The 144179-nt window shown below is 39.2% G+C and overlaps 1 protein-coding gene across 1 annotated transcript; it reads left to right on the top strand.

Moving 5' to 3' along the window:
* Nucleotides 1–60139: 60139 nt before the first annotated feature.
* On the top strand, nt 60140–135647 carry rnf144ab (ring finger protein 144ab). Its single transcript, XM_067417558.1, has 8 exons — nt 60140–60422; nt 79678–79831; nt 80341–80445; nt 80924–80984; nt 82190–82400; nt 85517–85664; nt 129009–129098; nt 134283–135647. The coding sequence occupies exons 2-8, from the start codon at nt 79697–79699 to the stop codon at nt 134412–134414; spliced, it is 882 nt and encodes a 293-aa protein (XP_067273659.1). The 5' UTR covers nt 60140–60422; nt 79678–79696; the 3' UTR covers nt 134415–135647.
* Nucleotides 135648–144179: the final 8532 nt, after the last annotated feature.

Below are 144179 nucleotides of genomic sequence, written 5' to 3'. Positions count from 1 at the left end.
CCGTTTCTAGCCTTTCTGGCACCCTAGGCGAGATTCATATGTTGCTGCTATAATGTTCTGCACCTGAAATGAGCATGGCGTGTGGTCCGTCCAGTACTAATATTCAGTGTAATGTTTTGCTCAACCTTATGATAGAACGACCAGCTTAGTAGAGAACAAGTAGCCTACAAGTAACCAATAAGTAGGCTATACCTGTATATTTCGCTTTCTTTTTTTATATTTCCTCTTTTTTCTTTTTATGATACTGAGCCCCTGATGGCTTTGACCTTTTCATGATGATGAAACTAAAGCACGCTGTAACGAGTAGAAATATAGTGTGGCCCCTTTAAGAGTTGCGCGCGCTCCCTGCAAACGAAGTCTTTCATTACAGCAGCGCCACTATCACCATGGCGACTTCACTCCAATAATCGCAACTAATCATAATGCCTTGAAATAGCAAAAGTACGAAATATTAATAATAAAATATATATGAAATAACTAAAAAATCTTGTTGGGGCAGGGGCTCATTGGCGCCCTAGGCGACCGCCTAGTTTGCCTATGCCTAGAAACGGCACTGCATATAGGTTGCATACATATACATATTTCATACATGTACATATACACATACAAAACACATACATATTGCATACATATAGGTCATAAACCCCACCCTCTCCATGTAATCAAATGGGACATGAGTCAATCTAAAAAATTCTAAATAATTTTTCAGTTATTTTAGCTAGTTCTTATATGATCAAGTGATTTTTTTTCCAATATGTTTGGTTTAAGTTAGTTATTTAATGCTTTAAAAATGGGGTGAAACGTTGACAGCTGTGCTTGAGATTGAGTCTACGGGATATGGAGTGTGGCTGGGACCTTGATACCGTGGCTCCAACTCAAACTCGCGTTCTAAATGACAACTGCTGAATGCCAACAGTCATATCTGGGATAGTTTGGCTTAATTTTTTTAAGTAGAATGATTTGTTTACAGGCTGGGTGCTGAACTGACCAGATAGGCCATTGACAAAATTATCCCAGATTCATGCTGCCCCAGCCCAGCAGCCTGTCCTTATTGTCTAGCCTGCTATATATTTTTTAGTGGTCGGAGCAACATGCTCACAGAAAAGTTTGGCAGTACCTTGAAACGAGAAGAACATGCATGTATTTTTTGTGCTGGCAGTGATGCCTTAGAATGCATTAGAAGCTGAGCAGGAGCAGTAGGTACAAGAGTGGTGCAGTGCGCTGCTCTGAATCATTTGATTTGTTAGCAGAAAATGACGCCTGATCATCCCTGCGGTCCCCCTCATCTTTCCCACTCTGGCATGCAAACGGCTCTGATCCGCTGTGCCACCAGCCGGTGCCGTTTGGACAGAGATCACAGGACTCACTGGTGATGGCCTGCTCTGTGAGTAGACTGAAATCAGTGGAAATGAGGCTTGCAGATATAGCCCTTTTTATAAGTTATGGGTCATTTTAGTCTTACAGAGCTTTTATGCTAGGGTGTTTAACTAGCTGGTTGCTCAACTCCTCTCCGGCCTATAGCAATAAAAATCAGAGCAGATAGTTAGCTAATATTCAGCACACACTCTTAAAAATAAGGGTTGCAAAAAAAAAAAAAAAGGGTTTTGCAGCAATTCCATAGAAGCACCATTTTGTGTTCCCCAAAGAACATTTGTGACCCCGTCTGTGAAACCCCGGCTAAAGTCGCAAAATTTAATGAGTTTTTGATCGTCAAAGTGCCATAGCCATAAAAATCACGAAAATAGGTAATTTGTGTTTATTGCTGTAAATGATAAATTATACCAAGGGGTTTGAGATACAATACTCAATTTTTAATTCATAACTTCATAAATACTGAAATTAGTGATTTTATTGACACTACACTTTATACTTTTGCACACAAAAAATATCAGATGCGGGCTCCCTAAACATCGATTTTAATAATCTCAGGGGGTTTTCATCACAACAACACTAGCTGATTCGTATGTTATTCCGTTCAGGAACTAATTTTTTTACCATTAGGAAGAGAAATACATTAATATCAATCGGCACGAGCAGCAATCAGGTCATCGCGACTTAAGCCGGGTTCAGATGTCTCTGGAGATATTTTCGTGTCATCGCCAGTATTTTAATATTTTCTTCTTTGTTTTGTAGCTCAACATTGTGCCAATAATAACCATCTTAATTTAAAGTCATATTAGGCCTGCTATGTGTCTATTTAGAACATTTTGTGGATGATGGTGCGTCAGATTAATGGAGTGTTTCCCAACCGGGGTGCGCGGGGTGCCGCGTAAAAGGTTTCAGCATGCACTTTGCATCGCGGTTCATCTCACATCTGATGATCTCGCATCAATAATATGTGTTGTAACTTAAAAATAAAGCTTTATGTATGTTACTGTCGATGGATACACATCCTGGCTCCTCAGTTATACATTATAACAACAGCAATAATAAAAGAAAAACGTGGGCAAACGGTCTCTCTTAGTAAACTTTGTTCAATGCCTGTGAGTGCTGCCGTATCTTCGAATATGAATACGGGTGTAGAGCCAGAAGGCGCGATTGAGAACTCACGTGCGATCGCGATGTGAGAAGATTTGTCTCTGTGCGGTCATCGAAAGCGTGCACATGCACGTCTCAGCGTGCAACTAGAGTTCTCTTTCAAGTCTTGCGCTTGAAAGGACAAACTCACACAAGAAGTAGCCGATGTCAACATGTCCATCTTGATGAGTATCCAAGCAGACAGAGTCTGAATATGCCTAAAGTTAACATACAGTCGAGAAAGCGATACCCGGGTCTTAAAGGAGCAGTAGCCTTTACTGCTGTCTGTTTAATGTCAAAGAAGATAAGGAATCACTCACTGCTCTTGATTGAATAGCTTTTGTAAGTTTAATAAGGATTAATATTTAATTTAAACAGTTAAATATGCAGTAATTTTTCATTTGATTACTTTATTCAATTTATTTACCTAAAAACTAATGTTAGACCTACCTGAAAAGGAAAGAAAAAAGCATTATTTTATTTTCTTTGCTCAATAGTAATTATTTGTGCTGCTGCTTATATTCAAGTTATTTTTTCTTTTCTTTATTTTTATTTGACCGTAGTCCTTTTTTCCATGAACATAGCAAATACCGAACCATACAAAAACTGTGAACCTGAAACTGTGAACCTAAAACCTAAAACCGAATCATGAGCAGTCTGTACCGTTACACCCCTAGCTCAACCTATGCGAGGGGGTGCCACAAAATGTAGAACATTTTCAAAGGGCGCCATGACTGAAAAAAGGTTGGGAAACACTGGATTAGTGTTTAAGTTAAATTAAGTTATCTAGGCTATTTGACATCACAGCACTTAAACGCGAGCAGGAACAGAAAATAGCTGATTGCTTAAACAGCTTTTCCAACATTAATCTCGGTGGATTTACCCCGAATAATGATAATAACCTGGTTTATTGAACTACCCCTTTTTTTTACTCCAGTACTGTACTTAATGTAGCCCAGTAAAATAATTTAAGTTAGAGATTTTTTACTGAAATGTAATATATTAATTGTTTTATATATTAATGACTTTTTCCATGGATATTTAATTTTATTAATAAAGTTATACAAATAATTTCAATTAATTGACTTGGTAATTGTTGCTACAATCAAGCTCTTGTACCCCCAATTCGTTTGAATGTTTTTGTGCTTTTTGGACATACGCATCATAATAAATAGGCCTGTTTTACAAAACTTTAAGAATTTTCCCATAAATGTGTCATATATCACTGAAAATGGGAGAATCTCAGCTTTAATGTGGTATATGGCTCATATTCAGGATAATTATGCATCAAATGTGTTGTAGTTTTAAAAATAAGCTTGTGTTTACATTGGAGTTTCTCAAAAACATCATTTTCTGAGCCCGAAATTCAGCAAATCTTTAACATAGCCATACTCAGTTAATATTAGAAATATCAAGGTTATATTTTAACAGAATGTTCTTTATATTATGTAGGATGATTTTATGTAGAAAACAGTGAATCACAAAAAAAAAAAAAAGACTTTAGGAGGGTTTTCACAGACAGGGTCACATTTCAGTAAACAGTTCTTAAAAGAACCATTTTGTGAAAAATATTTTATTAAGTTATAGAATCTTTTCCCACAATAAATAACCTTTTATAAAAGTATTAGTGATAGATGCTATTTATCCCTAACACTACCCAATAAATGCTTTTATTATTACTAAACATTTAGTTGGGCACTTTATTTCCACTTTTAGAACATTTTCTTACTAGAACTAGAACTAGAACTAGAACTTGCCAACAAGCCACACTATTTGCACTGTTCGTTTATGGCAAGTGTATGTAAGTGTGATATAGACATCAGATACATTTTTGGTGGAATCGTGAGAACTGTGTGGCCATCCGAATATGCTTTGTGAGATTTCTCCAAAAGCTGTTTCTGGATTCCACAGCGTGTCAAGTTCCTCCAGGCAGACACCCACTCACAATTTTGCATACAAATGCAGCACATACTCACTGTTGAGGAAACCAGACAGCCTTTGATCTTTAATATCTATAGATGAAATATTGTGTATGGTTTGTGTGTGGTTTATTTGATAGATTTTTGTGAAGAGCTTCTCTCCCTCTCTTCCCAGTTTCATTAAGTGCAATAATTAATTACTGAGCCAAATGCACTCTTTTCAGGTGTAGTCTGGACGCCAGTCGAAATTAGCCCCGCCCACAAAATGTTTAGGTCTGGCTCCTCTCAATCCATAGAGGAGTAATTATCTCCAAACAGAAACTGTTCGGACCAATGAAATCATCAGGGCGGGCTTTAGATGATGACGGACAGATGATCAACAGTAACGTAATCATGCACGTCATCAAAGGGGCTTGGATTATATTTGTTCTTAATAATAATCTTAAACGGAGAGCTTGTTTGTATATGCATTCACCTTCAGTATTTCTCTCAAAAATGTTGATCATGTTGGGTAAGTACTCTGTGTATCATTAAATTCTTTTATTTTTTAACAACACCGGCATAGATCGTGTATCCCAGCACGCGTGCACACAGGGTTGCCAAGTTTTCACAACAAACCCGCCAACTACTAGCCCTGGGGGTGGGGTGGGGGGCAAATGTGTGTTTTTTTGGCAAGGTTGCCTGCTAAAATTCGCACACATGGGTCTATATCACATAATAGTTGCAACAACCCGCGGGGAAATAAAACGCGGACTTGGCAACACAGTGCAGATGAGCTCTGTTGATGTCGCTTCGTTGCTCTGATTGGTTTTAAGTCTATCTAGTTGTGGTCTTTCCTGATTAGGTAGAAACACCCCTCATAATCACAGCCCAATGGAGCAGTTTCAGACTCATATTCTGACTAGAATTGAATATGACCATGTCAGGCTATTCCAGGTGTTGTTCATCCAAAAATTAACATGTTCTTGTTTAATAACCTTAATGTTGTTCCAAAATCTGTACTTACTTTCTTAAATGATGTTCGCACAACTCTTTTCCATGTAAAGAAAGAAAAGGATCGCTGTCAAGCTCCAAAAATTACAAAAAGCACCATAGAAGTAATTCAAACAGCTTGATAAGTGTTCTGACATTATATGATAACTTTATATAACAGGTTTTTTGTATGGAAAAGAGCAGCGTGAACATTCTGCCTAACATCTAATTTTTTGATCTTCCACATGAGAAAAAAAGTCAAACAGGCTTGAAATAGGCCAAAGGTGAGCAAATTATGATTTTTTTTGTTGTTGTTGTTGTTGTTGTTTGTTTTTGAGGAAACTACCTATCCCTCAGAAGTCTTTTATAAATATTTTGGAGAGGCATTATTTATCTATGCTGCTTGTCAGTGCAATAATATTTGAGTACATTTGAACTTTTTTCTCTTTCTCTCTGTGCATGTGCTTGCACCCTCAAACCATCATCGAGAAAGTTATCAAACTGAGCTGAACTTGAAAGCTGTGGCAGAATTACATAATTGCAGACAAATGTGGTACAAGCAAGAAAGCTGGAGAGCAGAATGTGTTTAAATATTTAAGCCTCATCAGTAAGAGCCTAAAGGCTTTGATAGACTCTCCAGAGCTCTGAACTATATTAGAGAAAAACAGTTTTTCTTGCTTTTCAAATGCAGTTTTGTGCCTTGTCAGAAAGAGAAACAAGAACCACAGATCTTGTTTTGAACTTCCTGAGATATTACATGGCAGTATTATAAAAGAGAACTGTAAATGTTAAATGTAATAATGTTGAATGTAGCTGTGAATTGTACGAGCTGATCACATTTGACAGTATTCCGCACAATAATCCATCCATGCAGATTCACTCAGCAGTTTGTCCTACAGCGCCTGTACCAGACGCATTTCATCCTCCATCTTTCCTGTGGCGAGGCATTGGGAGGGCCACAGGTATTTATAGCTTGTTAAGCTAACGGGGAGGAGAAATAGGTCAAAAGTAGCTCATTTAACTTCTTGTCACTAAACCTCTGGTGGCAGCATGACCCTGGGCCTCCTACGCATCATCACTCAGTGACAGCCGCCCACCATGCCCAGCCAACTATAAAATCAGAAGGAGCGAAATCTCTCCAGAGCGCAAGATATGACATTGTGCCTACCCACCCTCCCTCAGACAGAGCTAAATAATGAACAAGCTTTACAGCGTATACATGCAAACCTGGTGGCCCAGGGTTCAAGGAAGTGCTCTGGTGCATTACAGTGCCCTTGTTTATTGCATTAAGCTTGTTTGCCATTTGCCAAATGGTTTTAGATTGGGTTATCATTCTCACAGACTAGCCCTGTGCTGTTCTACCACATAGCAGAGGTGTCCCTTATGAATTCTGTATGGAAACCGTTAACTTTTATCTAACCATGGTAAAATACATTTAAATTTGTTATAAGATTAATCATGGTTTGTAACTGTAGTAATTATATTAAAAATTAGATAGATAGATAGATAGATAGATAGATAGATAGATAGATAGATAGATAGATAGATAGATAGATAGATAGATAGATAGATAGATAGATAGATAGATAGATAGATAGATAATTCTGTTTAAACTCATTTAATATAATATAATATAATATAATATAATATAATATAATATAATATAATATAATATAATATAATATAATATCATATAATGGCTATTATAATTATATGAATGTAATATTAAAGGGATACTCCACCACTTTTTCATATTAAACTGTTATTCCCTTAACTTAAACGAGTTGATACATATCTCTCTCGTCTCAGTGCGTGCACTTAATCGCTCTGACGCACGGTGACGATCTGATAGCATTTAGCTTAGCCCACTAAGCCCAGTTCCTTCACTATGGAACCAAACAGAGATCAAGTTAAAACCGACCAAACACCTCGTTTTCCCTATTTAAATACAGTTAAATACATTTGACTCCTTCAGAAGAGATCTCAACATGTGCTCAGATTTTTTTTTTTTTTTTTTTTGTCTGCCCAGATCTGGCCCACATCTGGTACGTGTGTATTCCACGTGTAGAGATGGACAGACACTATGTTGCTGTATGGGTACTACAGAATCTTTTGACACTGTTCTCATATTTTCCTCCTTAACTAGAGACTGGTGGTCTCACATTTTTCTCCTATAAAGTTAAGAAGAGATCTTAACAACTTTACAAATTGAGTGTCTCAGTATGAACTCAAACATTTCTACCATATAATGTATTATATTGCTCCACCTCGATCTCTTCGATCATGACTCTTTCGCCAAACATTCTTACATATTCGGGTCGTTAACGACCCGGATCTATATTTAACATGGATAGACCTGTACCTGTCGCGATAGTATATAAAACTCCTGATGTTAGAGTAACACTTACAGAAGAATAAAATAAAACCTATTTCGTTACCTTTTGGAGCTTGGAAGGATTCAGTTTGAGCAGATGTTTAATACCATCATCATCTGTCCTCGTCAGAGTTCATTTACCAGTATATTCAGCATCATATTCGCCATCTCAAGCATATTGTCCAAACTCATTTTCAACGTCTTCAAAATAAATATTTTGATCACTGACAGCTTCCTGAGCACATCCATCATCAAGAGACAGTGACACTACTATTTGATTGTGTTTAGTACTTCCTCTCTGCAGTAAATCACTAAGCCATTTCAAGTTTTGCAGATTATAAATATTATTGTTTTGTTTTCTGTCAGAGGTAACTATGAGTGAAACGTCACTTCATCATTGCGTATCAGACATTGTCACCTTGTGGAATAAAGGTGAATTGCGCCCTATTTCGTCATTATAGAGTAATTCATCATTGTGCAAAAAAATTAAACGTACAATCCTACACACCTCGGGTCGTTAGCGACCCTATACAATTTTGATAAAAAACTAGTGAAAAAACAGGCATTCAATTATAATTCTATTATTTTTTTCTTGTTATATTGTTTAAAATGGATTGATTGAGGAATACTAAGAAGGTTGATGTCTAACTTTAAAAAATGAATGAGGAGGAGGGTAGTGAATGACTGCTAACTGACTGCCAGTAGCATGGGTTGCTAACGACCCATGGTATGCATTTAAGGGTTAAAATGTGTCTAAATAGCGTAAATAAAATAAATGTAAATTAAATTATGCTTTCTGATTAAATTGAGAATCAAACTCCAACATGTCATAATGGCAAAATTATAAACCAATAAATAGTTTCAATAAATAAATAAATAAATTTCCCCATGATGATAATATTCCCATACCCAGTGCGTATGTGTATGATGCCAAATGTTTCTTATTGAAATGAATGGAGCACCCAGCGCGTCAAAAAATGACGCCAAGGGGCACCTTTAGCGTCTTCATTGTGACACAGAAGGCACTTGACCATGCTTCGGATTTTGCCGCCTTGGGAGTGAGAATGGGTTGAGTGTGCTAAATCTTCATGATGCATTTTAAATCAAACAAACGGCCATGTCTTCTTCTCCTCTTCATAGACAATGTGGTTATAAAATTGACATTTCTCTCTCTCTCTCTCTCTCTCTCTCTCTCTCTCTCTCTCTCTCTCTCTCTCTCTCTCTCTCTCTCTCTCTCTCTCTCTCTCTCTCTCTCTCTCTCTCTCTCTCTCTCTCTCTCTCTCTCTCTCTCTCTCTCTCTCTCTCTCTCTCTCTCTCTCTCTAGTAAGTTGCTTTAGCACTCAGGATTGTCCATCTCAGTAATCCGATGAGGGGAGCCATTTAAAGCAGCCTGGTCTTCTTATGCAGCCTTTGCAGGAGCACCACAGGGACTATGAGTATCGATCCAGAGCCATAAGTAGGTCAGAGAAATAGCGACTAAGAAACAGGGTTTAGTCTGACACAGTTCCTCTCAACCTCTCTGACACTGTGAGCCCATTTGCGTTCATCCATCTCAATGATTCTTCACAGGCCATCTCAGTCAAAAAGGCACATTCTCTCGCCCCGAGTCGACCGAGGTGGAGTACATCCTGTTTAGAGCATCAGACATCAGTCTGCTCCCACTGGCAATTCCATGTTCTGCTTCAGGAAGCCCTGCAGTGAAAAGGTCAATGGGTTTACAGCATTTTTCTCCCTTTTTTTTTTACATTCTTACAGAAGAAAAGGCATAAATTAGTCCTGTTTGTCTAACGGATCAAAGACATGATCATCTTTGCAACTCAACCTCCAGACCTCAGCGCTGCACACAAATGCTAATCATAAATACTCCGACATTAAAGATCCAAGGACTCGGCTGACCCCAGGTTAGTTTAAAAAACCCTCTATGGTCATTTATGCTGACCTAAAGTCTTGGAAAATGAAAGAGTTCCAGCACTTTGAGTGATTAGAAATGACTAATCAGGCATCCCTAATGACAGAACTTTAATTATAGTGCTCTGTGAGTGCAAGCTTTGCTTTCGGCCCTTATCTGCCATCACAGGCAGTTTGCATATTTGCAGTGTACCTGAAAGAGTCCGGCAGGAGCTTTTCCTTATCTCGGCCTGCCTGTGATGTAAAAGCAGCTCTCTGTTTTGTGCGTGAGTGTTTGTGCATGTGCGGATGTTTATGTGAAAGCTAGTCACACCATAATGTGCTACAATGGGCTTTTGTATTGACTAGACATGGTTATTCATGTTTTTTTTATATGTGCAGAATACATCTAGAGTCATAATATTTACGTGTTTCAGGCCTCTAGCAAAGTCGAATGAAACCCAGTAACGTGTCATTACATAAGTACATTATAGACACCCATTAACTCATAATATTCCTATTCAAACAAGCGCTGAAGGTGAGTTAATGTTTTGCTAAATAGGCGAAACCTACCCTGAACTGTAATGTGATACATTGAGTATCTTGCACATAAACTGTTGACACAGTTATCATTAACCACAGTTACACTTATTATTTTTCATAAGTTACCATTGAAAAGCCTTAGGCCATTGGATCATTGGCTAACTGTGTCCAACCAATGGGCTGTGACTCATATAATGTATTCAGATCAAAATCAAACAGCATTATCTGCAGGGTAAAAAAAATGTTGAGAGAGGCTGGGAATAATTACTTGAATATTATGTGCACTTTGATGAAATATTTGTATATCTGATTAGGATATTCCTTATTTAAGGAGTATGAAATTCCTTATTTAAGGAGTATGAAACCACATTATGGGAAGGAACATTGTGATAGTTCTAGAGATTTCCTCTGATCTCGCAGATATGATTGTTCTTGCTCAGACAAACCTCTAGTGGAGGACTAAGAGATTTGGCTATTTGCATTGGACATAGGCCTGCCTCTGGATATCTAGTCCAACCATTTTAGAGAACTGTGTTGTTTAAGCACATTTAGGCTGTGTTTGCTCTGTAGCTCTTAAGCTTAAAGCAGTTGTTCTCCCAAAAATACAAAGTTCTGTCATGAAACGCTAAGGCTCATAGGCCCTTAACTCAATCTGTTTGCAATTATGCCATTCTCTATAGGGCACAGCTGATTGGTTCCTGCTGTATCAATAGCCAATGAGCTAGCTGCTCAGCCTTCCAATACTTGATTAGCATTTGCTGTAGCAGTGCAGCTTGTTTTCACATAATAAAGTAGCCGAACTTAGCCCCGCCCACACATTTTTTAGGTCGGGCGGTTCGGTCTGGCCTCGATCCATAGAGGAGTAATTATCCCCGAACAGAAACTGTTCGGACCAATGAAATCATCAGGGCGGGCTTTAGACGATGACGGACAGATGATCAACAGTAACGTAATCATGCACGTCATCAAAGGGGCTTGGATTATATTTGTTCAAATCTTAAACGGAGAGCTTGTTTGTATGCATTCACCTTCACAATTTCTCTAAAAAATGATGATCATGTTGGGTAAGTACTCTGTGTGTCATTAAATTATTTTATGTTTTTACAATACCAGCAAAGATCGTTTATTCCAGTGCGCGTGCAGACAGGGTTGCCAAGTTTTTACAACAAAACCCGCCAACTTGGCAACACTGCAGTTGAGCTCTGTTGACATTTGACAATGCGTCGCTTCGTTGCTCGGATTGGTTGTAGGTCTATCCAATTGAAGTCTTTCCTGGTTCGTTTGAAACATGCCCCATAATGCCATTACATTTTGATAACAGATAGCCCCACCCTCAACTCACACTATTGGTTGAGCCAATGTTTTTTATTATTATTATAAATAGTACATAAAGTGTACTTCTTACTGTGTAAGTTATTTTATTGTTTTTTAGTTTTAAAAAAATATCTAAAAAGAAAAGAGAAATGTATTGGAGAAGCAGCACTCCATGAGCTCGCTGCTCATTCTTCAAATACATGGTTAACATATGCTGTAGCAGTGCAGCTCGTTTTCAAAAACCCTCCACCTTCACCAGCTCCACCTGTATAGATCTGTTACGGGTTGTCATGTACACTCTAAAAAATGCGGGGTTAAAAACAACCCAAGTTGGGTTCACTAAAAAAAGGAAAACAACCACATTGTCCAATTTACTTAATCTTATTATTTGCGATTTACGCAAAACAAAATTGTGTTTCTCTTCTAAATGTGATTTTGTTGCTTTAGATTACATACTAGATTACATTATTTTGAGTGAATGTGAACAAATCAAGTACTCGAAAATTATTTTTGCTGATACTTTGCTTGGGACTTGACGAGAAGAGTAAAATTGCTTAATAACTTAAGTGTTATTTAATGTGTTTTTTAATCAAAATTAGGTAAGGGGGAGACTTTACATTGTTTTAACTTAAATTCAACAATTTTACTCTTCTCGTCAAGTCCCAAGCTCCGCTCTTCTCCACTATTGCTTAGGCTGTTGACTGAGACAGCACATGTCATTAAAGAGCATTTCATGCATAGCGCTTGACATGTTAATTTTGTGCTATTGCTGATAACAAAGTGAAAGCTAGTACAGTCTTATAAATCAGTCAAGTGACCACAAAAATATACACAAACAAAATAAGCTTGTGATTATGTTTGTTTAACTTAATTGATTCATGTGGAACCGATGTACATGATTAAGAGATAAAGGAATAAAGGGATACTTCACCACTTTTTCATATTAAACCGTTATTCCCTTAACTAAAACGAGTTGATACGTATCTCTCTCGTCTCAGTGCGTGCACTTAATCGCTCTGATGCGCGGTGACATTCTGATAGCATTTAGCTTAGCCCACTAAGCCCAGTTCATTCACTATGGAACCGACCAAACACCTCCACGTTTCGTCCCTATTTAAATACAGTTACACAAATAGCTGAACAACCAAGTATGATGACAAAAATAAAACATGGCACTTTTCTAAGTGGATTAAAAAGAAGAATGTATGGCGGAATAGCACTTCTGAGAGTCCTTCGACTTAGCGCAGTAAAAAGTCCCGGCTGAAACATCTCCCTCACATCTCCCCCTCCCCCCTATTGACAGAAATGAGAGAGGGAGGGGGAGATGTGAGGGAGGATGTTCAACAATTGGGCAAACATTTAACCCAATCGCGCCAATAGGCGGGTGCACAATGTGCATACACTCTGCTTGTTACACAACGCGCATCAGCACACAGACATTTGTATACAGTATATTAACAATAAAAGGATTCCTCTCTGGAGAAGGGTTCAGTCTTTCTGCTTGCAAATTCTACAATTAGCTGATCCGCCATGGCACGAACGCATCTGGTTTTTAAAGGGAATGAGAGATGAGACTCTGATTGTTCACACCCCTGACTCATTAAGTGACTAGGTACAACCTTTCGGATGAAGCATCCTGGCGTGCTTTGCAAAAGTGGATTCGGACACCTAAGTGCACCTGTCATGTGCACTTCAGATAATGAGCTCAGATTGTTAAAATAGGGCCCAGAGAGTTGCCATGAATTGTCATCATTTACTCATTACGTCATTTCAAACTCATAAGATTAAACATTTTTCATTGAACACAAAAGTAGATGCTGTTTCCCATATGATAGCCTAACACTGAACAGTGGCCAGAGACAAGTTCTTCTGAAGTCATGCAAGAGTTTTGTGTGAGGAAATTTAAGTCATTGATCCCCAATAACCTACTCCATCATCAAGATGGTCCCGCTTGATGTCAATCATATCATACAAAATTGCTTCTAGTTTGTCTCGTGACCAGTTATGGTGCATCAAATTTGAAAATCCAGAATCCAGATTGTTATTTTTTGACAATATTCATTTTAAGTTTGACAATGTAAAAAATGTTTACTGTCACTTTTGATCAATTTAATGCATCCTTACTGAATATAAATATTAATAAAATAAAATAAATCCTACTGATGCCAAACATTTGAATAGTTAAATAAAAATAATACAATGGCTATCCTAAAGGGTTAGTTCACTCAAAAATGAAATTGATGTCATTAATGGCTCACCCTAATGTCGTTCCTCACCCGTAAGACCTCCGTTCATCTTCAGAACAAAGGTTTAAGATATTTTATATTTTAGTCCCAGAGCATATGCAGTCTATGCCCACTTTACTCTCCATGTCCAGAAAGGGAATAAAAACATAATCAAAGTAGTCCATATGTGACATCAGTTGGTTGAGTAGAGTCTCTTGAAGCATTCGAAAATACATTTTGGTCCAAAAATATCAAAAACTATGAATTTATTTACCATTGTCTTCTCTTCCGTGTTTCTCCAAAAAGATTCAAACGGTTAATGAATCAGTGAATCGATCAATGCTTCGGGTCACCAGTGTCACGTGATTTCACATGATGTCTACGTGATTTCAGCAGTTTGGCAGTTTGATGCGATCTGAACTGCTGAAATCACGTGACATTGGCGACTCAAATCATTGATCGATTCACACCGTTTGAATCTTTTTGGAGGAACGTCACTATTTTGATGATGTTTTTAATCCCTTTCTGGACATGGAGAGTAAAGTGGGCATAGACTGCATATGCTCTGGGACTAAAATATAAAATATCTTAAACTGTGTTCCGATAATGAACAGAGGTCTTACGGGTGTGGAACAACATTAGGGTGAGTCATTAATGACACAAATGTCATTTTTGGGTGAACTAACCCTTTAAAGTCTCTGGATGCTTTATGACCAATGAATGAGGACATGTTGAATAGCATTATGACAGACTGTACTGTAGCATATGACAATGACGCATACTTGACACATCAGAAGCTGTCATATCAGAGTGAGACCACTGATTCTGCTTAGATCTATAAAGGACGATTGACTCATTATTTTTAAATGAGATGAACTTGCATGACAACTTATTTGTTCTTATACGGTGACCTCATCGTTTATGAATCCACACACTGCACTTGTATCAGGGATAATGGTCAGTAAGATGCTCAGATGAAAGTGACGAGATGAGAGCAAGTACTGGGGTCGTGAACAAGAATCCAGTCAGCACATTGATGACATCTCTCTGTCAATAGTTCTGAGTACAAGCACCCACCTTTGGGTACAGCTCTGTCTGTCTGCTCTAGCATGCTGTGAGGGTTTGTGTGTGTGTGTGTGTGTACAATCTGTTCTGTTCATGCTGTTCTGTTCATCAGTACATCATCTCCTCTCCTCAGTACGACAGTCAATGGTGAAATGGTGTGTGGGTGTCCGAAGCAGTAATGGGTCAATCACTCAGAGAATAAGACTTTTTCTTCTGACTGAGCACGAAGGAGCCCAGTTCTCACCTAATGTTGTGAAGGTAATGATACACTCTGCACTTCAATGATGGTACTGGGTTACATAATGATACAATAATGATAATGACTATTCAGAAGCTCAAAGAAAGCAGGTTGAATAGAGAAACACATCTTCGGTAAACTTAAAAAGACAGGGCTGAACGGAGACCTTATTTTAAAGAAAGGATAGTTATATCATAACAGCACAGTTCTTTTAAGAAAAATAAGAGGGTGACACAAAAGGTGAATGTTGTTACGGAGTAATCTTCCACCAATCAAGTTGTAAAAGCTTGATTTAACCATTCAGACACAAACTTTTAATAATACAACAGAACAAGCTCCCAGAAATGACGTTATCGGTGTTATATATTTCATATCACTCTGTTGGCACGATTCTGTGATTTATATAACATGCATACCACTTATGATCTCTGTGATTCATCTGTGAGTTTTTGCTGTCCTCACAGAACATTATTTGGGGGCTGGTGTTTCACATGTTCAAAACAGTGTCTGTATTATGTTTATTTATTTATTTATTTTTCTTTGGAGCTGACAGGCAGAGATAGAGAATGAATCATGTTCTGCCTACTCTCAGACAGCAGTGATAATATCGGCGTGCTGATGCAAAGTGACCGGCAAGCACATAGCACTTTCACACCATCAGTCATGTTCCTGTAGCAACGTGATAATGCAGGAATAACATTGAACAAACAATGTTGGAAGTGTGTGTTGGTGTGGGAGGGCAGGGGCTAAAAAAAGTCCCCACGAGAGAGCTGTTGATTATGCATGGAAATGTGTGGGAAATTAGTCAAGTAGTCTAATGACTGCATGTACTTTTTGTATATTTATTAATTTATTGGAAATGTCATTGTTTCAGTTTCCAGTAACCACTTATAATAGCAAATCGGTACCATGGTTTTACCATGGTTGTTCGGTCATGCATCATGGTAATATCATGGTATTTTTTGTTATATTACAGTATCTATACAGCATGTACTTGGAGGTGTTAAAAATGCAAAGTTATTAAAGGGATCCCCTGGTGTTGAGACTTGTATGGCCTAATATAACATAAATGATGTCTCTTACTGAAATATGTAGTAGAAAACCTACGTTATTTAAAAAATCGATTTTATATTTGGACTATGGGCGCCGCCATTTCGTTTCCGTTCTAGGTTGATGACGTAGAATGGTTGCAGACTCGAAGCAACTCGAAAATTGTTTCAGAATTAAACAAAACCAATGAATTGCTTTGTAATTGTAATTAAAACACACTCAAACATACATGTGCATACAAACTCTCTCTCTCACAGACTCCAACAGATCGGCGCGAACACACACACACACACACGCACTGCGTGCGCACATACATCTCCCTGTGTTGATATCATAGATAGACGGTTGATATGCAGTAGATTAACTGTAATGCCTAATGTGACCAGCAGAGGGAACTATCTAGGTAGGACCATGGGATAGGGGAATGTGAGGAAGAGAGGCAGGATGTTTTGGTTATGATGTTGGTTCGTGCATTAAAGTTTGAGAACAAGCTCAGTGAATTAAAAACCTCAATCTTTAAAGGGGGGGTGAAATGCTGTTTCATGCATACTGATCTTTTTACACTGTTAAAGACATGGAATCCCATACTAAACATGGACAAAGTTTCAAAAGTTAAGGTGGACGTTTGATGGGAGTATTTCTTTGTCAAAAATACTACTTCCGGTTAGTCATAAGTTTCGGCAAGTTTTTTGCGATCATGCGTCCCCTTTGACGTTAATGGGGGCGGAATTTCCTTGTATGGGCCTTACGGACAATTCTACCGGAAGAGCGTGAGAGAGAGAGAGAGAGAGAGAGAGAGAGAGAGAGAGAGAGGGAGAGAGCGAAAGTAACAGGCTACGCCCATCAAAGCGCTGGCTCGTAGGCTGCTGCACAGGTGATGTGCACAATTAACAATGACATCAAAAAGTGCGTTTTTGGTTGCCAGACCAAGACAGTCCTGCACAGATTCCCCAAAAACCCCGCGGTAAGGCAACAGTGGATGGAATTTGCTTTTCCGGATCAGCAACTGAGCTGCGCGAATGTTTATATCTGTTCGCTGCATTTCGGTGCCGACTGTTTCATAAACAAGGCCCAGCTTGACGCTGGATTTTCCGATCGCCTAATGCTGAATAATGGAGCAGTCCCAACGTTAGAACCGCTGGCGGTGAGTGAGACTGCTTCAAATGTCTATGGTCATCAAGTAGCCCAAACATGATCACGTATAGTTAATTGATCAATGGAGCATGCGATGTGTAGTGCATGTACATTTGTTTAGCTGGCCACTATATGTGTAACTTTATGTTTGTGTATTGTAAAAGCACTCCAAACAACAATACACAAAGAGTGGGGAAATATGTTGAACTAAATAAGCGCGCTTCTTCATTCAAATGCGCTACTATTCCGTGTCTTTCTATGTAAACACTAACTTAGCCTGCCGTGCAAAACCAGTCCGCTTAATAACGTTACAATTCTCTACACAAACCACACGTAAACACACACACACACACGTGCACAACTGCACTTCTCACATGTACACCTTCAAAGACAAAAATACGACGATATAATTCAAGTATAAATATGTAAATAACACAAGCCGCTAAGCATATTATATAGTTAGTGTATAACTTGTACCACATAGAGACGTCCTGCTCTAGTCGTTTTTGCTGCTGCTCCTGTTCAACTGCAGCCTCTGGGTCTGATTCCAAATCATAGATGTATGGCTGTATGATTAAAAGCCATATTTTTATTTTGAATAAAGTTTTTCCCGCTGTTAGGGATGACACAGCTTTACGACGCACTCGACTCAACACAATAGCAGCAGCGCGCACACGTCATTATTTAGCTCCGCTCACACGATACGCCCCCACCCGCTCGGCTTTTTTCGGAAAGACTCGGAACAGCGCATCTTTCTTATATAATTATTAAAAAAATAAAGACTTTTCGGAGATATGCAGGATGCAATGCTACTCTATAGGTACTCAAGATTGACATGACACTGACTGAAACTGAGTGTTTCACCCCACCCCCCCCTTAAACTTTCATCTTTAAGACATGAATAACATTCTCTACTTTTGTTCACTAATACAACTTGAAGGAGTGAATGAAGACGAGTGCGTGAAGTCGGACAGCTGTTGTGTGTGAATCGGCTGTACACTCGTTATTGTGGCGCAACGTGACACTGAATGAGTGCACTCGAACATGTCCAGTATGGTGTCGGACGACACTACAAATGGCCGTTCCTTCAAATAATGCCCTATTTCAGGGTATAGGGGGTCGATTTCAGATTCAGTCCCTGTCGTGGAGACTCTCGTTTGTGACTTTGTGTGGGTGAGTTTGCGTGCATATGTTTGAGTGTGTTTTAAGTACAATTACAAAGCGTTTCATTGGTTTTGTTTAACTCTGAAAAATTTTCGAGTTGCATTGTGGTAAAAATAGCTACGGGTAACGCCAGCTGATTGCCGAGTCATCAACCTAGAATGCAAACAAAATGGCGCCGCCCATGGTCCAAATATAAAATCGATTTTTTTAAATAACGTAGATCTTTCATGGGTTTTCTACTACATATTTCAGTAAGAGACATCATTTATGTTATATTAAGCCATATAAGTCTCAACACCAGGGGATCCCTTTAAAATAATCATCATTGATGTACAAAGACATATATTTGTGATTTAATTATCTAGTTCTGGCCTGAAACTCTAGATAATGCAGGCTGATCTTAACTTATTTGGTAGGGATCACATCATTATCTACATAGCGTAGTATAGAATTATCTGCATAGCATAGTGTTGTTGTTGTTAGCAGTATGCAGCGCCCTTTCAGAAAGCATCTGAAATCAACATCAAGAAAAGTCAACAACAAGATAAGTGAACAGTCTTTTATTACATATATCTGTGAATTATGCATAGCTTGCTTATTAAATGAGCAATCATTACAGATTTTACAGTTAGGCATTGTGTTTATGCAACAGCAAGTGATCTATTGTATGCATGTAACCCCTCCTGTTCAAACTGCCCGCTCTAAGCAATACTCGAACTCGGGTCCACCGGCATCAGAGTCGGACGCTAAAGGATGCAAACTTGAGATCAGAGTAATGAGGTTTACTCACACCGTGACTACTTGCTGGCCTCTGTTATATGTAATTGCTGTAAGGATATGATGTCTAAGCTAGGGATATGAGAAAAGGATAAAGTGAAATAAGCATTAACATGGACATGTTTAACGGCATAACTCTAATGGCAAGTTCACACATAGTAATAGGCCCCTAGTGTTAAGCCATTCTGCAAGGTAGTCCAGGCACACAAAGTCCTAGGCCACTAGTACACTGTAAATTTTTTTTAAAAAATTGGCTCCAATTGAAAAAAATTCAGGTTGCCGAATTGAAAATCTGTGAATTGATACTTTTTTCACTTGGCCGAATTTAAATTATGTAAAGTGATGCATTTTAATTCGCAGAAATTAAATTTGGCCAACTGAAAATTTTAGATGTCATCAGTCACTTTCGAAAATTTTCAATTGGAGACCTGTTTTTTTTTTACAGTGTATTAAGCCATTCTGCATACTAGCCCTGGCACACATAGTCACAGGCTCTTTTGTGAAGAAGAAAGTGCTTCATACTCAAAATCCAGAGTGGCTGGGAAAAGCTATGCAACTGTGAATCTTATCTACATTGGCTGTACACCCTGTAAATGATCTGGGGGGAAAATGTTAATTTCAAGTTAATTCATGTATGTTATTTGTGCAACAGCAGCATGTCTTACATGCTCATAGCAATGACTGTGAATGTATTGGCATTAGCAAGTCTTGGTACTTGCTCTGCATCAGTGTAGCAAATCTAGTCCACCATTGCCATATCCATTACCATGCCAATCTCCAGAGACTTGCTATGACAGAATTGACTTATATTAGTATAGGTAGCATACTGTTCAAAGCTTTGGGGTCAGTATGATTTTTACTTTAAGAAATTATTACTTTTATTAAGCAATGATACTGTCACAATTCACTGTATATAAAGCAATTCAAACACAGGGTAGATTCAGTGAAATAGACAAGACTGGACAACTTGAACTGAGAATAAAGCAACTTAAATACAGGCAAACAAAGGGATTAGCAACTCCACAGCTTAACATGATGGCAAACCAAATTGGTAACCATAAGGCCACATCCACACAAAGCCAGAGCTTTCCCTATCCAATCCTTTTTTTTCCTCGTCTCTAGAAATATCTGAGTACACACAAAACCACTCATACTGACTCAAAATGATGTCATATGCATGCCATATTAGTAATAGTGCTGTAATTCTGCCACAGAGATACACTAAATCGGAGAAGAAGACTTGGAGCATGCACCAGACGTGGGGTGATGACATCACCGTTTCACAGAATATATGGATTTGCTGTACACACGAAAACGCAAGAGTGCCGTTTTCAGATTTATCCACTCTGGATTTCAGAAAATAGCTGTTTCAGGCATTTCAGCGCTGAAATGTTACGTTATTACAGCTAAACGCATATCTGTGTGGACGGGGCCTAACACAGGCAGGGTAATGGTGCAAACACAAATAAAGTCCAAACAGAACTGAAAGTGATCAAAAGATTATTAGAAATCATCATATTAGAATGATTTTTGATAGATCATGTGATGTGACACTGAAGACTAACGACTAATGGCTGAAAACCCAGCTTTGCCATCAATCACATAACATATTGAAATGGAAAAGTTATTTTTTAATTGTATATTACTATATTGTAATACAATATGCAGTGCCTTGCGAAAGTATTCGGCCCCCTTGAACTTTGCGACCTTTTGCCACATTTCAGGCTTCAATCATAAAGATATAAAACTGTAATTTTTTGTGAAGAATCAACAACAAGTGAAACACAATCATGAAGTGGAATGAAATTTATTGGATATTTCAAACTTTTTTTTTAAATCAAAAACTGAAAAATTGTGAGTGCAAAATTATTCGGCCCCTTTTCTTTCAGTGCAGCAAACTCTCCAGAAGTTCAGTGAGGATCTCTGAATGATCCAATGTTGACCTAAATGACTAATGATGATAAACAGAATCCACCTGTGTGTAATCAAGTCTCCGTATAAATGCACCTGCACTGTGATAGTCTCAGAGGTCCGTTTAAAGCGCAAAGAGCATCATGAAGAACAAGGACCACACCAGGCAGGTCCGAGATACTGTTGTGGAGAAGTTTAAACAACGGATTTGGATACAAAAAGATTTCCCAAGCTTTAAACATCCCAAGGAGCACTGTGCAAGCAATAATATTGAAATGGAAGGAGTATCAGACCACTGCAAATCTACCAAGACCTGGCCGTCCCTCTAAACTTTCAGCCCATACAAGGAGAAGACTGATCAGAGATGCAGCCAAGAGGCCCATGATCACTCTGGATGAACTGCAGAGATCTACAACTGAGGTGGGAGAATCTGTCCACAGGACAACAATCAGTCGTATACTGCACAAATCTGGCCTTTATGGAAGAGTGGCAAGAAGAAAGGCATTTCTTAAAGATATCCATAAAAAGTGTCGTTTAAAGTTTGCCACAAGCCACCTGGGAGACACACCAAACATGTGGAAGAAGGTGCTCTGGTCAGATGAAACCAAAATTGAACTTTTTGGCAACAATGCAAAACGTTATGTTTGGTGTAAAAGCAACACAGCTCATCACCCTGAACACACACACCATCCCCACTGTCAAACATGGTGGTGGCAGCATCATGGTTTGGGCCTGCTTTTCTTCAGCAGGGACAGGGAAGATGGTTAAAATTGATGGGAAGATAGATGGACCAAATACAGGACCATTCTGGAAGAAAACCTGATGGAGTCTGCAAAAGACTGGGACGGAGATTTGTCTTCCAACAAGACAATGATCCAAAACATAAAGCAAAATCTACAATGGAAGGGTTTAAAAATAAACATATCCAGGTGTTAGAATGGCCAAGTCAAAGTCCAGACCTGAATCCAATCGAGAATCTGTGGAAAGAACTGAAAACTGCTGTTCACAAACGCTCTCCATACAACCACACTGAGCTCGAGCTGTTCTGCCACGAGGAATGGGCAAAAATGTCAGTCTCTCGATGTGCAAAACTGATGGAGACATACCCCAAGCGGCTTACAGTTGTAATCGCAGCAAAAGGTGGCGCTACAAAGTATTAACTTTTTTTAATACCCAATTTTTCAGTTTTTGATTTGTTAAAAAAGTTTGAAATATCCAATAAATTTCATTCCACTTCATGATTGTGTCCCACTTGTTGTTGATTCTTCACAAAAAATTACAGTTTTATATCTTTATGTTTGAAGCCTGAAATGTGGCAAAAGGTTGCAAAGTTCAAGGGGGCTGAATACTTTCACAAGGAACTGTATATTATGTATTACTATATTGTAATACAATACACAAATATTACTATTTGACTGTATTTTTCATCAAATAAATGCAGCCTTGGTGTGCATGGGATTTTTTCTTTTAAAACATTAAAAAAAATCTTAAACATTTGAACACAGGTGTATCATTTTAACATAAGAGGGAACTTTAACTTTAACACATAATTTATTTTTGTTTAATCCATAAAATCCAAAAAATAATTGTCAGATCCCCTGCAGTACCACCACACACCTCCTGTTGAAGATCCCCTAATGTAATAATATTATAATCATTTAGCACCAAGATATACAAATCAAAGCACTATGATCTGACATGATACCACAGCAGTACTTTTGTAAGGGTTATTTGTTTGTTTTAACCAATGTGATTTAGTCACAATAGCAGTGTCAGCTTGATCAATACAGTTTAGATCACTGTATGTGTCTGATGTGGAGCCTGTGCTTATGGGAGGTGGAAGTGAGCGCTGAATCAGGTCCTTGTGGCGCCTGTGGCTGGGGAAATAGGAGAAGTAGGTTACTCTCCAGACATTTGAACTTGAAACACTTGGCCCGCTGCCTGTGGAGCTGCAGTCCCAAGGCACATGTACTAGATTACTTTACTGCCACCTGCTGGTTGTGGCCCATAATTGTTTAATTGCTATGAAGCTCATCCTTGTTGATTATGCTCTCATTCATGCTGTCGCATTCGCACACGGGGACACTTACTGTTGTGTTCTCTCATTGATATGCATGGTAAGATCCGTGGGCTGAAGGTGGTAGTGTTTGTGTTTTACCAGAGCAAATTCCTTCTGCTTTGGCGGTCTGCTTTATCATGGCCTGACAGAAGACAGCACCCTGGTGTTTCTGCACACAGACTACCCACTGTCCCCCATTTCTCTCTTATTCATCTTTTTTTCTTCACTTAAAGGTGAATTGTGTAATTTCTGGACCACGTGCAGTGCTCTGACATATAAGCCTACTTCAGGCAACCTATAGTGGCTCCTTAAAAATGTCCAGGCTTGTTCAAATAAAATCTTAAATAAAGTAATGATTGTTTTCGAACATGTTTCCCAATTTCTCTCTCTCTCTCTCTCTCTCTCTCTCTCTCTCTCTCTCTCTCTCTCTCTCTCTCTCTCTCTCTCTCTCTCTCTCTCTCTCTCTCTCTCGCTCTCTCTCTCTCTCTCTCTCTCTCTCTCTCTCTCTCTCTCTCTCTCTCTCTCTCTCTCTCTCTCTCTCTCTCTCTTTCTCTCTCTCTCTCTCTCTCTGCCATTATAGATAGCCCTGCCCTAAACTCACACCACTGGTTAAACCAATGTAGTTGTTGGTTGTTGTTGTTTTGTTTTGTTTTTTGTTTGTTTTGTTTTTTTGTGCCGGTTAAGCCAATGTTTTTTTTAAATCTTTTTTTTCTTGTTTCTCAGTAAAATATATGTAAAAAAAACTTAAAACAAGACACATTTATTACAGACGCAAGACTCCATAAGATATTAAGACTTTTTTTTAGATTATATAGCCTATTTTTGTCTTTGTCTGCACTGAAAGATTTTATATTTAAAACAAGTGAAAGAAAAAAAGCTGCCAGTAAGAAACTTTGATCATATTAATTAAAGATACATTGTCTGGAACCAAGTTTCAATATCTATTGAAGTTTTGTTTCTCAAGTAAATTAATCATTTCATGGATTTTAAATATTATATCTGGGTAATATAGACTATTGCCTATATATATATATATATATATATATATATATATATATATATATATATATATATATATATATATATATATATATATAAAATCAAGTTCATCATCAAGAATCTGGTCCGGTTCCCCGACACACTGCCGCTCGGTCCTCAACCATAGACAATAAACAGAGGGACAGAGGGATCCCATAGACTTCAACAGTGAAAAATGAAGTCAATTAAAAGCACTCACTTCCTGATGGCTGAGTGAACTGCAGGCTCAGACTGAGCTTGACGACGTAGATGTGACGTAAGCAACCTGTCGGACAGCTGTAGGTCTTCTAGTAGTTGTGGAAAGTGAAATCTGAATCAGGTTGTTTAAATGTTTTGTCCCGTTGCTTTTGGCTCACTATCGGCTTCTCCCCATTCTTCTCCCTTGACTTTATCAGACTTTATGTCTCCACGTAACCCCGACTGCCTCATAGACAGTAAAGATTGCTTCTGAGCGTCTCCTCAGGTCAATACGATAATTTCTCAACTGTGCGACAGAGTCGCGTTGGTTATGATGCATTCATTAGCCTATTTTTACAAAAACAGCTTCTACGAGCCGATAGTGTAAGATACAAGGTACTGGAGCCTTTTATGCATTGTCGTTTTTCTTTATAAATAAACAATGGACAAATGGAGTCTTTAAACACCTCAGATGTAAAGTTATTCTCTGTCAAAGGGACTCAAAAATGATTGGGAGTCAATGGGATGCTAACAGCAGGTGATGGCTTGGTTAGCAATGACTGCCCCTATAAGTGGAATGCTTACCCCCTTGTCCTCAACAGCTGAGAGGCTCTTCCTCACGGTGCCATGTGATGGTGCTAGATGCCCAGATGGACGGCCTGATCCTCCTCCGCCCCCTGGCGGCCGGCGGTGGCTCCTCTGATTGAGGGCAGTCGGCAGCGAGCCCCCTCTGCTCCTCCCCATCATGGCGGACGGCAGCAGGTTCTGGCCCACGGCAAACACCCGCGACTCCTCTGTCCCAGGGGCACGGCAGCGAGCTCTCTGTCCCACCGGTCTTCACTCGCTCCAGCACCACAGCCACTCGCGGTCCTTCTCCATCCGCGCTGCCCGAAACTCCTCAGCACCGCGATACCACTCAGCAGTGAGGGCGCTTCGACAGTGTGTCCCTCCTTCCTCACGGGTTTTGGCACCATTGTAATAAAGTTCATAAATATGGGAAGGAAGGAGGCGGGAACCAGCGAACGTTCAACAACTTTAATTAAATAAATAAACAAAACTAAAGTAAAGTAAACCGCAGACAGCCCCTCACAGACGACTGCCCGCACACACATAACAAAACTCATAATAAAATCCAGGCCTAGTCCTCTCTCGTCTTCCTCTGTCTTTGCTCCTCCTTTTATAATCCCGTCACTCCGCCATGGTGAGACGAGACCGGTGTTTTTTGCGCAACTGGCGCTCATTATCCCTCGGCACCGGCCCGCTCTTAGGGTCCCTCGCCTCGCTGCTTGCCACAATATATAATATTATTATTATTTTGTATTATTTTGTCTTGTTTTGCTGCAAATATCTAAACATTTTTACATAAAGATACATTTACATGAGAAGTAAAATATTATTTTATATTTATGTAATGAAGTTCGTAGATGGAAGGAAGGAGGCGGGAACCGGCGAACGTTTCACAAACATTTATTAACTCAAAATAAATAAACAAAATGAAAGTAAAACCGCGGACAGCCCCTCACGGACGACTGCCCGCAAACACACACAAAATAAAACGTGGGCAGCCCCTCACGGACGACTGCCCACAAACACATAAACAAAACATAACATAAAATTCCAGGCCTGGTCCTCTCTCGTCTTCCGCAGCTCTTGCTCCTCCTTATATGCTCCCGTCACATGGCCGTGAGACGAGACCGGTGTGCCACGCAGCTGGCACTCGTGAACGCTAATCACCGGCCCGCTCTCGCGGTCCCTCGCCCCGCTGCCTGTCACACCACATACCCCCATCGCCCCTCGCAGGCCGGGGGGCACTCCCGAGACTGCGCTCTACTCCCCCCCCCCCCTCTCCCGGGGGGGGGGGGGGGCGATCACGGCGGCCGCGGCACCTGGGGGTAAGGACAGAGAGGCGAGAGAAATGTAGACGGGAGCACAAGGAGCCCGCGGACGAGAGAGGGGAGAGAGGGAAAAGAAAAAAAAGAAAGAGAGAAAAAAAAATTCTGGTCCGGTTCCCAGACACACTGTCGTTCGGCCCTCCGCCCGCCGAGAGGCTCTTCCTCGCGGTGCTGTGCGATGGCACTGGACGCCTGGTGGGCAGCTCGATCCTCCTCCGCCCCCTGGCGGCCGGCGGTGACTCCTTCTTCCGAGGGACCCGGCAGCGAGCCCCGCGCTCCCTGCTCCTCCCCTCTCAGGCGGATGGCAGCAGGCTTCGGCCCACGGCAAGCGCGGCGACTCCTCCGCTCCCTCTCGGACGGCAGCCACCCCACCTCGACCCAGGGGCACGGCAGCGAGGTCTCTGTCCCACCTTTCCCGCTCCAGCACCATCGCCTCGGGCAGCCCTCACGGTCTTTCATCATCCGCGCTGCCCGAACTCCTCAGCACCGCGATCCCCCTCAGCAACGAGGGCTCTCCGACAGCGCGTCCCTCCTTCCTCCCGGGCTTCGGCACCAATGTAATGAAGTTCGTAGATGGAAGGAAGGAGGCGGGAACCGGCGAACGTTTCACAAACATTTATTAACTCAAAATAAATAAACAAAATGAAAGTAAAACCGCGGACAGCCCCTCACGGACGACTGCCCGCAAACACATAAACAAAACATAACATAAAATTCCAGGCCTGGTCCTCTCTCGTCTTCCGCAGCTCTTGCTCCTCCTTATATGCTCCCGCCACATGGCCGCGAGACGAGACCGGTGTGCCACGCAGCTGGCACTCGTGAACGTTAATCACCGGCCCGCTCTCGCGGTCCCTCGCCCCGCTGCCTGTCACACCACAATTTACAAACTATCTGTCATTATGGTAAGAAAAAATACATTTAACTCAAAGGGAATGCAGGTATGTTTTTTTCTTACCCCATTGGAAGATACTTTTTATTTTTAAGCATAAAGTACTTATTTTGGTAAATGTTTCAGAAAACAAGGCTGAACCCACATTATATTAGGTGGCCTTAACTACTATGTACTAACATTTAAATTAATAATTTGGGACCCACTTTATATTAGGTGGCCTTATACTATGTACTAACATTGTAATTAATCATTTGATACAATGCACTTATTGTGTACATACATGTTTTTACATTGTACTTACATTTTGAAAATAACTGTGTAATTACGTCTGTAATTAATTTCTGTAGTTACATTTGTAATTACACAGTTGGCACTTCCCTTACACCTTACCCAAATCACCACACCTGTCCCGAACTTTACCCGTATCCCACCTCAATATCAGCAAAAGTGTTTTGCAAAACAGTATGAACACAATAAGCACATTGCACTTATATTTGATAAAAGTACATAATAGTTAAGACCATATAAAGTGGGACACAATACTTTTTAATCTCATCATTTTACATCTCAAATAATTGTCTCTTGATTTATGAATAATCAATATATACAAAAATACAATATTACTGGCTATGTACTGGCTAGTAGCTTTATGTCACACTGAAAACATTATAGATCCTTAGAATTCGAAGGATTACGCGAATGAGAAAATGAAAACACTGATAATCTGTATGTGTTTGTGTACTTTCTGTACAAACGGAGGTGCTACTCTATTCTTCTTGAAAATTGTGTCTATCAGAGTGCTATGATGGTTTATCACACTCCTACAGACCTCTGCTATTCTCTTCTCCAGCTCTGTCCCTTTCTGCAGCCTCCCCTGGTAGTCATAACCCTAGTCTAAACAGCAGTCCCTGTTATCTGGGGCCCCTGTGTTGCCTGGTACTGCGGGACCTTGGAGGCCCTTCCACCCGTCATGAATAGAGCAGATCCCCAGTGTAGAGGCCCCTTTGGCTGACTTATCTCCTTGTCTTTTGGTCCCGAAAGGCCCTTGCCTAATCTGCCTCCACCGCTCCTGCTGGTTCAGCAGCATTGGCACACTGGAAATGAAGCGTGCAAAAAAACATTCCCAGAACTGATGTTTACAAACATTTCAGATATACAGTTCAGACTGTATAAAGCAAAGCGCAAAATCACTTGAATGAGATAAAGCTAATACTAATAGCAGCAGAATGATATGTTTGATATGAGAGAATGAGTGAGAGGTCTTAACATCCTTAGAGAGTAGATGAGGAAATGACCTCATGCAGTCTGTGCAGAGGCGCTCCCTAATCAGTGGCTCATTTCTGCTCTCTGCCCTCAGGCAGCTTCTCTTTAAAGTGTACTTCAGTCCAGATAGTGGATATTCAACATATCTCTTCATGTTTTCCAGGGCTAAGCACCGAAGGGTCACCAAAGGTGCGTAGCCCCTATTGTTTTTGTAAGCGAAATGCTACCTGCTATGGGAGTCTATGTCAACCCATTTGGAGGAAAGTTATGAAATATTGCACTCTGATTCAAAGGGGTCTTTTCCAGTCAAACCCTCTAGCCGTCATCTCAAAATAGGACGCATTCTACTGATTATACCCTTTAAACTCCTTCCTTGTGTTTTCGCTTATCATCCTCTGTTGGTATTTTTTTTTTATTTTTAAAACATACTCCTCCTTCTCCTTGTTTAAATTTGACTAATAGGATGATCAGACTAAGTGTCACAAAAAGTTATTGCATTGATTTTTGAGTTTTGTCCAAGCAGCAACCTCCCCCATTTCTCTTGAAGCCAATTCGGAAGTGACTTAAACTGGCCACTAGAGACAGGCTCCAGAAGGGAGCAGAATCATTGAGCTCCAAGTTAAAATGCCCAACTTTACAGCAGAAAAACATATGTTTACAGCCTGGTACAAACTGTGGTTTGGGTCTATACGGCTAATTTTGCCCTTCATGACAACTCTTAGGCGTTGAATATTTATTACATTATATAAAACCTAAAAGTTCTGCATGAAAAAGGGCATGGTCACTTTGAGTGACAGTTGGATAGCCCTTTGTCTGCTGTCTGTTAGTCATCGCGTCACCTCAACTCCACCGACCCTCTTGGGCCTCTTTGCCCATTTTCAGTTATCCAGGAGTGACGCAAGATGGCAACGGCCAGCTCGGCCCTACTTTAAGCTTCAGAACTGCTCTCCAGAATACTATGGGTGACTTCAGGGACACTACATCCATATTTTTGACAGCATATGGTTTTGTGACGTCGGAAAAAAAACGTTGTCCTGCTAAAGTAAAACTTTGTAGGTGTTTTTGTCACCATGGTTGCAATTAAATCGAATGTAATCTGCAACATCACCTAATGGTCATAAAATCATAAAATGTTAATATGCTTTATAATTTGATTTCATTTCTTGTTATGATACCACATTTTTAGAGGGAAATTTGAAACTGAAAATAAATTGTCTTACCATCTCTTTAGTTTCTCTCACTTACTGAGGTTAAATAAAACTACTATTAAATGTATCGTTTTATAATTATTTAACCATTTAAAAAGTCATTCTGAAACTGTTACAGATCCCCCGAAATCTCTTCATCAGACTTTCCACAACAAATAACTAAAAGTGCAGTACCCATGTCTTTATAATAGGCACAACCTGTGCATCAGCATTACACAATTTCAAATTAGCGATGTGTTAATGGTTTGGTACCAGCTGCAGATGCCTGTAAAATGCACTTAGATAATGGATCTGGGTCTGTAACCAAGCTATCATTAGCGTGTCCAGCGCTCATTAAGACACATACATTAATGCAGATTGAATGAGACCAGAGGCCCTATGCGTTTCACAAATGACTAGACAGCTGTTCCATAAGACAGAGACATAACCTTTTAACACACTATGCCACTGTGTAACCTGTGCAGTGATTAAGGAGACACTGCCCGGGAGCTGTACTGAAAAATTCACCTAATGCAATTCCCCTTTGGGGGACTTTGCCCCTTATTCCCAATGATTTCATGTGGGCAACCTATGAATGCAAGGTCCACATTAACAGACATTGTCCTTTATGTTTATGGGCTTTATAGGATTAATAAATAAGCTGTCTGCTCAGTGCTTCCATCAATGCTTCCCTCTGTCTTGAATCTGTGGTATGTCTGAATTTATGCATGTGGTTAAAAAAAATGTCAAAATGTCCCCACAAGGATGGCAATACCAGAAAACTTGGACCTTGTGGTGAAATGTTTTGGTCGCCATGAGGAAAACAGCTTATAAGTCAGTGTAAAATATGATTAGTAACTGTGTGTGTGTGTGTGTGTGTGTGTGTGTGTGTGTGTGTGTGTGTGTGTGTGTGTGTGTGTGTGTGTGTGTGTGTGTGTGTGTGTGTGTGAGCCTGTTTATGTGGTTTATGAGGACACAAATTTGTATAATTACATGGGTATTACACTGGTATTACACTATAAATGTGGTTTATGAGGACATATCAAATGTCCTCATAATTCAAATGGCCTTAAAAACATACTAAATAAAATACCATTACGCCTATGGAGAGTCCCTGTAAACCACATAGACCAACATGTGTGTGTGTGTGTGTGTGTGTGTGTGTGTGTGTGTGTGTGTGTGTGTGTGTGTGTGTGTGCGTGTCTGCGTGCGTGCGTGCGTGGTCCAGGTAAACCCTACGTTATGAGGACAAAATGCCACCACAAAGATAGCAATATGCAAAATCCTTGTCCATGTGGGGACATTTTTTGTTTGGTCCCCATGAGGAAAACTGCTTATAAATTAGACTAAATTATAAACCCCTACTTGTGGGTTTTTTTTGTGTGTGTGTGTGTGGGGGGGGGGGGGGTGTAATGGGTAGGTTTAGGGTTAGGTGATAGAATAAACAGTTTGTACAAAAAACATTATTTATGGAAAGTCCCCATAAAACATGAAAGCACAACATGTGTGCACATATGTTGGCGTACGTGCGTGTGTGTGCTAAATAAACTCATGGGAGCTAGTTATGGTTTATTTAATGATTGCAAGAGGCATGGGGTGAAAATCAGACTGGCTAAATATTTGGCTGTGTGCGAGGCCCTACTGTCGCCAGTGTGAAAATAATCCCTCATGGTTTATCATCACTATGTAAGTCATGTTCATTATTCTGCTATAAAAGTTTATTGCATTATGAATCATAAAATAAATTGGGCAATAACAAAAACAGCTCCCATCACCATGTGGCCTAAGGTAATCTATCATCACCATGCTGCTACTTCATGACTAATGCTCGGTGTGCCAGTACTTGTATGCAATAAATAAATAAATACATTAAAAATGAGTCTCTTTTCTCATTTTAAAACCTATTTCTGTATCACTCAAAATCATACAGTATAGACACTCAGTTAACAGCTGAGCTTTTCCAGCTTCTCTGCTTTTCCATTGTTTATACGCAAACATGCGCTAGTCGGACGTCTTCGACTGTTGCAATCATGTCTTTTACGGTAAAAAATAAATAAATAAATAAACTCCACTCAAGACATTGCTTTTTTTTCATTCCCTGCACTTGTCACGCTTATAAATGCCTAAACACATTATATGTGAACTGACCCTTAGGGGCCATTCACACAGAACCCAGTTTTGCATTCTGATGTGCTGCTTTTGTACTGTGTTTTCAATTCATTGTTCAAATAATTTGAACTTTTAAATTATATTTTGTGGGGATTTTTTTCATTCCACTGCCCTGCGCCTGCTTTATATGTTCACATGTTTTATACATTCACAGAAAATTGAATTTTGTTTCAGCGGGAGAATCGAAACGTCAAGCAGTGACAGAAAACGTGTTAATTGGAAAGTCAATTCTATTATATATGAGCCAAACTGATGCGCAAGAGTGAGTCAAGCCATAATTTAAACATTTCAAATACTGTATTCATCAATTAAATGATATTGACATCGCAAACATGCACAAAAAAAAATTACGAATGTGAGACCTTGAAAGCCCAGGATTCATTTATTAGTTTAGCGTGTTTCATTGAGTTAACCTTTTGTTAGTCAGCATGTTTGGCCCCACTTTATATTCGGTGGCCTTAACTATGTACTTGCATCTAAAAAATAAGTACAATGTACTTATTGTGTTTATATTGTATTGTAAAACACTTTTGCTGATATTGTGGTGGGATACGGGTAGAGTTAGGGACAGGTGTGGTGATGTGGGTCAATTTAAGGGTAGGGTTAGGTGTAAGAGAAGTGCCAACTGTGTAATTACAAATGTAAATACCGAAATTAATTACAGACGTAATTACATGCAGGTATTTTTTTAAATGTAAGTACAATGTAAAAACAAGTATGTACACAATAAGTACATTGTATCAAATGATTAATTACAATGTTAGTACATAGTAGTGGTAGGCCTAATATAACCTAATATAAAGTGGGTCCGAAAATTCTTTTATTAATTACTTACCCTAATGTCGTTCAACACCCGTAAGACCTCCGTTCATCTTCGGAACACAAATGAAGATTGCTCAGAAAGGCCTTCATTGACACCAATGTCATTTCCTCTAAAGGAAGGCACTAAAGACGTTGTTAAAAGTCCATCTCACTACAGTGGCTCTACAATAATTTTATGAAGTGACGAGAATATTTTTTTGTGCGCAAAAAAACGAAATAACGACTTATATAGTGATGGGCCGATTTCAAAACAAAGATTCGAACGGTTATGAATCAGTGTATTGATTCATAATTTGGATCGCATGTCAAACTGCCGAACTGCTGAAATCACGTGACATTGGCGATCCGAATTGTGTCTATATGCTGATTCATAACCGCTTGAATCTTTGTTTCAAAATCGGCCCATCACTATATAAGTCGTTTGTGGCAAGCAGCGGGGCGAGGGACCGCGAGAGCAGGCCGGTGACGAGTGGTAATGAGTACCAGCTGCGCAACACACCGGTCTCATCTCACGGCCAAGTGACGGGAGCATAAAAGGAGGAGTGAAGGCAGCGAAAGACGAGAGAGGACCAGGCCTGGAATTTATATTGTTTTGTTTACGTTTTGTTGTGTGTGTGTGTGTGTGTGTGTGTGTGTGTGTGTGTGTGTGTGTGTGTGTGTGTGTGTGTGTGTGTGTGTGTGTGTGTGTGTGTGTGTGTGTGTGTGCGGGCAGTCGTCCGTGAGGGCCTGCCTGCGTTTCATTATGTGTGTGTGCGGGCAGTCGGCCATGAGGGGCTGCCTGCGGTTTACTTTCGTTTTGTTTATTTTGAATTAAAGTTTGGTGAATGTTTGCCGGTTCCCGCCTCCTTCCTTCCATCGAGGGAGGAAGGAGGGACATGCTGACGAAGAGCCCTCGCTGCTGAGGGGGATCGCGGTGCTGAGGAGGAGCGCGGATGAATGAAGACCGCGAGGGTTGCCCGAGGCGATGTGCTGGAGCGAGGAAGGTGGGACAGAGAGCTCGCTGCCGTGCCCCTGGGTCTAGGTGGGGTGGCTGCCGTCCGAGAGGGAGCGGAGGAGTCGCCGCGCTTGGCATGAGCCGGAGCCTGCTGCCGTCCGCCGGTTAGGGGAAGAGCAGGGAGCGCTGGGCTCGATGCCGTGTCCCTCAGTAGGAGGAGTCACCACCGGCCGCCAGGGGCGGAGGAGGATCGAGCTGTCCACCAAGCGTCCAGTGCCAGTAGAGCGCAGTCTCGGAAGTCTTCCTTCCATTGATGAACCCCGTTACATCGTTATTTAGTTGTTGTTTTTTGTGCTATTCTTGTCGCTTGATAAAATTATTGTAGAGCCACTGTAGTGAGATGGACTTTAAATGACGTCTTTAGTGCCTTTTATGGGTCTTGAGAGAGGAAGTGACACTGGTGTCAATGAAGGCCTGTCAATTTTATTTCAACAAAATATTTTCATTTGTGTTCTGAAGATAAACGTAGGTCTTACGGGTGTCGAATGTCATTAGGGTAATGAACTATTGACAGAATTTTCATTTTTAGGTGAACTAACCCTTTAAGGGGAGAGTAAGGTGTAAGGGAAGCGTTATTATAAATGCAGAAATTAATTACAGGTGTAATTAAATGAAGGTATTTAAAAAAAAAAATAAGTACAACGTAAAAATGTGTACATAAGTGCATTGTATCAAATGAATAAAATGATATATATCCATAATCCCTTAAACTCATTAGTAGTACACACGTGTATGTGGACATCAACACAGAATTTGTTCTTGGGGCTGCATGGAGGACATCTGCTAATCCGATTATTCAACATTAAATATTCCCACTTCAATGTATCACATATGTCAGCATGCTGGATGCCTTTTCCTCATTAACACAACTGTGAAGAAATAAGCAACCTAAAGATGAATGTGACTGCTCTCATTACTGCCTTTAAGCACATGGCACCCTCCTCTTGGATAACTTAGATCTCAGTGACAAATTGCTTCAAATTGTCTTTGTGCTGTATTAAATGAGTGGCTCAAAAAAACACTCGGAGAGCCTGGCAGTGAGATGCGCATGAGCTGCAGGCCTCCCACGGCGAGAATATTAAAGTCAGTCTGTAGCTATTCATCACCCCCAATAGAGACCTGCAGGGATCAAATGAGTGCATCGTCGCCCCGATGACTTATTGTAATATGCCAGCAGAAAACAGGCCACGCGTATTGCCCCTAATGACTTTGCACTGGGTCAGTCTTCAGTAAGATTATACAGAATAACAATCCTGATATTTCTCATGAGGTAATTTGCTGAATGTATGCGATGTGTTCATCTATTTAAAATCATGCAGTCAGAGGCGGAGGAGGAGGTAGAATGAGGTATCAGCTCATGTGGATTCCCCTCGGTATTATTTGTGATATCAGATGTGTTCATTATGGCGGTAGAGTATGTATGAGTTCCTCGCGATGCATCGGCAAGTGGCAGAGTCACTGTGATGCCTGTCCCATGAATCTCTAGAGCACATCAGTTAAAGATTCAGTGGGAAAATAACAATGACAATGTATTCAAAATTCAGTTTTGCACACTCTTGCTGTTTATTATAGAAAACAGTACTGTACTATCGTTGTAACAACAGCCATGAATTTATGGCCATGCCAATGAAATAGGCTCTCTCTTTGTCTTATCATTAAATAGTTAACAGGCGTTGTAACTGAGCTCAGACTGTACTTCTTTAAAGGGTTCATGAGCTGCATTGTTTTATAATGTTTCCTGTGGTGCACTTATAATGTTAGTATGATTTTTACACCCAAAATTTTAGAAATATATATTTTTTTTAAACCTCCCCTGAATTTAGCTCTCTTTGAATGCTTTGTTTGAAGGGGCATGTCTGATGTGAGACTTCAGTATAAACGCCCACTGCTATGATCGGCTGCCTATGTAAAGTGGAACTCTTTTGAAAACGTTTAGCACGTTTTTACTGCTCTCAACGATATCTAATCATGACAAGTGTTGATTACAGCACTATATTTCGATTGTGGCATGAAAGGTTGCAGTGATGAGCATTGTGGCCGATCACAGTCATGATGAGTGCATGAATGCTGTGATCTCGTCATTGCAACTCGATTTCTGCACATTATTATAACTAACAGTGCAAACATGTAAATAAGAGATTCGTTGATTATTACGGGAGTTTTGGCACAAGTCCATAATTGACAGCTCCAGCCATTGCAAAGGGCTTTGATCACTTTCTATATATCATTTAATCACAGTTTAAATAACAAATTATTTTGAGCCTACTAACAGAAACAATGTGAAGTTGAAGTTGATTTACTGACACATAGACAAAGAACATCTGACTACATAAATCAAACACTGGTCACAGATCAAGCATTAGAATTAACACAGTTATTTACATGTTGTCACATTACTGTCAAATCCATAGTATTGTTCAAAATAATAGCAGTACAATGTGACCAGAATAATCAAGGTTTTTAGTATATTTTTTATTGCTACGTGGCAAACAAGTTACCAGTAGGTTCAGTAGATTGTCAGAAAACAAACAAGACCCAGCATTCATGATATGCACGCTCTTAAGGCTGTGCAGTTGGGCAATTAGTTGAAAGGGGTGTGTTAAAAAAAAATAGCAGTGTCTACCTTTGACTGTACAAACTCAAAACTATTTTGTACAAACATATTTTTTTCTGGGATTTAGCAATCCTGTGAATCACTAAACTAATATTTAGTTGTATGACCGCAGTTTTTTAAAACTGCTTGACATCTGTGTGGCATGGAGTCAACCAACTTGTGGCACCTCTCAGCTGTTATTCCACTCCATGATTCTTTAACAACATTCCACAATTCATTCACATTTCTTGGTTTTGCTTCAGAAACAGCATTTTTGATATCACCCCACAAGTTCTCAATTGGATTAAGGTCTGGAGATTGGGCTGGCCACTCCATAACATTAATTTTATTGGTTTGGAACCAAGACTTTGCCCGTTTACTAGTGTGTTTTGGGTCATTGTCTTGTTGAAACAACCGTTTCAAGGGCATGTCCTCTTCAGCATAGGGCAACATGACCTCTTCAAGTATTTTAACATATGCAAACTGATCCATGATCCCTGGTATGCGATAAATAGGCCCAACACCATAGTAGGAGAAACATGCCCATATCATGATGCTTGCACCTTCATGCTTCACTGTCTTCACTGTGTACTGTGGCTTGAATTCAGAGTTTGGGGGTCGTCTCACAAACTGCCTGTGGCCCTTGGACCCAAAAAGAACAATTTTACTCTCATCAGTCCACAAAATGTTCGTCCATTTCTCTTTAGGCCAGTTGATGTGTTCTTTGGCAAATTGTAACCTCTTCTGCACATGCCTTTTTTTTAACAGAGGGACTTTGCGGGGGATTCTTGAAAATAGATTAGCTTCACACAGACGTCTTCTAACTGTCACAGTACTTACAGGTAACTCCAGACTGTCTTTGATCATCCTGGAGGTGATCATTGGCTGAGCCTTTGCCATTCTGGTTATTCTTCTATCCATTTTGATGGTTGTCTTCCGTTTTCTTCCACGTCTCTCTGGTTTTGCTCTCCATTTTAAGGCATTGGAGATCATTTTAGCTGAACAGTCTATCATTTTTTGCACCTCTTTATAGGTTTTCCCCTCTCTAATCAACTTTTTATGCATCATGAATGCTGGGTCTCATTTGTTTTCTGAGAATCTACTGAACCTACTGGTAACTTGTTTGCCACGTAGCAATAAAAAAATATACGAAAAACCTTGATTATTCTGGTTAGTCAAATTGTACTGCTATTATTTTGAACAAGACTGTATAGGAGATGCCTGTTTGCAAAGCCTGCACAGAAATTGCGACTCATTTACCAAAGAATCCAATATCATCCAACTGTACCGAATGTTTAACAGAGACAAATCCATTGTTGAAAATAAATAGCTATACTAGAAATAATAAATATTTCTAGTAGGGCTGGGACTTTAACGTGTTAATTAATATTAATTAATTACGGGACTTTAACGCGTTAATTAATAACGCAAAAAAATAAATAATAATAATAATAATTTAACCACACTTTTTTTTGCACCGCGGAACGTTTTTCAATGAACGAGTGACATGAACGAAGAAGCTGATGAGACCGCTTTGCTTGGCCCCGTGGATGGGAATTTTTTTTTTTTTTAAACGAAAGAATGGAAGCGTCGTCAAGAGCATGGTTGTGTGTAAGCTATACAACAAGGAATTTGCGTATCACCGCAGCACATCGAGCCTCAAATATGCTTTTGCTAAACTTAATGGCAAACATTGCGCTGGTCTGCTAGACTGAAATAAATAAACAATATTTTGTTGATTAAGCTTATGTATTCAGGCATTATTCAATGGTATACTAAAAATTAATTCGATTAATTTTTTTAAAAATAAAAAATGGTATACTAATAATTAATTAGATTAATTTTTTTAATCGAGTCCCGGCCCTAATTTCTAGCATTATGATCCTTTGGAAGGTAATGTTATTTGTAGGCCATCGTGTATAACTATTCCCTCCTCATCATCTCACTAACACGCCAGTGGGCGGTGCCAAAATTGCAATGATGAAGTATGCGTTGATTTTCTTCTTCAGAGGCGGTCTTTCACTATCTATATAGGCACATTCCACAATGAGTTGTTCTCTGGGCTTGGTTACAATAAAAGCTGGTTTTGGACTAACAAAGACGTTTTCAGTTCTAAAACGCACAAGATATTCTTCTAGTATGATGTCATCTTACATGTCAAATACGATTTCTCAATTCATGACCCCTTTAAAGCCATGGCTGGTATTTCTGTCTGTGAAATTGTGGACCGTGTTCTCTGGTTTCCCTGATCAATAGATAAGCACACAATTCCCCAAAACAGGCCTCTACTTTCCTCTCAACGTACAAATTGACACAATAACAGCTTGATGATTTCAATTGTGAAGGGAAGGTATGTATGTATAGTAACATTGTGAAATAAATGTACTTTTTTAACTATTCGATTTTAATATATTTTCATTGTGTAATTTCTTTCTTTTGATGGCAAAACTGAATTTTCAGTTGTGTCACAATCCATCAGAAATAATTAGATATGCTGATATATATCGGTGCTGATACGTTTCTCTTTTTTCAGGATATATATATATATATATATATATATATATATATATATATATATATATATATATATATATATATATATATATATATATATATATATATATATATATATATATATATATATAATATTTAGAATAAAAGCATAAAAAATGTAAATGATGAAGCTCCATATGATGTTGCATGTGTGCCAGCTGCAAACATGAGACACTGAGTCAGGCAAGCACATCCAAAAACATTTTTAAACATATTCTAATGTATTCTCAGGTCCATAGTCATGTTCCCAGAAATCCATCTTACCGTATCTGATCTGTACTGTGCGCTGTAGTTTATAACCCTGTTGCTTACATTCATTCCTCAAGTGTATCTAGTGCAGAAACATAAGTGCATTTTGGTAAAGGCTTGTAAATGTAGAACATGAATATTTAATCATGCAATGTGTCTAATGACATATAAGTTTGCATTACTGTACAGTTTTTATAACAGACATCATTTGACAGCATTCTCCAAATACAGTTCTAGCAATTAAACTACTGCACATATTAGATGTGCATTAGTTTAATTGCTAGAACTGTATTTGGAGAATGCTGTCAAATGATGTCTGTTATAAAAACTGTCATCTGTAGGTGCTGCATTAATGATTCAGCACTGATACAAACTCCATAGTTTCTTTCACAGGCCATAGGGCTTGTTTTTTTTTTTTACTGAACTCTAAAGTGGCACCACATCTGAGGAGCCATGTGGGGTAACAGGGACCACAGCTCCTCTTCAGGCACGTAGCGTCTGTCTCACTTGCTGTAGTAATCTTGTGCGACGTCGTGAAACCACTGGCCTGAATGACTGTTGTCATGAAGCGAGAGAGTATGGATGGTTCCAGTGTGTGTGTGCACTAGTTTACCTGAGGGCATACAGGAGGATTGTGCGGTTCAGTGCTTAATGGCGCTTACCTCCACCGTGGGCATGGACAAGGGGAACCACGCTGACAGGGTCACACAACAACCGTGCCCCAGGTCACATCTCTTACACGCAAGCCTCCAGTGGATAATGTAGGGTAACTGTCACATATTGTAACTAAAAGCTTGATTCTCTCCTTTCTGACATTATAGGTGCAGTGATTTGTATGAGTGTATGTCTGCGAGGTCAGTTGCGGTTAATGTTAGAATGGGCTCGGTTTGGGGCTAAATCACTTTGAAACATTCCGATCAGTGGAAGAAGTCTTGCTGAAGAACTTGCAGTTTCCTTTTTTGCCCCTTGGTCAACATACCAAAACAGCACTCTGGCACTGTATCTAACTAATTTTGTATTGTGTTACTTCTCCTACGGCTAAACTTTAAAATGTCAAAATGATTGAAGATGTTGTCACAGGAAGCCCAGTTATTATGGAAAATCATACTCATAAAAAGGCCAAATTTATTAGATACCAAGTCATAAAAAGTCATAACTATATGGTTCTAATTTGAAATTTTGAAATGTCATTTTGAATACATCTTATTTTGAAGGAAAAAAACAGTCATAAGATTCTGAATTAAATTAATGACTAAATTATAAGTCATAATTATATGACAAAATGTCAAACATTAATAATTTTCAATTCTGACTTTTTGTCATAATTGTGACCTTTTAATGTCAGATTAATGACTTATGTTTGTCAGTTTCTGCGTGATCTCATAATATGACTTATCTTGTCATAATGTTGACTTTTATCCCATAATTATGACCTTTTTATTTAATAAATGACATTTTATTTTCATAATGATGTCATTATTATGGCTTGCTACCTCATTTGGATGTTTTTTATAATAATGATTTCCAAATCACTGTTGTTTTCCTCTATGTGGCAGAAAGGAGCTTTCATATGCTTGTGTACTAAACTGTACTTCGCTCTTGAATTTAGCATTTTGGTATTGTAAGTATTCCTTGCTTTTGTTTGATAAATTGCTTGTGACGTTTTGATAAAAGGCTCTGCTTAAATTTCTTAATGTATATGCAAATATGCCAATATAATTAACACTCAAAACTCACATTTACTTAAATACTCAAAGGTTGCTTCAAGAAAAATCATGGCACGTCTGAGTGAGTGAGTGAGCTATTACAAATATGACCTATTCTATGTCATGTATGTAAATGTACACTTTCATTCAGCCTTTGCCATCAATATTTTTAGTGACAGTAAAGTCTTTTACATTACTACAAAAAAAAAAAAATCAAATAAATGCTGTTCATTGTAACTTTTAATTCATACAAGAATGCTGGGGGTAAAAATTACAGTTTCAAAATATTAAGCAGCACAACCATTATCACAATCGACAATAATAATAACTGTTTCTTGGGAACCAAATCAGCCAATTAGAAAGATTTTGGAAGTAATGTCTGCTGAAAATTCAGCTTTGGAATCACAGGAATAAATTGCATTATGAAATATATTCAAATAGAAAATACTAATTTTAAATAGTTTTACTGTATTTTCTTTGTAATAAATGCAGTGAGACTTGATTTTCGATCGACCCGTCCGCTCTTTAAACTGCACACAGGACACAAATTCAAGCCGACAGCTCCCAAACTTTTTTTGACATGTTTAAAAATGACCATGATGGTCGAGAGGAACTCTTGAAGTGCTCGGCTCAGCTCGTAATTTCTCGCATACGATACGAGCCTCGACCATACGAGCATCAACGATGTCCACACGATTGAAAAAAATTGCCTGTGAGCTCTTACGACTGCAAAAATGGCACCGTGTATGCCCGGCTTAAGCGTCTGCTAAATGATTAAATGTAAATGACTTCTTTCAAAAGCATTACAAATTGTGTCAAATGCAAACTTATGAACGTTAGTGCTCATGGTTTAGGTTATGCAGGGATTTGACTGGTGCTTTTCGAATGGTCTTGTAGCCCCCACCAAATCAGATATCATCCTTCAGTTTAACCTTGCATTTAATTTATGATTCAGAGCCCAAAGCCCTTTACACTGACACAAATGCTGTTGATAGAGTACAGTATGCCATTTCTTTTTCACTCCTTTTTTTTCTGTTCCACATTTGTATCATGTTGCTGAGTTGAATGGGCCAAGCCCTGGAGTGACTACTTTGTATAGAGAGAGATAGAGCAAGACAGAGGAGGGAGTTGAAGGTGAGCTCCACTCCCTTCACACACTCCTCAATCTCAGAAACAGGATCTCGCCCAGCCCCGTCGTGGCTTTGAAGAGATGACTGCCTGTTGTAAATGGCAGCAGTGGCCAGGGGCTGTGCGTGAATAATTGAATAGAAGAAACTCCACAATGCCACATTTCCGTTTCTTAAGAGCTCAGTGGGGCTGTCTCAGTTACCGGTTATGCGCAGAGAAAATGGAGCTCCTTTGAGTCGATGCCTCGGTTTTTTGCAGCGCTGAGGGCAATGGGTGAGGTGACAAAGACAGGGAGGCAGCCCCGAGATAAAGTTTGGCCAGCCATTATGTGTGTTTTTTTCCAGGCTTTTAGCCTAAGCCTCAGGCTAGACTGTGCACATTTGTATGAGACTGATGACATTGATCCCAGAGAGGTGTTTCAGCATTCCTCACTCTCCTTCTCATTACCTGACTCATCCGCTTCCTGATGCCTCTGACCATGAGCCAGACCGCGGAGTACACACACACACACACACACACACAAACAGAGAGAGAGAGACAGTCTGTCGCTAGCCTTGATGACCTTCAATATGTGTGACACTAGTGGGCATAAGGAGTAAATATATTATGACCAATAGGAAGGGTTTTCATTCATTATTGTTATAGGACCTCTTGAGACCACAATAAAAAATCTGGGATTGGAAATCTTATTTATACCTTGAAATGAAAAGGAAATCAGTCTCCTCCTCCAAGTATATAAAATAAGCTAATTGTGAAATTATTTCTCCTAATTATGACTATAAGAATCACTTATATTGCCAATTTATTTATCACAATGATGACTTAAGCCTATATCATTTATTTATTTTTGTATTTATTTTGACGATGATGATGATGAACTTTTTTCTTTTTCTTTTTTTACTTTATTACAGGTAAACACAACATCAGGTTTGTACAAGCTTGTGGGATCACGTCAACTTGAGTGTTGCTGTCATTAAAGCAAAAGTGTGGCAAACCAAATACAACAAAATATTTTGTTAATTGTTGGTTAATATAAAGCAATAAAGCAAGGATGAAGAGATCAAAAGTACAGTACCAATAAAGACATTCATGATGTTACAAATGTATCTATTCAAATAAATACTGTTCTTGTGAACTTTCTATTAATCAAAGAAAAAATGAAAAAATCACATTTTACAAAAATAATACTGTTAATTAATCACTCTTTTTAACTCTATTAAAATACAATAGTATTGCTTAATTTAAATTTTAATATTATTTCATAATATTACTACACTGTAAAAAGAAAATAATGGTTCCAATTGAACATTTTTCAGTTTGCCGAATTGAAATTCTGTGAATTGATGCAATTGAATTCACAGAAATTAAATTTGGCCAACTGAAAAATGTAGATGTGATTAGTCACTTGAAAATTTTCAATTGAAGACCTGAATTTTTTTACAGTGTATGTTTTAATGTAGTTTTTATTTTTTATTTTTATGTAGCCTTGCTGAGCAAACAAGAAATTATATGACATGTATTATAGTTGCATATAGCATAGTCTTTTGAGTTTTCCTTGCTGTATAGGTTTGTCAAAAATCTCCACGAAAGTGACGGATGTGTGCAATGAACTTGTCATATGCAGGAAGCTTATAACATTTTGACTGGCAGATCTTTCAAAGTCCCTGTAACAGAGAAACAGTTCAGTGGTCCTGTGGTCTTTATGTAATGTGGGTGAACAGAGACAAAAGCTCAGCTGTATCAACTCAGACACTAGAGAAGGATTAAGATCTATATGCAGAGAGTTAATGGTGTAAGACGATAGCAAAAATCCTGAATCAGGCTGTCATAAAAGTCTGTCTAAAATAGACAGTAATATAAAGCTGCAAATGATCCTAATAGAAATCAGCGTGCTGTTCAATTAAGGTTATATACATTTAAAACCTCTTTTGAACGCCTATATAACTTTACAAACACTGTTTTCAACTTAAAACAGAAAACCTTTTATGCGTCTTGGCCATTCATTTACACGACAACAGTGCTTGGAGGGTCTGAAAACACAGACTTTTAAAAACGGGTTTTTGAAAATGATACCGCTATACCTTTCCGTATATAGTAAAACAGTGACGTCATGCGCATGTATTACGTGTTCAGCCATGGTTTTCTTTACAAAGTAACCTCGCCAACTACTGGCCTGGCAGCATAATACAGTGTTTTAATTGTTTTGCATATTCGTGTGAACGGGACTGGTTTTGACAACGCTGTCATCTGTGCGTGAAATGCAAAGGAAAACCTTTTTTTGTTTTTAGTACATTTTTGTTGTGTAATCATACCCTAAATATATGTTATTGTCAAGTTTCGAGAAATCAGTAAGTAGCCTTATTTCTCTTTTGACTGCAGGGAAATTCAATTGTGTTACATTTAAATTTAGAAGATGGTTTTATCCAAAATAACTTGCATTGCATGCAAGGTTGACCTTGCTGGCGTAATGGTTAAGCTGCAAGAATGTAAAGGGGACACATCATGAAAATCAGACTTTTTACATGTTTAAGTGCTATAATCGAGTCGCTGGTGCATCTACCAACCCAGAAAACGTGAAAAAAACAACACAGTAACTTTGTTTTGGTAAGCCTTTTTCTGCACGCATATGTGGAAAAACGAGCCGCTCAGATTTATCTCCCCTTCTGACATAGGAAGAGGATCTTTTATAATATTACCGCCCTTAAAGGCTTAGTTCATCCAGAAATGTTGTTCCACACCGATAAAAGCCCATCCAGTGTTTTTTTTATCTCCTTATATGTTTTCCCCTGTCTCAAATCGAGCCGTTTGACCATATGACGTCAAACGGTCAGACACCCCTCCCACAACTGTTGATTGACAGCAGCGTTTCACTTCAGACCCGCCCTGAGCTAGCTCAAGCTGTCGTCGTCATAGTCCGCCATGCTGAAGCAGAATGGCGTCAAAGCGATTGTGGTGTTCTGTGTTCCCCTTCGTTCAGTCACTCCGAGTTATGTCAGTGACTGACGAATGGGGGTTTCACTTAGAAGCCTATCATCTTCGAGATCTAGAAAACGCCCAATGGCAGTGCCAATCCCATGGGCATGCGAGATTTGCATGCGTAACTCCGCCTACCCACGTGGGTATATAAGGAAGTAGCTGGCATGATCGCATTATTTTTTAGCTTCGGAGCCAAGGGTTACATACCTTTCACTCCTAAAGCCTTCTGAGTTACTGTCAGTTCTTAGAGACGACAAGACCTTCCAGTCGGTGTTGGTGTCAACGGCGCGTTCCAGCAATCGCATACTTCCTGCCTTCTGGTCAGACGATTGGTATTCAGTTGGTGTTTGGTCCCTGGGCGCTTCAGCATCGATTGCAAGGTTAGGTTATCCTCTCACAAAAAGAGCTCACATGTCTCGCCCGTGTGCTTCTAGGTGTGGCCGGTCTCTGGCGCTTTCTGATGGGCACTTGCTGACGTGTTTGGGCTTTCAACACGCTCAGGCGGCGCTTGTGGATGAGTCATGTTCCCACTGCGGGAATATGGCCATCTCCGTGTTGCGGTCGAGACTCAATGAGCTCCGTGCGGCCGCCGGAGTGAGAGTCCCCTCTGCCACACCCCGATCTGACGTCTCTACGCGAGGGTTCACTTCGGCTCGTGGCCAGGGTGACCTGAAAGTGATGGTGTAGAATACAGCTCCGACGCTTATGCCTCGGCCCACACCCCCCTCTGTTGCACCTGTACCCACGAGCGTTGCGATGGAGCGATGGTTGCCTTGGTCTCGGCCGGTCCGGGGGTTTCTTTCGGTGCTCCAGAGGACGATGAGGTGACGGTGACCGCATCCCAAGGTGGTCTAGAGTCCTCTGAGGATGAAGATGAGGCTGTGCTGCCGCCCTCGGATGTGTCAGCATTGCCCGAGTCGGACCCGGAGTTGACAGCCATGCTTGCCAGGGCAGCCGTGGCGCTTGGTCTGTAGTGGAACTCCACTCTGGCCAGAGCGCTCGTGGCTTGACGATTGGTTTTTGGGTATGCCAATTCCTTTCTTCCCGGAGGTGCATGAAGAGATTGCGCACTCGTGGAGGGCCCCGCTATTCTCCCGCGAGCGTTTGGCAACCTCTTCCGCCTTCTCCGCCCTCGATGGTGCAGTGGCTAGAGGGTACACTGGGGTTCCCCCGGTGGAGCGTTCTGTGGCGATGCAACAATGTCCCCAGAGCGCCTCCTCCTATCGTGGCGACCCAAAGCACCCCTCCAAAGCCTATAGATTCACATCTTCAATGGTGTCGAAGACCTACAGAGCTGCGGGGCCTCTTTGCATGCCATGGCAACTCTTCAGGCCTACCAGGCCAAGTTGCTGTGTGACATGCACAAGGGTGGAGCCGACCCAGGGCTCAGAGATGAGCTGCACACCGTGACCGACCTCACTCTCCGAGCGACGAAGGTTACTGTGCGCTCCCTGAGCCGAATGATGTCCACAGCTGTGGTCCAGGAGAGATACTTATGGCTCAACCTGGCCGGTATGCAGGACGTCGAGCGGACAAGTTTCCTCAACGCCCCCATATCCCAGGCTGGGCTATTCGGACTGAGCAGACTGAGGCCATTAAGCACATACTGCCCCGGCATTAACCTCTTCAGCTTTGCGCCCCACATTTGGGTCCAAATTTGCATACATCATAATAATTCAAAATATGCTGCAGAGCTGAAAGTGGTTAACAGAAAAAAAAGCGTTTATTGGCATTACGTGCAACATCAATCTGTCATTCGCGCTAACACTACCCTGCCAGTACATAAAGATAGATCAAAGTGACATTACGTTAACCAACCATTCAGAAACGTCCTGTTTAGCCTTAAATGTCGAATTTTGTTTGGAGCCATCATCTTGTCCCGGCTCCGACTCCGGTTCAAATTGATAGAGTTGCACAGATGCGTCCTCAGACATATGTCCTCAGAGACTCGTGTAGCCATTCTTTCACCTCTACTGGACAGGGGTTTTCAAATCATTCCTGGAGCATCCCCAGCACTGCACATTTTGGATGTCTCCCTTATTAGACACACCCAGCTCAGGTCATGGAGTACTAAACTAATCAGCTGATGAGTTAATACAGCTGTGTTAAATAAGACACCCATCCATCATATGCAGCGCCTTTTACTATACAGAAGCCTAACCCTTTAAGAATCTGAAATCGGATTGGAAAAGTAGTGCAAGTAAACATATCTATTGAGATGCATTTCTTAGGGGGCTGCATATGTTGGACGAGTTTCTTATTTAACACAGCTGTATTAACTCATCAGCTGATTAGTTTAGTACTCCATGACCTGAGCTGGGTGTGTCCAATAAGGGAGATATCCAAAATGTGCAGTGCTGGGGAGGCTCCAGGAATGGTTTGAAAACCCCTGGTCTAGGGCAACACTCCTCGTGGGCCGGCACGAGGAATGTTGCTCTAGACCAGGGGTTTAAGGTGTTAATTACCACAACAGGTCAAAGCCATGCATTTCAACTTCCAGTTTTCAACTTCAACTATTTACTAACTTATTAAGTAATGTAAAAGCAGTAAAGCAGACAATTGGAAGTTGAAATGCATGGCTTTGACCCCTTGTGGTAATTAACACATTAGTTTACATTATTAGTTAATATAATATGTTATTAAGGAATTAATACATTGACATATTTAACTAATAGCTATTTAATGATAACTTAATCTATTAATCATATAGAATCTTCATTAGTTGCTGATGCAGTAATCATTAATAATTGGGTTAGTTCACCATTAGTAATACATTAACTCATGATTATCTGTGCATTAGTTAAGCATGAATTAATGCATGTTAGTGCACCCGTATTGTAAAGTGTTACCGGATATATAAAAAAAGTATATTACAAAGTTTTCATTTAGACACTAATGAATCATATTAACTTGTATAAAAATGGCGTTATATGACCACTTTAAGATGTTTTATGTTTAGTCCGAGAGCTTTTTGTCCCTCCATTGAAAATGTATGTGTGGTATGCTGGCCATGTCCAGAGGGACCAGGTAATAAAAACATCGTCAAAGTAGTCCATATGTGACATCAGTGGGTTAGTTAGAAATTTTTGAAGCATCGAAAATACGCAGTCGTGATAGCGGATTGAAAACAGACCCGAAAGAGGAGACAATGCTGAATAAAGTCGTAGATTTTGACATATTTGGAACTAAATGTATTTTTGATGCTTCAAAAAAAAAACGAACTGACTCACTGATGTCACATGGACTACTTTGATGATGTTTATATTACCTTGCTTTCTGGACATGGACAGTTTATCATTCATACATTTTCAATGGGGGGACAGAAAGCTCTCAGACAAAATATAAAATATCTTAAACTATCTTACAGGTGTGTAACAACATGAGGATGAGTCATTAATGACACCATTTTAATTTTGGGGTGAACTAACCCTTTAATTTGCATGTTTCCACCCAGTCAGTTGTACACTGTCCGCCATTTTATCCGTGCTCGCGCACATAGTGACTATAGTGACAGTCATTGCCTGAACAAGGGAAAATTCAAGGCATGTTTGCTAACAAGTACCTTTATCTGATCGATTTTTGAAGGCAGCATATCCTTCACTGCCTTTGATATACCACAAGCCTGTGTATTCCATTCTGTGACAGTTGATCTGGGGTTTGCGTCCCAAAGTTGTGTTTGCTGGTCAGTTTGTGTAAATGTACATTTTTTACCAACATTTTCAACTTCTGATGTCATTTCTAGCAGCAAATTACTAATGCAGTAATTAAATTTTTGTTTAGCTCTCACGAAAGCTTTTTCTACTTTGCTGTAGATCATTAAACTGTTACATTACCCATAACAAGTGTGTCCGAAATTAGTTTTGTGAAGTGACTTATTGCACATATGCTGCTTTACAAGTCATTGTAATAGGTTTCCTTTAATGTCACAGTGCAACTATCTTTGTATTATCATCAATGAAACACTTATAGTTTGCATATTACCAAGTTGAAGAAAAAATGTAAAGTCAAGTTGTCCAGTTATCCTTCCTGTCTTCTTCCTTGAATGTTGTGTATCATGGTGCTTTAAGATTTATAACAGATTGTAAATCTTCAGCACAACATTGTGTCTTGTATAGGCCTAATATAGTTGCCTTGGCCTTCACTGTCTACTTTAAGGGCAATGCACTGTATTATAAGAACTAGAGGATAACTTAATGAATTGTAAATGTTTTAATGCTGTAGCTATATACTGTTTGTCTCATTTTGTGTCTTATTTTTGGCTGCCTATCTCAATAACAAAAATTAAAAAGCCAACATAAGAAATTTTTCTGTTTTAGGACTAACCTCTAATATCTGTTCCAGGTAACCTCAATTGTGAGGAGGTAGAGCTGATGTCCAGGATATTAGTAATCAGCAATTACATAAGTTAAAGTAAAGCACTTTAAGAGACAAATTGATTATGAATGTTTTTCATATCTTTCATAAAGAATGAAATGCATTTGTGTTCCTGGCACATATTTAATTAATCTGTATATTCATTCTCCCACTCACAGCATACATAAAGGATAGAAAGGCCTAACATGACCTGTTAGCATCCACATCCCCATCTATTCACAAAGTGGTCCGAGAGTCTGCGATGCGAAGCAAAGCGACAATGGGATCAGTCTGCATTTGCATTATGAGCACACAATGCATGACACAAGCTTGCCCAGAGAGATATTTCTGCTCAGAAAATATCTGGCTTCAGAAGGATCTGTCTGCAGTGCTCAGCATCACTCCACTGACTCTGTCTCTTGCTTATTAACAAACCAGCCTGTCACTTTATAAACCCAGTTTCAGCTTTCCCTCAGTTGCACACGCACATACACACTGTGAAAAACACTCAACGGCAACATTACATACAATGGCAAACACACAGATTGTCCATTCAGTTTAAGTAAAGTTGTCACATGGACATTATTTTAGCCACAGAGCACGTTGAGCATTTGAATGATATATTAATTGTTTGATGTTGTCATATAGAAATTGCACGGACACCAAACAAGACAAAAAGAAATGTGCCATGAAGAATTTAGGGCAGCTAATCGACATATTGTGCTTACGCTTCAGTTCACGCTTCATGTGTTTCAAAATAATACAGCAAGACTGGATTAGATATAATCATCTTTTAATATCATAATCAAAATTATTTTAATTATTTGTAGACACTACAATTTTGTTGTGATTTGATTCATTTTCTGTTTTATAGCCCTAGATGTGCTAAAAAGTAGATGAGCATTCATTTTTATTCTGCCAGGGGTGCTTCTGAGTATTGGAATGACCAAAACAAATATTCCTGGAAGTTACATTTGTATACTCCCACAATTACCCATGATACATCTCTGCGCTGACAAATGTTTCCTCTGTCTAGATTGCGCATTTTTCTCAACGTAATGGTAGGGACAACTACTGAACTTAAAGGTCCTGTTCTTCACGATTCCATCTTTCAAACATTAGTTAGTGAGAAATGTTGCTGTTAGAGAATAAATAATACCTGTAAAATTATAAAGCTCAAACTTCAATGCCAAGCGAGATATTTTATTTAACAGAAGTTCCCTTTCAAAGCCTACAGCGAACGGCTGGTTTGGACTACACCCCTGCACTTCCTTCAGGAATGACGTCACTAGAACCGTTTGTTGACTAACACTCCACCCACAAGAACACGCAAAATAGGGGGCGTGGTCTTGTTGCTCTCCCACGTGGAGAAGAGCGCGCATTCAGCACTTGCATCTCCCCGTTATGGTAAGAGGCGGGACCTTTCCGGGCAAAGTGCGCTAAGCTGCTGTCCAATCACAACACGAGAAGCGCTGGCCCAATCAGAACTCGTTATGTATTTCTGAAGGAGGGACTTCATAGAACAAGGAAATCATCAGGCCGTTTTTAGGACAGAGGAAACAGCACTGTACCAAGGGGGTAATCTAGCACTCGGAAAGCGTTCCACCCATAGGGGCGGCCATTGCTAACCAAGCCATCACCTGCTGTTAGCATCCCATTGACTCCCATTAATTTTTGAGTCACTTTGACAGTGAATAACTTTACATCTGAGGCGTTTAAAGACTCCATTTGTCTATTGTTTATTTCTAAAGAAACACGACAATGCATAAAAGGCTCCGTTACCTTGTATCTTACACTATCGCCCCGCAGAAGCTGTTTTTGTAAAAATAGGCTAACTATTGCATCATAACCCACGCGACTCTGTCGCACAGTTGAGAACACAGTTACCGTATAGACCTGAGGAGATGCTCGCAGGCAATCTTTTACTGTCTATGAGACAGTCGGGGGGACGTGGAGACATAAAGTCTGATAAAGTCAAGGGAGAAGAATGGGGAGAAGCCCATAGTGAGCCAAAAGCAACGGGAGAAAACATTTAAACAACGGGATTCAGATTTCACTTTCCACAACTACTAGAAGACCTACAGCTGTCCGACAGGTTGCTCACGTCACATCTACGTCGTCAAGCTCAGTCTGAGCCTGCGCAGTTCTCTCAGCCATCAGGAAGTGAGTGCTCCTTTACTGACATCACTTAACGCCGTAGAAGTCAATGGGATAGCTCAGTCCATTTCTTTTACTGTCTATGCACTGTACAGATAAGTAAATCGTGTGAAAAATACTGTTTTTTTACACGCGAAACATGAACTTGTGTTATATTGCACACTGTAAACATAATCAAAGCTTCGAAAACACGCGAAAAACGGGACCTTTAATATTTAAGAATGAAGAAATAAAACATTTGTTTTTGGTTAACAGATTGGACTAAACTGAATAAACATCTTGACCCTTTTCACTTCATCCTCAACGTCAGAGACTGCAATGCTGTTTACAGAAGAGCAGAGAGAGAAAGGAACTGTTTAAACTGTTAGTTCACCCAAAATTGTAAATTCTGTCATTAATAACTCACCCTCTGAGCGAAAATGACAAAATAATTTAAATCAGTTCCAATACTACTTGATTATCTCATGTTCTGCCAGAAAGACTCGGGAGAATAGATACTGTGACAATAATCCATTTATTAACAATCCAGCAAGCAATAAAGTACTTTGGCATAGGCCCCGTCCGTAGCTCGCAATCAGAGGGTATGGACTCTGCATATCCTGCCTGAAGACGAAGGCAGAGGCGCAGCCGACCCCCCGTGAGGTATGGAAGGGACCATCCTGGTGGTGGTGGTGGGGTGGAGTAGGGAAGGATTTGACTTGGAGCTGGTGGGGAGGATGGCGGTGAATTGGGGCGTCATCATCTGCAAACTCAAACATGAGTAAGTACCGATCTTTTATACCCAAGTATTAGAATGTGATTGGATAGATAGAAGTTGAAATGACGTAACAATTAAGTCTTCCTGGCAGAACTTATGCTGAAGCTTTCATTTCTCATGCCATAGATGAAACGCATGCAATTTACAACTACCTGCTAATGTGCTTACATTCACGTAAATAGCCCAATTTTGGTAGCCTAGAAATCTAGACCCCCCCTAGCAGCAGTAAATCTAATCTGCCGTGAATGTCGTCTAGCAACTATCAATACACATCTGAGCTGTAAAAACCAAACTCTGGTCAGGCCAATCACATCGTGTATGGAGTATGGGTGGGGCTTAACATAATGACGGCAGAGTTTGCACTTGCGTGCTTCTAGTAAACACAGAAACTAGCGAACGGCGTTCTTTCGAATCAGCTTTGACCGCGACTCTAGACTTAGAGTTAAGCTTTTTTCTGAGAAAAGAACAAAGAACAGCACTGAAGTCATTCTTAAGAAGGGAAGATGTGTTCTGAGTTTTGCCGACCGGATAATCTATCAGCTAGCTTCGCTTCACGTTGCTCTGGTTGGTTGTAGCGCTATCCTATCGCGTGCAGAGGGAGTGTGATAGACAACCGTTTTATCCCGCCCCTTGGATTGAGCCCTTTCAATGGTGAGTTACCAGACCAAACATCTTGATGTGGGTCTGACTTGTTAGGCTACAATTTTGGGTGAGCAAGGGCAAAACACACAATATATACTTTCAATGCCCTGTAGATGGCGATATTGCTTTTTTGTTGCAGAAATAAACTACTGCACAAAAAGTTGTGCCATGCAAAATGTAGTGAGTAACTGCATTACTCATTATGAATGTAAAGAGTACATTTAGGCCTAGTTATTCAAAAATATCAAGTAGAGCGCAAAAGTTGCTAATTTCTTTTAAAGAAATTTTGAAGTAACCAAAATTATACATAAATACTGTAATTAACTGAATTTAGTCAAATACTTTACACCACTGTTTAAATACCTGAAACAAACCTGATAAATACATTTATATTCAAATAAATAAACTGACTGTTACACTTTACAAGAACGTCTAAATTATTAACATTAGTCCAGTATGTACGTTTTTCACTTTACTAAAGCATATAATAATACCATAATATGCTTGGAGATATTTAGGAAACATGCTAAATTCACATTGTTTCTGTGAAAAACAATGCAACATCCACAATGCTACTTTGAAATGTGCATTCTATGTCGGAATGTCTATTTTTGTTTTGCTCTGTGTGATACCGCACGCCACCAGTTTTTTCAATCCAATAATATTTTAACCCCACAAAACACAGTGTATTGCTGACATAGAAGCCACCAAATAAACTGGGTCAGAGATCGAAGATTCTTTAAACCAACCTAAAAAGCCTCAGCATCTGTCCTGATTCACCAGTGAGAGTGTCCCAATTACCACCAGAGGGCACTCCACTCCGAAATGTCACTCCATCAAAGACTACCACTGTGTCTCAATCAGCTCCCTAGTTCACTAGTCAGGGCACTGATCAGGACAAAAGTCAATGGGCTGACTCCCTGATCAGTGCCCTGACTACTGAACTAGGGAGCTGATTGAGATGCACCCTACATTAATTATAATCCTTTACCCGGACTCATTAGCACTCACTGTTTACACCTGTGTCTCATTACATCAGCCTATATAAACCATGGGTGCTTCTCAATATCCCTCCTCGTTTCCTCGCTCCTATGTCCTCCGTCCTATGACCAGGAAACCGATGGAGCTAAGCCATCTTGTAGGACATCTCAATTCTCTGATTGCACCGCGAGGATGGAGGAGTGAGGAGGCTTCCTGAGGAGTCATGAGCAAGGATACACTGGAGTATCCTTTGCGGAAGTGTTTTATCGACTAAACGTGACGCATGCATTAATTCTCCTCCCCCTTTACATCTTGCCACAGTTTATTAATCAGTATTATTATGTTTATATGTACAAGACACAATATGTACAAAATGTTTGTCAAATAACAACAACTGACAGTTTCAGAATTATATCAAAGCACAAGAAAATGAAAGAAACAAATAGACACTAATATTATACAACGGAAAGCAGTTAATAACTGGAATTCGTTGTTAATAATAACTGGTAATACTGATTAAAATATGGACAAATGTGGTATTTTGTGGAGGCCAAAGCTTACAATATAAATATTTATCTCTAATGTTCAAGAATCCCGACTAAATCCAGCGGCGTCATCATTAATTGACGACGCTTTGAAGTGACGTTAAAGGGAGCGAGGATATATCATTTCACTTGATTCAGTTCCTCCGTCCTCGCGCCTTTCCCTCGCGTCCTTGAAGGGGTGGAGCTATGGCACGAGGAAAGGAAGGTAGGAAAGGAAACAAGGATGCACAAAAAAAGAATTGGGAAGCACCCCTTGTTCACTCTGTATCTTTAACCTGCTGCTCTAAGACAGAAGGTAGATGATCCAAACGCAGCTTTAATGAAAGGGCAATCTACGCTCGTAGACCAAAAACAGGCCATAACAGGTAATCAGTCCAATACAAACAAACAAAGCAGGGGACAGAGGCAAAAGGTTAATCCGGGAAACAGACACGATCCTACAAATCCTACAAACCAAGAGACAAAAAAACAGGGAAACCACTCAAAAATGCAGTGTAACCCTAAACAAGACTTTGCCATGAATGACAGAGTGAACATGCCCTGCGTCCCAATTCGCATACTATCCATACTAAATAGTATTCAAAAATAGAATTAGTATGTCCCAAATCATAGTATGTTGAAAAGAGTATTCCACAGATACCCGGATGGTTTACTCTTTTCCGGTCCGAATTCGAAGTATGAATCGATGGGCACTCCAACGGCTGATATTGCCCACAACTCACTGCGAGGTGGACGGGGATTCGATTAGAACTACAAATTCGGATAAAAAGCATTAAAAAAACTACAAACATGGCAGATGTGCGAGTCCGGCGGTTAAGTAGAGAAGTTTAGATAAAGAGGTTTGAGTGACCAGCTATCAATATTTAACCTGACAAAAATATATTTATTCAGTGTTATCCACATTATTTTTCACCTGCAGCAGCATTGTGAACTTTTGTAATGACTCGTTTGGCCATTAACTTTTAAATGCATCATTATAATTAAACTGCAAACACATGAGGAGAGACTCTGCATTAAAGACCCACAAATGGCAGATCAACGTGCGGCTACATTTCTCTCCGATAGGGTAAGAAATGAACCTGAATGTGGAGGATTTGAACTGTGACGAATCTGACGATGATTGACAGGGCAGTTAAACGGTGACGGGATGCACGTAACTAAGCGTCAGAGTCCGTTAAAGATGGCGAAGTAGTATGTCCCAAAGCTTGCATACTTTTCTGCTATACACTCAAAAGTATATACTTTTTCTTCACAAAAAGAGTACATATTTTTAGGACGTAGTATAAGTAGGCGAATTAGGACGCAGCAATGGTTTATATAGGCTGAGGTAATAAGACACAGGTATAAACAGTGAGTGCTAATGAGTCCAGGCAAAGGATTATAGGTAATGTAGTCTTTGATGGAGTGACCGTCTGGAGTGGAGTGCCCTCTGGTGGTAATTGGGGCACTCTCACTGTGAATCGTGAAAGCATCCATCAAAAAATCTCTATGAACGAGAGCACATTAAATGCAGAAAAATCAACTTAGAGTGTGGCTTTCATTGTCAATTGCGCTTGCTCTTGTTGCTTGTCCTCAAGCTGGCAGCCCGTGTGAGCATTGAGTTTGAGGAGGAGGAGAAGGAGAGGGAAGGGGCGGGGGAAACAACTCTCCAATATTTAGAATTTGGACTGCAGTACCCATTTCAACCACTATCCTACATAACACTAAGCAATGCATTTTCACAGCATTTTGTTTGTTAAAAATGTTCATGATAGTTCACAGTGCATTGACTACACATACGTTTGATCTTAAAAATGTAGCTATTATTAAATGATGTGATGAACATTAAGATTGAGAAATGCTGTAGAAATAGTTCATTTTTAGTTCATGTTAACTCACATAGTTCACTACTGTTAACAAACAAAACATTATTGTGAAGTGCTGCCAAATACTCAGTAGTTTTTAAATTCATTTATTTATTCAATTCATTCTTTGTGTGTAAGGCCTATTGTGTAAACCAATCCCCTTCACGTTTTGGTCGTTTTCTGATAGATCCAGATTCTGATGTTTAAAAGGACCCTCCGGGGCCTTCGGGAGCTAATGTAGGCCTCTTATACAACCCCTCCAAGTCTGCAGGGAGAACAAGGCATTAGCCTTACAGCTGCTAATGGAATCACTTCCACCTGAAGTGATGGACGCAGTCCGGTTGGTTTCCGCTGGGAGAAGAACTGCAGCTGGGCCGAGGAAAGAAGCGTTGCGGCTTGTAACAAATCCACACACACAGGCCTTCTAATTCCCTCCCCTGGTGTCTGTCACCGGCCCTGTTCATCTAGTAAATAACAAGGTTGCTTCTGGTTAGGTCATTAATTATTCCAGGAAATAAAGGTCTGGGACTCTGGGTATAAATGCAGATGAAAACCACAGCCAGCTGAGTGAAGTCATTCAACTGCCTGAGTTCGAATGAAACTCGTATTTTAACAGCAGTGATGAGGTAATGTCACCTAGTTTAATCAAGGTGCATTTGGGACAGGAATAAGAAGGATGATGGAAGGGGAAACGACAGAGGAATCATCTGGACATTGTCTGACTGACAACAGTGGCCCTACTGTCACCCTTGACCTCAGGGGTTCATTAGTTAGAACCAGGTGGAGAAGTAAAGGAGGGGGAGATGTATGGTTATGGTGCAGGAATGAGGAACACTGGGATTGAATGGCCTGCAGTGGTCCGTTGTCAGGCTGGGTGATGGATAACAGATCCAAGCTGCTGTTCTCTGCCCTACTGCAGTCCTGTAATCAGGACTTTTCAGATGAAAAGAGACTTCTCGTGTTGAATTTGGCATAGCGGTTCACCCTCAGGTCCTCTGCATCTTTGGGTCAGCTGAAAAGTTTCACAAATACTGTATGTGTGATTAAAAAATCAGTTCCTATCTTCTCTAATGACCATAACATAAAGAGGTCACATGGCTTTGCGCTCTTTCCAGTAATTCAATTAGTGTCAAAAGGGTTCACCGGACTGCGCCGAGAATGGCCCTGTGCACACAACCCCAGAGGTTAAAGTGGGAGCAGAGAAGACAGCTAGATGGATCAGTGCCTCCGGTTAGCTCAAGCATGAAGATTTAATCAAGATTTTAAAAAAGATGTATTGGCTGCATGTAATGAAATTGTAATGGGCATGTGGCAAACAAAACACAGGGGTCAGCAGGTATATGACACGGATGTTCTGCAGCTCTAGCCCTTATCTAACTCTCTTCCATCTTCTTTGAGAGAATGATTGCAGAATTAGGACGACTGAGAAATCCAGCAAGCGATGAATGGAGGTATGCATGCGATCACTTTTAGAAAGACTGATATAAGTTACCAAACAAGAAAATATGGAATATGGCATGAAATACAAAGTTCTGTCAGATTTGGCCAGGCCAAGTTCTATGTTCAAATCCACAGAAGGGCAATATTATTTCCCACAAAATTTTATATTCCTGTTCTGTAAAATGCATTCAGGGGCAAAAAAAAGTTTAGCAATCAATAAAGCTCAGAGAGCTACAGAAGCACTATCAAACTTAGCAGCTTTCTGTTGGTCAGCAATAACGTGGTGAATCCGTGTGACTACGGTGAAACTAATGCAAAGTCTGCATGGAAAAATACACACAGATTTTGCAACGGTTCTAGTTGGTTACACAGATTTGGTGCGCTGACCAACAGGAACCTGCCCTTGGCTCGATCTGATTTCTGTGTAATCTGTGCTCTGTGCCATTATTGCTACACTACTGGGTTTTTTTTTTTTTTACAATCACTTCAGACCAACGTAATCTTTTTCACTTGCTGTTTTTGAGAGTGATTTATGTAATAGAGCCTGTGCTTTTCATAGCTTTGTCACACACAATATAACATTTCTCTCAGAAGATACCACCCAAATGCAGGCAGAAGAAAAGCTGACTGATCAAAGTGACCCTTCATAGCAGAAACATTAGAAAAGGAGAGAATTTATCTCCAAAACTTACTGGACCCAAAGAGGAAAAATGCAACAACTACTAAATGATATATGACTTGGACTCACGAACAAAATCCCATACATGTCTTCTCATGACATAAAACATGGCAGCTTTAGTTGTATCCCTTTATACTGAAGCAAATCCACTTATTTGCAGCATGTGAACACAGAAATCCACCGCAGGAACCAGGTCAATATGTGACTGTTTTCTTTAGTCAGACAGATTGCAGTATGTGAATGAGCAGCACAAAACTATCACCTTCAACAAGGCACACGATCCATTTGGAATTCCGGACTGCAATTATTCCCTTCCTGGTGCAAGGAAGTTGCCATAGTGACTTGCCCTGAGCTACATCATGGAGTGCAAAGGTAAACACCAAACCACAAGGCAATATCTGACCTGCTGTGCTCCTCAACATTTTTCACCATTAAAGCTGCATGCTTGATATTTTCACTCTCTTAACAGCTCATTTCTTCCACTGCTGTTTTGTCAATACAAATGTGCATATACTGTACAAAGCTCAAATTACCTTAGATGTGGTAACTGTTTTTCTACTGAATACTGAATGAATAATAAAACATTTACTTAGATGTTAAGGTTATAATTATACATGCGTAATGCTGTTTTCTACAGCTTTACAATGTATAACATGAAGTAAATCTCGAATCTGTATCTTGCCTGTGTGATAGAAACAGAGCCATTATGCATGCTTTCCAGAACATCATTTCCGAACATCAGATTAGCATGTAGATTATCATGCAGACTTCCAAAACAACTAACATGCTGAAATATAATATGTTGTAACATGTCCTGGCATGTTCTGCGGTGTAGACAAGTGCACTTTTTTTCAATGCACATTTTGTGACTGACATTGGAATTGTAAGCCTTACACTGACACCTAGTGGGGAATAATGGCAATGACACTACAAGATATGTCAATCTCAGATTGGATAGTATTACATATTCACTGTAAATAATGAAATGGTTTGTTTTGCTTTGATCATCATTATAGCGTTAAACGTGCATGAATTAAATAATGAAGGCATTTCTCAAATACAGGTTTATTTTTACTGTAATATATGAAAATGTACATTATAGAATTTAAAAGTGTCCATAGTTTAAAGGCACAATAAGAAAGATTTCTGGATTAAAATATCCAAAAACCACTAGACCAGTGTTATATATGTTGTTGAATTGTGTTCCATTATCCCAAAAATGTTTCCAAGAATGTTTAATGGGGTGGTTCTGTGTTTTTTAAACGCCATATTTTTCTTATATTTTACCTTTATTCCACAGCGCTGTCTCCACTGTCCTTTGAATGGCTTGTTTCCTTCCCGCTTCTATGAAGCCCATCCCTCCGAGAAAACGCAATGGTCTTAGAAGGCCAAATGTAGTTTCGTGTATTTTTATTTGCTGAAGTGCCAAGCACAGGTTGTCCGGAAACACCACACCCCTCACCATCACGGGCAGAAGTCACATCTGCGGTGACTAGCAAGGGTTTGTGATGTCACCAACCTGGGAAAAAGCTTGTTGTAGTCCAAACCGGCCGTTTTTGTAGCCAATAAACTGCCATAAATTTAAAAGACAATATCTACGTTTGCATTGAACTTTCAGCCCTGTAACTTTGCAGATACAAAAAAGTGAAATCACAAAAAAGTGAAATTTTGTCCCATACTTGATATATTCTGTCAAAGCAATTTCATTACAACCTGGATCAATCTCCAATCTCCAATTAAAACCTTTAAAAAAGACAGATATTTTACTATAATTTTAATTTACATACTGTCTGAATTCTGAATTTTGGTTCAGCTATGTGTCATGCACGGGTCAAATTAGGACAGCCTATGCACGATAATGCTCTTTTAAACCAACAGATGGCACTTCACGGTTGTCCGCCTTAACATCACTATTTGCGTCGCGTCAGCAGAGGGCGCCTGTGAGCACTGATTTTACAATAACACATCGGTCGCGTCTCAGAAGCCGCGCGCCTCCAGGCGCAGTCAAATGGCGCCTCTCCAGAGAGCCACGGAGACCAGTCCGACCAGCTGATGTGAATAAGGACATACACCGTTTCTTTGACAAATTACTCTCTTTCTGTGATATGATTCTGTAAGCTATTATTTCTTAATTTACCTGCGACAAATGCTGACGTATAGGAATACATTGCGCTTAGTTGTGCATGGAGCTGATTATATTTCTATAACGGACTGACAACTGCAGATTCATCCTAAGGTAAGCAATGCATGTAGTGTGGATTTAAATCATTCTAATATGACTGCAGGGATTTGTTTGGGTTGCATGCAATCTTGTATGTCTGTATTTAAAAATGTAGCTGTCGTGGACGTTGTAACACGTAACATGCTGTAGATATTTTATGAGTAGACAGGCGTTTGGGAAATCTCAGCATGCTTTTTCAGGCTGATCCGATTCACATAATCCAGGGAAACTCCATTATATCTTATACGTGTCATTTAAGGAGATGGTCATAAAACAACAGGCTTCCCTATAGGGCTTTCCCTAACCACCAGTGGCTTTAATGGTAATAGTCTAAATGGATGGGTTTAGTTCACTTTAGAAATGTACTTTTAGCAAACCAAGTATAGTTTACTGACGGCTAGACTACTCAGAAAACAGATGAGATCATGTGCACCCTTTCCCAGGACATTGTTCAGTCAAAACATGACCTTTAACAATGTTTGTGGGAGTTGTTGTTCTTAATAGTATGTTATATAATGCTGCCAGTCTACTGTTGATTCATTGGATGAATGTGCTTCCCACCTTTGCTGTTTATGCATGCAGGGTGTTTAGTGCATTAGGAAATCCGTTGATCAATGAGAAATAACAATTTTTAACAAACAAACCAACTTGACTTTTCTGTTATTAATGATTAAAAAATAAACAAAAAACACAATATGTAACCTGATTGTTATTTTAGTATTTATACAGGCTACTTTTATAAAGTTTATTTACTTTTTTATTTATATTTTAAATTATTTAATTTTTATTTTAGAATTTGTTTTAGATGTAATATTTTAATATTAGTATTTAGGTTGAATTAATTTTTTATTTCAGTTATAGTTATAGGTTTGATTTATTTCCAGTTAGTAACTATTTCTAACCCTGACTGTAACCATAAGTGTGGTTCACATCCATCTTTTTTCAGATTTTATAAGTTTTGAAAAATCAGACTCCAGAGTGGCCAAGCTGGACATGTGCCCTATTCATGCATAAACTCCTGCAAAGCCTCTCAGCTTAGTTTGACTCGACTAGCACCCACAGCCTTGGCATTTGTTGCTGTGGCCAGTCTGGGGGTGACCCAGATCATGCTTGATTTAAAGGGTTAGTTCACCCAGAAATTAAAATTCTGTCATAATTAAATTTACTCACCCTCATGTTGTCCCAAAGCCGTAAGACATTCGTTCATCTTCGGAACACAAAATGAAATCTTTTTGATGAAATCTGAGAGATTTCTGTCCCTCCATTGAGAGCTACACAACTGGAACTTTGACTTAGACAAGTTTGTTAGAGATCGTGAAACGAATGAATTGAGCTGTTTAGTCCAAAATATCCAGAAGAGACATGATTGCTTTATATCATATGATGAACAGGCTTTTACAATATGTATGATTGGCTTATACAATTTAGGCTTTTATTCACATAATTAATTTGTGCATTTGGTTTAGTGGTGTAAATGTTGATGGTTTTAACCTAAATTGGTTATGTTAAGACATAACGTTAACAAGTGGAGAAGTTAATTGAGGCAAGTGTGACATTACAGAAGCAGGCTGAGCATGAAAGAGGGGTATTAATGTCTGTTGTAGTACAGCTGATCAGCTCTGAATGTCCCTTTCATGAAATGCACAGGGACTTCCCATATCCGGAACAAACTGTGCCTGCCAAACTGCTTTTTTAGTCTTCCTGCTCTACACACACAAACACTTAAAATATTACGTTAAGGTTATGTGTCTTGGTACAGGTAGACGAATTGGTATTGAGATCACAATAAATAAATTAGCCTATTAATGTGTCCTTTATGATTTTTGTGAGAAATGTTTAGCATCTTTTCAGTCTAGTGAGGACAAGAGGCTGCGGTGACTCACTGCATGCTGATCACCAGCTTTACAAAATATGAGGCGTATTTATGTCTGGTGGAGCATAATATGAGCCTGGTGTCAGACTAATTTTACGGCATTTAAGCGTCACCTTATATATTATATTGTCTTGTACCTTAGGCATAAGAACTAAAATGTATGACTAATAGGGGTGTAACGATATATATCCTCATGTCACAATTTGATGCATATCACGATAGTGAACGCACGATACGATATTACTGTGATACTTCAAGACAAAAAATGTACTGTTGATTAAAATGCTAGATTTGGTATTACATTGGGGATGGAAAAGATTAGGCTTGGACTTGATGTTGATAACCTAATGCACAGTACAATGGTGACGCCTAAAAATATTCATGATTCTGAAACTGAAAATAAAGAAATATTTTAGATGAATATGCTTGCACTCTGTCACTGACTAGATATAGTTAAAATAATGTAGGATTAATGTAAAATAATAATGTAAAATAACTTTTTTACTGGTAAAATAAGACCTTTGGTATTATTAAGACCCAAATAATAATATATATTGGATCACCATGCTATTTACATTACATTTACTTCTCCCACTTCGAAATCATGGATGGGTCTGAAATTGTCATCGTAGAAGCATGTCCACTGTGAGAGACATAATCTAAATAAAAATAAATTCAGAAATCACAACGTATGATTTTTCACTGTTTATTTGTATGATACAGCTGCAAATAAGTATTTGAACAGCCGAGAAAATCAATGTTAATATTTGGTTAAGTAGCCTTTGTTTGCAATTACAAAGGTCAAACGTTTCCTGTAGTTTTTCACCAGGTTTGCACACACTGCAGGAGGGATTTTGGTCCTCTCCTCCACACAGATCTTCTCTAGATTCTCTATTGGGTTTAGGTCTGGAGTCTGGCTAGGCCACGCCAGAACCTTGATATGATTCTTACAGAGCCACTCCTTGGTTATCCTGGCTGTGTGCTTCAGGTCATTGTCATGTTGGAAGACCTAGCCTCGACCCATCTTCAATGCCCTATCTGAAGGAAGGTGTTTGTTTCCCAAAATCTCGCAATACATGGGCCCGTTCATCCTCTGCTTAATACAGTGCAGTCACCCTGTCTCATGTGCAGAAAAACACCCCCAAAGCACAATGTTACCACTCCCATGATTCACAGTATGAATGGTGTTCTTGGGATGGTACTCATCATTCTTCTTCCTCCAAACACGTTTAATGGAATTATGATCAAACATTTATATTTTGGTCTCATCTGACCACATGACTTTCTCCCATGTCTTTCTCCTCTGGTGCATCCAAATGGTCATTGGCAAACTTAAAGGGTCATGAAACACCAAAACACTTTTTTAAATTGTAAACAGATATGTATAGGCTGCACATACTTAAAAACACTAAAGGTACTCATTAATGTTATTCATATGTGAAAAAAAGTTATTTTTGCATTTTTCAGTGATTTCTGTCTTCCGGTTTGAAAAGCTGAGTCGGACGTCACAAATGCTGACGTCAGTGTGTGCTTTCAGCCAAGTATGGGCTGCTGGGCACATGCTGACGTCGACCGATCCGAGCGATTCTCGATATATATTAATGACATAAAGCTCATTCAGTCCAATCACTGCACTGTAGTATGCATACCAGATAATTTAGTTAATATGCATGAGACAGTCACTTCTGTCAGGCTCGTCGTCCATCATTATTGTATGTTAGGGAAGTTTTGAAAGCAGCGTCCAGAAAAGTCAAGGAGGAAAGTGAGGCGTTATGCTGATACAAAGTAACGTAAGGGCGCCGAGCGATCTGTAACCTGGCGCCCTTATGGTGCCCTGGTGCCCTTTTTGTGGAAGCCTTTGCTACAAAGGCTCTGTAAAGTAAAATTAACTTGAGGAATCGCACGCTGAACCTGCAAGCGTTGACTATCTAATGTTAGGAGTGCAAAATAACCGATCTGTAGGCTAATGAACAATATTTTTGATGAAATATCAACAAGAACGAAAAGCCACCTTTTTGTTTTATTTGTGGTCATAGACATGCACTAAACCGCAGTCTGCCTATTTGGACAAATATAGATTTAGCTGCCGAGTGACAGCGCGGATCTTCACGGCAACCCAGCGCAAGTGCTCTGTGCTTCAGATGCGCGGTCGAGACTATGAAACCTCAAACCCCTTCGCTTTTACCCCGATCTAGAATTATGCTGCCTTCACGTGCCATCGGAAATTTGATAATTCCGACTTCTGAAGTTCATGTGCAATTTTTACCTAGGAAACTCGTATTTACGATAATTCCGAGAGCACCTGAAGGCATCATTAGACCTCTATCGCATTTGCTAGCATGTTCGTGGGTGGTTCATGTTATCACGTCGGCACGTTGTTCATCTTGCCCAACAGCGTGCATATTTGGACAAATATAGTTTAATTATCACATGTTTGCAAAATATTTCGTCATACAGAATAACATTTATTTATTTTTATTACTCTGGATTAATACTGAATTATGCTGATTTGAAGAGCTGAAAACTTGCGATCTCTGCTGCACGTCACGTCTCAGAGCTCTCATTCTCTGTACTCATCCCTCATTCAATCTCACTGTTGTAAACAATCCCAACGTGTGAACCAAGAACATGTCTCCAAGAATGAACCACACACTCATGAACCAAGAATCGCTGTAACTGCTGCTGTTGGCATCGCTAATCTTAATGCACCCAATGACACTCCCCTTTTTATGCAAACCATTCCCTCTTTCCACACAATTCCCATCCCACCTTTTCACAGTCGACCACTCCCCTTTTAAGAAGCCTTTTCAAATCAAAGGTGTGAAAAAACACCGCTGCAGCGGGGGGGTTTCATGACCTTTTAAGACGGGCCTGGACATGTGCTGGTTTAAGCAGGGGAACCTTCCGTACCATGGATGATTTCAAACCATGATGTCTTAGTGTATTACCAACAGTAACCTTGGGAACGGTGGCCCAAGCTCTTTTTAGGTCATTGGCCAGCTCCTCCCATGTAGTTCTGGGCTGATTTCTCACCTTTCTTGGGATCATTGAGACCCCACGAGGTGAGATCTTGCATGGAGTCCCAGTCCGAGAGAGATTGACAGTCATGTTTAGCTTCTTCCATTTTCTAATGATTGCTCCAGCAGTGGACGTTTCTTCACCAAGCTGCTTGGCAATTTCCTCGTAGCCCTTTCCAGTTGTGGAGGTGTACAATTTTGTCTCTAGTGTCTTTGGACAGCTCTTTGGTCTTGGCCATGTCAGTTGGATTCTTAAGCCTAGTTCACACTGCCCGATTTTTGCCCCGATTTTGAGTCGCCGACAGGTTTTGTGAAATCGCCGACAAATGCCCGAGATCACAGGCAAATCGGTGCTTGTGCACACAAGTGACAATCACGCAGTGTGAATAATCAAAGACGCGATCAGAGAGAATCGCCGACGAGTCGCCGACGGCGGTGAGATATTTGGCATGCTAAATATCTGGACCTGTCGGCGATTGAAACTCCTGCTGTGTGAACTGTGTTCTGACTGAAAATTACACTGACAGCCAATGAGAGAGTGAGATACAGGGCAGCAGGAGGTTCAGGGCGGAGTTATAGAGCAGAATATCAGTATTTTAATAGATATATTTACAATTCTATCAAACAGAAACAAAGGCCAAACATTTGCACATCCAGCCGCAGCAGCAGCACATTACAAACTGTTTTATTTACCTCTTTGGCTCCCTCTGTCTCTCCAACAATTTCTTCCGCCATAATCTTTTTTCTTTTTCTCCACAAATCAGCGCACATACTATTTGAAGCACACTTTGTGCAGTTTATCATTTTTAATAACAATTCCAAGTCTCGCGCGAGAACTCCGGTCTGACGCACGTGTGATCTCGCGTTGTTTACTCGTCACATCGCACGCGTGTTTGGGAAACGTAGTTTGCGCACCGGAGAGAGAGAGTTGTCGGCGATTCTTCCTCTTGTTCAGTCATGCAGTGTGAACTCCTCTGTCGTCAAACCATCGGTCAGTGTGAACACAGCAGTGACTGAATGATACCCCAGATAGTCATGCAGTGTGAAAAGAGCGACCCGACGAGTTTGAAAATCGTGCAGTCTGAACTAGGCTTTACTGATTTTATGAGGTGGACATGTGTCTTCATGCAGCTAATGACCTCTAACAGGTGCATCTACTTTAGGATAATAAATGGAGTAGAGGTGGACATTTTAAAGACAGACTAAATCCTAGTTCAGACTGCATGATTTCATCAACTCGTCAGGTCACAGCTCTTTTCACACTGCATGACTATCTGGGGTATCATTCAGTCACTGCTGTGTTCACACTGCACGATGGTTTGACGACAGAGGAGTTCACACTGCTTGACTGAACAAGACTTGCCGACAAATCTCTCGCTCTCTCGCGCTCTCTCGCGCTCTCTCGCGCTCTCTCGCGCTCTCTCGCGCTCTCTCGCTCTCTCTCGCTCTCTCTCGCTCTCTCTCGCTCTCTCTCGCTCTCTCTCGCTCTCTCTCTCTCTCTCTCTCTCTCTCTCTGGTGCGCAAACTACGTTTCCCAACTACACGTGCGACGTGACAAGTAAACAACGCGAGATCACACGTGCGTCAGAGTTCTCGCGCGAGACTTGGAATTGTTGTTAAAAATGATAAACTGCACAAAGTGTGCTTCAAATTGTATGTGCGCTGATTTGTGGAGAAAAAGAAAAAAGATTATGGGGGAAGAAATTTGGAGAGACAGAGGGAGCCAGGATTGTGTTCTGCAAAGACAGTTTGAGGTAAATAAATAATTTAGTAATGTGCAAATGTTTGGGCTTTGTTTCTGTTTGATAGAATTGTAAATATATCTATTAAAATACTGATATTCTGCTCTATTACTCCTCCCTGAACCTCCCGCTGCCCTGTATCTCACTCTTTCATTGGCTGTCGGTCATCGCAGATGTAATTTTCAGTCAGAACGCAGTTCACACAGCAGGAGTTTCAATCTCCGACAGGTCCAGATATTTTAGCATGCCAAATATCTCGCAGGCGTCGGCGAATCGTCTGCGATTCTCTCTGATCGCATCTTTGATTATTCACACTGCGTGATTGTCACTCGCATGCACAAGCACCGATTATCTTATGATCTTGGGCATTTGTCTGCGATTTTGCAAAACCTGTCGGTGACTCAAAATCGGGGGGGAAATCGGGCAGTGTGAAACAGGTATTTGAGGGCCAGAATTCTAGCTGATAGACAGGTCTTCAAATACTTATTTGCAGCTGTATCATACAAATAAATAGTTTAAAAAATATATATATATATTGTGATTTCTGAATTGATTGTGTCTCTCACAGTGGACATGCACCTATGATGACAATTTCAGACCCCTCCATGATTTCCAAGTGGGAGAACTTGCAAAATAGCAGTGTTCAAATACTTATTTCCCAGATAGATAGATAGATAGATGGATAGATAGATAGATAGATAGATAGATAGATAGATAGATAGATAGATAGATAGATAGATAGATAGATAGATAGATAGATAGATAGATAGATAGATAGATAGATAGATAGATAGATAGATAGATAGTAGTGTTGTCAAAAGTACCGACTGCGATACCAAATCGGTACTGAAATGTTAAAAATGTGAGGCTTCGAGCGCTGTTGAGCTGTAATCGTAAACACCTCTGATTGGTCATTGTGCTCACACGCTCATCGGATGTGCCTGTGATTGGCTACAATGATCAACTCACGGCAGCGGTTTGAAACAACACGGAAGTGTTTGAAAAGTGTTTTGAAAGCGGGAGCGGCAGCGTTTGAAAGCACAAGCAGGCGTCGACCAGCGGACCGGTAGGCTGATAGACACCTACATTCAAACGCTCTGTGTGTATCTGTGTAAGCACTCCGTGAAAAGCGTCATTGATGTATTTTTACAACATGTTTGTGACGCGCTGATCAAAGTAGCCAATCATAGACCTATTTGATGAGCGCGTGAGCACAATGGCCAGTCAGAGGTGTTTAAGATTCTGCTCAACAGTGCTCAAAGCGTCATATTTTTAACATTTCAGTACCGAATTGGTATCGCGGTTGGTACTTTTGACAAGGTAGGTAGGTAGGTAGGTAGGTAGGTAGGTAGGTAGGTAGGTAGGTAGGTAGGTAGGTAGGTAGGTAGGTAGGTAGGTAGGTAGGTAGGTAGGTAGGTAGGTAGGTAGGTAGGTAGGTAGGTAGGTAGGTAGGTAGGTAGGTAGGTAGGTAGGTAGGTAGGTAGGTAGGTAGGTAGGTAGGTAGGTAGGTAGGTAGGTAGGTAGGTAGGTAGGTAGGTAGGTAGGTAGGTAGGTAGGTAGGTAGGTAGGTAGGTAGGTAGGTAGGTAGGTAGGTAGGTAGGTAGGTAGGTAGGTAGGTAGGTAGGTAGGTAGGTAGGTAGGTAGGTAGGTAGGTAGGTAGGTAGGTAGGTAGGTAGGTAGGTAGGTAGGTAGGTAGGTAGGTAGGTAGGTAGGTAGGTAGGTAGGTAGGTAGGTAGGTAGGTAGGTAGGTAGGTAGGTAGGTAGGTAGGTAGGTAGGTAGGTAGGTAGGTAGGTAGGTAGGTAGGTAGGTAGGTAGGTAGGTAGGTAGGTAGGTAGGTAGGTAGGTAGGTAGGTAGGTAGGTAGGTAGGTAGGTAGGTAGGTAGGTAGGTAGGTAGGTAGGTAGGTAGGTAGGTAGGTAGGTAGGTAGGTAGGTAGGTAGGTAGGTAGGTAGGTAGGTAGGTAGGTAGGTAGGTAGGTAGGTAGGTAGGTAGGTAGGTAGGTAGGTAGGTAGGTAGGTAGGTAGGTAGGTAGGTAGGTAGGTAGGTAGGTAGGTAGGTAGGTAGGTAGGTAGGTAGGTAGGTAGGTAGGTAGGTAGGTAGGTAGGTAGGTAGGTAGGTAGGTAGGTAGGTAGGTAGGTAGGTAGGTAGGTAGGTAGGTAGGTAGGTAGGTAGGTAGGTAGGTAGGTAGGTAGGTAGGTAGGTAGGTAGGTAGGTAGGTAGGTAGGTAGGTAGGTAGGTAGGTAGGTAGGTAGGTAGGTAGGTAGGTAGGTAGGTAGGTAGGTAGGTAGGTAGGTAGGTAGGTAGGTAGGTAGGTAGGTAGGTAGGTAGGTAGGTAGGTAGGTAGGTAGGTAGGTAGGTAGGTAGGTAGGTAGGTAGATAGATAGATAGATAGATAGATAGATAGATAGATAGATAGATAGATAGATAGATAGATAGATAGATAGATAGATAGATAGATAGATAGATACCTTTAGGGGTCTAGTTGAGTCATTGCCTTGACGGGTCAGGGCTGTTTTGGCAGCAAAAGGGGGACCAGAACAATATTAGATTGTAATGCCTAACATAATGTTACTCATCATGATATGTGTATTTGGGAATCGGTATCATGAGTTCTGATAAACTTTAATAATGACTCCCAACATCAAAAGAACAATGAATGGCAGTGGATCTGAACAGAACAGATCAGTAGAAGGAATCCCAAATGAAGTGGGTTAATCTTAGTGCTAATGAGGCCACAGGCCAGTGTCTTCAAAACAGATTACAAATTCACCAAAAAGTAAAAAAGCGGCCTACTTTCAGAACTTTTGAATACACATCCAGTACTGATTTCTCAAACCTCGTAAATGCTTATGAGAATAGAGAGTACACAGACAGCTCTCCTACATATTTCTCTATATTCCACAGACATTTGTTGAATTAGAGATGATGGGTGTACATTGTGAACCGCTACAAATCCTTTGATCCCAGTCATTCAAGTAATCTGTTAAATCCTCTTTAGATCATGTTGTCTACACTGAAATGGAACAAGCCCTCTAGACATTCATCTCTTGAGCTTTCCCAATGCATTCTGGTGCACACTACGATGTGTCACTCAATTAAACACTTAGTAATGATCTCAAATCCTTGTTTGTGAGAAGATATCTCACATGATCTTATTAGTTGTTACTTAACGTTTTTCATTAAATTATTATTAGTTATATTGTGGTATAAGCCAAAATTATTTAAATTAAGCATATCTGTTGGTGTCTGCACATTTTGTATATTAAAACAACCATAAACTGTCTAAACTGTCATAACAGAATGCAATGATGTTGAAGTTTCACATTTCAATATTTTATCTACAATACAACATAATGGTGTATTTTTAAACTGAGAAAATATATAATTTTAAGGGGAAAATAAGTTGATTTTAAATTTCATGGTATCAACACATCTCAAAAATGTTTACCATGTGTACCAAGTCCATGTTTACCACAGTGTGGCATTCCCTCTTTTTTTATAACAGTCAGCAAACGTCTGGGGACTGAGGAGACAAGTTGCTCAAGTTTAGGAATAGGAATATTGTCCCATTCTTGTCTAATACAGGCTTCTAGTTGCTCAACTGTCTTAGGCCTTATTTGTCGCATCTTCCTCTTTATGATGTGCCAATGTTTTCTATGGGTGAAAGATCTGGACTGTAGGCTGGCCATTTCAGTACCCGGATCCTTCTTCTACACAGTCATGATGTTGTAAATGATGCAGTATGTGGTCTGGCATTGTCATGTTGGAAAATGAAATTTCTTCCCTGAAAGAGACAATGTCTGGATGGGAGCATGTTGTTCTAGAACTTGGATACACCTTTCAGCATTGATGGTGCCTTTCCAGATGTGTAAGCTGCCCATGCCAGACACACTCATGCAACCCCATGCAGGCTTCTGAACTGAGCAATGATAACAACTTGGGTAGCACCTTGTCCTCTTTAGTACAGATGACATGGCATCCCAGTTTTCCAAAAGAACTTCAAATTTTGATTCGTCTGACCACAGAACAGTTTTCCACTTTTCCACAGGCCATTTTAAATGAACCTTGGCCCTGAAAAAAACGCCTGCACTTCAGGATCATGTTTAGATATGGCTTCGTTTTTGACCTATGGAGTTTTAGCCGGCAACAGCAACTGGCACAGTGAACAATGTTTTCTGGAAGTATTCCTGAGCCCATGTTGTGATTTCTATTATAGTAATATTCCTGTATGTGATGCAGTGCCGTCCTGATCCTCTGCCCATCTTGACTTCTGAGAGACGCCACTGTGAGAGGCGCCTTTTATACCCAATCATGTTGCCAATTTACATAAAAAGTTAATCCTCCAGCTTCTCCTTATATGCACATTTAACTTTTCCGGCCTCTTTTGCTACCTGTACCAACTTTTTTGGAATGTGTAACTCTTATGAAATCCAAAATAAGCTATTTGGCATGACATTTCAAAATGTCTCACTTTCAACATTTGATATGTTATCTATTATATTGTGAATAAAATATAAGTTTATGAGATTTGGAAATTATTTTATTTCTTTTTTTATTCACAATTTGTACAGTGTCCCAACTTTTTGGGAATCGGGTTTGTATTATTTAGGTAATTACTGAAAAATAAAATGGGTAATTATGCTTGTGGTGTAGAAAATCTATTTTTGGTGTTTGTGTGTATTATGTTACACCAGCAGGTCTCTGTCTTGCAAAGCATAGGTCTGTGCTTTATAGCCATGCATGCTGGCATGCGTATGGCAAAAACAGGAAGTGTTGCTGTTTCCTTGGGCAGAGCTCACATCCTGTGCTTGGCAGGAACACTCTCAGCTTCCTCAGAACTGCACACTGCCTTGCAGAGGATACATGCTAGTTTTTGTTATATTTACAGAATTTGGTTTCACTGTTGTACATTCCTATTTGTTCTGAAGGAGTCATTAGCATTGGATTTTCCCACATGGCCACACTGTTTTGCGGAAAACTTTTTTCCCCATCATTGACTGTTTTAGGATATAATGCCTGTTATTTGTTGTAACAAAGTATGTATTTTAATGTATTGAAGGTGGGGTAAGTGCTTTCTATTAACTGATGTATGTATTTCAAATAACCAAAACAAACACGCCCCTACCCCAAAAGGGTATCGCCCCTATTTTGATAGCTCCGCCCCACACATAGGTACGCAACTCAGGCAATGACAAAGGAAACAAACATATGTTAGGAGTTATTATTGTACTTTTCAGACACACTGCGCGCTGACGCTTGAAACAGACAGTGGTTTATAGGATGTGGAAATGAATAGGTCTTTATCATAGCTGAAGTGACCGATGATGCGATTGCAAATGGGCAAACATGACACATGAGCATATTAGAGCGAAAGCCAGCATATATTAGTTCTATGAAAGAAAATAAAACCAATGTTACTCGCCTATCGAGAAGAAATAAAGACCAGTGCAGTCAAACAAAAAACACTGTATAAATAACCTACAGCATATGACTATATCAAGTCTTTTGAAGTCATGCTTTATATGGAGGAAAATACCAACCATTCGCTGTGTCCATAGTTCATTCTGTTTTTCACATGGCAACATCACTTAGCAACTGACTTAGAGAGTTATGCTTATGTATTCACATGCTCCTCGTTCGTAGTTATAATCCAATTAAGCAATTAAGTTGTTCAGAGATTTCAGTGTTGTTGCTGACACAAAGGCGTCTGTATGTGTTCTGAGCACATTTAGACTTAAATTGCTGCTGTAAATGGTTTCACTATCTAATTCCAAAAGAGTTTTTTTTAACTTGTTTTCTTATTAATTAATCTTATTAATAAAACTTAAAATCTTTTTTTTTATTATTATAAGTGCTTTTTAAAATAATTACGCAAATGTAATTAAAACAAATGCATGTCAAGAAGTTTAAATATATAGCTTCAAAACATAAAAGCTAGTAAATAATAAAGAGGAACAAAAACATTTTACAAGCAATAAACAAAGATTGATTTCAGTGTTTAAAAACTGTAAGTGATTTTCTCATCTGTACTCTTGCTTGATTATTAATGATGACATCATAGACCGCAGGAGATCTGCATTCACACTAAATCACACTGCTTTACTCCCGCACATCATATGACCAGACTGTAATCGCAGCCTTTGCGGTTACAAAATCGTATTTTATCATACCGCAATATTATCAATAATTCAATTAATTGTTTAACCCTACTTTTGAATACTGATATGTTCTTTGTATTATCTTTTTGGAAGAAATTGTGTTTTAATGTTTTCACCAAAGGTTTTGACAATTTGACTATAGCCAAGTAACACCGCTCATAAGAGACAGTTAGATCAAAAATGGAGAGAACAGCTTAATTTGGCTTTAACCTAGAATAGATAGATTAAAATAGATCTTATGTAAGACCTTTATCAGTTATATAATTTTACTCATTCTTGTGCTACAAGCTCACATGAAAGTTATATTGTCCCCAACACTTTTTGTAAAACCAGTTCCCTTATAAATGTGCTTTTAAATGTGCATACGCAACAAGAAAATGTGCTTAAAGTTCACCCAAAAATAAAAATTATCCCATGATTTTACCCTCAGGTCATCCTAGGTGTATGTATATGACATTCTTCTTTCAGACTAATATAATCAGGGTTATATATAAAAAAAAATGTCCTGGCTCTTTCCTGCTTTATAATGGCAGTGAATGGCTGTTTCTGTTTTTGGTTTGTGCTTTGGTCAGGGCTCAACATTAACGCTTGTCCGCTTGAAGTGGATTTTTTGAAGGGACAAGTGAAAAAGAATTTTACTTGCCCGACAGACAAGAGCCTGATTAAACAAAAAATAACTAGCGAATCACCAAAATGCAAGAATGATTGTGTGTTAATTTAGTGCAAGTGCCGATCGATAGTGGATGATAATATATAATGAAATGACGATAACAAGTTTGCGCTGTTGACACTTGTGCAGCCTCTCGAGGAGAAATTACAACACAAGCTTTAAGCTGTTTCCTGAATACATTCACGAATGAAAGTGACACTGATTTCATATGACAGTTCCATAAACATTACATTAACATTCACTTAAAGTCACTTACATTTTAGATGCACTATTGAGTGTGTTTGTTCTATTTCAGCAGCGAAAATCGTTCACAGCAGAACCTTAACTTTTCTCACAGCAACTGAACAATTCAGTGTTTGAATGAATCGTTTGAATGAACGACTCAATGACTTACTCATTAAGATGGCCACCTGCTGCCACCTACTGGAGGTTTAGTTTCATGTTTAAACATACTTTCCAACATTTGTTATTTGTCTATTCAAAACTACAAATCTCAAAACATTATTTAATGCAGTTGTAATTTTTCAGTGTAAATTATTTTATTTGATTGGTAACAGCCCTTATATTGTCTTATTTTAATTTAATGTATTGATCAAATTTAACAATATAAAATGAAACCTGAAGCAGAGACTTTATTTAATAAGATTTATAAAAGGTAAAAATATCATAACTTTCAAATGATTAAATTTTTTAAAAAAATCACAAATATGCATATTTAAATATGTCAAAGCTGATTGAACACAGGGGAGAATATTGCTTCAGAATAAATTATATTTACAACGCACACACACAAAAAAAAATTTAAACAAATATTGAACTTTTTTCCGGACAAGCAAATTTTTTATTCAACAAGTGAATGAACGATTTACTTGTCCGAAGGACAAGCACATAAACATGCTTAATGTCAAGCACTGCATATTTAAAATCTTACAAGCTGTAATCGCTAACTTCCGCTAACTGATGTGCGCAGGTTCACGAGAGACTGGCATTCCAGCATATGACGTAGGAATGTCATATACACATGACTTCAGAGTGAGTAAATAGTTCGCTAATTAAAATTTTTGGGCTATCCCTTTAAGAGCTACTGTAGGCTATTGACCTCCATCAGCATAAAGAAATCCTGTTGGACACACTCCATCTTCATCTTGGACTCTTTAAAGGGATTCACTGTGCCAAACTGATGCGCGTGACCCAACTTTATAGGGTATTTCCCTTCCTGACCTATTTTTTCATGTGGTTAAGATGTGGTTAGTTGTTGTCTAGATGAATGAACAATGGAGGTTTATAGGCCTTTTTTCATGCCTGGGATTTCCCTATTGATTTTGGAAAAAACTCTGGGTGCGGTGGACATATTGTTTCTAGTAATCTTTTTTAGTACTTGAGTCTCTGTTTTGATTGGGTAAAACTATGGTAAGTGCTTTCTCAGGGGCCTTTTGTTTATAGTTCACAGACATTAAAGGTAAAGGGAGCAGTTTCTGCACAATTGCAAAAATGACCTTTTAAATCTTGTTTACCATTGTGATCATACAAACTAAATGAAAACTTGGTATACAATACTGACTAATTTTGGGCTTTGATATTGGGTGGGAATCATGGGAACTGGTAATTTTGACTGACCCTTCTGCGTTATGATGTATATCAACGATACATCAAATTAGAAGAATAGAAACAAATGTAATTGTTTGGATTGTAGAAAGTGTGAACTGTATCATGTGAGTGACAGGTTGCTAGATAAGAGAGATTGAAACTGGCCATTGGACAAACTTATTATATAATAGTTTGGCTGTTGCCATGATTTTAATGTTTGAGACAAATTTACTTATCTATTAAAATGAAACTTATCGATTTATTTCATAGTAGGGCAAACTCTGCAGTCTGTTATCACTTCACACTAACGGGCGTTTTATTGCAGGCAACTGTGATGAGTCAAAAATGTTGGTTTGCTGTCCTACGGTGTAATGAAGAACCAATAGGTGCACAACAACTGGTGATGTTTGATGTGTTTGTCAAAGAAAGATAAATATTTAATTCCCTTCACATTATGAACATTATTATCCTTCACACTAAAGAAAGAGACCAGTATAGACTCCAGTCCGGACACTCCACAGCATTAAAGGTGTCATGAACTGGCTTTTTTTATTTTTTTGTACTGGTGTCAACTAAGGATGTTTGTGTGGTTTTTACATTTAAAAACATCATAAATAATAAGTAACAGGCTATTTTCTACACTGGTTTTGAGGCTCTCTCCAGAACGCTGGGTTTTGATGGGCGTGCCGCCCTGGAGTAAACGCCCACGGCTAGGATTGGATAAGATTCGCATATTTAATGAGCTTCAGCTACCCTGTCAGTTCAGGTCACATGAGGGAGAGGAGAGATTGAGGGAGAAGCGGCATCCGGAATAATTTTCTCGATCACAGGGCTCGTAAACATCTTTATCAAACAAACACAATGATTTATTTGTCATCCACCTTTACTTGTTGGGGCACTATTAACTAATTCAAAATTAATTCATAACCTATAACCACAATTACATATTACTTAATCAATTAATTAAAGAGTTAGTTCACCCAAAAAAGAAAATGATTTCATTAATTACTCACCCTCATGTCGTTGGACACCCGTAAGACCTTCGTTATTCTTCAGAACACAAATGAAGTTATTTTTGTTGAAAGCCGATGGCTGAGAAAGGCTTCAGATAGGCCTCCATTGGCATTCAGTATATTTCCACTCACAAGACCCATAAAGGCACTAAAAACATCGATACAAAGTCCATCTCACTACAGTGGCTGTACAATAATGTTCAAAATAATGACTTTATCCGCCAATTTATTGTCTTCCTTGTAGGTCTCGGACGTGAACTCACGCGATAGCTGCGCTTCTTCTCTTCCGGGTCATGTATCTACATGGCGGATCTGCGTCATTTTCTCGCGCATGCGTCGAGTTCACGTCAATAACTTGGTGCATAAAGTGGACTTTGTATCGATGTTTTTAGTGCCTTTATGGGTCTTGTGAGTGGAAATGTACTGAATGCCAATGGAGGCCTATCTGAAGCCTTTCTCAGCCATCGGCTTTCAACAAAAATATCTTCATTTGTGTTCTGAAGATGAACAAAGGTCTTACGGGTGTCCAACGACATTAGGGTGAGTAATTAATGAAATAATTTTCATTTTTGGGTGAACTAACCCTTTAATAGTCATGTGCCCCAACAAGTAAAGTCGTAACATAATGATACCTTTATAAGTCATTAGCATTCATTTACATTATTAGTTAATATAATTAGTTATTAAGGAATAAGTTATTAATACATTGACATATTTAACTAATAACTATTTAATGATTACTTAATCTATTAATCATGTAGAATCTTCATTAGTTGCTGATGCAGTAATCATTAATAATTGGGTTAGTTCACCATTAGTAATACATTAACTCATGATTATCTGTGCATTAGTTAAGCATGAATTAATGCATATTAGTGCACCCGTATTGTAAAGTGTTACCGGATATTCTTATATTACCATGACCTTTTATATATCAAAAGCTCAAGGGAAAGTTGATTTCTCAATTCATCACTCCTTTACATTTTTTCTTAATTTCTACAGAACCATTTCAATTTGAGGATGTCATAAAGTGCAGGGATTTATGGGCCTGTCATTGTTGTCAAAAGATGTACATCATACAGTCAGTCTGACATAAACTGTTTGTGTCTCACAGTCTGCCTTGACTTCTGCCCAAGATTTCACAGCAGGTGTTTCACACTAACTGAAAAGCAATGATCACAAAAGACTGAATAATCTCACAAATTTACATATGATATGACTAAGAGATACTGTGTCTGGTAAATGCTGTGTGGGTGTGCTGACGGAGGTGAGAGGCCCAAACGGAGAGACGCACAGCCTGCTGAGAGACCTTTTGTTGTTTGGGCTGTCGACTATTCCCACCACTAACGCAATCCGATACTGCAAGCGCAAGCACATGAGTCTCCATCTGTCTCCACCTACACAGATATCTGCTGTCGAGAAGCGCACTAACTATTCCATCTGAATCTCCCTCAATTCATTATTTCAGCTTATAATGGTGTGTAGTGCTCAGTGAGGTGGTATAGTGAACCAGGCTACTTTATTGTATATTAAGGTGCAAAAAGTTTGTTGTGCCATATTGTGAAGGATTGATTGAAAGTTTACACATACAGTAGCCTATAAAGTATATGTTTGTGTTATGCAGAGGTCTGCTGTTTGTTTTTAACAGGCTGCGCTGTGTTGCTCGTACTCTCCGAGGGAGTCTGTTCTGTCGGGCTCTCCAGTAGAGACAGTCATTAGTTATCTTTGGGTTGCCTGGCAGCAGTACTGAGGGATATTGACATACTTGCCATTGACTGATTGGACAAGCTCTCAGCAAACAGCACAATCTCACTTGGCAGACCAAGCATTTAAATAGATAAGTAATGAGATCTTCTAAATCTTTGTATACATGGTCCTAGTTAAAGGTGAAGTATTTTTTTAAATTAATGTTAAAATATGTTTAATGTGGGAAAACATAATCTCAGTCAGTACCATACCAGCTTTTAGCCTATATTTTTTAATGAATTTATCAATATTGTGTATTTAATTGTTTCTGCTAATATCTACCAGTTAATCTTTAAAAACACTGCTAAAAAATGAGCTTAGTGATAAATTACACGCAGTGATGAATTAGCGCTGAAAAGGCAGGGACAGAGTTATTGTATTGTGGTGCAAAATTATTGGAAGGAGAGTATTTAAATAATTATTACAAAAGAAAGGTTTGCGCTCGTAAATGTTCTGCTGTTAAAAAGAACAGACGCTAAAGGTAGATAGCGCTTGTCATTATGGAAATGATCCAGCTGCACCAATTTTCTTTCATTTGCTCATTGTTAGTACCTCATGCGCAGAACTGTTCACTCCAATCCGCACTTTTATGGAATTGTGCTCTCATGCTAATTTGCCCTGTTAGGTAAATCTCTCCCTAAAACAAAATAATTAAACAAAAAAATAAAGTAATAATATAAACAAAAACTAACAAAATATGATAAAATGCATCAAATTAGTATTGCTAAAATTAAAACTGAAAAAATGCAAATAAAAGCTAATCCAATATAATAATAATAATAATAATAAATACTATAATAAATAATATTACAATCATATATTAGTTATACTAAAATAACTAGTATTTATATACAAAAATGGCATTACATTTTATATACTAAAATGGCAAGTACTGGTTGTGAAATTCTGTTGTTAATTACCTAGTTCTGGCATGAAACTCTAGATGGTGCAGGCTAATAGTTCTTTAACTCATTTGGTAGCGATCACATCATTACCACATAGCACAGCTGATTGGTTGCTGTTGCATCAGCGGCCAATTAATGAAGCCTGTGGCTCAACATTCAAACAATTACCGGTAGTGTTACTGTGAATAGTCTGCTGTCCCCTTTAGAAATCCTCCACCTTCCCCAGCTCCACCTGTATAGATCTGCTGCGGGGTTAATTCATGTATGTTAAACTTGCAGCAGCAGCATGTCTTACTTGCTCACAGTAATGTCTGTGAATATATTGGCAGAAGCAAGTCTAACTTGCTCTGCAGCCGTAGCAGGTCTATTCTGCCAAGATTCAAGATACCAAATACATTAACATTGCCATATCCATTATCATGCAAATCTCTATTATCATACCAATCTCTCAAGAGTTGTCGTGACAGAATTATGTTTGTAATTTTTTTTAGATAAAATATTATGCTCTTTATTAACTGCTTTAGCTGTTTTTAAGACATGCTTTATCTCTGTATTTTAGTGTCCTAAATCCGCGTACCATGAGCAGCTCTCGCTACGAACCCAGCTGGGACGTGGACCTGGCACCACTTCTGTCCTGTAAACTGTGCCTGGGAGAGTTTCCTCTGGAACAGATGACCACCGTCTCCCAATGCCAGTGCATGTTTTGCAGTCTGGTAAGAACTGTCTTCAGTGGCCACTCCTGTGTGTTTTTTAGCAATGTGCCTGCCAACTAGTCTTACAAAACAAATTGTAATACAGTCTAATGTAAGAACACAGCAGGAATGTAACTGCATTAAGCTGGTTCTCAAATGACTTGTCTGATACTTATTATTCCATGGATGGATGGAATAGTAAAAATATGTACTTTAATTATTTACTGTTTAATATATATTGTTTGTATACATAGTATGTGTGTACGTGTACTGTTACTAATGCTTGTACAGTTGTTTTTGCCATGCATTAAATAAATAAATTGCCATAAGATTCTTGAGTCGTGATATGGGCCAAATTGGCATGTTCTCTACAAGCCGCTCTTGAATGTTGTCTCAGCAGAATGCTGTGATGATCTGATGTTGGCTTGACTACAATGAACAGAGCGTTTGTGGGTGGAAACATCACCACAGGCAGCAGTTGTCTCGTTATTTTTTTCAAAGATGAAAAATAGAAAATCTGTCTCTTACAGTGTTTGAAGCAATATGTCGAACTGCTCATTAAAGAGGGCCTCGAACCAGCTATTAGCTGTCCAGACTCTGCCTGCCCAAAACAGGGACATTTGCTGGAAAATGAGGTAAGCTCACTTAAAGGTGTCATGAACTGGCTTTAAAAAAATGTATACTGTTGTCTGAGGTCATAATGAATAAGTAATAGACTAGTTTCTACCCTAGTTTTAAGTCTCTCTCTCCTGGAATGCTAATTTTTATGGGCATGCTGCATTGAAGACTTGGAAGTAAATGATTGGATAACAGTTTTGCATATTATATTTATCTTCAGCTCCCCCTTTACTACACTTAGGGAATTTTTGAACACATTTGCAGATCGATCGCTTGCTGAGCCAGCTGTCAATAAAAGCTTTTCTTTGACTAACGAGAAGTTTTTAGCTCCGAGACTTACAGGATATTCTTATATTACCATGACCTTTTATATATCAAAAGCTCAAGGGAAAGTTGATTTCTCAATTTATCACCCCTTTAAAAAAAATCATTTTTACTTCTATTCAAGTTTTAAAGTATTAAGACAGTTTCATATACTCTGTTTCTTTGTTGTAGATTGAGTGTATGGTGGCTGGAGAGGTCATGCAACGTTATAAGAGACTCCAGTTTGAGCGAGGTGAGAGATCCATAAGTGCATGGTGCTTAGTACTTACACTTTGTACACCGTTTTTTAATATGGTCTGTTTTTTGCTGCTTTGTCTATAAGAAATGTATTGTTTTAATTTTATGTAAACTAAACCACTTTGTTCCTCTAAGAACGGTGTGATTTCTTGTCGTGTCTAAGGCTGCATTTACACTGCAGGTCTTGATGCACAATTCCGATTTGGTGACTATATCTGATTTTTTTGATGACCCGCTTACATCATCTTTTTGAAAGCGACCCATATCCGATATTTGCATTTACACTGTACACTGGCAAAACAGCCCAAGACGTTCTTAACCGGTGAAAGGAAATATGCAATGGACACAGACAAAATGATTGCAGAATGTTTTGCTGTCTGCACTGTTCCACACATCTTTAAAGGTCGGCAAAACATTTATCTCATAAGGCAGAGAAAAAGAGGAGAGCCCTTGACAGGGTTGCCAGGTTTTCACAACAAAACCCGCCCAATTGCAACTCAAAACTGTGTTAAAGTAGCCCAAGTCCGCATGAAAACCGCGGACTTGGCAACACTGGATCGCAGTTTGAGTCCACCTGAGTTGACGTCATTCGCCTCCGTCCTTTTTTCAATGACGTACGACTCGCATTTACTGGGAAATATCCGATTTGACCGCTTACATGGAAGATGCTAATGCACACATCCGAAATCATATTTATCGGAATCGGATTTATTACCATATGAGTGAGGCCTGAATCCGATCTGAGGATATCAGAATTCATGCGTTTTTTTACTGCTTACACGTTCACATGTCATATCCGATCTGTGCCACATGAGAGGAAAAAATCGGAATTGGGTCACTTGAACCATGCCATGTAAATGGGGCCTCCTATAGTATTTTTAAATCCTCAAGCTTCAACATCAGCCTTTTTGCAAAACCTTCATCAAATTTTGACACTCTTAATACCTTTACCAAGAATTGTGCAATGCAGGATATTGCTAAATCTTTCATTCAGAATGGTTTTGCAGCTTTGTTTAAATAAATGTTTTTTTTTTCACTGGGAGGAAGTTTTTACATCATACAACCTAAGATTGTGTGTTCATTGTGTTGATTCACTTTGATTCCTCAGGTCAAACAAGGAATGTAGATGTCTGAAGTAGTTACAGATCATCAGACCAAACCGGTCATCATTTTAAACATGCTGTTTGTTTTTTCTTACAGAGGTGCTTCTGGATCCTTGTCGGACCTGGTGCCCGTCGTCCTCATGCCAAGCGGTGTGCCAGATGAATGAAGCAGAGGTCCAGTTGCCGCAGCCGGTGGAATGCCCTCAGTGCAGTCTGCGTTTCTGCTCTGCCTGCAGGGCAGACTGCCACACCGGCCAGGCATGTCAGGAGAGCCTGCCAATTACCACCTTCTTGCCTGGGGAAAACGGGTACTAAGTCTAGTATACTTTAAATCCTCAGCATCAAATCGGGTAGCATTCACAACAGAGAGATTGCTTCTGTGGGTGTACCCCATTATGTACAAAAAATAGTAACCTCTTATTTTCCAAAGTCAAGTACACAGATAATTTAATATCCCTTTGTTTTACATGACGCTACTGCGTTTTAGTAACATTTCTGTTTAGAGTCAGTTTAATTTAAACAAAAACACATTGATTAAATACATCAAAGGTGACAGTAAAATACATTTCTATTGTTGTTTCAAAAAATCTAAAAAGTTCTTTAGAATTTTCTACTCAAAGAATCCTTAAAGGTGGGATAAGTGTTATTTCAAAACCGTTTTAGTAAAAGGACATGGGCTGAGTGGAATAACAAACTTGTAGCCAATCAGCTGGTAAGGGGCGTGTCTACTATTGATGGTGAGAAGAGTGTTCACTCTCACTCTGTGCACGTCATTATTCAAAACACACGAGTCACACATGACGGACATTAGCCGAGAACTAGCCTAATATATGCTGCTTGACTATGCTCGTGTGTCATGTTCGCTTGTTAGTCCATTTGCGATCGTATTGTGTCTCACTTCAGCGATGATAAAGACCCGTTCATTTCCACACCGTATGGAGCATCTATAGATCCTCACCGTGTGCTTCAAGCATCAGCTCACACAATGTCTCCGACATGTAAGATACTATACTCCTAATATATGTTTGTTTATTCTTTTCATGATCTATATAACCCTTATCCAGTCATAATTGTAATTTGTCGTTAGCTGGACTGTCGTGCTTGTGTTCTATAGAGTTGTTCATGAGAACAGTTTGATCGCTATCTTTAATCTTGTCATAATTGTAATATGTCGTTAGTTGGACTGTCGGCTCGTGCTATAGAGTTGTTTATGAGAACAATTTGTGATTTTTGTGATCGCTATGACTCTAATCTGGTCATAATTGTAATATGTCGTTAGCTGGACTGTGCTTGTGTACTATTGAGTTGTTCATGAGAACGGTTTGTGTGTGTTTTTGTGATTGCTGTAACTCTAATATTGTCATAATTGTAAAATGTTCGTTAGTTGGACTGTCTTGCTCGTGTACTATCGAGTTGTTCACAAGAACGGTTTATGTTTTTGTGATAGAAGGGATGTCTTTTTCATTGAATATTCGACCTGGATTAGATACACAGAGATTCTGCCATAGCCTCTGGGTTACGTATGTGTGGGGCGGCGCTATCAAAATAGGGGCGAGACCCTTTTGGAGGTAGGGACGTGTTTGTTTTGGTGATTTGAAATATCAGCAACGGTTACCAGATAGCACTTACCCCACCTTTAAATGCTTACAAATATAAAGCAGCACAACTGTTTTCAACATTGATTAGAATAAGAAATGTTATTTAAAAACAGCAAATCAGCATATTCAAATGATTTCTGAAGGATCATATGACATTGAAGACTGAAGTAAATGCAGCTGCAAATTCAATTTTGCTGTCAAAATAATAAATTACATTTTAAAATATAATAAACTAAAGGGGTGGTAAAACACGATTTCACTTTTCTAACTTTAGCTATTGTGTAATGTTGCTGTTTGAGCATTAACAACATCTGCAAATTTACTACGCTCAAAGTTTAAAGCAAAGGGAGATATTTGCTTTTAAAGAAATCAATTTCTAAGGACTACAGCAAATGGCCGGTTGGGAGCTACAGCCTCTTCCTCCAGCAGCTCCAATATTTACATAAACTACTCCTCCGAGAATATTAAAGGGATAGTTCACTTTAAAATGAAAAGTGAATAGACAGGGCTCAATCCGAGGGGCGGGATAAACGGTTGTCTTTCAAACTCCCTCTGCACGCGATAGGATAGCGCTACACCAACCAGAGCAACGAAGGTGAAACAGAGCTCGCTGACTGATTAAACATTCGCCGTATCCGGTCGGCTAAACTCCGAACACATCTTCTCTTTTTAAGAATGACTTCAGTGCCGTTCTTTGTTCTTTTCTCAGAGAAAAGCTTAACTCCAAGTCTTCCAGAATCGCAGTCAAAGCTGATTCGAAAGACCGCCGCCGTTCGCCAGTTTCTGTGTTTACTAGAAGCATGCAAACGCAACTCAGCCGTCGTCATTATGGCCCCGCCCGCCGAATCTCTATACACGATGTGATTGGCCCGTCCAGATTGTGAGGAATATAGCTCAGAAGGGTATTGAGAGTTCCTAGACGACACTTGCGGGCAGATTAAATTTGCTGCCGCTAGGGTGCGTCTAGATTTCTAGGCTATAACTAAAACGTTAACTTGGAGCCATTGACTTCCATAGTACTTTTTTTCCTACTATGGTAGTCAATGGCTCCAGTTAACTGTTTAGTTACTGACATTCTTCAAAAAATCTTTCCTTGTGTTCAGCTGAAGAAAGAAATTCATATAGGTTTGAAATAACTTGAGGGTGAGTAAAGGATGACAGAATTTTCATTTTAAAGTTAACTATCCCTTTAAATAAGGCGGGTGAGGCCATTTTTTTATTGCTGTGGAAAAGAGTAGGGTGGAGTGTGCTAGGTGGATAGCGAATCACAACACAGCTCGGCCAGCTAACCAATCTGAGCCCATTGTATATTTTTGAGGGACTGGCTTCATAGAACCAGGAATCCATCAGACCGTTTTTACAGAGAGACAGAGCAGTGTACAATAAAGGTAAAATGTATGAAAAATAATGAAATAAAACAAAGCGTGAACATGTTACAGTGCACCCCACAAACACAATCAAGCCTTCAAAAGAATGTGTTTTACCAGCCCTTTAAAAAAAGTTCCTTTAATTTGTAATGTTTCACCATTACTGTTTTTACTGTATTTTGGTCAAATAAATGCGGCCTTGGTAAGCATAAGAGACTTATTTCAAAATAATAATAATCATTATTCATTAATCAAACAATAATCATTATTATTTACAGACCCCAAAAGCTGTAGTGTTTATATATACAGTTGAAGCATTTTAGCACGTTTAGGTTTGATTTATCATCATAAAATAATATTTACATAACATAACACATTTATAAGGAATATGTGTCTCAGACCCTAAACAAAACATGACACTCAACATCTGTTCTGTTCCATGTTCATCTCCCACTTCAGTTCCAACATCAAGAGCCAGGAGGACGAGGCTCCAATCAAACGCTGTCCTAAATGTAAAGTGTACATTGAGAGAGATGAAGGCTGTGCCCAGATGATGTGCAAGAACTGCAAGCACGCCTTCTGCTGGTACTGTCTGGAGTCATTGGATGTAAGTTGTACATATGACATGTAACTTTATTATTATTAGGGGCCAAGCACCGAAGGTGCGGAGGCACCTATTGAAATCGTTAGTGTTCCTATTATTAGGGGCCAAGCACCGAAGGTGCGGAGGCACCTATTGAAATTGTTAGTGTTCCTATTATTAGGGGCCAAGCACCGAAGGTGCGGAGGCACCTATTGAAATCGTTAGTGTTCCTATTATTATTATTCTGCTTCTTCCGCCATAGGAGTCTCTGGCAGCCCATAGAACCGTATGGTAAAAAGTTGTGAAATTTGGCACACTCATAGAGGCCAGTCTGAGCTGTCACTATAGCAAATTTGGTGCCTCTAACTCAATCCCTCTAGCGCCACCACCTGTCCAAAGTTTCACTCATATTTATGCTTATAACTTTTGACCCCTAAGGGCTAGAAACAAAATTCTTTTTTCATCGGATTCCTTGGCTCAAGCCGATTCGATTTCACCCTATGATGTCATTTTCCGGTATGCAAATTTTCCCGCCATTTTGAATTTTCTGAAAAACCTACTTTTTCGAACTCCTCCTAGGCCGTTGCTCCGATTTTCACGAAAATTGAAACAGATCATCTTCAGAGCATGTTGACAAAAAGTTATGGAATTCAAGTTGATTCGTCCAATCGTTTTCAATAAACGCACAAACAAATTTTACGTGGAGGTTGCAAAAACACACTAAAGGCTATATCTCCGCAACGCTTTATCGTATTCAAACCAACCTTGGTACATGTCATCACAAGCATGACTTGAAGCAACATGCAGCGTTTCGGCGCAGCGCCACCTACCTGTCCGGAGATACGAAAAATGCCTATTTTGGCTTATAACTTCTGAACCGTTTATCCAAAAATCATAAAATTGGTCTCATTAGATTCAGGGCGTCATGCCGAGTCGACTGATATCCAATTTTACCATGTCGGCCATTTTGGATGTCGGCCATTTTGAATTATGTGCAAAAATGCTGTATTTTATGAACGCATGAACGGATTGTTATGAAACTTGGTATGGGTCATCACCACGATGCCCTGAAGTAGCCTGAGAAGTTTCGAAACAGCGCCACCTAGTGGAGAATTTTTTTTTTCAAACGCTTATAACTTTGGGTGTGGTTGACATATTTTGATGGGAGTGTGTTTTTTGGTCTCCTGAATCCTTGCCGACTCCAACGATACCAGACTTGCCAGGTTTCGGCATATGGTTTGCGCAGAGTTGTAATTTAGTGCTTAAAAAACATTTGCTGATATCTTCGAAACCGCTAGTCCGATCGAGACGAAACCAGCCTCAGAAGTTCGGAAACATAGGTCGATAGCTATACGCTAATGCCCAAATCTCAAAATATTGATAGTAAGGGGTAGTAAAATCCAATCAAAGTCAGGTGTCAGTCCTTTTTTACGTGTTTTTTCATATAAATGTCTATAACTCCAAAACAAAATGAGATATTTTCACCAAACTTGACACACATATGTATGGGCTCACTATGAGGACACATAAAAAAATTGGTGGGATTGTGCCTCTTGGTGGCGCTATAATAAAACAAAACATGAAATTCCCATTGACTTCAATGCAGTATTATGGTTTAAAATGCTAATGCTATAATTTACGAATGCATTAGCGTATCGTTACAAAACTCGGTATGTGTCTTCCGCTCCATGTCCTGAAGATACTCAAAAAGTTTCGGGGTAGCGCCACCTTGTGGTCAAAAGTTGTAATAAAATGTACAAAAATGCTAATAACTTTTGATTAAATTAGCCTATTGTAATGAGACTGGTCATAATACATTCATTGGCTCATGCCGAGAAGATAGATACCAATTTTGCCATATTTTGCAAACATATCTGTGCTCCATCTTGTTATTTGTTAAAAATCTACTTTTTCAAACTCATCCTAGACCGTTTGTCCGATTTTCACCAAAATTGATCCGTATCGTCTTCAGACCATGCTGACAAATAGTTATGGATTTCGGATTGATAGACAAAACAGTTTTCATATACCACTGCAACAGAGTTGAGCCATGATGCAAAAATTACTCTTGAGGCTGTATCTCTGCAATGCTTTGACATATTGACACCAAACTTTGCATGTGTCATTGTCATCTCAATCTGACTAAACCACATCAGTTTCGTAACAGTGACACCTATTGGTCGAAAGTGATAAACCATTAAACCATTATTATTGACTGTATTTAAAATTTGACTGCTATTTTGCCTAAAATCAACTTAATAGGTCCTTAATGGCTCATTGTTGCAGTTGGCTTGAGACTTCCAGCCATGCTGGCATGTCTTGTCTTCTTCTTTGCGCTTGGCCCCGATAATGGCTGCTTGCAGCTATATTTAGGGGCCAAGCACCGAAGGTGCGGAGGCACCTATTGAAATTGTTAGTGTTCCTATTATTATTATTCTGCTTCTTCTTCTTCTTCTTCTTCTTCTTCTTCTTTTTCTTTTTCTTCCGCCATAGGAGTCTCTGGCAGCCCATAGAACCGTATGGTAAAAAGTTGTGAAATTTGGCACACTCATAGAGGCCAGTCTGAGCTGTCACTATAGCAAATTTGGTGCCTCTAACTCAATCCCTCTAGCGCCACCACCTGTCCAAAGTTTCACTCATATTTATGCTTATAACTTTTGACCCCTAAGGGCTAGAAACAAAATTCTTTTTTCATCGGATTCCTTGGCTCAAGCCGATTCGATTTCACCCTATGATGTCATTTTCCGGTATGCAAATTTTCCCGCCATTTTGAATTTTCTGAAAAACCTACTTTTTCGAACTCCTCCTAGGCCGTTGCTCCGATTTTCACGAAAATTGAAACAGATCATCTTCAGAGCATGTTGACAAAAAGTTATGGAATTCAAGTTGATTCGTCCAATCGTTTCCAATAAACGCACAAACAAATTTTACGTGGAGGTTGCAAAAACACACTAAAGGCTATATCTCCGCAACGCTTTATCGTATTCAAACCAACCTTGGTACATGTCATCACAAGCATGACTTGAAGCAACATGCAGCGTTTCGGCGCAGCGCCACCTACCTGTCCGGAGATACGAAAAATGCCTATTTTGGCTTATAACTTCTGAACCGTTTATCCAAAAATCATAAAATTGGTCTCATTAGATTCAGGGCGTCATGCCGAGTCGACTGATATCCAATTTTACCATGTCGGCCATTTTGGATGTCGGCCATTTTGAATTATGTGCAAAAATGCTGTATTTTATGAACGCATGAACAGATTGTTATGAAACTTGGTATGGGTCATCACCACGATGCCCTGAAGTAGCCTGAGAAGTTTCGAAACAGCGCCACCTAGTGGAGAATTTTTTTTTTCAAACGCTTATAACTTTGGGTGTGGTTGACATATTTTGATGGGAGTGTGTTTTTTGGTCTCCTGAATCCTTGCCGACTCCAACGATACCAGACTTGCCAGGTTTCGGCATATGGTTTGCGCAGAGTTGTAATTTAGTGCTTAAAAAACATTTGCTGATATCTTCGAAACCGCTAGTCCGATCGAGACGAAACCAGCCTCAGAAGTTCGGAAACATAGGTCGATAGCTATACGCTAATGCCCAAATCTCAAAATATTGATAGTAAGGGGTAGTAAAATCCAATCAAAGTCAGGTGTCAGTCCTTTTTTACGTGTTTTTTCATATAAATGTCTATAACTCCAAAACAAAATGAGATATTTTCACCAAACTTGACACACATATGTATGGGCTCACTATGAGGACACATAAAAAAATTGGTGGGATTGTGCCTCTTGGTGGCGCTATAATAAAACAAAACATGAAATTCCCATTGACTTCAATGCAGTATTATGGTTTAAAATGCTAATGCTATAATTTAAGAATGCATTAGCGTATCGTTACAAAACTCGGTATGTGTCTTCCGCTCCATGTCCTGAAGATACTCAAAAAGTTTCGGGGTAGCGCCACCTTGTGGTCAAAAGTTGTAATAAAATGTACAGAAATGCGAATAACTTTTGATTAAATTAACCCATTGTAATGAAACTGGTCATAATACAGTCAATGGCTCATGCCGAGAACATGGATACCAATTGTGCCATATTTTGCAAACCTATCTGTCCTCCGTCTTGTTATTTGTTAAAAACCTACTTTTTCAAACTCATCCTAGACCGTTTGTCCGATTTTCACCAAAATTGATCCGTATCGTCTTCAGACCATGCTGACAAATAGTTATGGATTTCGGATTGATAGACAAAACAGTTTTCATATACCACTGCAACAGAGTTGAGCCATGATGCAAAAATTACTCTTGAGGCTGTATCTCTGCAATGCTTTGACATATTGACACCAAACTTTGCATGTGTCATTGTCATCTCAATCTGACTAAACCACATCAGTTTCGTAACAGTGACACCTATTGGTCGAAAGTGATAAACCATTAAACCATTATTATTGACTGTATTTAAAATTTGACTGCTATTTTGCCTAAAATTAACTTAATAGGTCCTTAATGGCTCATTGTTGCAGTTGGCTTGAGACTTCCAGCCATGCTGGCATGTCTTGTCTTCTTCTTTGCGCTTGGCCCCGATAATGGCTGCTTGCAGCTATATTTAGGGGCCAAGCACCGAAGGTGCGGAGGCACCTATTGAAATCGTTAGTGTTCCTATTATTAGGGGCCAAGCACCGAAGGTGCGGAGGCACCTATTGAAATTGTTAGTGTTCCTATTATTATTCTGCTTCTTCTTCTTTTTCCGCCATAGGAGTCTCTGGCAGCCCATAGAACCGTATGGTAAAAAGTTGTGAAATTTGGCACACTCATAGAGGCCAGTCTGAGCTGTCACTATAGCAAATTTGGTGCCTCTAACTCAATCCCTCTAGCGCCACCACCTGTCCAAAGTTTCACTCATATTTATGCTTATAACTTTTGACCCCTAAGGGCTAGAAACAAAATTCTTTTTTCATCGGATTCCTTGGCTCAAGCCGATTCGATTTCACCCTATGATGTCATTTTCCGGTATGCAAATTTTCCCGCCATTTTGAATTTTCTGAAAAACCTACTTTTTCGAACTCCTCCTAGGCCGTTGCTCCGATTTTCACGAAAATTGAAACAGATCATCTTCAGAGCATGTTGACAAAAAGTTATGGAATTCAAGTTGATTCGTCCAATCGTTTTCAATAAACGCACAAACAAATTTTACGTGGAGGTTGCAAAAACACACTAAAGGCTATATCTCCGCAACGCTTTATCGTATTCAAACCAACCTTGGTACATGTCATCACAAGCATGACTTGAAGCAACATGCAGCGTTTCGGCGCAGCGCCACCTACCTGTCCGGAGATATGAAAAATGCCTATTTTGGCTTATAACTTCTGAACCGTTTATCCAAAAATCATAAAATTGGTCTCATTAGATTCAGGGCGTCATGCCGAGTCGACTGATATCCAATTTTACCATGTCGGCCATTTTGGATGTCGGCCATTTTGAATTATGTGCAAAAATGCTGTATTTTATGAACGCATGAACGGATTGTTACGAAACTTGGTATGGGTCATCACCACGATGCCCTGAAGTAGCCTGAGAAGTTTCGAAACAGCGCCACCTAGTGGAGAATTTTTTTTTTCAAACGCTTATAACTTTGGGTGTGGTTGACATATTTTGATGGGAGTGTGTTTTTTGGTCTCCTGAATCCTTGCCGACTCCAACGATACCAGACTTGCCAGGTTTCGGCATATGGTTTGCGCAGAGTTGTAATTTAGTGCTTAAAAAACATTTGCTGATATCTTCGAAACCGCTAGTCCGATCGAGACGAAACCAGCCTCAGAAGTTCGCAAACATAGGTCGATAGCTATACGCTAATGCCCAAATCTCAAAATATTGATAGTAAGGGGTAGTAAAATCCAATCAAAGTCAGGTGTCAGTCCTTTTTTACGTGTTTTTTCATATAAATGTCTATAACTCCAAAACAAAATGAGATATTTTCACCAAACTTGACACACATATGTATGGGCTCACTATGAGGACACATAAAAAAATTGGTGGGATTGTGCCTCTTGGTGGCGCTATAATAAAACAAAACATGAAATTCCCATTGACTTCAATGCAGTATTACGGTTTAAAATGCTAATGCTATAATTTAAGAATGCATTAGCGTATCGTTACAAAACTCGGTATGTGTCTTCCGCTCCATGTCCCGAAGATACTCAAAAAGTTTCGGGGCAGCGCCACCTTGTGGTCAAAAGTTGTAATAAAATGTACAGAAATGCGAATAACTTTTGATTAAATTAACCCATTGTAATGAAACTGGTCATAATACAGTCAATGGCTCATGCCGAGAACATGGATACCAATTGTGCCATATTTTGCAAACCTATCTGTCCTCCGTCTTGTTATTTGTTAAAAACCTACTTTTTCAAACTCATCCTAGACCGTTTGTCCGATTTTCACCAAAATTGATCCGTATCGTCTTCAGACCATGCTGACAAATAGTTATGGATTTCGGATTGATAGACAAAACAGTTTTCATATACCACTGCAACAGAGTTGAGCCATGATGCAAAAATTACTCTTGAGGCTGTATCTCTGCAATGCTTTGACATATTGACACCAAACTTTGCATGTGTCATTGTCATCTCAATCTGACTAAACCACATCAGTTTCGTAACAGTGACACCTATTGGTCGAAAGTGATAAACCATTAAACCATTATTATTGACTGTATTTAAAATTTTACTGCTATTTTGCCTAAAATCAACTTAATAGGTCCTTAATGGCTCATTGTTGCAGTTGGCTTGAGACTTCCAGCCATGCTGGCATGTCTTGTCTTCTTCTTTGCGCTTGGCCCCGATAATGGCTGCTTGCAGCTATATTTATTATTCTGCTTCTTCTTCTTCTTCTTTTTCTTTTTCTTCCGCCATAGGAGTCTCTGGCAGCCCATAGAACCGTATGGTAAAAAGTTGTGAAATTTGGCACACTCATAGAGGCCAGTCTGAGCTGTCACTATAGCAAATTTGGTGCCTCTAACTCAATCCCTCTAGCGCCACCACCTGTCCAAAGTTTCACTCATATTTATGCTTATAACTTTTGACCCCTAAGGGCTAGAAACAAAATTCTTTTTTCATCGGATTCCTTGGCTCAAGCCGATTCGATTTCACCCTATGATGTCATTTTCCGGTATGCAAATTTTCCCGCCATTTTGAATTTTCTGAAAAACCTACTTTTTCGAACTCCTCCTAGGCCGTTGCTCCGATTTTCACGAAAATTGAAACAGATCATCTTCAGAGCATGTTGACAAAAAGTTATGGAATTCAAGTTGATTCGTCCAATCGTTTTCAATAAACGCACAAACAAATTTTACGTGGAGGTTGCAAAAACACACTAAAGGCTATATCTCCGCAACGCTTTATCGTATTCAAACCAACCTTGGTACATGTCATCACAAGCATGACTTGAAGCAACATGCAGCGTTTCGGCGCAGCGCCACCTACCTGTCCGGAGATACGAAAAATGCCTATTTTGGCTTATAACTTCTGAACCGTTTATCCAAAAATCATAAAATTGGTCTCATTAGATTCAGGGCGTCATGCCGAGTCGACTGATATCCAATTTTACCATGTCGGCCATTTTGGATGTCGGCCATTTTGAATTATGTGCAAAAATGCTGTATTTTATGAACGCATGAACAGATTGTTATGAAACTTGGTATGGGTCATCACCACGATGCCCTGAAGTAGCCTGAGAAGTTTCGAAACAGCGCCACCTAGTGGAGAATTTTTTTTTTCAAACGCTTATAACTTTGGGTGTGGTTGACATATTTTGATGGGAGTGTGTTTTTTGGTCTCCTGAATCCTTGCCGACTCCAACGATACCAGACTTGCCAGGTTTCGGCATATGGTTTGCGCAGAGTTGTAATTTAGTGCTTAAAAAACATTTGCTGATATCTTCGAAACCGCTAGTCCGATCGAGACGAAACCAGCCTCAGAAGTTCGGAAACATAGGTCGATAGCTATACGCTAATGCCCAAATCTCAAAATATTGATAGTAAGGGGTAGTAAAATCCAATCAAAGTCAGGTGTCAGTCATTTTTTACGTGTTTTTTCATATAAATGTCTATAACTCCAAAACAAAATGAAATATTTTCACCAAACTTGACACACATATGTATGGGCTCACTACGAGGACACATAAAAAAATTGGTGGGATTGTGCCTCTTGGTGGCGCTATAATAAAACAAAACATGAAATTCCCATTGACTTCAATGCAGTATTACGGTTTAAAATGCTAATGCTATAATTTAAGAATGCACTAGTGTATCATTACAAAACTCGGTATGTGTCTTCCGCTCTATGTCCCGAAGATATTCAAAAAGTTTCGGGGCAGCGCCACCTTGTGCTCAAAAGTTGTAATAAAATGTACAAAAATGCTAATAACTTTTGATTAAATTAGCCTATTGTAATGAGACTGGTCATAATACATTCATTGGCTCATGCCGAGAAGATAGATACCAATTTTGCCATATTTTGCAAACATATCTGTGCTCCATCTTGTTATTTGTTAAAAATCTACTTTTTCAAACTCATCCTAGACCGTTTGTCCGATTTTCACCAAAATTGATCCGTATCGTCTTCAGACCATGCTGACAAATAGTTATGGATTTCGGATTGATAGACAAAACAGTTTTCATATACCACTGCAACAGAGTTGAGCCATGATGCAAAAATTACTCTTGAGGCTGTATCTCTGCAATGCTTTGACATATTGACACCAAACTTTGCATGTGTCATTGTCATCTCAATCTGACTAAACCACATCAGTTTCGTAACAGTGACACCTATTGGTCGAAAGTGATAAACCATTAAACCATTATTATTGACTGTATTTAAAATTTGACTGCTATTTTGCCTAAAATCAACTTAATAGGTCCTTAATGGCTCATTGTTGCAGTTGGCTTGAGACTTCCAGCCATGCTGACATGTCTTGTCTTCTTCTTTGCGCTTGGCCCCGATAATGGCTGCTTGTTAGGGGCCAAGCACCGAAGGTGCGGAGGCACCTATTGAAATCGTTAGTGTTCCTATTATTAGGGGCCAAGCACCGAAGGTGCGGAGGCACCTATTGAAATCGTTAGTGTTCCTATTATTATTAGGGGCCAAGCACCGAAGGTGCGGAGGCACCTATTGAAATCGTTAGTGTTCCTATTATTATTATTAGGGGCCAAGCACCGAAGGTGCGGAGGCACCTATTGAAATCGTTAGTGTTCCTATTATTATTATTCTGCTTCTTCTTCTTCTTCTTCTTCCGCCATAGGAGTCTCTGGCAGCCCATAGAACCGTATGGTAAAAAGTTGTGAAATTTGGCACACTCATAGAGGCCAGTCTGAGCTGTCACTATAGCAAATTTGGTGCCTCTAACTCAATCCCTCTAGCGCCACCACCTGTCCAAAGTTTCACTCATATTTATGCTTATAACTTTTGACCCCTAAGGGCTAGAAACAAAATTCTTTTTTCATCGGATTCCTTGGCTCAAGCCGATTCGATTTCACCATATGATGTCATTTTCCGGTATGCAAATTTTCCCGCCATTTTGAATTTTCTGAAAAACCTACTTTTTCAAACTCCTCCTAGGCCGTTGCTCCGATTTTCACGAAAATTGAAACAGATCATCTTCAGAGCATGTTGACAAAAAGTTATGGAATTCAAGTTGATTCGTCCAATCGTTTTCAATAAACGCACAAACAAATTTTACGTGGAGGTTGCAAAAACACACTAAAGGCTATATCTCCGCAACGCTTTATCGTATTCAAACCAACCTTGGTACATGTCATCACAAGCATGACTTGAAGCAACATGCAGCGTTTCGGCGCAGCGCCACCTACCTGTCCGGAGATACGAAAAATGCCTATTTTGGCTTATAACTTCTGAACCGTTTATCCAAAAATCATAAAATTGGTCTCATTAGATTCAGGGCGTCATGCCGAGTCGACTGATATCCAATTTTACCATGTCGGCCATTTTGGATGTCGGCCATTTTGAATTATGTGCAAAAATGCTGTATTTTATGAACGCATGAACAGATTGTTATGAAACTTGGTATGGGTCATCACCACGATGCCCTGAAGTAGCCTGAGAAGTTTCGAAACAGCGCCACCTAGTGGAGAATTTTTTTTTTCAAACGCTTATAACTTTGGGTGTGGTTGACATATTTTGATGGGAGTGTGTTTTTTGGTCTCCTGAATCCTTGCCGACTCCAACGATACCAGACTTGCCAGGTTTCGGCATATGGTTTGCGCAGAGTTGTAATTTAGTGCTTAAAAAACATTTGCTGATATCTTCGAAACCGCTAGTCCGATCGAGACGAAACCAGCCTCAGAAGTTCGGAAACATAGGTCGATAGCTATACGCTAATGCCCAAATCTCAAAATATTGATAGTAAGGGGTAGTAAAATCCAATCAAAGTCAGGTGTCAGTCCTTTTTTACGTGTTTTTTCATATAAATGTCTATAACTCCAAAACAAAATGAGATATTTTCACCAAACTTGACACACATATGTATGGGCTCACTATGAGGACACATAAAAAAATTGGTGGGATTGTGCCTCTTGGTGGCGCTATAATAAAACAAAACATGAAATTCCCATTGACTTCAATGCAGTATTATGGTTTAAAATGCTAATGCTATAATTTAAGAATGCATTAGCGTATCGTTACAAAACTCGGTATGTGTCTTCCGCTCCATGTCCTGAAGATACTCAAAAAGTTTCGGGGTAGCGCCACCTTGTGGTCAAAAGTTGTAATAAAATGTACAGAAATGCGAATAACTTTTGATTAAATTAACCCATTGTAATGAAACTGGTCATAATACAGTCAATGGCTCATGCCGAGAACATGGATACCAATTGTGCCATATTTTGCAAACCTATCTGTCCTCCGTCTTGTTATTTGTTAAAAATCTACTTTTTCAAACTCATCCTAGACCGTTTGTCCGATTTTCACCAAAATTGATCCGTATCGTCTTCAGACCATGCTGACAAATACTTATGGATTTCGGATTGATAGACAAAACAGTTTTCATATACCACTGCAACAGAGTTGAGCCATGATGCAAAAATTACTCTTGAGGCTGTATCTCTGCAATGCTTTGACATATTGACACCAAACTTTGCATGTGTCATTGTCATCTCAATCTGACTAAACCACATCAGTTTCGTAACAGTGACACCTATTGGTCGAAAGTGATAAACCATTAAACCATTATTATTGACTGTATTTAAAATTTGACTGCTATTTTGCCTAAAATCAACTTAATAGGTCCTTAATGGCTCATTGTTGCAGTTGGCTTGAGACTTCCAGCCATGCTGGCATGTCTTGTCTTCTTCTTTGCGCTTGGCCCCGATAATGGCTGCTTGTTCTGCTTCTTCTTCTTCTTCTTCTTCCGCCATAGGAGTCTCTGGCAGCCCATAGAACCGTATGGTAAAAAGTTGTGAAATTTGGCACACTCATAGAGGCCAGTCTGAGCTGTCACTATAGCAAATTTGGTGCCTCTAACTCAATCCCTCTAGCGCCACCACCTGTCCAAAGTTTCACTCATATTTATGCTTATAACTTTTGACCCCTAAGGGCTAGAAACAAAATTCTTTTTTCATCGGATTCCTTGGCTCAAGCCGATTCGATTTCACCCTATGATGTCATTTTCCGGTATGCAAATTTTCCCGCCATTTTGAATTTTCTGAAAAACCTACTTTTTCGAACTCCTCCTAGGCCGTTGCTCCGATTTTCACGAAAATTGAAACAGATCATCTTCAGAGCATGTTGACAAAAAGTTATGGAATTCAAGTTGATTCGTCCAATCGTTTTCAATAAACGCACAAACAAATTTTACGTGGAGGTTGCAAAAACACACTAAAGGCTATATCTCCGCAACGCTTTATCGTATTCAAACCAACCTTGGTACATGTCATCACAAGCATGACTTGAAGCAACATGCAGCGTTTCGGCGCAGCGCCACCTACCTGTCCGGAGATACGAAAAATGCCTATTTTGGCTTATAACTTCTGAACCGTTTATCCAAAAATCATAAAATTGGTCTCATTAGATTCAGGGCGTCATGCCGAGTCGACTGATATCCAATTTTACCATGTCGGCCATTTTGGATGTCGGCCATTTTGAATTATGTGCAAAAATGCTGTATTTTATGAACGCATGAACAGATTGTTATGAAACTTGGTATGGGTCATCACCACGATGCCCTGAAGTAGCCTGAGAAGTTTCGAAACAGCGCCACCTAGTGGAGAATTTTTTTTTTCAAACGCTTATAACTTTGGGTGTGGTTGACATATTTTGATGGGAGTGTGTTTTTTGGTCTCATGAATCCTTGCCGACTCCAACGATACCAGACTTGCCAGGTTTCGGCATATGGTTTGCGCAGAGTTGTAATTTAGTGCTTAAAAAACATTTGCTGATATCTTCGAAACCGCTAGTCCGATCGAGACGAAACCAGCCTCAGAAGTTCGGAAACATAGGTCGATAGCTATACGCTAATGCCCAAATGTCAAAATATTGATAGTAAGGGGTAGTAAAATCCAATCAAAGTCAGGTGTCAGTCCTTTTTTACGTGTTTTTTCATATAAATGTCTATAACTCCAAAACAAAATGAGATATTTTCACCAAACTTGACACACATATGTATGGGCTCACTATGAGGACACATAAAAAAATTGGTGGGATTGTGCCTCTTGGTGGCGCTATAATAAAACAAAACATGAAATTCCCATTGACTTCAATGCAGTATTATGGTTTAAAATGCTAATGCTATAATTTACGAATGCATTAGCGTATCGTTACAAAACTCGGTATGTGTCTTCCGCTCCATGTCCTGAAGATACTCAAAAAGTTTCGGGGTAGCGCCACCTTGTGGTCAAAAGTTGTAATAAAATGTACAAAAATGCTAATAACTTTTGATTAAATTAGCCTATTGTAATGAGACTGGTCATAATACATTCATTGGCTCATGCCGAGAAGATAGATACCAATTTTGCCATATTTTGCAAACATATCTGTGCTCCATCTTGTTATTTGTTAAAAATCTACTTTTTCAAACTCATCCTAGACCGTTTGTCCGATTTTCACCAAAATTGATCCGTATCGTCTTCAGACCATGCTGACAAATAGTTATGGATTTCGGATTGATAGACAAAACAGTTTTCATATACCACTGCAACAGAGTTGAGCCATGATGCAAAAATTACTCTTGAGGCTGTATCTCTGCAATGCTTTGACATATTGACACCAAACTTTGCATGTGTCATTGTCATCTCAATCTGACTAAACCACATCAGTTTCGTAACAGTGACACCTATTGGTCGAAAGTGATAAACCATTAAACCATTATTATTGACTGTATTTAAAATTTGACTGCTATTTTGCCTAAAATCAACTTAATAGGTCCTTAATGGCTCATTGTTGCAGTTGGCTTGAGACTTCCAGCCATGCTGGCATGTCTTGTCTTCTTCTTTGCGCTTGGCCCCGATAATGGCTGCTTGCAGCTATATTTAGGGGCCAAGCACCGAAGGTGCGGAGGCACCTATTGAAATCGTTAGTGTTCCTATTATTATTATTCTGCTTCTTCTTCTTCTTCTTCCGCCATAGGAGTCTCTGGCAGCCCATAGAACCGTATGGTAAAAAGTTGTGAAATTTGGCACACTCATAGAGGCCAGTCTGAGCTGTCACTATAGCAAATTTGGTGCCTCTAACTCAATCCCTCTAGCGCCACCACCTGTCCAAAGTTTCACTCATATTTATGCTTATAACTTTTGACCCCTAAGGGCTAGAAACAAAATTCTTTTTTCATCGGATTCCTTGGCTCAAGCCGATTCGATTTCACCCTATGATGTCATTTTCCGGTATGCAAATTTTCCCGCCATTTTGAATTTTCTGAAAAACCTACTTTTTCGAACTCCTCCTAGGCCGTTGCTCCGATTTTCACGAAAATTGAAACAGATCATCTTCAGAGCATGTTGACAAAAAGTTATGGAATTCAAGTTGATTCGTCCAATCATTTTCAATAAACGCACAAACAAATTTTACGTGGAGGTTGCAAAAACACACTAAAGGCTATATCTCCGCAACGCTTTATCGTATTCAAACCAACCTTGGTACATGTCATCACAAGCATGACTTGAAGCAACATGCAGCGTTTCGGCGCAGCGCCACCTACCTGTCCGGAGATACGAAAAATGCCTATTTTGGCTTATAACTTCTGAACCGTTTATCCAAAAATCATAAAATTGGTCTCATTAGATTCAGGGCGTCATGCCGAGTCGACTGATATCCAATTTTACCATGTCGGCCATTTTGGATGTCGGCCATTTTGAATTATGTGCAAAAATGCTGTATTTTATGAACGCATGAACAGATTGTTATGAAACTTGGTATGGGTCATCACCACGATGCCCTGAAGTAGCCTGAGAAGTTTCGAAACAGCGCCACCTAGTGGAGAATTTTTTTTTTCAAACGCTTATAACTTTGGGTGTGGTTGACATATTTTGATGGGAGTGTGTTTTTTGGTCTCCTGAATCCTTGCCGACTCCAACGATACCAGACTTGCCAGGTTTCGGCATATGGTTTGCGCAGAGTTGTAATTTAGTGCTTAAAAAACATTTGCTGATATCTTCGAAACCGCTAGTCCGATCGAGACGAAACCAGCCTCAGAAGTTCGGAAACATAGGTCGATAGCTATACGCTAATGCCCAAATCTCAAAATATTGATAGTAAGGGGTAGTAAAATCCAATCAAAGTCAGGTGTCAGTCCTTTTTTACGTGTTTTTTCATATAAATGTCTATAACTCCAAAACAAAATGAGATATTTTCACCAAACTTGACACACATATGTATGGGCTCACTACGAGGACACATAAAAAAATTGGTGGGATTGTGCCTCTTGGTGGCGCTATAATAAAACAAAACATGAAATTCCCATTGACTTCAATGCAGTATTACGGTTTAAAATGCTAATGCTATAATTTAAGAATGCATTAGCGTATCGTTACAAAACTCGGTATGTGTCTTCCGCTCCATGTCCCGAAGATACTCAAAAATTTTCGGGGTAGCGCCACCTTGTGGTCAAAAGTTGTAATAAAATGTACAGAAATGCGAATAACTTTTGATTAAATTAACCCATTGTAATGAAACTGGTCATAATACATTCATTGGCTCATGCCGAGAAGATAGATACCAATTGTGCCATATTTTGCAAACCTATCTGTCCTCCGTCTTGTTATTTGTTAAAAACCTACTTTTTCAAACTCATCCTAGACCGTTTGTCCGATTTTCACCAAAATTGATCCGTATCGTCTTCAGACCATGCTGACAAATAGTTATGGATTTCGGATTGATAGACAAAACAGTTTTCATATACCACTGCAACAGAGTTGAGCCATGATGCAAAAATTACTCTTGAGGCTGTATCTCTGCAATGCTTTGACATATTGACACCAAACTTTGCATGTGTCATTGTCATCTCAATCTGACTAAACCACATCAGTTTCGTAACAGTGACACCTATTGGTCGAAAGTGATAAACCATTAAACCATTATTATTGACTGTATTTAAAATTTGACTGCTATTTTGCCTAAAATCAACTTAATAGGTCCTTAATGGCTCATTGTTGCAGTTGGCTTGAGACTTCCAGCCATGCTGGCATGTCTTGTCTTCTTCTTTGCGCTTGGCCCCGATAATGGCTGCTTGCAGCTATATTTATTATTCTGCTTCTTCTTCTTCTTCTTCTTTTTCTTCCGCCATAGGAGTCTCTGGCAGCCCATAGAACCGTATGGTAAAAAGTTGTGAAATTTGGCACACTCATAGAGGCCAGTCTGAGCTGTCACTATAGCAAATTTGGTGCCTCTAACTCAATCCCTCTAGCGCCACCACCTGTCCAAAGTTTCACTCATATTTATGCTTATAACTTTTGACCCCTAAGGGCTAGAAACAAAATTCTTTTTTCATCGGATTCCTTGGCTCAAGCCGATTCGATTTCACCCTATGATGTCATTTTCCGGTATGCAAATTTTCCCGCCATTTTGAATTTTCTGAAAAACCTACTTTTTCGAACTCCTCCTAGGCCGTTGCTCCGATTTTCACGAAAATTGAAACAGATCATCTTCAGAGCATGTTGACAAAAAGTTATGGAATTCAAGTTGATTCGTCCAATCGTTTTCAATAAACGCACAAACAAATTTTACGTGGAGGTTGCAAAAACACACTAAAGGCTATATCTCCACAACGCTTTATCGTATTCAAACCAAACTTGGTACATGTCATCACAAGCATGACCTGAAGCAACATGCAGCGTTTCGGCGCAGCGCCACCTACTGGTCCGGAGATACGAAAAATGCATATTTTGGCTTATAACTTCTGAACCGTTTATCCAAAAATCATAAAATTGGTCTCATTAGATTCAGGGCGTCATGCCGAGTCGACTGATATCCAATTTTACCATGTCGGCCATTTTGGATGTCGGCCATTTTGAATTATGTGCAAAAATGCTGTATTTTATGAACGCATGAACGGATTGTTACGAAACTTGGTATGGGTCATCACCACGATGCCCTGAAGTAGCCTGAGAAGTTTCGAAACAGCGCCACCTAGTGGAGAATTTTTTTTTTCAAACGCTTATAACTTTGGGTGTGGTTGACATATTTTGATGGGAGTGTGTTTTTTGGTCTCCTGAATCCTTGCCGACTCCAACGATACCAGACTTGCCAGGTTTCGGCATATGGTTTGCGCAGAGTTGTAATTTAGTGCTTAAAAAACATTTGCTGATATCTTCGAAACCGCTAGTCCGATCGAGACGAAACCAGCCTCAGAAGTTCGGAAACATAGGTCGATAGCTATACGCTAATGCCCAAATCTCAAAATATTGATAGTAAGGGGTAGTAAAATCCAATCAAAGTCAGGTGTCAGTCCTTTTTTACGTGTTTTTTCATATAAATGTCTATAACTCCAAAACAAAATGAGATATTTTCACCAAACTTGACACACATATGTATGGGCTCACTATGAGGACACATAAAAAAATTGGTGGGATTGTGCCTCTTGGTGGCGCTATAATAAAACAAAACATGAAATTCCCATTGACTTCAATGCAGTATTATGGTTTAAAATGCTAATGCTATAATTTAAGAATGCATTAGCGTATCGTTACAAAACTCGGTATGTGTCTTCCGCTCCATGTCCTGAAGATACTCAAAAAGTTTCGGGGTAGCGCCACCTTGTGGTCAAAAGTTGTAATAAAATGTACAGAAATGCGAATAACTTTTGATTAAATTAACCCATTGTAATGAAACTGGTCATAATACAGTCAATGGCTCATGCCGAGAACATGGATACCAATTGTGCCATATTTTGCAAACCTATCTGTCCTCCGTCTTGTTATTTGTTAAAAACCTACTTTTTCAAACTCATCCTAGACCGTTTGTCCGATTTTCACCAAAATTGATCCGTATCGTCTTCAGACCATGCTGACAAATAGTTATGGATTTCGGATTGATAGACAAAACAGTTTTCATATACCACTGCAACAGAGTTGAGCCATGATGCAAAAATTACTCTTGAGGCTGTATCTCTGCAATGCTTTGACATATTGACACCAAACTTTGCATGTGTCATTGTCATCTCAATCTGACTAAACCACATCAGTTTCGTAACAGTGACACCTATTGGTCGAAAGTGATAAACCATTAAACCATTATTATTGACTGTATTTAAAATTTGACTGCTATTTTGCCTAAAATCAACTTAATAGGTCCTTAATGGCTCATTGTTGCAGTTGGCTTGAGACTTCCAGCCATGCTGGCATGTCTTGTCTTCTTCTTTGCGCTTGGCCCCGATAATGGCTGCTTGTTAGGGGCCAAGCACCGAAGGTGCGGAGGCACCTATTGAAATCGTTAGTGTTCCTATTATTATTATTAGGGGCCAAGCACCGAAGGTGCGGAGGCACCTATTGAAATCGTTAGTGTTCCTATTATTAGGGGCCAAGCACCGAAGGTGCGGAGGCACCTATTGAAATCGTTAGTGTTCCTATTATTATTATTCTGCTTCTTCCGCCATAGGAGTCTCTGGCAGCCCATAGAACCGTATGGTAAAAAGTTGTGAAATTTGGCACACTCATAGAGGCCAGTCTGAGCTGTCACTATAGCAAATTTGGTGCCTCTAACTCAATCCCTCTAGCGCCACCACCTGTCCAAAGTTTCACTCATATTTATGCTTATAACTTTTGACCCCTAAGGGCTAGAAACAAAATTCTTTTTTCATCGGATTCCTTGGCTCAAGCCGATTCGATTTCACCCTATGATGTCATTTTCCGGTATGCAAATTTTCCCGCCATTTTGAATTTTCTGAAAAACCTACTTTTTCGAACTCCTCCTAGGCCGTTGCTCCGATTTTCACGAAAATTGAAACAGATCATCTTCAGAGCATGTTGACAAAAAGTTATGGAATTCAAGTTGATTCGTCCAATCGTTTTCAATAAACGCACAAACAAATTTTACGTGGAGGTTGCAAAAACACACTAAAGGCTATATCTCCGCAACGCTTTATCGTATTCAAACCAACCTTGGTACATGTCATCACAAGCATGACTTGAAGCAACATGCAGCGTTTCGGCGCAGCGCCACCTACCTGTCCGGAGATACGAAAAATGCCTATTTTGGCTTATAACTTCTGAACCGTTTATCCAAAAATCATAAAATTGGTCTCATTAGATTCAGGGCGTCATGCCGAGTCGACTGATATCCAATTTTACCATGTCGGCCATTTTGGATGTCGGCCATTTTGAATTATGTGCAAAAATGCTGTATTTTATGAACGCATGAACAGATTGTTATGAAACTTGGTATGGGTCATCACCACGATGCCCTGAAGTAGCCTGAGAAGTTTCGAAACAGCGCCACCTAGTGGAGAATTTTTTTTTTCAAACGCTTATAACTTTGGGTGTGGTTGACATATTTTGATGGGAGTGTGTTTTTTGGTCTCCTGAATCCTTGCCGACTCCAACGATACCAGACTTGCCAGGTTTCGGCATATGGTTTGCGCAGAGTTGTAATTTAGTGCTTAAAAAACATTTGCTGATATCTTCGAAACCGCTAGTCCGATCGAGACGAAACCAGCCTCAGAAGTTCGGAAACATAGGTCGATAGCTATACGCTAATGCCCAAATCTCAAAATATTGATAGTAAGGGGTAGTAAAATCCAATCAAAGTCAGGTGTCAGTCCTTTTTTACGTGTTTTTTCATATAAATGTCTATAACTCCAAAACAAAATGAGATATTTTCACCAAACTTGACACACATATGTATGGGCTCACTATGAGGACACATAAAAAAATTGGTGGGATTGTGCCTCTTGGTGGCGCTATAATAAAACAAAACATGAAATTCCCATTGACTTCAATGCAGTATTATGGTTTAAAATGCTAATGCTATAATTTACGAATGCATTAGCGTATCGTTACAAAACTCGGTATGTGTCTTCCGCTCCATGTCCTGAAGATACTCAAAAAGTTTCGGGGTAGCGCCACCTTGTGGTCAAAAGTTGTAATAAAATGTACAAAAATGCTAATAACTTTTGATTAAATTAGCCTATTGTAATGAGACTGGTCATAATACATTCATTGGCTCATGCCGAGAAGATAGATACCAATTTTGCCATATTTTGCAAACATATCTGTGCTCCATCTTGTTATTTGTTAAAAATCTACTTTTTCAAACTCATCCTAGACCGTTTGTCCGATTTTCACCAAAATTGATCCGTATCGTCTTCAGACCATGCTGACAAATAGTTATGGATTTCGGATTGATAGACAAAACAGTTTTCATATACCACTGCAACAGAGTTGAGCCATGATGCAAAAATTACTCTTGAGGCTGTATCTCTGCAATGCTTTGACATATTGACACCAAACTTTGCATGTGTCATTGTCATCTCAATCTGACTAAACCACATCAGTTTCGTAACAGTGACACCTATTGGTCGAAAGTGATAAACCATTAAACCATTATTATTGACTGTATTTAAAATTTGACTGCTATTTTGCCTAAAATCAACTTAATAGGTCCTTAATGGCTCATTGTTGCAGTTGGCTTGAGACTTCCAGCCATGCTGGCATGTCTTGTCTTCTTCTTTGCGCTTGGCCCCGATAATGGCTGCTTGCAGCTATATTTATTATTCTGCTTCTTCTTCCGCCATAGGAGTCTCTGGCAGCCCATAGAACCGTATGGTAAAAAGTTGTGAAATTTGGCACACTCATAGAGGCCAGTCTGAGCTGTCACTATAGCAAATTTGGTGCCTCTAACTCAATCCCTCTAGCGCCACCACCTGTCCAAAATTTCACTCATATTTATGCTTATAACTTTTGACCCCTAAGGGCTAGAAACAAAATTCTTTTTTCATCGGATTCCTTGGCTCAAGCCGATTCGATTTCACCCTATGATGTCATTTTCCGGTATGCAAATTTTCCCGCCATTTTGAATTTTCTGAAAAACCTACTTTTTCGAACTCCTCCTAGGCCGTTGCTCCGATTTTCACGAAAATTGAAACAGATCATCTTCAGAGCATGTTGACAAAAAGTTATGGAATTCAAGTTGATTCGTCCAATCGTTTTCAATAAACGCACAAACAAATTTTACGTGGAGGTTGCAAAAACACACTAAAGGCTATATCTCCGCAACGCTTTATCGTATTCAAACCAACCTTGGTACATGTCATCACAAGCATGACTTGAAGCAACATGCAGCGTTTCGGCGCAGCGCCACCTACCTGTCCGGAGATACGAAAAATGCCTATTTTGGCTTATAACTTCTGAACCGTTTATCCAAAAATCATAAAATTGGTCTCATTAGATTCAGGGCGTCATGCCGAGTCGACTGATATCCAATTTTACCATGTCGGCCATTTTGGATGTCGGCCATTTTGAATTATGTGCAAAAATGCTGTATTTTATGAACGCATGAACAGATTGTTATGAAACTTGGTATGGGTCATCACCACGATGCCCTGAAGTAGCCTGAGAAGTTTCGAAACAGCGCCACCTAGTGGAGAATTTTTTTTTTCAAACGCTTATAACTTTGGGTGTGGTTGACATATTTTGATGGGAGTGTGTTTTTTGGTCTCCTGAATCCTTGCCGACTCCAACGATACCAGACTTGCCAGGTTTCGGCATATGGTTTGCGCAGAGTTGTAATTTAGTGCTTAAAAAACATTTGCTGATATCTTCGAAACCGCTAGTCCGATCGAGACGAAACCAGCCTCAGAAGTTCGGAAACATAGGTCGATAGCTATACGCTAATGCCCAAATCTCAAAATATTGATAGTAAGGGGTAGTAAAATCCAATCAAAGTCAGGTGTCAGTCCTTTTTTACGTGTTTTTTCATATAAATGTCTATAACTCCAAAACAAAATGAGATATTTTCACCAAACTTGACACACATATGTATGGGCTCACTATGAGGACACATAAAAAAATTGGTGGGATTGTGCCTCTTGGTGGCGCTATAATAAAACAAAACATGAAATTCCCATTGACTTCAATGCAGTATTATGGTTTAAAATGCTAATGCTATAATTTAAGAATGCATTAGCGTATCGTTACAAAACTCGGTATGTGTCTTCCGCTCCATGTCCTGAAGATACTCAAAGAGTTTCGGGGTAGCGCCACCTTGTGGTCAAAAGTTGTAATAAAATGTACAGAAATGCGAATAACTTTTGATTAAATTAACCCATTGTAATGAAACTGGTCATAATACAGTCAATGGCTCATGCCGAGAACATGGATACCAATTGTGCCATATTTTGCAAACCTATCTGTCCTCCGTCTTGTTATTTGTTAAAAACCTACTTTTTCAAACTCATCCTAGACCGTTTGTCCGATTTTCACCAAAATTGATCCGTATCGTCTTCAGACCATGCTGACAAATAGTTATGGATTTCGGATTGATAGACAAAACAGTTTTCATATACCACTGCAACAGAGTTGAGCCATGATGCAAAAATTACTCTTGAGGCTGTATCTCTGCAATGCTTTGACATATTGACACCAAACTTTGCATGTGTCATTGTCATCTCAATCTGACTAAACCACATCAGTTTCGTAACAGTGACACCTATTGGTCGAAAGTGATAAACCATTAAACCATTATTATTGACTGTATTTAAAATTTGACTGCTATTTTGCCTAAAATCAACTTAATAGGTCCTTAATGGCTCATTGTTGCAGTTGGCTTGAGACTTCCAGCCATGCTGGCATGTCTTGTCTTCTTCTTTGCGCTTGGCCCCGATAATGGCTGCTTGCAGCTATATTTAGGGGCCAAGCACCGAAGGTGCGGAGGCACCTATTGAAATCGTTAGTGTTCCTATTATTAGGGGCCAAGCACCGAAGGTGCGGAGGCACCTATTGAAATCGTTAGTGTTCCTATTATTAGGGGCCAAGCACCGAAGGTGCGGAGGCACCTATTGAAATCGTTAGTGTTCCTATTATTATTATTCTGCTTCTTCTTCTTCTTCCGCCATAGGAGTCTCTGGCAGCCCATAGAACCGTATGGTAAAAAGTTGTGAAATTTGGCACACTCATAGAGGCCAGTCTGAGCTGTCACTATAGCAAATTTGGTGCCTCTAACTCAATCCCTCTAGCGCCACCACCTGTCCAAAGTTTCACTCATATTTATGCTTATAACTTTTGACCCCTAAGGGCTAGAAACAAAATTCTTTTTTCATCGGATTCCTTGGCTCAAGCCGATTCGATTTCACCCTATGATGTCATTTTCCGGTATGCAAATTTCCCCGCCATTTTGAATTTTCTGAAAAACCTACTTTTTCGAACTCCTCCTAGGCCGTTGCTCCGATTTTCACGAAAATTGAAACAGATCATCTTCAGAGCATGTTGACAAAAAGTTATGGAATTCAAGTTGATTCGTCCAATCGTTTTCAATAAACGCACAAACAAATTTTACGTGGAGGTTGCAAAAACACACTAAAGGCTATATCTCCGCAACGCTTTATCGTATTCAAACCAACCTTGGTACATGTCATCACAAGCATGACTTGAAGCAACATGCAGCGTTTCGGCGCAGCGCCACCTACCTGTCCGGAGATACGAAAAATGCCTATTTTGGCTTATAACTTCTGAACCGTTTATCCAAAAATCATAAAATTGGTCTCATTAGATTCAGGGCGTCATGCCGAGTCGACTGATATCCAATTTTACCATGTCGGCCATTTTGGATGTCGGCCATTTTGAATTATGTGCAAAAATGCTGTATTTTATGAACGCATGAACAGATTGTTATGAAACTTGGTATGGGTCATCACCACGATGCCCTGAAGTAGCCTGAGAAGTTTCGAAACAGCGCCACCTAGTGGAGAATTTTTTTTTTCAAACGCTTATAACTTTGGGTGTGGTTGACATATTTTGATGGGAGTGTGTTTTTTGGTCTCCTGAATCCTTGCCGACTCCAACGATACCAGACTTGCCAGGTTTCGGCATATGGTTTGCGCAGAGTTGTAATTTAGTGCTTAAAAAACATTTGCTGATATCTTCGAAACCGCTAGTCCGATCGAGACGAAACCAGCCTCAGAAGTTCGGAAACATAGGTCGATAGCTATACGCTAATGCCCAAATCTCAAAATATTGATAGTAAGGGGTAGTAAAATCCAATCAAAGTCAGGTGTCAGTCCTTTTTTACGTGTTTTTTCATATAAATGTCTATAACTCCAAAACAAAATGAGATATTTTCACCAAACTTGACACACATATGTATGGGCTCACTATGAGGACACATAAAAAAATTGGTGGGATTGTGCCTCTTGGTGGCGCTATAATAAAACAAAACATGAAATTCCCATTGACTTCAATGCAGTATTATGGTTTAAAATGCTAATGCTATAATTTAAGAATGCATTAGCGTATCGTTACAAAACTCGGTATGTGTCTTCCGCTCCATGTCCTGAAGATACTCAAAGAGTTTCGGGGTAGCGCCACCTTGTGGTCAAAAGTTGTAATAAAATGTACAGAAATGCGAATAACTTTTGATTAAATTAACCCATTGTAATGAAACTGGTCATAATACAGTCAATGGCTCATGCCGAGAACATGGATACCAATTGTGCCATATTTTGCAAACCTATCTGTCCTCCGTCTTGTTATTTGTTAAAAACCTACTTTTTCAAACTCATCCTAGACCGTTTGTCCGATTTTCACCAAAATTGATCCGTATCGTCTTCAGACCATGCTGACAAATAGTTATGGATTTCGGATTGATAGACAAAACAGTTTTCATATACCACTGCAACAGAGTTGAGCCATGATGCAAAAATTACTCTTGAGGCTGTATCTCTGCAATGCTTTGACATATTGACACCAAACTTTGCATGTGTCATTGTCATCTCAATCTGACTAAACCACATCAGTTTCGTAACAGTGACACCTATTGGTCGAAAGTGATAAACCATTAAACCATTATTATTGACTGTATTTAAAATTTGACTGCTATTTTGCCTAAAATCAACTTAATAGGTCCTTAATGGCTCATTGTTGCAGTTGGCTTGAGACTTCCAGCCATGCTGGCATGTCTTGTCTTCTTCTTTGCGCTTGGCCCCGATAATGGCTGCTTGCAGCTATATTTAGGGGCCAAGCACCGAAGGTGCGGAGGCACCTATTGAAATCGTTAGTGTTCCTATTATTATTCTGCTTCTTCTTCTTCTTCCGCCATAGGAGTCTCTGGCAGCCCATAGAACCGTATGGTAAAAAGTTGTGAAATTTGGCACACTCATAGAGGCCAGTCTGAGCTGTCACTATAGCAAATTTGGTGCCTCTAACTCAATCCCTCTAGCGCCACCACCTGTCCAAAGTTTCACTCATATTTATGCTTATAACTTTTGACCCCTAAGGGCTAGAAACAAAATTCTTTTTTCATCGGATTCCTTGGCTCAAGCCGATTCGATTTCACCCTATGATGTCATTTTCCGGTATGCAAATTTTCCCGCCATTTTGAATTTTCTGAAAAACCTACTTTTTCGAACTCCTCCTAGGCCGTTGCTCCGATTTTCACGAAAATTGAAACAGATCATCTTCAGAGCATGTTGACAAAAAGTTATGGAATTCAAGTTGATTCGTCCAATCGTTTTCAATAAACGCACAAACAAATTTTACGTGGAGGTTGCAAAAACACACTAAAGGCTATATCTCCGCAACGCTTTATCGTATTCAAACCAACCTTGGTACATGTCATCACAAGCATGACTTGAAGCAACATGCAGCGTTTCGGCGCAGCGCCACCTACCTGTCCGGAGATACGAAAAATGCCTATTTTGGCTTATAACTTCTGAACCGTTTATCCAAAAATCATAAAATTGGTCTCATTAGATTCAGGGCGTCATGCCGAGTCGACTGATATCCAATTTTACCATGTCGGCCATTTTGGATGTCGGCCATTTTGAATTATGTGCAAAAATGCTGTATTTTATGAACGCATGAACAGATTGTTATGAAACTTGGTATGGGTCATCACCACGATGCCCTGAAGTAGCCTGAGAAGTTTCGAAACAGCGCCACCTAGTGGAGAATTTTTTTTTTCAAACGCTTATAACTTTGGGTGTGGTTGACATATTTTGATGGGAGTGTGTTTTTTGGTCTCCTGAATCCTTGCCGACTCCAACGATACCAGACTTGCCAGGTTTCGGCATATGGTTTGCGCAGAGTTGTAATTTAGTGCTTAAAAAACATTTGCTGATATCTTCGAAACCGCTAGTCCGATCGAGACGAAACCAGCCTCAGAAGTTCGGAAACATAGGTCGATAGCTATACGCTAATGCCCAAATCTCAAAATATTGATAGTAAGGGGTAGTAAAATCCAATCAAAGTCAGGTGTCAGTCATTTTTTACGTGTTTTTTCATATAAATGTCTATAACTCCAAAACAAAATGAAATATTTTCACCAAACTTGACACACATATGTATGGGCTCACTACGAGGACACATAAAAAAATTGGTGGGATTGTGCCTCTTGGTGGCGCTATAATAAAACAAAACATGAAATTCCCATTGACTTCAATGCAGTATTACGGTTTAAAATGCTAATGCTATAATTTAAGAATGCACTAGTGTATCGTTACAAAACTCGGTATGTGTCTTCCGCTCTATGTCCCGAAGATATTCAAAAAGTTTCGGGGCAGCGCCACCTTGTGGTCAAAAGTTGTAATAAAATGTACAAAAATGCTAATAACTTTTGATTAAATTAGCCTATTGTAATGAGACTGGTCATAATACATTCATTGGCTCATGCCGAGAAGATAGATACCAATTTTGCCATATTTTGCAAACATATCTGTGCTCCATCTTGTTATTTGTTAAAAATCTACTTTTTCAAACTCATCCTAGACCGTTTGTCCGATTTTCACCAAAATTGATCCGTATCGTCTTCAGACCATGCTGACAAATACTTATGGATTTCGGATTGATAGACAAAACAGTTTTCATATACCACTGCAACAGAGTTGAGCCATGATGCAAAAATGACTCTTGAGGCTGTATCTCTGCAATGCTTTGACATATTGACACCAAACTTTGCATGTGTCATTGTCATCTCAATCTGACTAAACCACATCAGTTTCGTAACAGTGACACCTATTGGTCGAAAGTGATAAACCATTAAACCATTATTATTGACTGTATTTAAAATTTGACTGCTATTTTGCCTAAAATCAACTTAATAGGTCCTTAATGGCTCATTGTTGCAGTTGGCTTGAGACTTCCAGCCATGCTGGCATGTCTTGTCTTCTTCTTTGCGCTTGGCCCCGATAATGGCTGCTTGTTATTATTAGGGGCCAAGCACCGAAGGTGCGGAGGCACCTATTGAAATCGTTAGTGTTCCTATTATTAGGGGCCAAGCACCGAAGGTGCGGAGGCACCTATTGAAATTGTTAGTGTTCCTATTATTATTATTCTGCTTCTTCTTCTTCTTCTTCTTTTTCTTTTTCTTCCGCCATAGGAGTCTCTGGCAGCCCATAGAACCGTATGGTAAAAAGTTGTGAAATTTGGCACACTCATAGAGGCCAGTCTGAGCTGTCACTATAGCAAATTTGGTGCCTCTAACTCAATCCCTCTAGCGCCACCACCTGTCCAAAGTTTCACTCATATTTATGCTTATAACTTTTGACCCCTAAGGGCTAGAAACAAAATTCTTTTTTCATCGGATTCCTTGGCTCAAGCCGATTCGATTTCACCCTATGATGTCATTTTCCGGTATGCAAATTTTCCCGCCATTTTGAATTTTCTGAAAAACCTACTTTTTCGAACTCCTCCTAGGCCGTTGCTCTGATTTTCACGAAAATTGAAACAGATCATCTTCAGAGCATGTTGACAAAAAGTTATGGAATTCAAGTTGATTCGTCCAATCGTTTTCAATAAACGCACAAACAAATTTTACGTGGAGGTTGCAAAAACACACTAAAGGCTATATCTCCGCAACGCTTTATCGTATTCAAACCAACCTTGGTACATGTCATCACAAGCATGACTTGAAGCAACATGCAGCGTTTCGGCGCAGCGCCACCTACCTGTCCGGAGATACGAAAAATGCCTATTTTGGCTTATAACTTCTGAACCGTTTATCCAAAAATCATAAAATTGGTCTCATTAGATTCAGGGCGTCATGCCGAGTCGACTGATATCCAATTTTACCATGTCGGCCATTTTGGATGTCGGCCATTTTGAATTATGTGCAAAAATGCTGTATTTTATGAACGCATGAACGGATTGTTATGAAACTTGGTATGGGTCATCACCACGATGCCCTGAAGTAGCCTGAGAAGTTTCGAAACAGCGCCACCTAGTGGAGAATTTTTTTTTTCAAACGCTTATAACTTTGGGTGTGGTTGACATATTTTGATGGGAGTGTGTTTTTTGGTCTCCTGAATCCTTGCCGACTCCAACGATACCAGACTTGCCAGGTTTCGGCATATGGTTTGCGCAGAGTTGTAATTTAGTGCTTAAAAAACATTTGCTGATATCTTCGAAACCGCTAGTCCGATCGAGACGAAACCAGCCTCAGAAGTTCGGAAACATAGGTCGATAGCTATACACTAATGCCCAAATCTCAAAATATTGATAGTAAGGGGTAGTAAAATCCAATCAAAGTCAGGTGTCAGTCATTTTTTACGTGTTTTTTCATATAAATGTCTATAACTCCAAAACAAAATGAAATATTTTCACCAAACTTGACACACATATGTATGGGCTCACTACGAGGACACATAAAAAAATTGGTGGGATTGTGCCTCTTGGTGGCGCTATAATAAAACAAAACATGAAATTCCCATTGACTTCAATGCAGTATTACGGTTTAAAATGCTAATGCTATAATTTAAGAATGCACTAGTGTATCATTACAAAACTCGGTATGTGTCTTCCGCTCTATGTCCCGAAGATATTCAAAAAGTTTCGGGGCAGCGCCACCTTGTGGTCAAAAGTTGTAATAAAATGTACAAAAATGCTAATAACTTTTGATTAAATTAGCCTATTGTAATGAGACTGGTCATAATACATTCATTGGCTCATGCCGAGAAGATAGATACCAATTTTGCCATATTTTGCAAACATATCTGTGCTCCATCTTGTTATTTGTTAAAAATCTACTTTTTCAAACTCATCCTAGACCGTTTGTCCGATTTTCACCAAAATTGATCCGTATCGTCTTCAGACCATGCTGACAAATACTTATGGATTTCGGATTGATAGACAAAACAGTTTTCATATACCACTGCAACAGAGTTGAGCCATGATGCAAAAATTACTCTTGAGGCTGTATCTCTGCAATGCTTTGACATATTGACACCAAACTTTGCATGTGTCATTGTCATCTCAATCTGACTAAACCACATCAGTTTCGTAACAGTGACACCTATTGGTCGAAAGTGATAAACCATTAAACCATTATTATTGACTGTATTTAAAATTTGACTGCTATTTTGCCTAAAATCAACTTAATAGGTCCTTAATGGCTCATTGTTGCAGTTGGCTTGAGACTTCCAGCCATGCTGGCATGTCTTGTCTTCTTCTTTGCGCTTGGCCCCGATAATGGCTGCTTGCAGCTATATTTATTATTCTTCTTCTTTTTCCGCCATAGGAGTCTCTGGCAGCCCATAGAACCGTATGGTAAAAAGTTGTGAAATTTGGCACACTCATAGAGGCCAGTCTGAGCTGTCACTATAGCAAATTTGGTGCCTCTAACTCAATCCCTCTAGCGCCACCACCTGTCCAAAGTTTCACTCATATTTATGCTTATAACTTTTGACCCCTAAGGGCTAGAAACAAAATTCTTTTTTCATCGGATTCCTTGGCTCAAGCCGATTCGATTTCACCCTATGATGTCATTTTCCGGTATGCAAATTTTCCCGCCATTTTGAATTTTCTGAAAAACCTACTTTTTCGAACTCCTCCTAGGCCGTTGCTCCGATTTTCACGAAAATTGAAACAGATCATCTTCAGAGCATGTTGACAAAAAGTTATGGAATTCAAGTTGATTCGTCCAATCGTTTTCAATAAACGCACAAACAAATTTTACGTGGAGGTTGCAAAAACACACTAAAGGCTATATCTCCGCAACGCTTTATCGTATTCAAACCAACCTTGGTACATGTCATCACAAGCATGACTTGAAGCAACATGCAGCGTTTCGGCGCAGCGCCACCTACCTGTCCGGAGATACGAAAAATGCCTATTTTGGCTTATAACTTCTGAACCGTTTATCCAAAAATCATAAAATTGGTCTCATTAGATTCAGGGCGTCATGCCGAGTCGACTGATATCCAATTTTACCATGTCGGCCATTTTGGATGTCGGCCATTTTGAATTATGTGCAAAAATGCTGTATTTTATGAACGCATGAACAGATTGTTATGAAACTTGGTATGGGTCATCACCACGATGCCCTGAAGTAGCCTGAGAAGTTTCGAAACAGCGCCACCTAGTGGAGAATTTTTTTTTTCAAACGCTTATAACTTTGGGTGTGGTTGACATATTTTGATGGGAGTGTGTTTTTTGGTCTCCTGAATCCTTGCCGACTCCAACGATACCAGACTTGCCAGGTTTCGGCATATGGTTTGCGCAGAGTTGTAATTTAGTGCTTAAAAAACATTTGCTGATATCTTCGAAACCGCTAGTCCGATCGAGACGAAACCAGCCTCAGAAGTTCGGAAACATAGGTCGATAGCTATACGCTAATGCCCAAATCTCAAAATATTGATAGTAAGGGGTAGTAAAATCCAATCAAAGTCAGGTGTCAGTCATTTTTTACGTGTTTTTTCATATAAATGTCTATAACTCCAAAACAAAATGAAATATTTTCACCAAACTTGACACACATATGTATGGGCTCACTACGAGGACACATAAAAAAATTGGTGGGATTGTGCCTCTTGGTGGCGCTATAATAAAACAAAACATGAAATTCCCATTGACTTCAATGCAGTATTACGGTTTAAAATGCTAATGCTATAATTTAAGAATGCACTAGTGTATCATTACAAAACTCGGTATGTGTCTTCCGCTCTATGTCCCGAAGATATTCAAAAAGTTTCGGGGCAGCGCCACCTTGTGGTCAAAAGTTGTAATAAAATGTACAAAAATGCTAATAACTTTTGATTAAATTAGCCTATTGTAATGAGACTGGTCATAATACATTCATTGGCTCATGCCGAGAAGATAGATACCAATTTTGCCATATTTTGCAAACATATCTGTGCTCCATCTTGTTATTTGTTAAAAATCTACTTTTTCAAACTCATCCTAGACCGTTTGTCCGATTTTCACCAAAATTGATCCGTATCGTCTTCAGACCATGCTGACAAATACTTATGGATTTCGGATTGATAGACAAAACAGTTTTCATATACCACTGCAACAGAGTTGAGCCATGATGCAAAAATTACTCTTGAGGCTGTATCTCTGCAATGCTTTGACATATTGACACCAAACTTTGCATGTGTCATTGTCATCTCAATCTGACTAAACCACATCAGTTTCGTAACAGTGACACCTATTGGTCGAAAGTGATAAACCATTAAACCATTATTATTGACTGTATTTAAAATTTTACTGCTATTTTGCCTAAAATCAACTTAATAGGTCCTTAATGGCTCATTGTTGCAGTTGGCTTGAGACTTCCAGCCATGCTGGCATGTCTTGTCTTCTTCTTTGCGCTTGGCCCCGATAATGGCTGCTTGCAGCTATATTTATTATTCTGCTTCTTCCGCCATAGGAGTCTCTGGCAGCCCATAGAACCGTATGGTAAAAAGTTGTGAAATTTGGCACACTCATAGAGGCCAGTCTGAGCTGTCACTATAGCAAATTTGGTGCCTCTAACTCAATCCCTCTAGCGCCACCACCTGTCCAAAGTTTCACTCATATTTATGCTTATAACTTTTGACCCCTAAGGGCTAGAAACAAAATTCCTTTTTCATCGGATTCCTTGGCTCAAGCCGATTCGATTTCACCCTATGATGTCATTTTCCGGTATGCAAATTTTCCCGCCATTTTGAATTTTCTGAAAAACCTACTTTTTCGAACTCCTCCTAGGCCGTTGCTCCGATTTTCACGAAAATTGAAACAGATCATCTTCAGAGCATGTTGACAAAAAGTTATGGAATTCAAGTTGATTCGTCCAATCGTTTTCAATAAACGCACAAACAAATTTTACGTGGAGGTTGCAAAAACACACTAAAGGCTATATCTCCGCAACGCTTTATCGTATTCAAACCAACCTTGGTACATGTCATCACAAGCATGACTTGAAGCAACATGCAGCGTTTCGGCGCAGCGCCACCTACCTGTCCGGAGATACGAAAAATGCCTATTTTGGCTTATAACTTCTGAACCGTTTATCCAAAAATCATAAAATTGGTCTCATTAGATTCAGGGCGTCATGCCGAGTCGACTGATATCCAATTTTACCATGTCGGCCATTTTGGATGTCGGCCATTTTGAATTATGTGCAAAAATGCTGTATTTTATGAACGCATGAACAGATTGTTATGAAACTTGGTATGGGTCATCACCACGATGCCCTGAAGTAGCCTGAGAAGTTTCGAAACAGCGCCACCTAGTGGAGAATTTTTTTTTTCAAACGCTTATAACTTTGGGTGTGGTTGACATATTTTGATGGGAGTGTGTTTTTTGGTCTCCTGAATCCTTGCCGACTCCAACGATACCAGACTTGCCAGGTTTCGGCATATGGTTTGCGCAGAGTTGTAATTTAGTGCTTAAAAAACATTTGCTGATATCTTCGAAACCGCTAGTCCGATCGAGACGAAACCAGCCTCAGAAGTTCGGAAACATAGGTCGATAGCTATACGCTAATGCCCAAATCTCAAAATATTGATAGTAAGGGGTAGTAAAATCCAATCAAAGTCAGGTGTCAGTCATTTTTTACGTGTTTTTTCATATAAATGTCTATAACTCCAAAACAAAATGAAATATTTTCACCAAACTTGACACACATATGTATGGGCTCACTACGAGGACACATAAAAAAATTGGTGGGATTGTGCCTCTTGGTGGCGCTATAATAAAACAAAACATGAAATTCCCATTGACTTCAATGCAGTATTACGGTTTAAAATGCTAATGCTATAATTTAAGAATGCACTAGTGTATCGTTACAAAACTCGGTATGTGTCTTCCGCTCTATGTCCCGAAGATATTCAAAAAGTTTCGGGGCAGCGCCACCTTGTGGTCAAAAGTTGTAATAAAATGTACAAAAATGCTAATAACTTTTGATTAAATTAGCCTATTGTAATGAGACTGGTCATAATACATTCATTGGCTCATGCCGAGAAGATAGATACCAATTTTGCCATATTTTGCAAACATATCTGTGCTCCATCTTGTTATTTGTTAAAAATCTACTTTTTCAAACTCATCCTAGACCGTTTGTCCGATTTTCACCAAAATTGATCCGTATCGTCTTCAGACCATGCTGACAAATACTTATGGATTTCGGATTGATAGACAAAACAGTTTTCATATACCACTGCAACAGAGTTGAGCCATGATGCAAAAATGACTCTTGAGGCTGTATCTCTGCAATGCTTTGACATATTGACACCAAACTTTGCATGTGTCATTGTCATCTCAATCTGACTAAACCACATCAGTTTCGTAACAGTGACACCTATTGGTCGAAAGTGATAAACCATTAAACCATTATTATTGACTGTATTTAAAATTTGACTGCTATTTTGCCTAAAATCAACTTAATAGGTCCTTAATGGCTCATTGTTGCAGTTGGCTTGAGACTTCCAGCCATGCTGGCATGTCTTGTCTTCTTCTTTGCGCTTGGCCCCGATAATGGCTGCTTGCAGCTATATTTAGGGGCCAAGCACCGAAGGTGCGGAGGCACCTATTGAAATCGTTAGTGTTCCTATTATTATTCTGCTTCTTCTTCTTCTTCCGCCATAGGAGTCTCTGGCAGCCCATAGAACCGTATGGTAAAAAGTTGTGAAATTTGGCACACTCATAGAGGCCAGTCTGAGCTGTCACTATAGCAAATTTGGTGCCTCTAACTCAATCCCTCTAGCGCCACCACCTGTCCAAAGTTTCACTCATATTTATGCTTATAACTTTTGACCCCTAAGGGCTAGAAACAAAATTCTTTTTTCATCGGATTCCTTGGCTCAAGCCGATTCGATTTCACCCTATGATGTCATTTTCCGGTATGCAAATTTTCCCGCCATTTTGAATTTTCTGAAAAACCTACTTTTTCGAACTCCTCCTAGGCCGTTGCTCCGATTTTCACGAAAATTGAAACAGATCATCTTCAGAGCATGTTGACAAAAAGTTATGGAATTCAAGTTGATTCGTCCAATCGTTTTCAATAAACGCACAAACAAATTTTACGTGGAGGTTGCAAAAACACACTAAAGGCTATATCTCCGCAACGCTTTATCGTATTCAAACCAACCTTGGTACATGTCATCACAAGCATGACTTGAAGCAACATGCAGCGTTTCGGCGCAGCGCCACCTACCTGTCCGGAGATACGAAAAATGCCTATTTTGGCTTATAACTTCTGAACCGTTTATCCAAAAATCATAAAATTGGTCTCATTAGATTCAGGGCGTCATGCCGAGTCGACTGATATCCAATTTTACCATGTCGGCCATTTTGGATGTCGGCCATTTTGAATTATGTGCAAAAATGCTGTATTTTATGAACGCATGAACAGATTGTTATGAAACTTGGTATGGGTCATCACCACGATGCCCTGAAGTAGCCTGAGAAGTTTCGAAACAGCGCCACCTAGTGGAGAATTTTTTTTTCCAAACGCTTATAACTTTGGGTGTGGTTGACATATTTTGATGGGAGTGTGTTTTTTGGTCTCCTGAATCCTTGCCGACTCCAACGATACCAGACTTGCCAGGTTTCGGCATATGGTTTGCGCAGAGTTGTAATTTAGTGCTTAAAAAACATTTGCTGATATCTTCGAAACCGCTAGTCCGATCGAGACGAAACCAGCCTCAGAAGTTCGGAAACATAGGTCGATAGCTATACGCTAATGCCCAAATCTCAAAATATTGATAGTAAGGGGTAGTAAAATCCAATCAAAGTCAGGTGTCAGTCCTTTTTTACGTGTTTTTTCATATAAATGTCTATAACTCCAAAACAAAATGAGATATTTTCACCAAACTTGACACACATATGTATGGGCTCACTATGAGGACACATAAAAAAATTGGTGGGATTGTGCCTCTTGGTGGCGCTATAATAAAACAAAACATGAAATTCCCATTGACTTCAATGCAGTATTATGGTTTAAAATGCTAATGCTATAATTTACGAATGCATTAGCGTATCGTTACAAAACTCGGTATGTGTCTTCCGCTCCATGTCCTGAAGATACTCAAAAAGTTTCGGGGTAGCGCCACCTTGTGGTCAAAAGTTGTAATAAAATGTACAAAAATGCTAATAACTTTTGATTAAATTAGCCTATTGTAATGAGACTGGTCATAATACATTCATTGGCTCATGCCGAGAAGATAGATACCAATTTTGCCATATTTTGCAAACATATCTGTGCTCCATCTTGTTATTTGTTAAAAATCTACTTTTTCAAACTCATCCTAGACCGTTTGTCCGATTTTCACCAAAATTGATCCGTATCGTCTTCAGACCATGCTGACAAATAGTTATGGATTTCGGATTGATAGACAAAACAGTTTTCATATACCACTGCAACAGAGTTGAGCCATGATGCAAAAATTACTCTTGAGGCTGTATCTCTGCAATGCTTTGACATATTGACACCAAACTTTGCATGTGTCATTGTCATCTCAATCTGACTAAACCACATCAGTTTCGTAACAGTGACACCTATTGGTCGAAAGTGATAAACCATTAAACCATTATTATTGACTGTATTTAAAATTTGACTGCTATTTTGCCTAAAATCAACTTAATAGGTCCTTAATGGCTCATTGTTGCAGTTGGCTTGAGACTTCCAGCCATGCTGGCATGTCTTGTCTTCTTCTTTGCGCTTGGCCCCGATAATGGCTGCTTGTTATTATTCTGCTTCTTCTTCTTCCGCCATAGGAGTCTCTGGCAGCCCATAGAACCGTATGGTAAAAAGTTGTGAAATTTGGCACACTCATAGAGGCCAGTCTGAGCTGTCACTATAGCAAATTTGGTGCCTCTAACTCAATCTCTCTAGCGCCACCACCTGTCCAAAGTTTCACTCATATTTATGCTTATAACTTTTGACCCCTAAGGGCTAGAAACAAAATTCTTTTTTCATCGGATTCCTTGGCTCAAGCCGATTCGATTTCACCCTATGATGTCATTTTCCGGTATGCAAATTTTCCCGCCATTTTGAATTTTCTGAAAAACCTACTTTTTCTAACTCCTCCTAGGCCGTTGCTCCGATTTTCATGAAAATTGAAACAGATCATCTTCATAGCATGCTGACAAAAAGTTATGGAATTTAAGTTGATTCGTCCAATCGTTTTCAATAAACGCACAAACAAATTTTACGTAGAGGTTGCAAAAACACACTAAAGGCTATATCTCCACAACGCTTTATCGTATTCAAACCAAACTTGGTACATGTCATCACAAGCATGACCTGAAGCAACATGCAGCGTTTCGGCGCAGCGCCACCTACTGGTCCGGAGATACGAAAAATGCATATTTTGGCTTATAACTTCTGAACCGTTTATCCAAAAATCATAAAATTGGTCTCATTAGATTCAGGGCGTCATGCCGAGTCGACTGATATCCAATTTTACCATGTCGGCCATTTTGGATGTCGGCCATTTTGATTTATGTGCAAAAATGCTGTATTTTATGAACGCATGAACGGATTGTTACGAAACTTGGTATGGGTCATCACCACGATGCCCTGAAGTAGCCTGAGAAGTTTCGAAACAGCGCCACCTAGTGGATAATTCTTTTTTTTCAAACGCTTATAACTTTGGGTGTGAGTGAAAAATTTTGATGGGAGTAGCTTTTTTGGGCTCCTGAATCCTTGCCGAGTCCAACGATACAAGACATGCCCAGTTTCGGCATATGGTTTGCGCAGCGTTGTAATTTAGCGCTTAAAAAACATTTGCTGATATCTTCAAAACCGCTAGTCCGATCGAGACGAAACCAGCCTCAGAAGTTCGGAAACATAGGTCGATAGCTATACGCTAATGCCCAAATGTCAAAATATTGATAGTAAGGGGTAGTAAAATCCAATCAAAGTCAGGTGTCAGTCATTTTTTACGTGTTTTTTCATATAAATGTCTATAACTCCAAAACAAAATGAAATATTTTCACCAAACTTGACACACATATGTATGGGCTCACTACGAGGACACATAAAAAAATTGGTGGGATTGTGCCTCTTGGTGGCGCTATAATAAAACAAAACATGAAATTCCCATTGACCTAAATGCAGTATTACGGTTTAAAATGCTAATGCTATAATTTAAGAATGCACTAGTGTATCATTACAAAACTCGGTATGTGTCTTCCGCTCTATGTCCCGAAGATATTCAAAAAGTTTCGGGGCAGCGCCACCTTGTGGTCAAAAGTTGTAATAAAATGTACAAAAATGCTAATAACTTTTGATTAAATTAGCCTATTGTAATGAGACTGGTCATAATACATTCATTGGCTCATGCCGAGAAGATAGATACCAATTTTGCCATATTTTGCAAACATATCTGTGCTCCATCTTGTTATTTGTTAAAAATCTACTTTTTCAAACTCATCCTAGACCGTTTGTCCGATTTTCACCAAAATTGATCCGTATCGTCTTCAGACCATGCTGACAAATAGTTATGGATTTCGGATTGATAGACAAAACAGTTTTCATATACCACTGCAACAGAGTTGAGCCATGATGCAAAAATTACTCTTGAGGCTGTATCTCTGCAATGCTTTGACATATTGACACCAAACTTTGCATGTGTCATTGTCATCTCAATCTGACTAAACCACATCAGTTTCGTAACAGTGACACCTATTGGTCGAAAGTGATAAACCATTAAACCATTATTATTGACTGTATTTAAAATTTGACTGCTATTTTGCCTAAAATCAACTTAATAGGTCCTTAATGGCTCATTGTTGCAGTTGGCTTGAGACTTCCAGCCATGCTGGCATGTCTTGTCTTCTTCTTTGCGCTTGGCCCCGATAATGGCTGCTTGCAGCTATATTTATTATTCTGCTTCTTCTTCTTCTTCTTCTTCCGCCATAGGAGTCTCTGGCAGCCAATAGAACCGTATGGTAAAAAGTTGTGAAATTTGGCACACTCATAGAGGCCAGTCTGAGCTGTCACTATAGCAAATTTGGTGCCTCTAACTCAATCCCTCTAGCGCCACCACCTGTCCAAAGTTTCACTCATATTTATGCTTATAACTTTTGACCCCTAAGGGCTAGAAACAAAATTCTTTTTTCATCGGATTCCTTGGCTCAAGCCGATTCGATTTCACCCTATGATGTCATTTTCCGGTATGCAAATTTTCCCGCCATTTTGAATTTTCTGAAAAACCTACTTTTTCGAACTCCTCCTAGGCCGTTGCTCCGATTTTCACGAAAATTGAAACAGATCATCTTCAGAGCATGTTGACAAAAAGTTATGGAATTCAAGTTGATTCGTCCAATCGTTTTCAATAAACGCACAAACAAATTTTACGTGGAGGTTGCAAAAACACACTAAAGGCTATATCTCCGCAACGCTTTATCGTATTCAAACCAACCTTGGTACATGTCATCACAAGCATGACTTGAAGCAACATGCAGCGTTTCGGCGCAGCGCCACCTACCTGTCCGGAGATACGAAAAATGCCTATTTTGGCTTATAACTTCTGAACCGTTTATCCAAAAATCATAAAATTGGTCTCATTAGATTCAGGGCGTCATGCCGAGTCGACTGATATCCAATTTTACCATGTCGGCCATTTTGGATGTCGGCCATTTTGAATTATGTGCAAAAATGCTGTATTTTATGAACGCATGAACAGATTGTTATGAAACTTGGTATGGGTCATCACCACGATGCCCTGAAGTAGCCTGAGAAGTTTCGAAACAGCGCCACCTAGTGGAGAATTTTTTTTTTCAAACGCTTATAACTTTGGGTGTGGTTGACATATTTTGATGGGAGTGTGTTTTTTGGTCTCCTGAATCCTTGCCGACTCCAACGATACCAGACTTGCCAGGTTTCGGCATATGGTTTGCGCAGAGTTGTAATTTAGTGCTTAAAAAACATTTGCTGATATCTTCGAAACCGCTAGTCCGATCGAGACGAAACCAGCCTCAGAAGTTCGGAAACATAGGTCGATAGCTATACGCTAATGCCCAAATCTCAAAATATTGATAGTAAGGGGTAGTAAAATCCAATCAAAGTCAGGTGTCAGTCATTTTTTACGTGTTTTTTCATATAAATGTCTATAACTCCAAAACAAAATGAAATATTTTCACCAAACTTGACACACATATGTATGGGCTCACTACGAGGACACATAAAAAAATTGGTGGGATTGTGCCTCTTGGTGGCGCTATAATAAAACAAAACATGAAATTCCCATTGACTTCAATGCAGTATTACGGTTTAAAATGCTAATGCTATAATTTAAGAATGCACTAGTGTATCATTACAAAACTCGGTATGTGTCTTCCGCTCTATGTCCCGAAGATATTCAAAAAGTTTCGGGGCAGCGCCACCTTGTGCTCAAAAGTTGTAATAAAATGTACAAAAATGCTAATAACTTTTGATTAAATTAGCCTATTGTAATGAGACTGGTCATAATACATTCATTGGCTCATGCCGAGAAGATAGATACCAATTTTGCCATATTTTGCAAACATATCTGTGCTCCATCTTGTTATTTGTTAAAAATCTACTTTTTCAAACTCATCCTAGACCGTTTGTCCGATTTTCACCAAAATTGATCCGTATCGTCTTCAGACCATGCTGACAAATAGTTATGGATTTCGGATTGATAGACAAAACAGTTTTCATATACCACTGCAACAGAGTTGAGCCATGATGCAAAAATGACTCTTGAGGCTGTATCTCTGCAATGCTTTGACATATTGACACCAAACTTTGCATGTGTCATTGTCATCTCAATCTGACTAAACCACATCAGTTTCGTAACAGTGACACCTATTGGTCGAAAGTGATAAACCATTAAACCATTATTATTGACTGTATTTAAAATTTGACTGCTATTTTGCCTAAAATCAACTTAATAGGTCCTTAATGGCTCATTGTTGCAGTTGGCTTGAGACTTCCAGCCATGCTGGCATGTCTTGTCTTCTTCTTTGCGCTTGGCCCCGATAATGGCTGCTTGCAGCTATATTTATTATTCTGCTTCTTCTTCTTCTTCCGCCATAGGAGTCTCTGGCAGCCCATAGAACCGTATGGTAAAAAGTTGTGAAATTTGGCACACTCATAGAGGCCAGTCTGAGCTGTCACTATAGCAAATTTGGTGCCTCTAACTCAATCTCTCTAGCGCCACCACCTGTCCAAAGTTTCACTCATATTTATGCTTATAACTTTTGACCCCTAAGGGCTAGAAACAAAATTCTTTTTTCATCGGATTCCTTGGCTCAAACCGATTCGATTTCACCCTATGATGTCATTTTCCGGTATGCAAATTTTCCCGCCATTATGAATTTTCTGAAAAACCTACTTTTTCTAACTCCTCCTAGGCCGTTGCTCCGATTTTCATGAAAATTGAAACAGATCATCTTCATAGCATGCTGACAAAAAGTTATGGAATTTAAGTTGATTCGTCCAATCGTTTTCAATAAACGCACAAACAAATTTTACGTAGAGGTTGCAAAAACACACTAAAGGCTATATCTCCACAACGCTTTATCGTATTCAAACCAAACTTGGTACATGTCATCACAAGCATGACCTGAAGCAACATGCAGCGTTTCGGCGCAGCGCCACCTACTGGTCCGGAGATACGAAAAATGCATATTTTGGCTTATAACTTCTGAACCGTTTATCCAAAAATCATAAAATTGGTCTCATTAGATTCAGGGCGTCATGCCGAGTCGACTGATATCCAATTTTACCATGTCGGCCATTTTGGATGTCGGCCATTTTGAATTATGTGCAAAAATGCTGTATTTTATGAACGCATGAACGGATTGTTACGAAACTTGGTATGGGTCATCACCACGATGCCCTGAAGTAGTCTGAGAAGTTTCGAAACAGCGCCACCTAGTGGATAATTCTTTTTTTTCAAACGCTTATAACTTTGGGTGTGAGTGAAAAATTTTGATGGGAGTAGCTTTTTTGGGCTCCTGAATCCTTGCCGAGTCCAACGATACAAGACATGCCCAGTTTCGGCATATGGTTTGCGCAGCGTTGTAATTTAGCGCTTAAAAAACATTTGCTGATATCTTCAAAACCGCTAGTCCGATCGAGACGAAACCAGCCTCAGAAGTTCGGAAACATAGGTCGATAGCTATACGCTAATGCCCAAATGTCAAAATATTGATAGTAAGGGGTAGTAAAATCCAATCAAAGTCAGGTGTCAGTCATTTTTTACGTGTTTTTTCATATAAATGTCTATAACTCCAAAACAAAATGAAATATTTTCACCAAACTTGACACACATATGTATGGGCTCACTACGAGGACACATAAAAAAATTGGTGGGATTGTGCCTCTTGGTGGCGCTATAATAAAACAAAACATGAAATTCCCATTGACTTCAATGCAGTATTACGGTTTAAAATGCTAATGCTATAATTTAAGAATGCACTAGTGTATCATTACAAAACTCGGTATGTGTCTTCCGCTCTATGTCCCGAAGATATTCAAAAAGTTTCGGGGCAGCGCCACCTTGTGGTCAAAAGTTGTAATAAAATGTACAAAAATGCTAATAACTTTTGATTAAATTAGCCTATTGTAATGAGACTGGTCATAATACATTCATTGGCTCATGCCGAGAAGATAGATACCAATTTTGCCATATTTTGCAAACATATCTGTGCTCCATCTTGTTATTTGTTAAAAATCTACTTTTTCAAACTCATCCTAGACCGTTTGTCCGATTTTCACCAAAATTGATCCGTATCGTCTTCAGACCATGCTGACAAATAGTTATGGATTTCGGATTGATAGACAAAACAGTTTTCATATACCACTGCAACAGAGTTGAGCCATGATGCAAAAATTACTCTTGAGGCTGTATCTCTGCAATGCTTTGACATATTGACACCAAACTTTGCATGTGTCATTGTCATCTCAATCTGACTAAACCACATCAGTTTCGTAACAGTGACACCTATTGGTCGAAAGTGATAAACCATTAAACCATTATTATTGACTGTATTTAAAATTTGACTGCTATTTTGCCTAAAATCAACTTAATAGGTCCTTAATGGCTCATTGTTGCAGTTGGCTTGAGACTTCCAGCCATGCTGGCATGTCTTGTCTTCTTCTTTGCGCTTGGCCCCGATAATGGCTGCTTGCAGCTATATTTATTATTATTATTATTATTATTATTATTATTATTATTATTATTATTATTGGGAGGGTGTTGATGTGTTGTAGTTAGTTTTGCAATATAAAATATATTTATAATATAAAAATAATGTGTGTATTTATTTATAACTACATAACATTTATTAAATCAGACTTACAAAAAAGAACAGGCTTCTGTTAATCAGGAGAACAAAGCAAAACCCAAAAGAGCAAACATGGCAAAAGCAGATGACTACATATAACCTGAACTTGTGCTAAATTATGGCACTATTGTCTTTTAAAACTGCTTTACAGCAGAATCTCCATAGTTGAGTTTCCATAAATGGTTCTGCTATTTTCCTGTTTTTTCACTGTGAAGCTGCTTTGAAACATCCTGTATTGTGTAGAGTGCTATAGAAATAAGTACCTTGATTTGATATAAGGCACTTGAAGACCCACAAAAATCATATGACTTCTAAAAACATTGAAATGTCTTAAAAAACTGTATAAAATAATCAGGTTTCTGAACTATAAAAAATGGTTTCCAAACTCTCTTGATGGTCTCACTGTCAGATTCAACAGTGGCACAGGAATACTTATTCCATAATGTCTCAGGAAGCAGTGATAAAGGAGCAGTCAGTAACTTCTAAATGACCTTGAATTGAATGTTTAATTTATTTAGTTATTTTTATCTTCAGTTACAAGTGAAAGTCACAATCCCAGCCTTGCTGAGAATTGGTGCTAACCGTCCCATTGCGCCACCTGGTGGTAATTTCTAGAAAGACGTTTCATGCACAATCATAATTAAAACACAATACATAGAAACATTACAATTCCAATAGGGTCCTTGCACCGATGGTGCTCGGGCCCTAATTAGTTTTGATGGCTTTTCAATAATTATAACATGTCAAAAATAGAAATAATGAAAAACGAGTGCATGTCCCCAATTTATGTAGGTAAAGAATGAAAAAACCTCAACATGAAGTAGATAAATATAGTTGAAAGATAGAGAGAGAAAATTACTCCTCATAAGTAAAGTAAGCAGTAGTATGGCGCCAAGCAAGCAGTAATGTCATGTGCTTAGTGGTCTACGTGTAGGTCTTAAAGAGGCATGACAACTAACCTAGAAATATTTCAGTCACATGAATAATTGTAAATAATTATTCACAGAATTTAATTTAATTCTAACTGCAAGAATCAATTTTTTTTTTAATAAAATAAAAATATCTGGGGGACTCTCCTAAGCATTTTGGTTATTTCTCCACTACAGTCATGTTTGGTAAACTCCTATATGGGAGTTTAAAATTGCTACTTCTCCATGTAACTCATATTCATCTTTATTGATGCTAACATATTTCTTTCACCTCCTCAGGATGACTTCTTACTGATCCACTATGATAAAGGTCCGTGCCGGAACAAACTGGGTCATTCCAGAGCCTCCGTCATCTGGCATCGGACACAGGTATGCACCACATGAGCGCATCCCTCCAGACTGCAGATCTGACGTGCTAAAGACAAGCTGGCCCACGCAGTTCACCTGAAATAACCCTCCGTTTATGTGAGAGTAACAGAGCATGATCTATCATTCTGTCGTACAAAGATATTACAGTATGTGTATATTTTTTTAAGAGTGGTTTGCTGTGCAAGGGGAGATTAGAGATACTTTATTGTGTTTGAAATGAAGTTAGAGAGTGAGAGGTGGCACAACAGGAGGCAGTGATGCAACACTTGATTGCTAAAAAAGGAGGTAGCGATGCCATTTTAAACCTGCCTAAATGTATGTATGCATATGATGTGTCAGTGTCTGTATCTAGCGGTAGATACATTAAAGGGACTTCCCTCCAAAAAACGAAATAACGAATTTATTGATTTACAGTGATGGGCTGATTCAGGGGCGTAGCCATCTTTTCAGAAGTGAGGGGGACAGAAATGTCGTAATACCATTTTTTTTTTTTTTTTTTTTTTTTTGGACCAATATAATTTATCGCATCTCTTGCTTTTAATTGGGCAAGATATCAAATACACTGCTGAACAATAACCAATAATTAATATCTATAATATTATTCTCCTATTCTCCTTTTTTTTGTGTGCTAATTTTATGATTGGTTTATATACTACAAACACTTCTGCATTAAGACTCCATAGATTTTATGCAATGTAAAAAAATATATATATATTCTGATGTAACTCATCTGTTCTCTATGTGAATATATAGTAAAGTGTGATTTATTCCTGTGATCAAAGCTGAATTTATCATCATGGTGATGCTTAATTTTCTAAACATTTGTGGTAAAATTAAAAAAGAGAGAAATTAATACTTTTATTGATCAGACATGCATTAAATTGATCACAAGTGATATTTTTAATATTACAAATTAGATAATTTATTTAATAAATGCAAATAAATGCTGTCCATTGAACTTTCTATTCATTAAAGAATCCTGAAAAATAACTTGTAGGCTATCATGATTTCCACAACATTTTGGGAACTGTTTTCAACACAGATAATAATCATAAATGTTTCTTGATTATGAAATCCTCATCTGAGAATGATTAGTGACGGATCATGTGACACTGAAGACTGGAGTAATGATGATAAATTCAGCTTTGATCACAGGAATAAATTACTATATATTCACATAGGGAAAAAAAGCGGTTTTAATTTGTAATAATGTTCAAAATATTACTGTTTTAACTATTTTCGATTACATAAATGCAGCCGTGGTGAGCAGAATACTAAACATTAAAAAAGCTGCATTATTCATATGATACTTTATTGTCAATAAATAGCCTACATTGAGATGACTTAAAAAACACACATAAAGCATATATTGTCGCACTCGTCTGATTGTCGTCGTCACGTTTCATCACTCATAACGATTGTTTTCCTTCAGCTGCAGCTCCAGCGTGACAGGGTATTACGAATCCACTTTTGGACTTTCTATGAGAGCGCCCTCCTCATATTAAGATTCGGAAAAAAATTACAGGTCATGCATAGATAATTTTTTGTCTCTGAATTTAAATCTTGATGTATTCACATTGGTTTCTATGTAAATACACTTGCCCCTGACCTCAAGAAGCGCGCTATCAACCGAGTCTAGAGAAGGCTGTCGTTAGCGTCCCTGTTAACTTGTCCGCCCCCGCACAGGGTAACACCGGTTCGAATCCCGCTCGGAGCGGGTCGACTAGGATCGGTGAGACCCAGTAAAAGGGCGGGGGACGAAAATACATTTTATTAAAAGTGAGGGGGACACGTCCCCCGCGTCCCCCGCGTAATCTACGCCCATGGGCTGATTTCAAAACACAGCTTCCAGAAGCCTCGGAGCATTATGAATCAGTGTATCTATTCATGATTTATTTGATTATTTAACACTTAAATCTGCACTATGTAGTATTTTTGCAGTAAAATATCCAAAAACCACTAGGCCAGTGTTAAATATTTTGTTCATTTGAAATCTTACAATATCCCAATATCTCAATGTTTCCAACTATTTGTAAATTGTGAGAAAATTATTTATATTTTAAATATAATATATATTTTATATTTTATTATAAAATATAATAATAATAATAATAATAATGTAAAGATATTTTGGCTATTTTAACCAAGGAGCCAGGACATCCAAAAGGAGTCGCCTGTCAATTGCGTCATATCTGTGTTACCCTCGGTTTCCGGTTTTATTTGACAGAAACGCTTTACTCTTAGCAGTGTGAACAAGTGTCACAGCAGCTGCTGAGCAAACGCACAGAGTAACCTCATAACATCATTTTAAACACACTTAAATGTATCTAATATGATAAACAGAGCTACGTTACCTCATACTCATGACCGGAAAAGCGGAAATAGCGCCGGTGCCTGGCGACTGTGTCCCGTCACGATAAAAGTCTCGCTGCTCGCAAAATGCGTGTTGTTCATCTCATTAACAATCGCTCCAGCGGCCTTGCTCAGCTCCACAACACTCAGGCCTGCTCTGCTTCATACTACAGTAACGTTAAAAACCGCATCCATCAGAAGGTGGCATCTCTATTTTGCTGTATATCATTAAACTCTTACATTCTACACTCTTACACTACCTTAGAAGTATGTCCAAAATCGTTTCGTGAGGTGCCTTCATGCACCAAACGCTGCCTTACAAGTCATTGTCTCATAAGGAAGCGTGGCAACGAGTCAGCTACCTAGGTTTTCGGATGCAGCCCACAAGTCTTAAGATTCTGAACTCAAACTTGGCTTCATCAAACTAATCGTTTGTTTTGAATAGGCACCCTCTAGTGGACGGAAAAGTTGCATAGTGCACCTTTAAGTCAAAACGAATGGGGTATCCCATCACTAAAAAAGAAAAAAAAAGCTCACAGTCTCCCACAATACACAAAGTTTCCACAATACTGTTCAAATCGGTTGGGGTTGAGGTTTGGGGTCGGTTAAAACTTTTTAAGTTTCTTTAAGCTCACTAATACTTCATTTATTACACAGTACAAACTGTAATATAGTGAATTATTATTATTATTATTATTATTATTACTACAATTTAAAGTTTTCAGTTTTAATATATTTTTAAATTAATTAATGTATTAATTTAAATGAATTTACTCCTGTGATGGTAAAGCTGAGTTTTCGTTACTCCAGACTTCTTATTATCAATGCTTAAAAGTGGTTCTGCTTGATATTTTTTAACTACTTAATATTTTAATTATTTTGTTTCTTCACTTTTTTCCAGGATTTGATTTTAATAAAATGTATAGCATTTATTTGAAATAGATGACTTCCTCTGTAACATTATCAATGCCCTATGGTCACTTTTAATCAATTTAAAGTCACACACACACACACACACACATACAGTGCCTTGCGAAAGTATTCGGCCCCCTTGAACTTTGCAACCTTTTGCCACATTTCAGGCTTCAAACATAAAGATATAAAACTGTAACTTTTTGTGAAGAATCAACAACAAGTGGGACACAATCATGAAGTGGAATGAAATTTATTGGATATTTCAAACTTTAACAAATCAAAAACTGAAAAATTGTGAGTGCAAAATTATTCGGCCCCTTTTCTTTCAGTGCAGCAAACTCTCCAGAAGTTCAGTGAGGATCTCTGAATAATCCAATGTTGACCTAAATGACTAATGATGATAAACAGAATCCACCTGTGTGTAATCAAGTCTCTGTATAAATGCACCTGCACTGTGATAGTCTCAGAGGTCCGTTTAAAGCGCAGAGAGCATCATGAAGAACAAGGACCACACCAGGCAGGTCCGAGATACTGTTGTGGAGAAGTTTAAACAACGGATTTGGATACAAAAAGATTTCCCAAGCTTTAAACATCCCAATGAGCACTGTGCAAGCAATAATATTGAAATGGAAGGAGTATCAGACCACTGCAAATCTACCAAGACCTGGCCGTCCCTCTAAACTTTCAGCCCATACAAGGAGAAGACTGATCAGAGATGCAGCCAAGAGGCCCATGATCACTCTGGATGAACTGCAGAGATCTACAACTGAGGTGGAAGACTCTGTCCATAGGACAACAATCAGTCGTATACTGCACAAATCTGGCCTTTATGGAAGAGTGGCAAGAAGAAAGGCATTTCTTAAAGATATCCATAAAAAGTGTTGTTTAAAGTTTGCCACAAGCCACCTGGGAGACACACCAAACGTGGAAGAAGGTGCTCTGGTCAGATGAAACCAAAATTGAACTTTTTGGCAACAATGCAAAACATTATGTTTGGTGTAAAAGCAACACAGCTCATCACCCTGAACACACACACCATCCCCACTGTCAAACATGGTGGTGGCAGCATCATGGTTTGGGCCTGCTTTTCTTCAGCAGGGACAGGGAAGATGGTTAAAATTGATGGGAAGATGGATGGAGCCAAATACAGGACCATACTGGAAGAAAACCTGATGGAGTCTGCAAAAGACCGGAGACTGGGATGGAGATTTGTCTTCCAACAAGACAATGATCCAAAACATAAAGCAAAATCTACAATGGAAGGGTTCAAAAATAAACATATCCAGGTGTTAGAATGGCCAAGTCAAAGTCCAGACCTGAATCCAATCGAGAATCTGTGGAAAGAACTGAAAACTGCTGTTCTGCCACGAGGAATGGGCAAAAATTTCAATCTCTCGATGTGCAAAACTGATAGAGACATACCCCAAGCTGTAATCGCCCAAAAGGTGGCGCTACAAAGTATTAACTTAAAGGGCCGAATAATTTTGTACGCCCAATTTTTCAGTTTTTGATTTGTTAAAAAAGTTTGAAATATCCTATAAATTTCATTCCACTTCATGATTGTGTCCCACTTGTTGTTGATTCTTCACAAAAAAATTACAGTTTTATATCTTTATGTTTGAAGCCTGAAATGTGGCAAAAGGTTGCGAAATTCAAGGGGGCCGAATACTATATATATATTCTGAACTGTAAAGTCTTTACTTTCTTGATGGTCCCAATTATATAGAAGCTTTTTTTCAGGAAAAACTAAATCCATACCAGTATCATAAACAGAATGCCATAAGGTTTGACATGTAAGAGCATCACATACCAATATCTGTTTCAGTTTATTATCAACAGGAATGTGCAAACATTATTTATCCCTGTTTTTTTCCTCCTTCCTTTTTTTGATTGTGATCTTTTGGCTTTTGTGACCAGGTTGTCGGGATCTTTGCTGGCTTTGGTCTGCTCTTGCTAGTGGCCTCCCCTTTCCTTTTGCTGGCGACTCCCTTCGTGCTCTGCTGCAAATGCAAGTGTAAACGCGGCGACGACGACCCTCTCCCTACCTAGAACTCTGTTTCAGCTTCAGGGGCCAACTTTCAGCTCGTTTGGATCAGCTGTGATCCCATCTCGCCTGATTCTCCTGAGCACACTTTGCAGAGGCATTGGTGAAAGACTCTGTGAGACAGCACATCTCGGTTGCATTAAAAGGGGTTTTGGAAGAGCAGAAAAGATGATTGGATAAGCCATCTAAGTTAAACATATCTGTATAGTGTTTGGAAGCAAGCACTTTTGTCTTGTTCTCCATCTTTTCTCATCTTTATTTTATGTGGTATTATGGTTAACTAAGCTATTTATGACGTTGTGTATCCTGGGATATAACAAAAGACATTCTGTTTGACTACAGATTTGACAGGAATGCATTTCTTAGCACTGCTTTCATACTTTTCTTGTAGCATACTCAATATTTCTGCCAGTTTGTTTCATCTATTTGCAAATGCATGCTGGAGGCAGAGGATGATACTTCCCACGCAGAGGCTCTAATGAGCCTCAGCCTTCCACTTGCTTCTGTATGCTTCCTGTACACTTTCTATTGGACAGTAAAACATTGTTCTTCCATTTGAATTTACTCAAGATACTGTACACACACTACACACACCTTAGACGTAGCAGACGTGCCACCTGATGCCTTCTCAAAGCTTGTAGGCTTGGGTGTTACAGAAAGATTTCTTATCATCCTGGTATCGGAGAGCTGGTCAAATATCAATCACTGTTTATAACCGAGCTATCACAAACGTATCATTAAAGCAAGCTACTATTTTATACACGTTGTGAATGATGTCATCTACCTGAATTTTGTTGATATAACTCGTATGTTGGCTTTTGTTTTATTTCCAACCCATTTGGGTCTTGTCCACAACCTGTTGAAGATCCAAATACAACCTGCATTACCATGTGCCTGCCAATTTAGGTCAAAATAATCAGGCCAGTGAGGCTTAACTTCTTACTTTTCAGGTCACTCTAGGAGTTGTGTATTTAATTAATTTATTTTTTGGGGTAATACTTTTGGGAACAATTTGCCAAATGTGATGTGAAAGCCCATGTGTTCACTATCTAGCACATTAATAATTGGTTGATGACTAGGGTACACCTAGTTTTTGTTCTTGTTCCTTCAGTTAAATATGACTTTATTTGTTTCTTTTTTGTAAACTTTTTTTAAGTGTTAAAAAGCTTTTTGTAGCTAATTGTATATAATGTGTATTCACATGTTTTTCATGTTTAAATATATTATGCTGCAGTGCAGTGCACTTGGTTGGCTTTTCTTTCCATTAGAACAGTTCGAAATTACCTTAAGAACAACGTAAAGCTGTACCTTTCCAATGTCGTGCTTAAAATGTAATTCTTGAAAATTAAATCTTATTTAATACCTAACTTATAACTAGTATACATATTACTTATAACTAACATATTACAAATGTCTTCAAGTGCTCCTGCTTTGTCTAATACATAAAAATGCTGTAAACTAGTTATGTTCTGTCTGAATTGCACATTATCTAAATGTACTAAAGCCAAACATGTTAGACATTCTAATTTCATCCATTTATTTTTGTCATATAAGTGGCTTACTTGACAAACCTGATTAGCAATGTTAGTTAAAGACAGGTTTGTGCACAATTCAGAATTGAATTGAGAATGATTCCCAAATTCCAATTCAATTCTTGAATTTGAATTGATGTCAAAAACAGGATATAGAATTACAATACGAATTTGAATTAAAGGAAGTAGAATTTAAATTTAAGAAAAAGAAATGTCCATCTTGCCATAGCAGCTTCCTCTGCACCTGTTGAGAGAATCTTTAGTGTTGCAGGAAAGATCTTCAGAGCAGAACGCTGCAGACTCAATGATAAAACATTTGAGGAGTGATTGAGAATTAGATGCATCAGTGTTGCTCAGTGAGTTTTGCATTGGAATTAATTATAACTGCATTTACAACAACTTTGTGTTATTTTATTACATTGAAATAAAAATAACATTGGAACAAAACTAATTAAACAAGATTGAGGGGTTAATTTATTTCAATTGATAATTATATATTTTAGAACAAAATGCATGTAGGGTTGAGGAGTGACACTGTAAAAATGAATTATGGGTCTTGTAATTTTCATACACAAAAATTAAGGTGATAATTAAAAATAGTGTGTATATTTTTATATATTATTAAGAAAATTGTGGTTCAATGTTGTATAGAAAAAAAACAAGAGATACACTTTCTTAATTTTTTTAAGGAAATGTAAGAATTTTGAGGCTTGAATTGAGGAGCCGATTAAGCTGATAAAAATAAGGAAAATAAGCTTACTTGTTTATTTTAAGAGAATTGGCTAAATTATGCAGTTTTATTTAGACATCATTGTTAGTCCCAGCATGATTTGCTTAATTTAGATTAATATTGAAATTAAGTGTTGTTTAATGTGTTTTTGAGTGAAGGGAAACATCTGTTGATGTTTAATTTTCATTAATGTTTGACATTTGAAAGACTTTCTGTTATGTTGAAGTTTTGACCGTTACCATTGTGCAGAAGAGTAGAGCTTATGGTTAGGTTGTGATGTGAATAACAGCAAGTATTATTATTATTATTATTATTATTATGAAGAAGAAGAATGTTGCTTTGTTCAACAAGCAGTAACTTTGCTAATGCTGGTGCAATAAGTTTAATTCTACTTGTGCCAGCATCAAATAGACTATTAATTGAATAACAACTGAAAGTCAGGTCATTTCCATTTACGCTAATTTATATGTATTTTTCATATATTTAAGTCAACTTAAAATAAAAAAGTAGTTACTGTGTTATATTTTTAAAGTGTAAATACTTGTAATGAAATTGTGTTATTAAATTACAAAATTAATGTAATTGTTGTATTACTGAGGTAAAATGTGTAGTTACTAATCATATTAAAAGGAAATTGCTTTGCATTGATAAAGTAATCCAAACCACATTTATAATGGGTAACTTATAACAGTAAGCGATTACATTTCCAATGTAATCTTCCTACCACTGAATGCATGTGAGATTCAACACATTCTTTCTGTTGTGTGACTGTGGAATTTCTTTGAATTGTCATAATTTTAATTCTACTTCCTGTCATTCTAATTCAAATTCAACATCCTGTGGGGCGGAGTTCAGGCCAATACTGAAATTCTGAATTTTGCACAAGCCCTGGTTAAAGGATTAGTTCACTTCAAAATGAAGATTTTCTGATAACTTGAGTACCACCCCCATCTCACCCAAGATGTTCATGTCACAATTGAAAAGAAATTAAGTTTTTTGAGGAAAATATACCAGGATTTTTCTCCACATGTATTTCATTTGCACAGTTGAAGGTCCAAATCAATGTGGTTTCAAAGGGCTTTGAAGGGCTGTACACGATCCCAGCTGAGGAATAGGGTCTTATCTAGAAAGCCATCTATCATTTTCACACACACACAAAAAAAATGTATATATATATATATATATATATATATATATATATATATATATATATATATATATATATATATATATATATATATATGTTCTGCTTTTGCATGATGTATGAAGCCATCAAATTGGTAAGGTCATGCAACCAAGTACCGACCCACTGTTAAAACGTGCAAAGACTAAATCAAACGCCCTTTACAAAAAAAGGAGGAGAACATGAGATGGGAAACATGAGATGGGTCGGTACTTCCACCTCCATCCCACATGAACTTTTCGATGTGATGATGCCATACGCCTTGAAGAACACCACTGAAGTTTATAACTTAAAAATATATATTTTTATATATAAAGTATATTAATGTTTATTTATTTTTAGAAAATGATGGTTTTGCTAGATAATACCTTATTCCTCTGCTGGGAACGTGCAGAGCCCTCTGAAGCCCTTCGAAACTGCACTGATTTGGAGCCATTGGTTGCCATTGAAAACCATGGAGATAAATCCTGGAAAGTTTTCCTGAAAAAAACTGAATTGCTTTTAGACTTCAGAAAGAAAGACATGACTAGTCACTGCTCTCTCTGATGACATTTTTGCCCTGTGTCAGCACCTGCAGCTTCTCTGCGCTCCGAAAGCGGTGGGGGTTCAATTCCGCTAAAGCTCACATGCAGGCACCTTTAAAGGGTGATTTCACCCAAAAATTAAAATTATTTAATTAATTACTTACAATACCCTCATGTCGTTGGACACCCGTAAGACCTTTGTTCATCTTCAGAACACAAATGAAGATATTTTTGTTGAAAGCAACGAAAATAGTTATTGTACGCACACAAATCAAAATAACGGCTTTATCCACTAAGTTATTGACATGAACTCGACGCATGCGCAAGAATATGACGCAGAGCCGCTGTTCGGATACATGACCCGGAAGAAAAGAAGCGCCACTATCACGTAAGTTCATTTAGTTTTTTTGCGCACTAACTATTTTTGTCGCATTTTAACATTATTGTACAGCCACTGTAGTGAGATGTATCAATGTTTTTAGTGCCTTTATGGGTCTTGTGAGTGGGAATGTACTGAATGCCAATGGAGGCCTATCTGAAGCCTTTCTCAGCCATCGGCTTTCAACAAAAATATCTTCATTTGTGTTCTGAAGATGAACAAAGGTCTTAGGGGTGTCCAACGACATGAGGGTGAGTAATTAATTAAATAATTTTCATTTTTGGGTGAACTAACCCTTTAAGTGTGCATAACAGCTCTGTGGTGGTGATGTGGAGTCCATATGTAGGCATCATATTTGAATTGGAGGAATAAATGTGTCATACAATTGGCTTCTCAGAAATGTTAATTCTTATGTTAGCTATAGGACTACAAATTGTAGAGTGTTTTTCTTTTTTATATATATAATTATGTGGATTAGAATAACCCAGGGTTAACTAGGCTATTTAGTTAAAGCCTAGTTAACCCTGTGTTATTCAAACCATTGATAAATGGTTTGCTGTGCCAGGTTGCATCTTCTCTGGGCTAGAAACTTGACAAATGACATCCATAAATATGTATTCTAGTCTACATTCACCCCAATTCACAAGTTTTTCGTCCCCTTACACGACTGTTTACAACGCTTGTTTCCGTGACACTGTAATGTGAACATGAGGCACACGATTGGCTGCCGATTGCTAACCCTCACACAGCATAGTTTCTGAACAAGTTTGGTACCAATGCAAGCGCTAAATGATCAACGCCCTGCTGCTACTGTGTTGCCACTTATCAATGATGGCTTAACATAAACTCCTGTAAAGTCTCAGAAGTCCATAGTTTTCCTATAAATACTCTTATCAAACATGTCGACATCCAGCTTTTGAAAAGCGTTAGAGGTTTCGCTGGGGTTCTGCTACAGCATCTGGTGGGAAGCCGAAGGGCCGTGGCTGACCGGGCAGAGGGGCTCTCGCGGGGCCAGTGGGCATCTGCCTCGACCCGTTACACTTCACCCTCCAGCATCATATATTCATGCGGTGCTCCCCCCCGCACCATCTGTGTCCACGCTCACCAGCGGTTCGCACACGAGCTCTAGTGACACGCAGGACGGGCAGAGCAGGGGAAGGGCATGGCCACGCTAGAGCAGCAGACTGCGGTGCACTACACTGTGCCAACATGTATTGAATGAGAGAGACAGGAGCACAGCTGTCTTTCTGTCACTACATTCGTTTGGATGTAAAATTTGAGTTGAGAGTGTTTGGTACACTGTGTAAGTTTCATATTAATCCTTAACACTTTTCTTAAACAGTTAGTTCACCCCAAAAGTAACATTCTGTCAATAATTAACCTACTGTCGTTCGACACCCGTCCTCCGCGGAACACAAATGAAGATATTTTTGTTGAAATCCGATGGCTCAGAAAGGCCTTCATTGACACCAATGTGATTATTTTCCTCTCTCAAGACCCATAAAAGGTAGGCTACTAAAGACGTCGTTAAAATCCATCTCACTACAGTGTCCCTACAATAATTTTATGAAGTGATGAGAATAGTTTTTGTGCAAAAAAAAAATACAAAAACAAAATAACGACTTATAGGCCAGTTTCAAAACAAAGATTCGAATGGTTATAAATCAGCATATCGATTCAGGATTCGGATCGCCAATGTCACGTGATTTCAACAGTTTGGCAGTTTCACACGCAATCTGAATCATGAATCGTTGATTCATAACCATTTGAATCTTTGTTTTGAAATCGGCCCATCACTATAAGTCGTTATTTAGTTATTTTTTGCGCACAAAAACTTTTCCCGTCGCTTCATACATTTTTTGTAGATGCACTGTAGTGAGATGGACTTTGTAACAACGTCTTTAGTGCCTTTTATGGGTCTTGAGAGAGGAAATGACATTGGTGTCAAAGGCCTGTCTAAGCCATCGGATTTCAACAAAAATATATCTTCATTTGTGTTCCGAAGATGAACGGACCGTGTTGAATGAGGAATCAGGGTAAGTAGCCTAATAAATGACAGAATTTTCATTTTGGGGTGAACTAACCCTTTACTTGTGCTTTTGTTCAAGTTGCACTACATGTATTCAGCCACAAGATGGTATGACTGACTCTGTTTTACCAGGTTCTTCATCCTGTAAACAGTATGAAGTTGCCAGTCCACGCGGCCACAAACTTCGATTATTGAAGTTTTGCTTTATAGTAATGCAAAACAGCATGCTAGTCTTGGTTTTCTGCATGTGACCCACTGCTTTTACAATCTCTGACCAGAACTTGCTTTCCTCCGTCGCGTGCCCCATCCGAGCAGCTGAGACCCAGCGGCTCGCTGGCAGGTGTTGGTCCTCCTGTCGGCCGCAGCTAAGGGAACTTCACTGGGCCTTTGTGCCCGCTTCAGCCTGGCTCTGCCGTCCCGCTGGCAGATGGCATCAAGCTGCGGGCGCCTCTCCCAACTATAATTACCAGCTTCAGCTACAGATGGAGACAAGCAGGCGCGATGGTCCCTGTATCCTCTGTGGCCTTCACCAACCTCCGCAGTCTGCCCTGAAAAGCCTAAACAGGCCTGCTGCTAGGACAAACTACCACACACTTCACCAACTGCTAAAGTGTCTGTGAGCTTCCTGCAGATTAAATACTGTGTAGATGCTCCATCGGTAGTGTAATATTAGATATGCACTATTAGCTTAGTGATGGACAGATTGATTTTGGGTGTAGGCCTACTCAAATTATCATTATTAATTTGTAGACAATTCACTTTAAGTCAGCTTGTTTTGCATTTCATGTTTTGTTTTATTTTTTTACCTGTTAGTCGGCATATCAAATACAACACTCAAGTTTTTGAGTTTTGTATTTGATAAGTAAAGTGTAAACTGTCAGAAATCTGTTATTATTTTCTTGGGTAAGTTGAACTGATTTATATGAGCTGATCTCTCTGTCAACTGAACTACAAGGAAATTCCTCTTCAGTCAGTTACTGTAAGCTAATATATATTTAGCTGTGTGTTTGTGTGTGTGTGTGTGTGTGTGTGTGTGTGTGTGTGTGTGTGTGTGTGTGTGTGTTAATTAAAACAAAACTGAAATTAAATAAAATAAAATATTTATATTAAATAAAAACTAGTTTCAGGAATCGTAAAATGTCTGTGCTCGTTTTCCTCCAAGTTCAGCACTCCCCCACTCCAGCTACTTCCAGTTTCTGTTGAAGGTCACACAGTCATCGGCTCCTGGTGCATAGAAAACATCTGTCCTTGATGTCCAACTGACCTTCACTGATCACACTGCAACAACTGCCTAGTCCTGCTGCTTCCTCCAGCACAAGGTATTCCCAGTTTTTTTTTTTTTTTCTGCAACCTTATCCCATCTGATGCATTGTTGAGGCTTTTGTTATCTCATGACTATAGCAGGTTGTTATTCATTTCTCACTTTCTGCATGTTCATTTAATACTGATCCAAAATTCAGTGTTGCATCTCAATTCTCGTACACTAAAAGTGATGTGAAAGTGTACATTTGAGTGCATAGAAAGACAAAGAGTATATACTACCATGTCAAGTATCCCGTTTTGGTCGAGAAAGTCCCGTATTTTACCCTTCTTTCCCGCCATCCTCCCGTATTAGTATTTTCCTATAAATATCCCGTATTTTAACATGCGTTATTAAAAAATAATAATACCAGAGGAAGAAAAAAAAACATTTCCAATCTGAGCTCTGTAACTAGCCTCGCAATAACTGCCATCTCCAATAGCCTACAGTACTGTAGGTGGCCATTGTCGCGAGGTTGGTGTGTGAGGTCAGATGACGAGTGAAAACGCGGGAAAAAAACAAAAACAAAACAGAGACGGATGATGGACGTAACGATAGAGGTGAAAGGCATTCCTGCCAAAAAACCACAACCCTCGTGTAAATACTGTGATCAATGGGATAGCGAATTTTATTTTCTGAAGAGTAGCCGGGTGGGGGACAGTCACACGTTTTGTAAGTTTTGTAACTGCAACTTCAGCATCTCACATCCATATCACGTGCGACAGCGGAAGATCTTTTAAAGTGTCAATGTAAAGAACAAAAGTAATTGCTTGCTAAATATGCTCTGCTCTTGACTAAATAACTTCAGTAAATGGACTGCATTTATATAGTGCTTTTAACAGACCCTATGGCCATCCAAAGTGCTTTACATTTTTGCCTCACATTCACCCATTCATACACCGACGGCGATGTCAGCCATGTAAGGAGCAATACAGCACGTCGGTAGCAGCTGGGGTTAGGTGTCTTACTCATGGACACCTTGACACTTGGTCAGGTGGAACCGGAGATTGAACCACCAACCTTTCAGTTTGTAGACAACCTACATGAATCACTGAGCCACTGCTGCCCCAGTACCTGTAATAAGGATTAATCTATATAATTCATAACGTATGCAGTGCAAACTGATAACAAGTATATTTCCTACTTGTTATACAAGTAGGTAGTGATGGGGAGTCGACAGCGGCGTAGCACCAAATTTTAGGCTCTGGGTACAAAACCATCTTGCTGGGCCCCCGTACCATGTATGTGTATGTATAGAAAACTGACTTCTAAGGGCCCCCCCTGCCTCGGGCCATGGTTACTCGGTACCCTTTATCCCCCCAGTCCGATGCCCCTAGGTTTCCTAGGTTATGTAATAGATACAGAAATGTTGATAGCCACGAAAGTCATCGCTAAATTGGACTAATTTGGATGGCTGCGCTAAAAGTGTGTGGTTTTAATAAGAGGATTTTAGGACTGTGTGTTGGGAGTAAATAATTTAAGTGTGTAACAACAGCAATTTTGACCTGTATTGATGTAAAGTAAATGGAGTTGAGGAGTTGAGGCCATAGACTCCCGCATTGGGAGTCGGGAATCAGAGTTGACTCCAAAAAACCTGGAATCTAACACCCCTACAAGTAGGAAGAGCACGGGTACAAATTAAAAGTATTATTATTATGGATCTATGTGAGGATTTATGCCACCCCTGACCCCGCCCATAACCCCCCGATCTGTCCTGGGTTTTGATACCCAAATGTTGACAGGTGTGTCTTGATGCCACATATTGTTTTTTGCATTAGCATGCAAGCATTAGCATATAAAGTCCTGTTCACACCAAGAACGGTGATGATCGCTATATTAGCATCCACGCCAATGAACAATTTAGCATTCTGTTTATTATAAGTGCACTGCTGCAGTTATGTCTTCTCAATCTCTTCATAGTCATTGGATCCTGATTAGCTGTCAGTGTTTTTATCGTTCATCGGCTGGGGGGAAAAAAGGTCCGAATGATTCCAGTGTATATTGTTCCTCTGTGAAAAGTCTTCTCATAGAGTTTGAATAATTATTAACATTATATTTGCAGTTATCATTACAGTTATTCTTGCTGTGAACAG

The sequence above is a fragment of the Pseudorasbora parva genome, chromosome 15 (genome assembly GCF_024679245.1).
Source record: "Pseudorasbora parva isolate DD20220531a chromosome 15, ASM2467924v1, whole genome shotgun sequence".
NCBI lineage: Eukaryota > Metazoa > Chordata > Actinopteri > Cypriniformes > Gobionidae > Pseudorasbora > Pseudorasbora parva.
The sequence above is the reverse complement of the archived record's forward strand: the minus strand, read 5'-3'. Positions and strand labels throughout refer to the sequence as shown.

What these genes read in the sequence shown, in the direction of transcription:
- rnf144ab (XM_067417558.1), top strand. Translation starts at nt 79,697, where the DNA reads ATGAGCAGCTCTCGCTACGAACCCAGCTGGGACGTGGACCTGGCACCA. An exon ending in TTCTTGCCTGGGGAAAACGG is followed by an intron (nt 82,401 to 85,516) that starts GTACTAAGTCTA and finishes CTCCCACTTCAG; the next exon opens with TTCCAACATCAAGAGCCAGG. An exon ending in TCATCTGGCATCGGACACAG is followed by an intron (nt 129,099 to 134,282) that starts GTATGCACCACA and finishes TTTTGTGACCAG; the next exon opens with GTTGTCGGGATCTTTGCTGG.